The sequence below is a fragment of the Thunnus maccoyii genome, chromosome 23 (assembly GCF_910596095.1).
Source record: "Thunnus maccoyii chromosome 23, fThuMac1.1, whole genome shotgun sequence".
In the NCBI taxonomy this organism is placed as follows: domain Eukaryota; kingdom Metazoa; phylum Chordata; class Actinopteri; order Scombriformes; family Scombridae; genus Thunnus; species Thunnus maccoyii.
This window is the reverse complement of record NC_056555.1, coordinates 4,097,449-4,241,627: the sequence shown is the minus strand read 5'-3', so window position 1 is coordinate 4,241,627 and position 144,179 is coordinate 4,097,449. Positions and strand designations below refer to the sequence as shown.

Sequence of the window (144,179 nt, the reverse complement as noted above, 5' to 3'; positions counted from 1 at the left end):
CTGAGCTGTTTCTCCTTTTTCCTTCCTGGCCTCACACCTCTCACTATGTCTGATCTGGTATTTCCACAGTTCAATCTCTCCCTCGTCCACCGTGTCCATACGTTAAAAATGGAAAACAGCTGCCTGCCTCCATGATTTCCCAGCATCCAGTTGCTTTTGGAAGACTCCTTGGTCTGACAGGCCTCACCTTTAGACACTTTGCCGTCTGGACGGAAACAATGACAAAATGCAGACGGATCTGCTGCTGTCCAGAGCCTTTGATCCAGGGTTTAGCACCTAATGCCAGACACATGTACAGGGTGTGTTCACTGTGCACACACACACACACACACATACAGTCACATAGAAACCTGGTTTCCAAATCTCATTAGTTACAGGGAGCACTTTTTTGGAGAACTATGTTCAATGAATCATGAGGTCTGGCCCTCTCAAATGATTTGATATGTTGGTTGGTTTAGTGCAGACTAACCCATCACTGTCGTTTATCATATTTATGTGATCAAACATGATAACAATGCAAGATCCAACTATTGCTAATCTTGAAATTCATTGATGTTGTTGCATTTCTGAAGAATAAAATCTCAAGTTTACTTTGCTGGCAGAAAAATCTCAACATTTTTCCAGCACTGCCATCCTGAGAAAGATTCATTACACTTATCAGCCAAATCAGACAAATTCATTCTCTATGAATTATTGAAAATTTGAAGAAGTGTTCTCGGTTGCGATCACTGGCGTCTGGATCTAGGTTTAAAAAAAAAAACAACATATGGTTTATGAGAACTTTTATCGACTTTATTAATTCTTCAACCATGAAATTTAGTTCTTTAGTTCTTAGTGGCTCAAGATGGTGCAGGAAATAACTGTTTGAATTTTGCAATGTTTGAACTTGAACAGAAAGGTCATTCTTCACTTTTGGAACAGAATGGGTGACAAAATCATCTCAACTCAAAGGTCCACTTACTAGCTTTTTGGAGCTTTTTCACTGAATGGAGCTGGCCAACCCAGTATCCATGTGGAATTATTAAACATTCATACTGGAGGATTCACCTTACTGCACCTCATTATTTATGCCTGATGCCAACAATGCAACATTCACTTCCAACTTACTGTTTTGAAATTAGGTTGTTTTTTTTTAGAACATTGAATCAATAAAAAAAATCCCCCAATGACAACTAGAGGCTGAAATTTTCAGTACAAGCCATGTCATGCAAAATCAAGAGGATTCATCCACTGTAGAGTGCTCAGTTATTTTATAGTAAGTAAGTAATTAAGTAAACTTTATTTATAAAGCACCTTTTAAAACCAGAGTTACAAGGTGTTGTACAATGCAAACAATTGAGTGAAGAAAATAGAAAGTTAAAAACAGGAAATATCATAAAAACAATAAAACCCATAAAACTACACAGAAGTCAGACACACAAACAATAAAAATAATAAAAGCTACACAGAGGGCAATCACACATTATGGGACAAAGTGCCTATGAAACAGGTGAGTTTTTAACAGTTTCTTAAAACTATCAACTGACTCAGCATTGAACTAGGGGAAGACAGTTTCAGAGGGTGGGGACCACAACTGCAAAAGCACAGTCACCTTTGGTTTTAGGTCTAGATTTTGGGACAGCCAGAAGGCATTGGTCAGTAAACATCAATGATTTCACCGTGGCTAGGGGACACAATAGTTCAGAGATATAAAGTGGGGCCAGCCCGTGTAGTGCTTTATGGGTAATTAAAAGATTTTTAAAATCAATTCTACATTCTATTGGTAACCAATGTAGACTGGCCAACACTGGTGTGATGTGTGGGGACCGCATTTTTGACCAACTGGAGCCAAGACACAGACAAGCGACTCAGGTTTAAGAACAGTGAATTACAATAATCAAGATGGGAGGAGACAAAAACATGAATGATTTTTCCAGATCCTGAAAGGATAGTAAAGATTTAATTTTCGCAATATTTCTTATTTGGAAGAAACAAGATTGGACCACTTTCTTTATGTGCCACTAAAAGTTCATGTGTTGACTCCTAGGTTTTTTGAGGCTTGCTTAATATTTGCTGCTAAAGGACCAATACACGGCTGTATTTTCTTAGAAATGCTCTCAGGGCCTATAATAAGGACTTCTGTTTTGTCAGGGTTAAGTTGGAGGAAGTTACCTGACATCCAGTCCTTGATAGCTTTAGGAAACCAAGGAGGAGCATGTACAAGCAGAAAAGAATAGGACCAAGGATTGAACCTTGGGGTACACCACATGTCAGCCAAGCAGATGAGGAGACGTAATCATCAATGACCACAGAAAAGCTCCTGTCTGACAAATAGGAGGCAAACCAGTCAAGGGCAGTCCCAGTTATTGTTACAGTGTCGAAAGCTGCAATTAGGTCAAGCAGCAACAGAACTGAGCATTCCCCAGCAACAGTGCACATTAAAATATAATTTGAAACTTTAAGCAGAGCAGTTTCAGTACTGTGTCCCACACAAAAACCAGACTGGAATTTATCAAAGATTTCATTTCTGTCCAGGATGCGTATAAGTTGTTTACAAACTACTTTTTCTGAGACATTTTTCCAAAGAAAGAAAAGGAAGTTTGGATATAGGTCTGTAGTTACTGGGAAGCAATAGGTCAAGGTTTAGCTTTTTTAAGAGCTGAATAATCACATGCTTAAAATAATCAGGTGCACAGCCAGAGCTAAGGGAACTATTTACAATACAGAGTAAGTATGGTCCTAAGGAACTAAAAACATCTTTAGAAAGAGAGGTTGGACCAATATCAAGAGAACTAGAGGAGGGGCACATTTTGGAAACAACAGCTGTGAGTTCTTCCAATGATATTGCGCTAAACTGGCTCAATAAAGAAACACAGGCCGGACAGTCTACTCAAGGAGTACGGGAAGTGATTTGTGGACAGTGACCTTATCCACAAAAAGTGATTCAAACATTTCACAGTCATTATTTGAAAAGACTGGTACAAGGGGAGGGGCAGGGTTAACCAATCTATTGATAGTGTTAAATAAAGCTCTGAGATTTTTTATAATGCCATCAACCAAATTTGAAAAATAAACGCCTCTTTCCCTTTCTTATTAAAAGTGAATAAAATGAACCTCAAGTTTAGTGTGTTTCCACCTACACTTGACCTTTCTAGACTCTCTTTTAAGACAACGTATGTCATCATTCATCCAAGGGGATGAGTTAACTGTACGGATAGTTTTGTTTTTAAGTGGAGCAACAACATCTAGGGTTGATGAACAGAGGTTATTAAAGGAGCAGACTAAGTTACTGGTCTGGGTAGGGAAAGCCATACCCTTACTAAGGTCTGCAAAGACAGAGGCAAATTTGTCTGCAGACTGGCTGTTGAGAGTGTGAGAACAGGTCGTATGTTTGATGGATTGGGTGTCAGCATTGAAGACAATATCAAAAATAATACATTTGTGGTCGGACACAAAAACGTCATCAATGCATATGGTATTAAGATTCAGACCCAAGGTGAAAACCAAATCAAGAGTGTGACTGTGATTGTGGGTTGGCCCTGATAGATGTTGCGTTAAATTGGAGCATAACTGAGTTATGCTCAAAAACTCAGCAGCAAAAATATCTGATGCATCATCAACATGAATATTGAAATCACTGACTATCAAAACTTTAGGAAGTTTAACAACCACAGAAGACAAAAACTCCAAACTCGCAAATTCAATTAGAAAGCCATTATTTGGGCCAGGTGGGTGGTAAATCAAAATACAGTAAAAAGGATTAGGCAATCCAATCGGAAGCATCAAGTTTTTCATATGATGCTCATGATCAAAGTGTTTACATCTCAAAAGTGTTGAACTTGCCAATGTCCATGGAGCAACAGATAAACTGTTTGGAAAAAAGCAGCTGAGCCTCCTCCTCAACCGGACATCCTGGGCGCACTGACAAAGTCACAGTCTGTGGGACACAGTTCAGTCAAGGACATGTTGTCACCACATGGTAATCTGCTCATTACGTAAAATTTCTTCTGTTCATATGGAACCTTTGGCATTCCACAAAAAACATTAATTAACATTAGTTAACAGTGTTTCATGGCAATCAGAAGTTTTTCATATGATGCTCTTGGTCGAAATGTTAATGGACCAACCGTCTGACCACCTGGCAGCATCATCGTCAGCTCTGCTGCTATAAATATCTCCATTCTGAAAAGTCTGAAACTTACAGTTCAGACGTACGTTGATGAAAGTACAGACATTACTGTTTGCGTGCGCAAGCACACGTGTCACACTTAATTTTCTCTCTTTTCCTGTTTAAGCTTTCACTTCCAGGCAGCAGCTAAAACCTCCATTTCTCACTCTCCCTCAAACACACACACACACATCCTTTCAGCCAGTCTCTGTCCAACATCTGTTTTGGTGAGACATTTAATTTCACTTGTTACGTCAGCCACAAACTCTGACTTCCAAGCGAAGCCATTAGAAACATTATGCTGGACAAGGTCTGAAGCTGCGAGACAAAGGGGCTTTTCACAGCAGCATCAGGCCCGTCCACATCTCCAGTATTACCTCTGACCGGAGGTTAACACAAGGGGCATGTCAACATAAAGAAATGAACAACCACAGCTGAAGCTGACCATGAATATTAGAGAGAACAACAGTAGTTTATAGTAGTCAGGATCAGGGTGTGATTTAATGGGGATGGGAGGGTGGGCGTTGGTTGTTGTTGGGGATTTTTCCCCCTTGGGTCTATATATTCCTGCCTCTGCTGAGTTATTTTTATTCCCAGCGTGTCCCCCTTTTAGTGATTTATGCTGCTCCACCCATAGACCATATAAAATATCTAAAAAAAAAAAAAAGCTATTTAAAGCACAAATAGACAACTTTTTTGCTTTAACTCATTATTATGAGGTAAATGTTGATTACACAGTGTAATGGCTATAGAATAATGACACCATTAGTGTTTAGACTGGTTCCCAATAACCCTTGCTGTCAGTATGCAATTCAGTCTGCCACTGGGTACAATCTCCTGGGAAAATCAAGGCTCGATTTACAGCACAAAGAAAGTGTGTCAACCATTGCCCAACCGAAAGAGGAAGAGGACAGCTTTTTATGCTATATGACAAATGTGGAATACTGCACAGGCAAATCTGATGACACACTACTTATATGTACTTACACTATGTTTTAGTTGCATTGAGTATACTACCTGAATAAATTTGTCTTATGATTTCTAGAGGGATTTCTTCCCGTTAGCTACAGTAGCTAACGGGAAGAAAGCCCTCTAGAAATCAGCTCAATTAGCTCAGTTACCCTCCTGCAGCCATAGAATACTGGATCAGTATCCAGTCAGGCTGATATACATGTTTATATGAAAATCAACGGACAGGTATTTTAAAATATGTTATCATCGTCTCTGTTGTGCAGTTTCTTTCATTTTGTAAAAACATAAACACGCTACCAACCCAGTTCACTTTTCTCACACATAAATGAACAAACTCACACTTTTTCTGATGTTTTCTTCTAACATTACTCACTCCTCCATACCGACGCCAACCCCTCCTATAGTTACTTGTTTGTGCAAAAAAATAACATTAATCAAACTGTTGAGATGAAAAGATGTCTGTTTCCACTTTTAAAAAATTCTAACTAAAGTGCTGCAATGTGACAACAGTCTATAGTGCAAACAACAATAAAATCAGAAATGGACTTTCACTGTCAGCGCTCGTGTGACAATAGAGATGAGATTACAGCTTGAACATGTACAGATTTATTTGAGAACTTGACATTTCGAGAAAAAGTAGTGAAATCCTACTACTATAGTTTGTTTCATGGTTTGTTTACATAACCTCCTGAGCGGCCACAGTCGGGCAGTGGGCTCATCGGAAGGCGGGCCTTAAAGAGACAGGAGCTAAAACGGCCTGTTTCAGACAGAGGCTGAACTGAGGGGCTGCATAAGAGACCAGTGTAAGATAAATAAGGATTTTTTTAAACTGTAAATTATGCAAAGATATTCCAGTAGAGCCCCAGATTAAAAATATAGACCAGTAAATGTGCATAATATGTCCCCTTTAACATCTGAAGAGAAGATATTTTAGATTCTATCTCCTACACTTCAGAGTTGAATAAAACTAACAAACTAACTGTAGAGGTTGGAGTTCTACAGTGGCAACAACTCTGTGTACAATCCTTCAACCGATCTGGCTGAATTTATCAACAACAGCATACATAAAGTCCATAATATCTACTTTATCTTGCATTTGTTTGACAGTGTTTTCATTATCGGCCACTGGCAGAAGAAAAAGATCCAATCCCCAAGCTTTTATTTGGAGTGGGCACACACGGCGCTAAGGCACGTGTCACCCAGGGGTGCAGGAACATCTGCAGGACTGACAAAGGTATTCTGGGAAGGGGGGGAGTGTAGGGTTGGGGGAGGGGGTGTGTACCGCCAGATCAAACTGGAAGCAAAGGCTGGAAAAAGAGATGGTTGATGAAAAAAGAGAAAGTTCTCAACGGTGGTTGCGGTGTGGCACGTAACCACCGTACAAGAAACAACGACTGCATGTATGTGTGTGTGTGCATGTGTGTGTGAGTGTTTGATCTGCCAGATCTGTGGGTCCATTAGCTGCTCTCAGAGGAGCAGGAAACCAAATCTTTTCATGGCTGCTGTAAGTCATTTTACCATGTGGAACTGCCAGGGCCTTTAAACCTGTCTGCTGCATGCATTAGAAATGGGGCCAAATAAATAACCCCTGAACCAGTGCTTGTGTGTGTGTGTGTGTGTGTGTGTGTGTGTGTGTGTGTGTGTATGTGTGTCTGTGGTTCCCCTACATAGGAAATGAAAGACCAATTAAACTGGGCTGTGTCAGGCTTATTAGTGCAAACTGTGTTTACACAGAGAGTGTTGGAGAGAAAGAAAAACAGAGGAGTGTGAGAAGGAGCTTAGATCAGCAGCAGGGACACAGTTTAATGCACATACACACCCACACACACACACACACACATGCATTCACAGACACACTGATATTCACTGAGACAGGACTGCAGACACATGAAGACACAAAAAAAGGAAAGACAATGCCAGTAGTCACATTGATCATCAGATGAAAATATAATATCATTGTTCTGATATCAGCTCAGAACGTGATTACCCCTTGGTTGCTCACTCACTTGTCCGTGTGTGCCTGTGCAAGGAATCAATGACTATAATTGGCAATAATAACAATGTGCACATCAAGTTAATTGCTGAGATCTGGACTTGAAACAACCCTTGTTACACAGACTTATTTGGAAGAGAAAATGAAGGTTTTCCTGTGCAGTGAGGGAGTATTACCAACATTTCAGGTGTCACTTTCAGTTTTACCTCTAATAAGCAGTTTAGATAATCTGGCTAAGCAATTAGCTTCTTTACAACCTCTGATGCCCCATCAGAGTTCATTGTGGCGATGTCGCTGTGTTCACAGACCTTACCAATCACTTTGGTGAGTACAATATTATCAATAAGACCCGAGTTGCAATGCACCAAAATGATCCTTTAATACATCCCAGGGCCACATGCTGACTCTGGAGTCTATGTTCTCATCACGTAACAGATCTATTCATCCTTTGGCAACCTGATGTACACATTAAGACTCAGGAGTAGTTTGTTGAGAGTAGATGTAAATATGTGAGCTGTGAATGAGAACAAGGCAAACAGAATGAATCTGTACAGAGTAAATCTAACTATCCCAGTTGATGCCTTAAAGGGAGTCCAGCACGTTGTTTCGCTCATGTGCAGGCTGAGTGCTGGCTGTCTGCCCTCCACTGCGGCCACCAGGGATCACTTTAACTCACTGTCAGCTGGAGATCTCAGTCTGCTGTTACAACCGGCTACTGTCAAACAGAACCACTGACCGGAGAAACACATAAATTCCAGTCCGAAGCGGTCATCGGTGCGGTCGTGTTAGATTGACTAGCCGCGCCGACCTCTAACAGCACTTAGACAAACCTTTAGGGACGGAGTTCAGATTTGGCAGATTTGCACCCACACACACATGCATGCACACGAGCACATACAGTAGCTTGAAAGCGACCGCTTAGACACACTCGCACATACACACACACACACAAAAAAAATGCCTGTCGGGATTACTCCATCCCCTGATTACAGCCCGACAGCCTGCCAGAGCGTGTCGGACGCCAGCCATTGTTCAGTGCTGCATGAGTCTGTCTGTCAGACCGCCAAGCCACACTAACTGAAGACCTGAGGGAGGACAGCGGGGAGGACAGGGAGTGGGGGAGCAAGGGATAGGGTACATTAATTCTGCTCCATGAGAGTGGGCGCAGACTAAAGCAAACCAACTTGGGTTTGGGAGGATTACTAGACTTTAATTCTGCAGAGCCACGTGTGTCTAGAGAAGAAGAAGAACAGACAGTTCAGGCTTCAAAATAAAGGCAATTTACTGACTGCTGTTTCTTCCAAATAGCCAAGGGATGTTTTTTTCACAGAATAAAGGGGTTTTCAGACAGCCCTAAAAAATGTGTTCTGGGGTTCCTCAGAGTCGCCCAACTCCGCAAAATGAGTGTTTTATTTATATCAGACTCACCAGACCCTGCATTAACTACTTTGACATGTATTGTTTTTGGCATTTTGGGTAGTTAGTTTACAACAGAGAGAGGCGAAGAAGATGTGAGGATAAACTTCAGGAAAGCAAAAAGGCTAGTGTGCTTCTTTAAAGTGTAACTCCACCCACCGCATTAATTTGAAAAATGCTAAAAAAGTGGAGAAAGAGCAGGAGTTGCCCAGCATGACATCCTTTGGCCGGAGAGAAGTCATAATAATAATGATGAGAGGAAGGCAAACAGTGCAACGACATTTAAACGAGCAAGAAGTCCTTTTTAAATAAACCTGTCTGTGTTTAACTTGGTTTATTTTCACATGAAGATGGTTTTAGCCTCAGCAGCTAATACGGCGTTGAACTGCTGGAGATCTGGCTGTGACTGTCTGCAGGAAGAAGAGCTGCTAGCAGCCACAAAAACAACAGAAATCCTCTTTGCATTGTGTCCTGCAGCTTTTCAACTCTCCAGCTGTCTGTTCCTGCAGTTATCAGTTGGTAAAATATTGTTTTACAACATTAAAACACGGTGTGATCTAACCTGAACCTGCCTGACCACAGCTCTGCTCCACAGCAGACAGGTTCAGTTTCGGAATATCTGGTCCAGCAGTGGACAAGTTCAGCTGACAGGTTGGCTCCAGCAGCAGATAGGTTCAGTTATGGCGGAGCTCTGGCTACTGCCATGATTTAAGGTTTTAAAACAAGATTTTAGAGAACTCCTAAAAGGTTGACTCTACGTCAGCATTGGCCTCGCTTTTTCAGGGCTGATTTTAAACAGCAGATGACAGATTAAGCTATTTTCAACCCATGAGATGCTGATTTTTTTTATAAATGTGGTGTCAATGTCAATATTAATACCAGCAATGATGTGTTTCATCACAGTACAGTCATATAATTTGGTTTACAGCTCAAGAAACACGTTTTAGTGTGCAGAACCTCTTTAAAGACACATATACTGTCTTCACGTTTTAGGTAACTGTGGTTCAGAGAAGCTGATTTGTTCACCTCAAATATCTCAACTGACGTAAGGACACAATTTGTGTGCTTGTACATTTTCCAAAGATTGATGATATATTTTGTGCCTATACTACTCCAATCAAGTGACAAAACACTCAAGACCCACTTTTTCACTTTCGACCACATCACATGGTCTACATCACTAGATGAAGGTTGCTCAGTTGTCAGGCTAAACTTTTAGGCCAACATGGAAGAGAACTCAGAATAATGTAAGTTTGAACATCTACAGTTTGATGACAACTTCAAACTTCATCTGCTGATGAAGACCATGTGATGTGGTCAAAAAGCAAAAAAGTGGGTCTTGAGTGTTTTGTCACTTGATTGGAGTAGTATAGGCACAAAATATATCATCAATCTTTGGGAAATATGTATAAAATGATGCAGCAACCATTGTGAATATCTGGTGGGATGGTTCAGCAGCTTTATCAGAGCTGCTGGGGCTGGAAACAGGACTGATGAGAGCGCTAAGACTCAATCAAAAGTTGCAGACCATAAAACCAAAACAATGAGCTGAAAGATGCTAAAAGTGTCAATAGAGCTGAAGGGGAGTAAGGTCATAATTCTCAGTGGGTTTGTCACTATTAGTGACCCATTTCACATTACACATGGTCATTTGATCCATTGTTCACATAAAAGTATTAATTAGAGCAGGTTTATTTTTTCCACTTTTTACAGAAATGAATGGAAACCAATGAATACCTGTAACAGCAGATAGAATATATCCAAATTACTAAAACAGTATGGTTTGCAAAATGTTTTGTTGTGACATACAGGTGATTTGTATTTGGACCAAAATATGCAAACCACTGGTGTAGTCATTTAATGTTACATGCAAGTATGTGATACAGAAACATGTGTCTGGCTTGACCAACAGGGTGATCTACAACATTTTGCAATCATGCCAAAAGGGTTGTTTAAGTCCTACCACAGAAAAGCTGAGGTGCATGTCAAGATGAATTTAATCAGACACAAAAAAGGTTTGTGTGACCTAAACCGCAGATAAATTGACCAGAAGGCAAAAACCCTGCAACTTCTCTAAGGTGCATGAACCACAGTGAGCCAAAAGACATTATAAAGCAAAGATGTAATGTTACAAAACTGCACTGGCCTTCAACATGTTTATTAAAGGGCTATTATAGCCAACATGCTGGTTTATGACATTACAACCTTGTCTAAAGACTATCTCCATATGCTGTAACCTGCCTCCCTGCTCTGATTCTAAACTCTCCTCTCCAGGCTCTCTGTGAAGGACTCCATTGTTGCCCAGGTATTTTGGCAGGTCACTATCTGTGTGACGACAGACAAATGGTACCTCTGGCTCACCTGCTTCAGCTGCTCACAAAGGGAGGATTTTGTGTGAGGAGTTGAGCTCCCTGCTTGATTTACAGCCTCCAATGGGAATCAGGAGAGTGAAGCAAGAAAGGGGGAAGGGAGGGGATCAGGAGATGTTATGGAGTAATGCAGCTTATCAGATAAAGCTGTACTTTCCTCCTGCCAGGTCATTACACAACTGGCACAAATAGATGCACAAAAAGTAACAAACACACTGATTTCCACTGGTTCCCAAATATTATATGCAGCTAAAAAGATTGATTTTTAAACATTTAAACAATTTTGTCATCTTAAAGTAAAATATTAGTGATGGCAAATGACCAAACTATCAAAACTCACCGCAGTGGGTAGTCCTATAACCCCAGCAGTCTCTCCTCTTCACTCACTTTTCCCCACTGTAATACAAACTTTGAGTCCTTGGCACCTTATTTACCACCCTCAAGTCAATCTGTATGTAACTGTTATGTTAATTTGTGATTTCTGATTGTAGCTATGTGATTCATATCTGTGCAATGATAAAACTGTGCAGTTACACACGGTACCAGAACCAAATTACACAAGCTTAGCTGTGTGGTCATTAAAATGAATTGAATGAATTGAAACTAATAAGCAACAATAATGAGCAATAAGTGCTAACACTTTGAGTTTTCACAAATATCTTGACACTGCAAACTGCTCAAATGACCCTGATTAAGACAGTCAATTGACAGGTAATTATTCTATTTATTTTGACGCCCTACCAGTAAAGTAAAAGTACATTGCTTCTGCTGTATCTTGCTATTTACCCCTTGTATTGTTTGGCAGATGTTACTGTTTCGTGTAAAGGTGAAATCAGAGATAATTGCCTGTCATTATATCCTGGTGAATCATAAGAGCCAGGGCGAGGTGATGTGAAGTGTGCAAGCAGAGGGTTGGAGGGTTAAATTTAGGACAACAACCTGTAATGCATCCCTGAGGGCTAAATGGAGGCACCAGTGCCTACAATACTCGCACACACCCACAAATGAGAGGTCATGACTGCTGATGAGTGAACAAAGGCTATGTATGTGTTTGCGTGTGTGTGTGTGTGTGTGTGTGTGTGTGTGGACACGGAGGGGTGAAAGAGTCCATGTGTGCAGTTGGCAGGTTGGCAGGTCAGAGTGTAGGGGGCAGAGGTCACCTTGACCTGCAGAGGAGGCCACTGATCTCCTTACAGCAAGGACACACACACTTCCTGCAGTCAAGAGGGAAAAAATAGATTTCTGCTGCACAGAGGGCACGTGAGAGGGAGAGAGACAATCCCAAAACATGTAAAAGACACATTATAATGCTGAGGTTGGCCAGATTAGAGCTGCCAAACACATGACAGTCTGCAACAAAGGAGAGACACAGAGAACAAAACAACACAGAGTGTGAGGATCTGGAAAAGCTCAGAGCAGACAGGAGAGCAACACACCCCTCTGCAAGGAGCAGAGTGTGAGCGTGTAAACATGCCATGGGCCTCTGGATAAATCGATACATACACAAACTTGCCCGCCAAGAACCAACTTGTTTTAGGTGAATAAATCAGTTAAGATACATTTGAACACCTCGGTTGATAGAGATTATCTCTGCAGTTCCCTTTTCCTATTCTCAGCAAAGATAGGAAGTGAGTTCTTATAAACCTGTCTGCTTGTATTAGACAAGTTCTTCATCTGCAGGGCACGAGATCTTTCTAATTACTTCTGCATTCTTTCCAGGGAAAAGAACTCCACCGTCAGGAAACTTTTAAACAACTTATGCTGTCTAATGACCTTGTACAATGCACAGCCCTTAGTTGGAGACTCATAAGGTCTTTTTGTTATTTATAATATTCAGTGGCACCCTGCCCTTTTATTATATATTTTTTTTATTCTGGAGCTCTACTGGGACATCTTTGCATGATTTACAGTTCAAAAAAACTCCTTATTTATCTAATACTGACCCTTTATGTAGCCCCTCAGTTCAGCCTGTCTGATACAGGCTGTTTTAGCTCCTGTCTCTTTAAGGCCAAAATAACATTAACCAACTAAAAAAAGACAAGAGATCTGACCAAATTTGGGTCATACTAGCCAGTGGGAGAATATCTAGTCACATTTTTAATGTCCTGCTAGCAGTCAGGTCTAAGGTTGGCAACGCCTGCATGGAAATCTAACACTTTTGTGCGGAGCCTCCTGTCCAGATTGCAACAAAATCCTCTCCAAACCCTTCCTGTAGCACCACCATCAAGACAAACCTTCCTGTTGAGTCTTCCACTGGCTCTAGAAAGAGCAGAATCATTACCATGTTGTTCATTCTTACAAACATGCTTTTATGTGGGGACGCAATAACTTTTGTAGCCCCTAAAAACCAACATTTATATGCCATTAATAAGAACAACATTTGGGTTGTTAGGTTATGAAAATTCTCCTCTCTCCATCAGGACACTTGGTTTGTGTTTTTAGCTCTGTAGGTCATCAGGAAGATTCCTCCACATGACCATGTGACCTCTGACCTTCTGGAACAGGACTGCAGTGCATCTGAAGCAGAATCTATTTACTAACAACTTATATTTACAGCTGATGAGTAGATAGTTGTAAAAACTCATTATTAATGTATTAACATTTATACGTGCAAAACAATGTGACTTTTCACAACCTGGCAACCCAAATGTTGTTCTTATTAAAGGTTTGTAAGTGATCCATAGAGCATCAGGATATAATTAACCATTACTAATGTCCTTGGATACAGCTTGTAAACTCTTTGTACGGGGTGCCTTATTACAACATAGTACCGAACAAATGTACTGTTCGCTGGAAAAGGCCCTTGAGACGCATCATCTAACTTTCAAGAGGGTCCTGACAATTCACCAGTTCAAACAGGATTTTACAGCAGGGAGAGCAGGCTGGAGGCCATGAAGAAAAAAATATGACACAAATGATCCAAGATCCATGTTGGTAAGTGAGTGAGTTTTCCTTCAAAAAACTCTGCTCTTGCCTCATCTGATATGTTCTCACAGCAAAATCTGGGAATGAAATATCTGTGAAAATGTCATAGCTGACATATTTCACTGACAAAAGTATGGCACATATTTATCCTTAAACATCTTTTTTAGTTTTTTAGCTTCTGGCATTTTACTGTCGGGCATCATGCTGAGACGAAGGAAGGAGGGAGTGTTGTACAGCCTGAAACTCCAGGATCCAATGTTAGGGTTTGATTCCTGTCCTAAAAATGTCTGCACTTGTGGTACAGACGAAATCTTCTTTAGGCACCAAAATCCACCAAGTGTCAGACATTACAGAGAGACGTATGAATGGAGCTTAAACATATGGGATTTTTGGCAATAAAAAGAGACAAAGGCTTAGCACATCAGTCAGCCAAATGTGGGCTATTTTCAGGACAGCGTGCAGGAAATTAGAGTGCAAGAGTGAGTGAAGACGGAGCAGACACAGTCAGGACAACAGGACTGTCTGGACTAACTGGAACCCAAGAAAGAAGAGGAAGAAAAGGCAGTAGGAGAAGTCAGAATCGTCCTCCGGGTTCTGCTGGAGAGAACTGGGTCAAGTGGAAAGGTTCAGACCACCACTGTGCACAGTCAACTTACTTCAGCTTTTCCTCAGGAAACACAGAAAGGGAGGGGATGCACGTCGACCCTGTACTCTGGTCTTTAGATGAAGTGCTAATTGAGTCCCATGGTGGATGACTTTCAAAAATAGGCTTTCCCTTGTTCCGAACCCCCCCACCCCCCCATCAAAGGCTTCCTCATCACATGGTTCGACAGTGTGTGTGTGTGTGTGTGTTCTGGTGAATGTAAAGGTTATACAACAGCTCTGTAGGTGCAGGAGCCAGCGAGGTTTTTAGAGAGGCTTAGTGAAAAACGCTGAGAGAGCTTTTCCTAAAGCTCTGCACTGAACTACTTTCAAATTTGGCACTCTTCTCATGTGTCAGCAGTCTCAGCAGCACCGGCAGAACTTCAACGGTACAAAGCCGAAAACGACTTATGGATGATAACATTGTGACCCACATTACTTGACAATAAAAACAAAAAAATTAATATATCAAATATCCATTAAATGATTTAAAAGTAGGTTTAAACTTCAATTATGTCAGACAGCATTTATGACAGCAAACTGTCAAGAACAATCAATTCCTTTTAATGGATTTGCTCTTTGGCACATGAATTCACAACCAAGGGTCCAAATTTAAGGAAGCTATCATTAACCGTGTTGCACCATCCATTTTGATATGCTATCCCTGCTCTGGTCAAGTTTGAAGGAATGAGAACTAACAAGTCAATCCTTCAAATGCAGCACATATATCCTTAGACTGCGTTGTTGAATTGAAGTGGTTCTGCTCATTTGCGGTGCCTTTGCGGCCTCACTTGAGCAACAAGCTAACGTTACTGTAAGGCAGTAACATTTTACAGATTCAGCAAACAGCCTTATCTTTATCCATGATTTTTCTTTCTGTGTCTTTGGAAACAAAATGCAGCCTCACATTCTTCTAAGATGGTTTGGTGTCATCTTTTCAGCACTGCTTGCTAGTTTTCTCTATTTTGTGTTAGCAAAGAGAACAACACTAATTTACTGTTAATACCTTTTGAGCATTTTAAGACTTCTCCTTGCTTGGGTATGAGACAGACACATCTTTACATTTTGAATATTTATTTTTTCCCATGTTTGAACAGTAGTGGTTAGAAATTTTTAATAAAAAAGTGACAGCCCTAGAATGGATGTTGTAGCATGATTCTAGCTAGCTGACATGTTTTAGGTTCTTACCAGCAGCTGTTCACAACCAGCTCCTCCTGTGACCACCACATCATCTAGCTTCCAGCTCCAATGAATATCACTAGCCGTATTTTCATCAATGTATTTTTATGCACGAAGTTAAAAAAAAAAAAAAAACGCCCTCAATTTTGCAAAAGAAGTTTTTATGCTCACTTGAGGTGGTTTCGAAAAAGAGTTAATGTGCTGAACGTGAGACAGAAACACCTTTGCCGAAAAAGTTCTGATGTAGCAAACATTTAACTCACATGACTTTTGTTTCCTATGTATGAGCCTATGGCATGAGCATGATTCTGATGTTTTCTTTTGATACTGTGTATGCTGACAGATACATTTCTGCTCCACTGACGAGATGAAAACTAACAGTAATAGTAGATCAGTGTGTTGTGATGAGGAGACTAACACTCCTCAAATTACTACTTGAAACAAACAGAAACATCATATTTCCATTATGTTTTCTATGTTATTCACTGCTTGAGGTTTGACTGGCGCTTGCTTATCTTGTTGCGCCCTCTTCGTCTGTAGTGGTATAACTTGACTGGAGAATTAGCACCATGTGCTGCTTATCTCGATGAACCAACTCCTAATATTCGCATAACAGTAGTGGACAGAAATGCACTTATATTTGCATTGTCTTTTGCTGGTTTCTGAAAATTCAGTTAAAATTTGCAATACATTTAGATGGAAACCCAGCTATTGTGTCACTTTCAGGTCTTACTGGGCACATTTACTTCAAAAAAGTAATTAAATCTCACAATTAATTTTGAAAATGACAATCCATGCAGTTTGATTTGCATAGGAACTTCCTATAATAGAAGTAAAATAGAAGTTCCTATATAATGTTAACTTTTGCAGCTTCATTCGCATTTTCCTTGAATAAAGATATTTGTTGCAGCATGTGAGGGAAGATGGTTGCCAGCTCCCTTGAATGTTTCTGTCTGTGTCTCTAGATGTAGAGAAACATCTCGTCATGCTGACCCGGTCACTGGAGAAGAGGACATCAGTTAAAGTTAAGAACTGTCTTTAAAGCGAGCCTCATTTACAGTTTACAGCATTTTCACGTGAGCTCCTTACTGGCTTTGAAGGATTTGAAAGAGCTCATCTCTCTCTCCTGGCTTTGTTTACAGCAGTGTCGTCTGTTTGCAGACAGATCGAGTTGGACTCAGGGTTTTAAAAAGCTGTACGGCTGCTGCTTGGGTGGCTTCATGTTCGACTGTGTGGCCAACGTGGCTGTTTGTAACCCAGTGACAAGAGGCCCGCCTCGGGATGAGCTGCAAAGGGGGGAGGAGGGGTCAAGTTTCAGCAATAAAAACTCAGTTACCCCTCAGTTTTCTTCTTCTTGTTTCCATCTCCATCAGCCCTCCTCCAGACCCTCCACAAACACTCGCTGCTCTCTCACCTCACCTCTCCAGCCTCCTCACCCCTTCCCCTCCGTCCTCGAACTGTTGTCTTTTGACCCACTTTGACAGAAAATCAAAAGCTTTGCTGTGTCAACAGCAAAGGCAGCAAGAGTATCATTGTCAGGCCGGACTGAGATGGAAACAATGAGCCAAAACAGATAAAAGGAGGGATCCTGTGTCAGAGCCATTAGGGCGGCTCTTTTGACTGAAGTCTGAATCATGGTTCACTGAACTCTTGGCCTTGAACAAAAGCTATGGGCAATATTTAGTGTTTCCAAGTTTGGCATCCTGAGTGGTTTCTATTTATTGGTAGAATAGATATCCCAGTCAACTACTTTTACAGACAATTAACTGAGGGTTACTTGTCTGAAGTGCATGAAAAAGTTTATGTTACTTTATTTCATTTATATATATCTTCAAAAACTCACCTTTGGTGTAATACAACCTCAATCTGAACTCTATTTCCTTTTGAACATTTAATATCCACTTGAAATTTATTAACTATTCTAATTTAGGTTACAGTTCAAAAGTTCAAACATCAGCTATAAAAAGATGAATACACTCTTTGCCTGCAGGTGGCATGAGTGTTGAAAGTGCTGCAGCTGTCAGCTACTTTATTTTCCTGAGATTGGCAACATAAACATGCTGTTGCTGTAACTTTCCTGTCCTATAAGTGGTGTAGTTTGGCATGTGTAGAACAGGTCTGACAATGACTGAAAACTCCCCGGGACTCTGTGAATGTTAAGCCATGCTAGTGGTGTGGCTATAGGGACGGCAATGTTGGTCAGCTAGTTCGTCATTTAGTCCAACACTTTGTTCCAGACTGACATTACTCAGCAACTATTGAAGGATTGCCTTGAAATTTTGTACAGACATTCCTGGTCCTCAGAAGACAATTCCTACTGAATTTGGCCTGACTTTTCCTGTAGTACCACCATGAGTTGTGTTTTGGTTTTGCTGGTTGATCCACTACTTTGGTCCAGATTGACATTCTTCAACATCTTTTGGATGGAAATCTGGTACACATGTTCAAAATCCGCAGAGGATGAATCCTACTGCCTTTGATGATGCCCTGACTTTTCTTTTACTTTGTATCTAGTGTCACCAGTGGGTCAAAGCCTTCAATTATACGGTGAAATATCTCAACAACTACTGGATGGATTACCATGAAATCTAGGTTGGTGAGTTTGTGAGTCCATGAGGATCTAAAAAACAATGAACCGTGTATCATTGTGATAAATAGGGGTGTTTGTAAAGGAAATATAGGCCTTTTTCACAGAACACATTCTCAGGGTTTTGGTATTATGCATGCTGGCTCACTGTCACACTGTCATGGCTTACTAGAGCGCTTGAATAGATCAGAGCCATGCTTAATGTTATTACTAGCGCTTGTGTTTTTCCTAGTATGACAAGTCCTTCCTATGTGCTGTGATAAAGGTCCATTTCATCATGTCACAAGAAAGAATCTGGAGTGCTGCTTGCTTCCTCAACATGATGTATTTTCTGTGAAAACAAGATATGGTACAAGAGGTTGTCATGCATAAGTGTGAACACAGTGTAATATCAGTTAATGAAACCTTGAACAGAAAGGCTGTTTTATTTAAGGAGGGTACAGAAAAGCTCAAAAATCTTAGGAATTTTTAATCATTATTTGCTAGAACACAATGATCCTAAATATAAGCTATGTCCGAAATCACTACCTCCGCCACTCATTCACTACTTATGAATCATTGTCATTTTGTGTCATCACTGATTGGTGTGTAGTGTCATACGACTGAAATTTTCTCATGGATAATAATACTGTACATCGCATTGTGGTATTGTTAGCTAAAAGTAGTACATGTCATGGACACTACTTTTTTCACTCCACAGTTGGAAATTTTGAGGCCACTACAGTATATTGTAGATAAATTTCACACTCAGAATGCAAACAGTCATTTAAATTGGTTGGACACATCTTCATGATGGATATCTTGTTGCTGTCTTGTTAAACCTCATAACATCAAATCCAGTGATTTTCAGGTTTAACTGTAAATAAAGGATCTCATGCTCCTCTAGGTACTGTGAAAATTCTATGTCCTGTTATCCTTACAGTATGAAAGGCCCTCACAGCTCTACTGGAACATACATGGCCCTCAAGCTAAAAACAAGAGTGTTTTTCTAAGCTCCTGAGAAGTTTCTGGATATATGCTCTTACCTGACATCAACAATATGTACTGTGTATAAACACAAGGCTAATGAATGACTCTTTAACTCAGGTTCTCCTCTTGCTTCAGCCCTCCCTCTCTGTTTTTTCTGCCCTGCCTGGGGAGATCAGGGGGCCTAGCAGCGTAGATCTCCTCTGGATTAGTCAGGAATGCAGCCTCATAAGGGGACTTCAAATGCACTTTTCATTTCCAAAGTGCTTGGCCTCTATCAATAGCAGCCTGCTGTGAACCCAGTGCCTAAAAACAAACCGGACGCTTAGACTGGGCTTATCACAGCAGTGGCCCGCTACTGTATGTTCAACCACCCACTGAAATCATTTCTTTTAACGTTTCAAACAAAAATACATAGAAAACATGTACACAGACATGCTGGGTGGAGAGACCCACAAATCAGATATTACTAACAGCTGAAGTGCTGTTACATAAAGTAAAATTATTTAAACAGACGTTTAAAGTTATCTGTCATGAAAATAACAAAAGTAAAAGTAAAGGCTCACAAAATCCACAGTGTTACTTTTACTGTGACAGCATATGATGAACAGCGTGTCAGTGTTACACAACTCTCCATACATCATTTCTTGTATTTATTTAGAGAGCTTTAACTCAACACTGTCTCACAAAAAGGACAGAAAACTGCTGCTGCACGGCTCTATATGGCCACACCCCCGCTGAGTGATGTCACTGCAGGTGTTCCCTGTCAGTCAAAGGCAAAACACCTGCTGTGACCCAAGTGGTGCCCTTCTGAGTCAGTGTGACTCGTGTTCACAACATGTAATTTGTTGTCAGACACTGTGAACCTAAATGGACCAAACAGAAAAATGCAACAAACACTGTGTTTAACACTGTTTAGACCAAAGGAAGCACATTGAGATCAGGTTGAACCTGTAGTTTGACAGTATTAGTCATAATATTGCCCTGGTTTGATTCCCAGAGAAGAATTATCTGGAGTACTTGCTGTGTAGCAACTACAGCAATATTGTGATGCCCTGGATTTGTGGATAATATTAACATGAGGCATTCTGTTGTATTTGGGTGCAACAACTGGCAAGGAAAAAATCTTATCCGTGTTTTCTTTCCCTGTGAACAATGAGAGATATGAGCTGTGGAATGGACGCTGTGCTTTTGTTGGTCTGAAGGTTTACAAACTGGATACACTAACATTTATTATTTTTGAACCAAAATCAGTTCATTTCAGTGGATCAGTGGATTTGGATGGAGTTGAATTAAATTCATTCAAATGTTTCACATTGAGTTCAACTCTTTAACCCCTGACAAGGGAGAGTGAACTAAAGACTCCAAAATGAAGGAAGCCAGGTGTGTAACATTGTATCCCTTTTTGACAAGAATGAAACTAGCTACAACCAACAGTAGTCATTGCATCTAAAACTAAAATAAGTCAGCATGTCATGCTTTGATAGCAGTTTCTTCTTTTTCTTCGTTTATTGTTTAATGCCAGATGGCATCCAGTTCAATTATGATTTTCACCCTCAACCATAATCAATCATGAGGTGTAACAGGTTGCCCTTGATATCAAGTGTGGTGGTGAAAAGAGTTTTTGAGGGATAGGAGCAGGGTGAGGCAAACACTTACTTCAGTGAGTAAGGTTAGTGGAAGTGGTGGAGAAGGAGAGAAGTAATTTAAATACTGGATGTTTGTATGATGATGATACACAGCTGCCTCCACCACATATTATTAGTCTCAGGTAGTCAGCTGAAGTAGAAAGTACGCCAAAGGTACAGACTTACAGAACAATGCTACAGGAGCAAGTGGATGAATGGATCACTCATATTAGCCAAACAAACATTTCACCGCATTGTTCTCGATACAATAAGTCAATACTGACCTATTCAAAAGCTGCTCCCACTGTTTGCCTGCTATCTTGAGTGTTTACTACACAATTTGTGGTGCGACTGTTATATCATCGGCCTGGGTGTTAAACACTGTAAAAACATCCTTGTTGACTACACATTGGACGACAGCTGTGTCCCAAATCTATACTACACACTGATTCTAAGCAGGTGTTGAATTTGTAGTGTTTACACAGGAAGAGTGATAAAATGAAGTATGGTCAGAACAGTTTGTATGTAAACTAAAAAGCCCTTGATTTTTCAGTGTGCTGTTAATGAACACTATTCCCCTACAATGCAGTGCACAAAGGACAGGGAGGAGCCACTACAACATTAAAAGTAATAGTGGATGGTGGTGATACCAAGCCCTCAGGAGCAGCGTTGGGCTTTGAGGCCAATTTGACATAATGGCCAAACTGTGTAATCACAACGTCACGTGATGCTATTGGGCCCAAAAAGACTTTTTCCCATAGACTTACATTGTGAAAGAGAAGTCTGTAAATCAGCAGATAAATGTTTTTGAGCATCACAGCCCCTGTGAAATTACTTGTTTCACTATCAGAATTTGATCCATTCAATCCAATCACATTTCAAAAGTCTAGAATAGCAGCACGATTGAATCCCCATTCATGTTAGCTGGAGGGCTAAACCGGAAGTTAGCCGTCTCTGCTGGTGGACGTCTCTAGTGAGCTTGCTTTATGGGCGCATTGGGCCCATAGAGTGAGTGCCATATGTTTTCATCTGGGTAATTTCTTTTCTGCGAGAAGTGGCTTTTTGGCTTTATGTGCCACTGAGCAACTTTCATAGGAATGAATGGTAGTATCAGAAATTTGCATTATTTGTAATAATCAAGAAAATAGAAAAATACAAACTTATTAAAATATGCATGACTACTTAAAACTGCAGTTTTACAGTGATGTAAGCATTAGTACTAGTGTTAAGTTGGATGTTTTTTGCAGTGTAACTCCCATTCTTCCAGTCAGTGTTTTCTGCTGTGAAACCTGTTAGCCTTTGGCCCAGTGAGATAAGAGCACACAGGTCAGTTTCCCCTCCAACACTGAAACCTTTTCCTCCTCCTATCAACTCCCCTCCCCTTAAAAAAATGCCAGGACTGTGAGAAGCTGCTTCCACCTCTGTCGGACTTTAACGTCTCAAGTATTGACTGTTTACTTGGTTAAACACAGTGCACACACAAAAAGATGTCCTTTCCTCTTAGTGAAATGTGGTTTCACTGAGAGTGCCCTTGAAGAGAGATGGCTTTCTACCTGTTCTATTTCTTAAGATATGACATGAAAAAGCTGCATGAAAATGGTGATTCAAAACTGCAAATAAGGTTTTTATAATTTCTTAATGCAGAGATTTGTATTTTTATTGGCTGATATTGGTTGACTATGCAATAAAAGTGATGTATATGCAGTGACAACACAATTAATGATGTGGAATTGGTTACATTTGCCTGAAAAAACACATATAAAATGTCTCCACTATGATCTTGCAGAAATATAATTTGCTGTTTCTGCCATTTTAAATATAAGTCCCTGGTTATAATTATATGCTTATTACCTTTAATAAAATATCAAAAAGTATACCTCTTTGTTCTTGTTTTCAAATGAAAGTGTGACATTTGGCCAGTTTTTTCAAGCTTTTCCAATACCTTGGAGAATCAATTACTGATATTTTCCTTGTAGAAGTGAGATTCAGGAAATTTTCACACTGGGAATCCTGCTTTTTCAATTTTCATCTAGGCTGATGGAAACACACTTCATTTTCATTTTAGAGTTTGCCGCATTTTACAAGTTGGCATAAAAGGTATTTGAGTGAAGAGAAAAACAGTCCGAATTTGCCCGGAGTTCCTCTGTACGCTGATTTAAGTATAGTGTTTGTTACGTTATCCAACCATGCATCAGAAGGGGTGCACTCTGTTCCAAACATGGCCTTGTTCACCATCACACCCCTCAATATCAACACACTCGTGCACAAACATACCCACTTTTAATTCACTGGAAGAGCTCTGGTAGATTCTCACATAAGATGGTTATCCGTCCATATCAGTGTTTGGATTAGCCCCCTATTAGTCCATGGCTGAGGCTAATATACAGAGTATGATGGAGCTGCAGTTTACATGAGCTCATACCTTCCAGCTGATATAAACCTCGGCCTGCTGGATACCATGTGAGCGGCGCTCAGGAGGAGGCATGAACATGAGGTCACCTAGCTCCAACACAGCACCCACAAAGTCAGCAATGGGTCACCCAGAGGGCTGACATCATCACAGTTACAGGAAGACATCATCGGCATTAATATGTTCACTGACTCTGCACATTTTTATCACCTGGTGCAGCTAATGATTATTGCAGAATGTCAGTAAAGTTGTAACCTCACATTTCAACCTTTGCTACTCAGGATACTTTTTAGTAAAAGCTACAGACATAAACACGGGTAATACAATGTAATGTTCTAATATCTAAAAATCATGTCACAAAAACTTTCTCTTTCAGTCTGTTGGTGTTGTTCATATCACATTCTACCAGGGTTCTCAACCTTATCTACCTCAAGGCCCACCTATTCATACTTGCCCTTAAAAAATGATCCCAAATTATTTTGACTAATCTATTCTATTCTAATAATCTAATCAAATCATCTATTCTAAGTGTATCAATGAACTACAACACTTCCACTCCCTGTTATACAGGGATTAAATAAATACAATAAAAACAAACAAGTTCATAAAACCATAAAAAGCAGGGCACTCTCAGTCAAAAGGGATTTATTATACAAAAGTGGAGTCTGGCCAATCAACATAACTTGAACTAGCGACTCAATAAGGAAGGAATAAGAGAGTAATAAAAAATATAAAGTGCACTCAAAACAAACCACTCAAACATGCATAAATAAAGTCACTGTGAATCAATTATAATTTAAAATAATAAATGAATAATAGAATGAACAAAATGAAGAATAGTTAGTTGTGTCAATAGAATATGGATGATTAAATTTTATAATCTATGGCAGGAGAGTTCTTTGCAGCAGCCTCTCCGATCATCTGGCGGCACATATCCACAGCAGCTGGTGGCACCGATTCCTCCGCTATTGTGAAGGTTTTTTTAGTCTGTGCCACACGTCTTGTTACCAAGTAGCTGACTTTCAATGCACATTTAGATTGTGTAGTCAAATAAATGATAGACCTTTTCTGTAATTGTAGTTTTCTTTTCTTTTGAAGTAGTCATCCGACTTTCCAGTAAGAGTTGAGTGTCCTATCACAAGAGGCCGCTTCAGTTTGGAAGACTTTAGCGCCTCATTTGAGAGCGTCAACTCACACTCCAGACATTGGACTTTGGGCTCTGAATCATCACCTCCACTGACAAAACCCATATTTAATGTAACCCAGATTGTATTTACGCACAAATTTAATATTTTTCTGTGAAATAGTAACGCTACCATTGTCGTTTTTTCGCTTCAGGAACTTTTACATAATTCGCCACACCACAGCCTACCGGTTAGCTTGCCTTATCTGTCAAGAAACTGAGCGTCTCAAATTGACGATGTGGTTGAGAGATGGATAGAACTAATAATATATTATTTTAATAATTGTTTATAAACTTTATATGGTTTAAACAACTAATTTCCATCATATTATTAAATTAATTGAGTTTCAACTTGAACATTTCACAGCCCAGTAGAGGGCGTTCACGGCCCACACATGGGCCGCGCCCTAGTGGTTGAGAAAATTAGACGACACTTTAACTTCCATATACTTCGCCTATGTATATATAAATATATATATATATATATATGTATAGTCGCCTAGTTATGTATTAAAATGGGGGCGCAAACTTGGAAAGATACATAATTGGTGGGGAGGTCTGGGCGTCCTCCCTCAGAAAAAAAATTGTAATTTAAAACAATCTTCCTGCATTTCTACACTACCGAACCTCTTGGATGAAGTCAAGAAACGGCCACCTGCACTAGTCTAGATTAGTTAGATTGAGGGTGCTATGAAAACCAGGAATGCATCAAGAACAATATATAATTGGGTGGATGAGGACAGGAAATGATTATTAGAAGAATGACTATTTCATATTTGAGATTATATTCAGAAAAACATGTAGCCTAAAATGTTAGTAGGTTGCAGGCTACTAGACCACCGTCAAGGTCAAACAAGAACAAACAATTTATATAAATGGAATAGTCTTACAACACATCACAATATGATTTGTATAAATAAACCTGAGGGTTGCTATTCTCAATACAAACAGGGCCATCTTCAAAATCTGCAACAAAGTACAAACAGTTTGGATGAATGAAATGGCCTCACAACAACTATCTAATTCCAATCCCACACACAGGTTCTAGTGGGAGCTATTGTGGTTGTAATGTTATACACGAATGAATAATCATAACTTCAGAAGCAGATTATTTTCATCAAGGACTATTTTAATACACAACTCAGACGGTAATTTCTGCTCCTCAAGACTTAAAAGGACCATTTTAGTTGAGGACTAGACTTTACTTCCCCTTACAGTAAACTTGCAGCTCTCACTTAACCTGTATGAGAAAATGAGAGAATAATCATAATAACGAAAGCACAGCGCAGAGCAGCCGCATGAGAGATCGTTACATGGAGCGATGCATCATCATATTTAAAAATAATTCCATCCAAAGTCAGACTAAAACTGAAACTAAAGCAAAGTCTTAATAAGTTACTTTCCACCGCCGAACATAACAGTTTCTTGCTAACTGTCAGTTAGCAAGCTTTTTAGCTCAGTTACTAACATGACGATAAGTTCACACTTCAAAAGATGTACTCTAATCATAGACTCCTGTCTCACAACTGTCCAAAAACCCTCCCTTTTTTGCCCTTTGCCTCTAAGTTATGCTTTTACTCTGACAGGGGAGGATGAGTAAAATTGGACGGTGCAACACAACTAATAAGCTACAATAGCTACAAAGTTTTTTTCTCTTTTGAATTTATTTTTTTGTTTTGTATGTCTTTGCTGACTTTACTTATAACTATACTATATACTATATATTTTTGTCTAATGATTTGTCTATGCACTGCAAAACATATTTATGCTATTAAAAATATAATAAACAGATATGAGAGTGCCATTATCATTATTATTATTATTATTATTATTATCCTCTCACTAATGGGCACAAGTTCAATATCAAGACAAAAAGCAAGTTTTTAATAAAATAAATATAAAGTCAGAGGATTTGGATTTTTAAAACAACAAATTAAGTACATGACTGTAGAGTTCAACCTGACCAAAAGAGAGGTTATAATGCAAACATATTCTCATTAATACTGTATGGCTCATTTATGCACAACTGAGATACAAATTGCAGCTGTGATGTCAGTATCGGACGTTTAGGGTCACTGGAGATTTGAAATCATAGTTCAAATCAGCTTCTGTTTCTGCCAACAGCTTTTTACCCAGCAGGAATATGTGCGTGTCTTTGCGTTAGCATGCTACATGTGCAGGAACACATTCCTAATGCATGTGACAGCAGGCTAATCACAGTCATATCTTTGCACTTAGTGTTTTACAGTGATATCACAGTTTGATAGGGCAGGTGTGGTTTTTATTTACAACACCTGTGGAGTTCAGGAGCCGCTACCAGGACGATGTGTTTCGCTGCTCGTAATATCAACAACAGATAAAATCAACTCTTGAAAAGTGCAAACAAGGACAGAGAATAGAGTACAATGGGTATATAAATGTTTATAAAGGACATTTGTAGACTGCCTGTGTGAAAATTAAACTGTGAGTCAGGTTCCCTTGGCAAGCATATGTTTAGGAATATGCAACATGTAGGAACAAAAGACCTTAAAACAAGACCCACCTTGGCCCTTATAATATCAGTTGTTATGTTGCTTTAATTGTGCATATTCCCACATATAATTTCAGTGAATCAAATTGCCAAGACAAGAGGGAACTGGGGCTTTCAGGGCCCCTGGGCACGTCTAACTGTCCAGATTTTACATTCTCTTAAAGTGGGAATTGCAGTGTCAGGCAGACAGATGTCTCTTTTAAAAATTCTTCAAATGTCTGAAAGAAAAACCTGTCGACCTCCTCATGACCCCCCCTGATTCGTCTCGTTAACTCGACTTACAAAGTGAAAGGTGACTTTGTGACAGCACAGCAGCGCTTACTGTTCTACAGGCTTGATGAATGAGACGGCAAACGAATGATAAATGCCCTGGTTCCCCCTGCAGAGAGAAGCCACATGTGCATTCAATTCAATCTGCTCACGTGAGCCACACACAGGAAGAAAAGTGAGTATATGTGTGTGTTTGCATAGGCACAAAAGAGCCTTTGTCACCCTAAGGCACCACAGGTGAATGACATCATCTGTCCTACTGTGGGACTGTGGAGAGTTGGGATTAGAAGTGTATGTGTGTTTTTGTGAGTGGGTGTGCGTCATTCGCTATCAATGTTCCCATGAGAAAAACGCAGACACGCATCATCTGCCACTATAACTGATACGCTCCCAGGTTACAATCATAACTATTCAGGCAAAACTAAATGAGTGAACACATATATACACAACACAAATAAACATATGACTTCATACATGTTGCACCAGGTTGGGTTACACACTGTTATTCTAGCTCCAAACACAAAGGCACCATTTCCTACTCAGGGCTAAATCAATGTCAAGAAAAACACAAAGACAGGATTTTATTGTACCCATAAAAATAAATGTTGAAAGGTCTGGTGAGTTCAAGATTTAATATTGTTATTTCATTGATTTATCAGCTCTGTTCCAATGATGATTGACATTTGTGCTGTTTTCAGCCTAACTTCAAACAATAGGAATAGTTCAACATTTCGGGAAATACAATTATTCACTTTCTGTCAAGCATTAGATGAGACGATTAATACCACTCTCATGTCTGTGTGTTAAGTACAGACCTGGAGCTGGAAAGTGTTAGCCTAGCTTAGCATAAAGACAGGAAACAGGGGTAAAGAGCTAGCCTGACTTAGTCCGAAGTTCAAAAGTTTACCACACCTCTAATACTCACTAATAAACATATTTGCTTAATTCATACATATGTAAAAACAACAATATGTGGTTTTAGGGTGAGTTACGTGCTATAACTATTTATTGCGGACAACAGCTGGGAGCAGGTTGCCAGCACTATAGCACAGACATGCTAGCATGTATTTCCCCCCTAAAACCACAAACTGTCATTTTTACATTACTGTGTAGGTTAAATGTGATGTAACCTTTTATTTACAGTTTTATTTGGTATATTTTTTTTATCTTTCAACAGAGACAAGCTAGCTGTTTTATCCTATGCTAAACTATGCTAAGCTTATCGCCTCCCAGCTTTAGCACTATACTTAATGCACAGACATGAGATAGATATCAATCTTCTCATCTCACCTCTGGAGAGAAAGTGAATAAGTGTGTTCCCCAACATTTTGAACTACTTCTTTGGTACTATGATGTGACATCATGTAGCTTCAGGCCATGTGATTTTAGACAAACAATGATTTATTGGACACATTTGTATCTTGACTATAATATAACATAACATAATATACTTTATACCGTATATTGTATATAGTATACTTGGTATATTGACAATGAATACTCTATCATGATTACAGTGTTCTTTAAACATAAATGCTGTGTGCTTATTTTAAAGTTTTATGATAATTGAAAGGTTGCAATTGAGAAATTATTTTTAGTGAAGAGAGAAACAAACGTCACAGTAAAAAGACCCAATCACCACACTATGACTCATTTGTACAAAAACAACCATGTACAAACAGGAAAAAAAAAGTAACATCCCACAGTTGTATTATCCAAATGACACATAGAGTATTAATCACACATACACACACAGTGGTCTCTGGTGTCAGTGTTTGCTCAGTTAAGCCCCTGCTTCTGTCCTTCCTGTGCACCATGTCACATGTGACACCATGATACATGTGACTTCATCTATTCAGATATTGTGACATGGACACACCCTAACAAAAACACACACAACAATATCCACAAGCTGCTACTGTCAGAATGAGGTCAGCTGGACCATTGAGCTCTTTGCACACCACTGATTTCCATCAATGCAAGTGTTTGTTTTTCATGGTTAGCTTCATTGTGCTGTATGTCTTCAGGGACTCCCAGATGTGTGTTCATGCTATCTGTGAACAAGTGGCAAAACACAAGGAGATCAATCTGCATACGCCCTCTGGTCTGCAAGCGAGTGACAACAGCTTTCCAGTAAGATTTACTGTGTTATGAGAGGGATAATGGATGTGTTAAAGGAGATTCCACCAATTTTTCAGAATCCACCAACCACTAACTGTGATTTCTGTTTTTCAACCCAGACTAATAAAATATTGTTTACCATCACTAATAATGAATCATAAAAAGCTCGTAGCTCACCATGTGTGACCACATTGTAAGCTTTCTGTTTTTAAAATTCAAGTTTACCCTGTTGTTTGAAGGCCTAAGTTATTTCTTAATTGGACTGTGCTTAAGTCTAATGAAAAGCAGCAGCAAAACATTTTAATAAGACCTGAGTTTAAAAACAGTGAATATACTTTAGGCAATAGCTTGAATAAAGTTTGATCATGGTTCATAGTAACATTATTTACTCAATAACTGAATTTACATGGATAAATTAAGTTATTATAACTGAAGTTTAGGACCAACAACTACATCTGATGCTTATTCAGTTTCCTGTTCCAACATTTTTAGGTGTGCTTTGCTGTTTCCAGCCTCCTTCTTTTCTCTCAGCACAGGAACACAGTGGAGCCATCAACAAGGTGTTATCCCCACCCCATCCCCTCCTCAACTTGACCTCCCAGTTTTCATCTTCTCACAACACCTGTCATGTTTACCTTTAAATGTGGATGAGTGAGGAGGCTCAGACAGAGATCAGTTCAGCCCTTCTGTGGGCATTTATTATGCACCATGTGCAGCAGAGTGACAGAACAACAAACACCCCTTTTATACCCTCACACATAACTTCTAAATCAATAAGCAATAACACAATCAAATAAATGTGTAATGTGTGGCTTCTAGAGAACACATGTTAACAGATCATGGTATAATCAGGAAATATACAATGTATAACTGAGTGTAAATCTATCATTAAGAAAAATATAACATCTTGATGCCAGAAGGACTGGGTGAACAAAAAGAAGGGATGTCACTCCTTCACCATAAAGAACAGTGTCAGGAAACAACATTGCTTCTTAGGTAAAGACAGAAGGGAAACAGTGGTCATGTCTAGACTAAGACTTGGGCACTGTGGGCTGGCATGGGACTGTGAAAATTGACTGTGTGGACAGTCCACACAGCTAGAAACAGAAAAAACATCTGCTCATGGAATGTGATATGTAAAGCCAGCAGGGCCAGACGCAGTGTTAGCAATACTGGACAATTATGTTAAAGAACCTGCTTGTGCCCTCTGAGAACCTGCCTGCGGACCAGGAAACATGTGAGTAACCCTGGTAAGACTATACATTCATTACAAATGTGTTAGTAGTTCTTAGCATACCATCAAACAGTAGACAGCCAGCATACCTGCTTGTGGTACAGGCGCAGCTGCTAATTTATGTTCAATGCTATGTGTAAGACTGACGTCCACAAACTGCAGACTATGACCATCTGTCTATGTACACATGCACATTAATAAACCCGGCCCTCACACACAAGACGCTACTGAATAATATAAACCAGATCTACAATGCAATGTATACGTTTACAAATGATACTACAAAAAAAAAAAACTGAAAAGAATAGGCAGGAGCTAAAAAAATAAAATTATTAAGACTAATGGACATAACAGTAACCTATATGGTTGTTAGATTATCCAGGACACTCATGCTTTAAAGTTGAGGATATCTTTAAAATAAAATATGAGTACAATTGAATATTTCAGGGTTATTTGATCCGTTTCATTAAACACTGAATATGTCCCACAGTGGTTCAAATGACTGATGAGTATTCCAGCTTTGTTACAGTAATCAAGTGATGTTTGACAGAGATGTTCTGAATGATCGGAATGTTGCCTTAATCATGTTACAATGAAAACATGAGCACGCACGTGAACACACTGAAAACCACACTGTACACTGTGTGTATGCAAAGGAGCGATGTGGTTCAGTAAAGCTGCTGATGACAACAGCAGCTGCTGCTCTCCCTTCTGGCTCCCTGCGGGTTCAAACCCAGCAGGAGTCACACTGATCCCACATCAAAGGCCGCCATGACACACACACTTTAATCTACAGTAAAGGATTCTTCAGTGTGACCTCTGCCCGGCCTGCTTTTAAAACCTGTTGTATACATTAAACCTTCTCACACATTGTAATGCCTCTAATCGTTGTTTAAAACCAGACACAAGTGAACATGGAGGCCTGGATCTGCTAAGTAGACCACAGCACATTAACACAGATAGATTTCAAGTGCAAAACTGCTTTGACCCAGTTCACTTCATTTTTCTGGGTGCTCGTAATGCACCTGGACCTGCTTAGTAGATCATATCCTCCATGTTGAGGAGAGAAGATGCATTAACAGCTTAAAATGTTTAGTTAGTCTAGCTCAAAAAAAGTCCACACTTCCAAATCTGCAACAGGTCAAATCAGTCAATGCAACAAACTGTTGAAGAGATAACAGCTAAAGAGGATTCAAGAAGACTGGCAAAGAAATTAGTCCGTAATTGAAGGTTGAACCTTCAAAAGCAACAGATTGATGGGAAGGAAGCCCAGAGGTGAACGGCTGCTGGACTGTTTTTATTGACAGATTCCAGACCTGAAATTCTTGGTTGACAGCCATGTACAATCCTCAGCACATGCAGTTCCTGTAGGGACAGCCCACTTTCCTCAGGTAACACTGACATGCTTTAAATGTACAGCATATGCACTATGTATGCTACTGTGCACACACGGCAAAAAGCATCCACGTCCTTTCATTTAGTTTTGATATGAATTTCATGTCTCGTTAAAGTCTTTCCCTTTAGTCAATATAGAACATTTTGAAAGTACATGAAACTGCACTGGAAAAATAAATGAAGTGATGTCAGCTGACTGGAAAATGTTTTAAATTGTAGTACAAAAAATTAAAAAATGTAAGTGATTGAATGGCAAAAGAAATAACTTGTTAAAATAGTCATTTTTGCAAAACTTACCATTATTTGGCCTACATAGTTATTTTAGCATTCCTTTAAGTCTTCTTTGTGCCTTATTTGGTCTTTTTTTTGCTAAGATATTTGATGAGTTTTGCTTTATTCATAACAGGCATTATAACATTGCTTAAGATCTTTTGCATGCAGTCTACGTGAGCTTACATGCACATTTTAGCATTCCTTAAAATCTTTTTTTGTGTCTTTTTTTCCCCTTCTGTAGCATTTTTACAGTTAAGGGAAGCGTTTGTGTATTTAACGCGACGTGTGATTGGCCCACTACCACAGCAGCTACCACCCATACAACCTATGGTGATAATACAGTATTGTACAGTTCTGTACAGTTATTTAATAAATATTTCATTGATTTGAACACTTTCAGAATGTATTTGTGTAAAAAATAATTTGGGGAGGAGTGCTGGCATTTCACGTAACTGAATGTTTATATTGAGTTTATATTGGTATGGAATGAAACAAACAAAAAAAAGGTATCGAATGAAATGCTCTATTGTTATTTGGTATCACTTTAAGTGTACTGGTATTTGGCCTGGTATCATAACTTTTTAAACAATACCCAGCCCTATTCTTCTCAGTCCATTGCAAACATGATGTTATCTCAGTTTCATTCAGGTCAATATACAGCAGTTTATCAGAGAACAAGTGGTGTTAAACTTGGCCAGACGACAATACACCAAATCACACGTGCGCCTCGTCACACTGGCAGCCTGTGTGGTCTGTTTGTTGTCTTGTCAGATGATCACAGGTGACAAACACAGTTCCTTCGTTTCACCCTCATTTCTCGCAGACTGTACCTATTGTACTGTATGTTCACCCAGAGGTCAGAGAGACTGATGGGTACCTGTAGTGACTGCAGCAGGATGTTTGCTGGAACAAAACCAGCAGCGGGTCATTTGTTTTTTTTTTTGCATATACAGTCTATTATCATCATCATCATCAAATGAAAGGCCCTCAACATAACTAATAAACAGAGACCAGGTTTTATCAAATTTTTTGTATGATCCACGTACACCACACTTCTCTAATTATAGCACTGACATCACCTCTAGGATCCGCCGAGTAAAGAAAGGAGGTGTTTTTGCCTTCCAATTACACAAAATAAATTGCCGGGCCATTATCATTATCATTCTCCTCAGACCATTGCAAACACAATGTTATCTCAGTTTCATTCAGGTCAATATACAGCCGTTTATCAGAGAGCAAGTGGTGTTAAACTTGGCCAGACAACAATACACTAAATCGCACAGCGGCACTCTGTGTGGGCTGTTAGTTGTCTTGACAGATGATCACAGGTGACAAAATCAGATTCTTCGTTTCACCCTCATCTCCTTGCAGACTGTACCTATTGTACTGTATCGGCACCTAGAGGTCAGACAGGCCGATGGGTACCTGTAGTGACTGCTGCAGGACGTTTGCAGGAACAAAAACAGCAACGGGACATTTGTTAAGTGGCAGACAGCGGAACGATGGCAGGGCGGGATAAGAGACAGAAACAAGGGAGGTAAACACATCCTGCATAGTGACAGAGGAGCGACACAGGACTACTTGTCCTTTTATAAACAATGAACTCACATGTACATTGTTAGTGTGCAGGCATGTATGTGTAAAGCACCGCATCCTTTGGGACTTTATTGTTCTAAAACAGCATCCTAATACATGTGGACGAGTCTATTGAAAGAACAAAAGGAGTTTTCAATGTGATGTAACCGGCTTTATAAACACAGCTAAACAGAGCTACAGCTAAAATCAGCATATGAGGTGTGTGCGCTCTATTTGGAGGAGGTGTATTTCTGCCCGTGTCATGCTGTGTTGAGGGAATGTTTCCAAAATAATGCAATACTCATATTTAGAGGCCATTATAAGATGAGAGAAGAGGGAACAGAAATAGCTGTGAATAGATTTAGAGTCAACAGTCACTCTGCAAACATCTTTATCTTAACACGTCATTTTGTACAACAGAGTATTAGAGCCACAATTAAAACCATGAGATTTAGAGAGCACAGCTGATAGAGACAAGTCATGATATTATGTGAATGAAGTCATAGTAATATGAGAAAAAAGTTGGTGCAAAAAAAAAAAGCTGTATTTTATGAGTGGATTGGATAGATTGCATGTTTTACAATCTATCTGTAGATGCACAAACATAATGTAGATACAGTATATACTGTACAGTTACATATACTGTATACTGTGCAGGTTTTTTGAGATTATCTTTTGTTTTTATTCGTTAATTGATTGTGCAGAGAGACAGGAAACACAAGCAGAGGGAGGTATGACGAACCGCAGATGTTGCTGTTCTGGGGTATGCATCTATACCAGTATAGGCTACTGGGGCGCCCCATATATACCAGTTACTTTTTATCTCATAATACTATTACTTTTTTCTTAAAATTACAATTTTCCCCCACAACATTACAATTTTTTTTCTCAAAATATTTCATATTTATTCTCAAAATCAGAAGCACCAGAACCAGAAGTTACATTTTTAAAGATGCATTTACTGATTTTTTGGACATATGGGGGCTGCAGAACGAGCTGCGAACACAACACTGACATATTATTGCCTTATAAAGTTGCTATAATGAATTTGGTAGCAAACAGTTCCCTATTTACACCTCCAGCAGACACAGAGGAACATTAGCTTTCATTCTGAGTTGTGTTTCTGGTCACCTGATAAACGCGAGCTCAATATTCACTCTCTTTTAGATCTGTTTTAGTCTCCACCAACTCCTGAAAAAAATATCTGGCTCTTTGGCTGCTAAATGCACACCTGCTAGTTGCTAACTTTGTCTGTCTGTTCTGTGCTGGATAGGTAGTGTACAGCTTTTGCTGCATCCAAACTGTAAAGTTGCAAGCCATAAAACCAAAACATAGAGCTAAAAGACACTAAAACGCTGGTTTACCATCATCATGTCTGCTGAACTCTTTCACAGTACACATAGTTGTTTGATCCATTTTGTTACAAAAACACTGATTATGCAGCTTTAAAGAAAATAAAACTTTGCACACAGGAAGTGATTCCAAATATCTCAGCAGCAGAGAGCAGAAAAAACTAATAATAACCTGAGCAGTGTTCAATATACAGCAGGCTGAAGAAACCTGCAGGCGCAACATGTTCATCCCATAGATTTGCTGCTGCTTTGATGAGACATCCTCTAATGTGACAGGGTTAGAGCACTTTATTTGTTTTCCAGGTAGCATGATGAGCTGATATTGAATGTTGGGTAACAGCCAATCAGTGTCATCTGCTGCTGATACGATGAAGCTCTGCTACCAAAGCAGACTCTAAACCCTGCAATGAAATTTCATTTTCTTGGACACTTTGTTCAATTTTAGCACAATACAGCAGATCCCTGCTTCAAAGAGCCGCTTACCCTACAGCAGTTTCTTTCAGTGGAGTTCTTCTGATCCATCATGGTTTGAATACTGTTTCAGAGGCCTCTACATCATGACAAGAATAGAGCAAGGCTGTAGTCAGGATTTTAAAAATACTACACACACACACACACACACACACACACACACACACACACACACACACACACACACAGATTTTTCATATCTTACATATCTTATTCATTCAGTTAACTATTCAGTTACAGAGTCTAATATAAGACACCACGGAGTTGCATTTTGGGAAATGTAGGACTCAGTGTTTTGGAGCTTGATTTGTTGCTAAAACCCAGGATATCTCTGCCTCTGCTGCACAGATTTTGACTGTTGTCTATTGCAAATCCTCCAACTTTATGAAAGTTCAATACTAAATCAAGTATTTAGTATTTTCTTGACAAAAAACTTAAACACAAACAACAGATACCAAATAATAATACCAAAATTCAATAACCAAATAGCAAACAAAAAAACTCACCAAAACAAAAAGCACAATATGACAAAAATGAATGCTAAATGATTGAATGAGAGTGGAAATGTGTTTCCACTGTGTGCATTTAGTGGCCCTATCTGGCAAACCGGTGGGCTGATGTCAGTGTGGGCAAAGAACGGTATGCTCTCTCCTTTCTGCCAGAGTTAATCACCAAACCGCAGCCACCGCTCAAGCAGCGAAACCAGTAAACAACACCAGTATGACGATATGGAAGGCATTAGCTTCGGTTGCTTTCTGTGTGCATTTGCACCCAACCTCAAGTAAAACCAGTATTTGATTTGGCTGTGTTTTGGCCTTCACTCGCCGCAGTTAAGCTTCCCCAGTGTTACAACGGCCAACTGTAGAGTGACTGAATAAAAACAACACCGCAACAGGAGAGCTCACCTTGTGACCTCTCTAACATGCAGATGTGCCTCATACAGTCTCCTGTACATACTGTACACTCAGTGCTGTTTTAGAAGTGGTGATGAAAGTTAGTATCAGTTGGCTGGGGAGATCAGCCAAAGCTTTTCTGGTGCGTGTAGACGCTCAGCCTCTAAGGCAGTACTGATGATCTTCTCATGCCTTACGTAACTAAACATAAGCCTGATGAAAAGCACAAAAATTAAAGTCTTCAAGACCTGAAGCTTCAGATCAGTCTAAACCAAGCAGACAGGTGTTATGTAAATGTTTTAGGAACCTTTATATAATAAAATGGAAATCACAAGAGGTCCTCTTTTTAAGTTATAATTCTTATGGTTTTTCTTAATATCAAAGTCATTTTTGACACTGTTACAGCCTTTTTTTCCACAAAAACCATTAAAATATTTGCATTTTGTTACTGTAAATTTCATTGTTATAGGTGACCTCATTATGAAGGATGCAGCATTTAATGAATTGCAGCAGACTACATTAAAGCCAGCTATTTGTCATGTAATTCAGTCATGAGTTCAGCATTACTGTGTCAACAACACTGTTGTCATTGTTGACAATGTAGGCTGTGCTGTAAACAAATATCTCTTCTATGTCTCTATGAGATACTCTACAGTAGAGAATTGACAAGTAATGATGGGAGAGACAGATAGAGAATATATCATGCAACCGAGGTCTCCGGCTGGAATCAACCCAGGGACGTTGTGATGATCGGTGTTGTACTCCTCTAGGCCGGTGTTTTTCAACCCTGGTCCCGGGGCACCGCTGCCCTGCGTGTTTTAGATATTTCTCTGCTCCAACACACCTGATTCAAATGATCATCTCATCATCAAGCACTGCAGAAGCCTGATAACGAGCCATTAATTTGAATCAGGTGTGTTGGAGCAGGGAAACATCTAAAACATGCAAGGCAGGCGTGCCCCAGGACCAGGGTTGAAAAACACTGCCCTAAGCTATGTGAATGCCCTTTTGTTGCATTACAGCTTCTCAACGTTTGCTGTCCACAGTGGTTGATACATGTTATTACAAACAAAACTCTGGGGTTTGTATTATTAGGATGAACTTGCTGTTGCCATTAGTAACCTCAGGTATCACCTGAAATCTTAAGGGTTATAACTTTACAACCTCAGTGCTATGACACTTAACCTCTTCTCAAAATGATGCACTCATCATTGTCATCCATGAGTTCTTAAAATGAGTTCTTAAAGGCCTTGGTATGCATGAAATGAAGGATTTTGTATGTATTTGACTGCATCTAAAGGCAAAAGTGTTTCTTCCTGTTCTGGATCACCTCACTCTGGAATGACATCACTCATAGAGAAGGGAGACACATGATGAATCACTAAAATGGGGATTACAGCACACATTGTCAGACAGTCTGTCCTTGAAGGCAGAGTGAGAGAAAAGCCGTTTTCACATATGAACTCCAGACAATGTCTGGAGAATCAGATCCGGACATTTTCCGGTGTTGCCCTTTCACACATGTTGCACCCAGTAGGAGATTGTCTGTGTCAGACGCTTTCTCAAATACTCTGTTTGGTTGAGGCGAGAGGGGTGTAGAGGCAGGACATTACGCAGAAAGTACGCTGCGGTTGTAACTCAGCGTTTATAAGCTTTTCATCAGAAATAAAACAGCTTTTACTTAAAGAGAAATCGCAGGAGGTTCTCTTTCCCATCAGCAGTAGCTTCACAGCTGAGCGTTCAGGCCCAGTCGAAACAACGCAGCGGTTGTGGATGAGAGGGGAGGTGACTGCTGGAAGTCAAAGATGTTGTATTTAAGTTTATGTTCTGCTTGTTCAACAGTTGCTCGATAAATTGCCTTTATCATCTCCCTTACTGCTGGATTTTGTTGCACTTAGGGCAGCGAGCAGTTGTGGCCCACTCACTGTGAATTCTCCTGAGAGTTCACTGCTGTATTCACACATGAGCTCAATCGGACATTACACAGACTTTGTTCTAGGGAGCTGGCAGGATAAAGTCCGTTTAATGTCCGATCTGACTGATTGGGACATACAGCTTGTCCGGGTAATATCTGGAAAATTTCAGGGTTACAGTGCATGTGTGAAAGGGGCTAAAAAGTAATCAAAGTAGTTGTGTGAAGATGAAAGAAAGAGAGCTTGAGAGAAGTTCAAATCCTGCATACTCTCACACCTCTGCATCAATGGCAGCTTGAAACAGATTGTACTTCTTGGAATGTCAGTTTGGGAAAGTTACATAAACTGTCAGATGCACCCCACAACCCCAAAAAAAGACCTACATCTGACAGGTGTGAAAGGATGAGGGTTAAAGCAGTCACAACTGCTAACATGCTATACAGTATGTTGACATTCCAGCAAAATGGCTCAGCATACTAGCACTTCTGTATGGCCGACCACTACATACACACCTTCATGGCTTGGTGTACTTCTCTACTTTCTGTGTTACCATTTCTTTGATTATAGCTCAGACGGGAAAGCAGATCCACAGACTTAAATCTGGTCCGCTACTTATGCTGGATTCACAACGTGTACCGCGCATCCAAGGTAGCCAAGATAGAAAAGAACTTTCATAACCTCATGAAACTGACACAGAACCAGACAGCAGTGTCTGTCACCCCGGCAGGCCTGCGGTCTGCTGGCTGCTGCAGCGAGACGGCCCACGATGAAACTTCAGCAGACTGTTGCAGGGAGCGGCCTTGTACTCCTCTGCTGACTCAGAGTGGTGTGAGGGGAAAACAGACCCAGATGTGTGACAGCAGCCCTCCCCCAACACTTCCCACCCGCCACACTCCTCCACACAAACTTTAATTAAAACTGTCTGTGGAGATAAAGTCTGCTGTTATACAACAGTTACATAAGGCGCAGTTTGTAGGTAACAACAGGCAGCATGAAGACACACAGGTTTCAAACACAACTCTCATGAGGACAATTAAAACTCATGACTGCATTAGTTATGCTATCACATCAAAATATTCTATAAAATGTCTGCACACACTGGTTAGAAAATAAACCAGGAATGTTTGATTACCGTGACATTACGTCTTTGCTACATTTCTTTTTGCACAGAGCCAGGTTAGCTGTTTCCCCCTGTTTCCAGTTTTTATGCTAAGCTAAGCTAATCATGTGTTAACTCCGGTTAAATGAAGCTGGAGATCTCAGAATGTAAGATAATAAGCACATTTCCATATATCTCTTCCTTTCAAAGTTGTTCAGTTTAAAATCCAAAGTCCAAAGATGACATCCTTTCCTCATCTGCTTAACCACAACACCATGAACACCCACACACACACCACACTACTCTACACACTTCCACACTCTCGCTGTGTTCCTTGATTAACCGGGCTCTGTAGCAGCTGCTTCTCCGATTTCAGCAGTAAACTTCACTGGGGGTCTATGAGGCGACCTCGACTGAGAGTGGCGGGGGTAAAATAATACCCGAGCTGCCGCCAAGCTCCTTGATCCTCTGGGCCAGTCAGACAGGAAGTGCTTTAATCAAGGCTTCCTGTGCTGCTTTGTTTTGTCTGAGGGAGAGGAGGAGAGAGGGAAGAGTAATGCATCCAGCAGCTGTTGCAGGAGGCTCAGTGTCTTGGATGGGGAGGAGAGCTTCAGCAACTTGCACAAGAAACAGATTTAATGACAGGAAACTTTCCTTTTTCACTCCTTAACAGATTTGTTCAAATTGCAGGAAACCTTTCCAACACCGAACGCCCTTTCTTATTGTGACAAGGCCTTGTTTTGAAATGTCTGTTCATTCCGGTCATTTCTTCCATCAAGCAATGTTTTGCAATCTGTTGGCATCAGTGTGCTTTGACTTTGATTGTTGGAAATCAAAGCATTATACTGTAGTAGAAAATCTTGAATAATTAATTCTACTCGCCATTCAATGTTAGTGCGCAGTCATATCAGTGGCACAGTGAAAATAATTTGCACATCATCATGAAATAGGAGGAGCCAGAAATGTAATAACATAGTGACTAGTTGCAGTGCTAGTTGGCGAGCTAACCAGTAGCATGCTAGATGCTACCTAGCTCGTCACTTAGTGGACAATATAAGTTGACACAGTTTGTTCAGAAGATATACAGCATATGTATAATCGACCTCTGTTTGAAGTGCTGATGATTTTGCTCATCTGCATCCCAGCTATGGGAGCCGTTTAGCTCAAACTTGCAGAGTACACCTCGCAGAGGTCAACTTACCTTCCCACTACAAATCAACTGCTCCAGAGTTCATTTGGGACAAGACCAAGACCACTTCCTCTAAAGGGTCTCAGTATGGTTGTTTTGGTCTGCACCCAAGGTTGATTGCTTTGTTCAGAGCTGCCCAAGTGAATCGTAACAAGGAGGGAAACCAATTCAAGCAGACTAAACAACACAAGTCTGAAAACACCTTCAGCCAGTTTACAATTGGTCAACTCTGTAAATTCATGGGTCAAAGTTCACAATAGTTGACCTACAGCTTGTGATGACAAACTTTTGCTGTTTTTAATGCTATTGTGACTGGACTCTTAGTTTCTCTGGTTTAAAAAAGACACACCGCAAGACAATTTCTGAGAAAAGCCACAACATGGATCCCTCCGATTGTTCACTGTTGAACTGGATCGGGCGAATGGATGAACACATGGTCAAAATCTGGTCATAAGGGTCAACAAACTATGACTTTGCATGGGGATTTTTGGCTTCCGTGTTTTGAATTCCATGCCTTCCCACTGGACTCTCATTGTTTTTCATTTCATTTTTGTGAGTTTTTGCCTTTAACATCTCACCACAGTTTAACAACAAACTCATTATCAGAAATGAATATCTGGACTTGTGTGGCATGACAGACCGGACAATAGACACATTGTTGAGTGAGACATGAGCTCACTAACAAGCACGTTTATCTATGAACCGGTTTTCTGACACATGACACTCTGACTGTTTCCTCAGAACATTACAGAGACAGTTAAGGTATGCACAGGGCCACTGCTTTAATAGCTTTCAGACATAAAACACTTGCAACTGGAAGGTTGCTGGTTCAAGAACCTTGAAAATATGTATCAACAACGTGAATGAGAACAGCATCTCTCTGCCTAAAAAACACTGAGTTCTGGACACTTAAGCTCTCCTTGAATCATTGTCACGGTGCAGAGGCCAGTTTTAGACAAACAGCTTATACATTGGTACTTATTCAAACACTTATAAACAGCTAAATGTCATAACTATTCACAGCAGTCCAGATGTACTTGTAGACCCCAGGAGATGTACTGTAACTCATAGACATCTGCTCAACTCTCAGTTTTAAAATCTAAGTAGACTCGTTATATCCTAGACTGTAGATCACTCAGTAAGCAGTGGCTCTCTGTCAAAGGCCTGTGCAATGTGACACAGTGGAGCTGAGGAAGAGCACTCTTGCTCAGTCCAATTTACAGATTATTCAGGTTAAAGTTAGAATCTAACTTCTGAGCACCATAATCAGTCACAGTCTCATACACAAGTTGTGTGTTGAGGTTCAGTAGAGCCGGTTAAGCCTGGGTGGAGAAGTCTACACATTTTTAAACAGTGAAGTGTTTCGGTAAATGTTTCACATCTGTGTCTTCACAATCACTGTCTAGGTAAGAAGATACGAAGGCCTCAGAGAGCCATTGGCACGTGCGGGGGTGTATTCATTTGATTGATAGATCAAACTGTGACACACACTTGTGGCACTTGTCACTTTTTTTTTACCCTGTTAGCTCCACCCAGGCTCCACCCTGCTGCCAAGAATTACTTTTCGAGTAAATATGAACCCCAATTTAAGTTTTGAAGGTCATGTTCAAAGACAAATCAAACCTGTTTATCAGGTGATTAATATGTGTATGAAGGGGCACTTGCGTTCTTATCCTGTTCAGATCTGGAGAACATTATTAATGCTTCTATTTCCTTTAATTTATTGATAATTATATCAAGCTGGCTGTGGTCATATACATCCTTTATTTTGTAATCCCTGTGTTGGCTTCTATTGGATTTTTGGATTTAAGATTTTGCTTATTACTTCTAAACATTAAACACTTTATCTCTTGTTTATATTGCCAACCTATAATCTTACGTTCTGTGATAAAACCTGTTCTATCAGTTCTTTCAACTAGACTGAAGATCAAAGGTAACTGTAAGGTCACCAAACTCTAGAAACCTACACCAAGAGAAGAATATCATGGATTACCACCTTAAATTTATTTTATTTTTTCTCTCTATCAAATGCTGACATCAACAGTCATCTTCAGGGTTTGTCCACTTCCTGAAGCACAGCACAGATCATCATAAGTACAGAAGGAAGGACAGTTAAGCATTGATTTAGTCTGAGTGCACAGACATTAGAGGACTGTTAGGATCTGACTCAGGACCGTGACTGTTCTGTTCTCTGATGAAACATTCTGAGAAGTATTTATCTTATCTGATGATATGGAGGTCGAGGTCTTCTAATGTCTCGCCCTCGCTGTGTCTCAGTCTTGTTATCTTGTCTTCATGTGTCCTTCTTTTACGGCGTGAGTCACAACTGAACACCACACCTTGTCCTCCTCCTGTTCTCGGACATTTTAGCACACAACACAATTTTAAAGCAGATGAATCTACAGTAAACAAAAAAAACAAACAAAAAAAAATTTAACTGCCAAATTCCCTTTTGGCTGTGTTCTTATTTGTCTCTTTCGTTACATTATGAAAGTTGCACAATAAACTGGCAACAAAGTGTCAGGACAGATGACGTATGTCCGCCAAACAAAAAATTTTATGCTCATTTAGCACCTGGCTGATAAGGGCACGAGATATGTTAAAATATGCGGGCAGGGTTTAGTTACATCTACTACTTTAAATTTGATTGGCTTGTTCAAAAGTGGGCATGGCTTAGCTGACACAGCTTCATGGAGCTGTAGAGGACCGTTGGCCTACACCCACACCTCCCTTGCTCACATCGTTAGGTGAGGGAGAATCAACATATTAGAGTGCAGCACGCTCTTCATTTTTGGCAGCTGATATTAAGACAAACACCTGCTTGTATAATATTGCTCTGCTGGTTACTATGACTCAAAGCTAACAGTTAAGAGTTTATGTTTACGCCCCTGAATTAAAGATGACTTGTCAAAAATATGATATTAATTCACAGACAGGGAGGGATTTTGCTGACATATCTCTGGTATATATGAAGAGATAAATGAATAATTAACACAGAGACACAGGACTAGAACTTGAAAATGTTTTTTTCTTTTTCAGTTTCACTAGTGTACAAAGTGTTGATCCTCATTCAGCAGGGGATGCATTAATAAGTGGTGAATGAAACAAATATTATGCTTTAATTGTTGCTTTAATGTTTTCCCTGCACATCAGGTGAAGTATGTAGGAATTACACTACTTTCTGCAATTGTAGGAGATCTAATTTAAGTTTAAAATAAGTGATATTTGGTTCCAAATTCTCTTCAGTCAGTGACCAACAGACATCAGCAGACACTTGTTATCTTCCTGAGTAATACTCTGTCAATTCTCACATGTTTTTTTCTATTTCAGTCAGGTGTTCAACAGGTGAAACATATTATGAGGTGGATTGAATCAGGTGAGGGACATACATATAGCAGCTATGTTGCATTGTCTTATAACTGGGAGATCATTTCATTTTTATTTATTTATTAGCAGGAAAAACAGCAGATAAATGAAAAACATTACCAGCTGTGGGCCTGACTCAGTTTAGAAACTGTTTTCTCATTATATACTCAATATATATATATATATGATTCTGTATAAAAAGAGCTGCAAAGCTAAAAGTCAGCACTTTCATAGTTATATTCCAGATTCAGTGTGCTGGAATAGAGCCAAAACAATTAAAAAAGATGTCTCTCTCCTAATACTTACACACTGCACTGTAAATTGATGTGTGATGTCACTTCTTTGTGTCCACTGTAGCTGTTGATGATGCACACATTTGTTTGTTTCTTAACTGTCACATGGAGAGCTGAGTGGGAACTTTCCACTGGACAGTTGAGAGTTAAAGCATGTGATTTTAGTGTTTATATCTAAGCAGCTGATGACATTTTCTTTTCTGAGAAAAAACAGTCTGGTTTCTGAGAAAAGTTCCCACAGTATTCACTGGTCATTTTCCCAGAAATCAAAAGAGTAAAAATATCAGACCACCATGACTCTGTTGACACATCACTGACAGTGCAGGTATCGTCTACATGTCGCCTGTTTCTAATGACGCATTCACACTATTACCATATTTAAAAAAAGACCAGCCGCCATGCTAGATATTTCTGTACTCTCTGAACCTTCTTATTGCCAGTTTTACCATTTCATGCACTGATAATGTGAATTACACTGTATTTCCTGGATTTTTTTATTGTAAATATTTAATTTCAAATTTCACATAATGTCTTAAAGATTATATTTTACTGGTTTTGTTGAAGAGCCACGGTGTAAGATCTTTATTTTCTTGACTTTTGTGAGAGCGTTGGTGTACTGGCACTTCATGTTGTATTTCTGCACCAGAGAGATGTATTTTTTGTGTTGATGAGTGTTTATACAGTCATTTCTTTGTCTGTTACAGTTCTACTAAAAACTTCTGTAGTTCCTCTGCTCTCTATTTGAAACAAAACATTGTACAAAGTTCATCTGCACATGTGGATCAGTATTTTTCCAAGTGCAGACCTGTCTAACAGCAGGCATTGGCACATTTTTCCAGCAGAAAGTCACTATTTACCTGTAAACAGTGGTGTAAACTGATCCTCACATGCTCCAAAGGTCATCATAGATCACTAAATGAGACTTTCAACTCATATATTCATGACATCACGTACAAATCAGAACATATTACTGATTTTCTAAAGGAAAAAAAATCATTAGAATAGCATATGATGTAACATGGTAGCACTTTATTTTACAGGTCCGTAATTTCCTAATTATTTTCCTAGAGAGAACAGTGTAACATAGTTCAGATGAGTTCAGTTGTGCTGAGTTTATGAGCAGTTGTTGATTCAGAGAGAAATTCCCTCGAAAGAACTGCTCTGTTTAAATATTACTAAATACTACACAAATATTTATTCATCATTCATTTATTACTTGGTACTTTAGTATTCATATATGTTGAGCTGTACATTTGCCCATTAACAAACATTTAACAATTATTTTTTGCATGTTTATCTGGCCTGCTGTAGAGACTACTGGTTAATCTAGATATTAATTAACTGAAAGTGCAGTTGAATTGTGTCTCCATTTCCCCCGTTAGCGCCAAGTTCTTTCCCTCCCAATAAATACACAGTTACATCAGTTTCTTTCTATGAAATAAGAGGAAAATATGGGACTCGTAAAATAAAATGTTACCTAACAGGAAAGAAAATGAGGAAAAAAGAAAATCTTTGGTCACACAAACTGTTAACGATACATATTTAAAAACTTGGATCCAAGTTTTATATATTTACACAAATTGAAAGTTTTAAACATCTCGTTCTGTGCCCCAGAAAACAATTCGCATTATGTAACGTATTTTTGCTCCTAGTCAGTCGATCTGGATATCAGTGTAGCTCAGTGTTGCACAACTGATTAATGTTCCAGACACACTTCTGGTGAGCGGGATCTCTCACCTCCCAGCAGTGCTTACGTGAGCTGAAGAGCTGAAGGAACCTGAGTGCAGGAAGTAACTGATGCTGCTCAGAAAGTCACTACATTTGTCACTAGGCTCAGTTACGGGATCTGTAAAAATCTCCAAATCTTGTGACCAAATTGGCCACGTCAGCATCAACAGGAAGCTACTCTAGAGGTTTTCATGAAGTGGTCACAAGGAGTGTTAATTTTGTCACTTGATTTTCTTACTCTCGGCTTGTTAGTCTTGTTCAATCTTTAGTTTTTTTTTAGTCTTTTGTTGCTCATTTACTGTTGTTCTTGCTCGCTTAGCATTAATTCAGCTACCTGCTCTATCTGTGGAGCAGAAGCTGTAAATTTACTCACTTGTTCACTCAAATACTATTTACTATGTTGTATCAGTTGGTTATAGACTTGCAGAACAGATTTAATGAATTTATTTATTCATATGAAATGATTTGGATTATATATTTAAATGATTCCTGCTGTAAGATTGTCTTTAAAAACAAGTCGAAGGACAAAACCTGCAGGCAAACTGAGCAACAATTGTTGAGTTTTCCAACCATTCTCCTTTTGAAATGATGAGCATCCGCTTTATGAATGCAGATGTCATATCAGCCAGACAATTGCAGACACACAGTCAAGACTAAAAAGAAACTGGAGTCGTGTTTTGTAAAACAAGATACCAGTTAAGGCTTGCATGATAATGAATGGTGATAAAGTTGAGCAGGAGACACCGTATATCTGTTGGTCTAGTTGAAGCTGTGCCACAGCTGACTCAAATATTGTCATAACCTGTCCAGGAGTCACATAATATACCACCCAACCTTACTGACAACATATCAGCAATCAGTCCTTATCAGCTCAACAATAGACTGACATTCTCCCTCCTTACCCCGTCTGGTGCGTCTGCCACCGCTGCAGGGCTGTAACACCCTGCTCCCACTGTGGTTCCCATCGCCGTGGATAAAGCTGAAAAGGAAAAGGGGGTTTTCCCCTCGCTTTTCTCACGGCGGTCATATCCACAGTATAGAGGATTAGTTTACAGAGACCTACCACTGCATCTTGGCTGTAGCGTCTTGCAGATCAGCTGCACCGTTCAATCATTGCTCGATTGCTGGTAGTTAATTCAGAACAAAGGAGAGCAGAGTGACAGCTTGTGAATAGAGGTCCCAGGAAAAGTAGAGCAACAACTGCACTTCAGGGGAAGATAGAGAATAAGTACAGAACAATCTGACACCCAAACTAGCGCTTGTAGTTTTAGGTAATACGCTTGGCTAATGTTTCAGGGTAAAATATGCTATATAACACTGTAAGGCAGCCATTGTGATGCATCTTGCATTCCAGGGTTCATTTTGTTTTTTGGGTCATTTTTCTATTCCCAATATTCAACATTTCCATTAGTAGGAATTCTTTTATCACTGAACATGTGCAACAATATGATATATCACTGAATGACAACAGTGACCTAACATTCAGCGAAATAAACCATTAAAGAAGTCAGAGACACCGATTTCACCCCCCAAAGCAGCCTCAGTATCCCAGAATACAATGCAGCCACATGACATTTTGAGGTTAGCGGTAAACAGTGCTACTGATGAATGCAGTCAGTTTCATACATTTCTCTGGGACTTTCAAATAACTCGTAGGGGATGTAGGAAATCACTAGTGAAAGCAGAAGTAGATGACAATTTAGGGAAACCACTGAACATCACAAGTTACATTTTCATTCAAATCAGATTTTAAGTGAATGACGAAATGTTGCTCATTCCTATCAGCTGCTTCATTCATGCTTCACAATCACCAACTAATCCATTAGCTCTTTGGCTAATAGCTGACTAGTAACATTCATTTGAAATTTCACAGCAGAATCAGTTCAGTACTATTGACCATTCACCTGTGGGCCAAAGTAAATCTGGCAAATGTTTCACATCCTGTCCTACTCTTATGAACCTTGACAAATTTGTGGCATTGAGCAACCAGAAACAGCACCGACCTTGCTGACCTTTTTAGGGAACAGAAAGCCACAGAGTCTAAAATGGAGGAAGCTATGAGCTCATTAGTTGTGTTTCATCATCTAGCTTAATGTAACCTCCTCTGTCAGAGTATAAACTGCTCCACAAAAGAGGAAGTCGTTGTGGACACTTATGAGACAGGAGTTGATGGGAAAACACATCTTTTGAATAAACTGCTAAATTATTGAGCTGCTAGTGACCGATCTAAGGTCTAAGCTAAGCGACAATTAGCAATGAACACTTTTATCTACCATAGAAGAAGCAGTAATGTACCACAAGGGCAAAGTGAATTTAAAATATCTGTTTCAGCTTTTTTGCAACAATTAGGCTTTTTAAAATTTTTATTCATAGATTTTTGCTCAGTTTTAGTGTACAATTTGAAAATGCACACACTATTACACCAAACATGTACATGTTCTTGATATTTGACAGTGTAAATGTCTGGGCTAGAATTCCTCTTTAAGTCCTTCCTGCCATGCAAGTATTTCCTCACATAATCTCACTCATGTTCAGCGTGATAAAGAAACCGTCTGTGACTTTAAACCGCAGACCAGTGTGGATTTGTCCTTAATAAGAGAGGGTCCCATTTTATCCACAACCCTCTCCTCAAAACCAAACCAGGAAAAGACTGCCAATTTTCTTCCCATGCTGCTGGAAACTGAGAGGAAATGAACAATGACTACCTTTTAATAATTAGAGATAATAACATCCATCAGCCATGACTTCATCTAATGACCATTTAATGAAAAACAACATAGTGTGTATCTAAGCAATCTGCAAGCAGAGAAATGAAAATCTTAACCTTTCATTGCTGTTTTCCTTTTTCCTTTTTTATGAGAATCCCCCAGACTCCTATGAAAATAGTTTACCCCCGCTGGACAGTTTATTAATGAGTCCATGCTGTTGTTTTGGGTAGACGAGAGGTCACTGTCATTAGACTGATGAGGAACTAGCATTGGGCTCATTTTTCTAAAAATGTTTCCATTTGATTTTTGCCAAGTTGGCTCAATAACATCAGATCTCCCAACTAAATATCTGCATTATGTTATGCTGGTAATTGCTGGTGACATTTTGAATGGAGGGGACGGATGTTGAGATTGCATATCTGATGTAGCTGCTTATTTGGGTAGATAATGTGCATGTGCCTTAAACACAACAGGGATGGTAGTGTTACATTGTACCAGTGCGCCTTTACAACTTTGAATCTTAAAAATATAAATATAAGCACTGCACACTTTTATATAAGTTTGAACTCATCCTCTGCCCATCAAACTGAAAGCAGATTATCTATATTGGTCAGTTCATGGTGTTTTGTATATTTTTTCTTAAACTAGCAATCTTCATGTCCATGGTTGTTCCAGTATTACAGGAGTGGATGTAGACTCTCAAAGAAGCAGGGGCAAAAAAGGGGCACCACTACCACGCACCAGTGGTGGAAATAACTAAGTACATTTACTTTACTGCTCTACTTAAGTCCAGTTTTGAGGTATTTTACTTGAGTGTTTCCATTTTATGCTACTTCTACTCTGATTACTTAAGATTTTATTTTACAAACTTATGATCGTCTTAAAATATATGTTGTCATAGATTAAACTACAGTAGCAACGGTAAGATATAGTTTAACTTTATAAGAGTATAAGAAGAGATACATGGAGATGCACAAAGGCACAGTAATCAGCCAGCTATAGCAACTATAACGTTAATGCATTAATAACAATATTCTAATAACATATAATATAAAACATAAACACATAAAACATGTAACACTTTGAAAGGGGCCATTCTGCATAATGAATTGAGTAATTTAGCATTTAGCTGATAACATGTCTGTACTTTACTCTTTATTTTACTTTACTGATCTGACAGCATCATTTTTGGCTGCAGCAGGCAGCACCAAACACACACAGTTAGCTGTAGACTATCTGGTGGAGCATTTAGCAGCTAAAGAGTCAGATATTTCCCTCAGGAGTTGGTAAAGAGCAAAAACAGAACTAAAAGTGAGTGAATATTGGACTTACATTCACCATGTGGACAGACACATGACTCAGAATGAATGATAATGTTGCTCCGTAACTGCTGGATCTGGAAATAAACAACAGTTTGCTAAAAGTTGAACACATCAACTAAAAAGTGGATGATATTTCAGTGTTGATTTCACAGCTTGTTTGCGCTGCCAAGTAGCCAAAAAGTGGCAGGTTAAAGTAAAATTAATTGTTATGCTCAGTTTTTTTTGTTTAACAGTCTCAACTAAATGCTATGGCAGGAAAGGGTTTGACACTGAGTTACATCAATTACATCATATGAACAAGATGACTGTCCAGGGTGCTGACTTGCATCTGTATCAGCAGTGTCAAAGTGTGAATTGAAAACAACAAGCTGTCAATCTTTGTCCTCTAGACTTTGGAACAATCTTCATGAAGAGTTCACATGATGTAGGACTCTATCTTTAAAAATCTCTTATCAGTACAGTTGTAGCAGTACAATAAAAGTACAGTTACAGCCTCAAATATGAACGCATAATCTAATTAACACCCATATGACACAGTTTAGAATCATTGCAGGGCTGTTGTGTTGAATTGTTTTGCACAGGTAACAGGCTTTGATTCACACTGAGAAATTAAAAGCTACTGATTGGGAGACACTTGCAGAACTTGTAAGAATTGTAAAAATTTCAATGTGATAAAAACAGTTTGAGGGGATTACTGCTGGGATTCATCCGTGAATCTTTTATTTCAAGTCTGGAATTTATCTAAATAATTTCTTCTCCCTTTCAACTCTTCGGCTCTGCATTTTGGGAGCATCTTCACCACAGGATGCCTCACTTCCTTTCAAGCTAATCTCAGGCTTTTATCTTCCTCCTGGTACTTACCTCGTCACCTCCTCTGTCACTTCAGAGAGGCAGAGGAATAGGTGAGCCCTCTGAGAGACAAAGGAGCCATTGTTAAAACCTGTCCTAGAAACATCTAGTGACACAAAAAGAGTTTTGCTGGCTGACATCCAGAGAGTAAACTGTAAGACGCAACATGAGCCAGGTGTGGAGGTACAGTTAGTTCAGGCAGGTTGCTGAGTTCACCTCGTAGACGCTTTGAACTTTTCTGTGATGTCAGCCTCCGGAGGAAGAGAAGCAAACAAAAAGCAGCTTGTTGTTTTGAACATACACAGTACCAACATTTCCTCGAGGCAGAGCTGTTCTAATAGGCAGAAACGATTTCGGTGGCTAAGATGGAGCAGAAATGTTTTTTAAAATCACAACATAGAAAAACTGAAAAACTTAAAGAAAAAAACAAAATCAGTAGATCAAGTAGATTGATCAAAATCAATCTACTTGAGACAGATGTCCTTTTAAGTATTTTATTTTGTTTGTGAGAATTGGATTTAGTTACAGCTCTATACTTTTAATTGTTTAGTTATTTTTAGATAGCTGATTAAACGCAGCTCTCTGGATATTTTTGTAGTGCGAATGCTCTATATCTGACATAACTTAGATTCTGTAGAATAAAGATAAAGACATTTTGTTTTTTCCACTACAGCCTTCCTTGTGGCTGATATGAATCTCCTCTGCGCAATGTTTACACCTGCTTTTCAGAGGCGTAAAAGGTGGAAAAGCCTTAGTAAACCCAGCCTCCTGTTTCCAGTATATTAGGTACACCTAATACTAATACAGTCTAATACATCAGCTGTACAATAAAGCCTACCTTCATAGTGTTATAAAGAGGTCTTAATTCAACTTTTATGGCCATTTTGGTGCCTGTAGTTTGCCGTGCGGTTAAATATTGTAATTATTGTGCTAAATATTAGTATGCTAATACTGTAAAATTCCTACAACCACCTGATTAAAGTTGGGGTGAGATCTTTGGCATGGATCTTCCATCTCATTGTAGCTTTCCAGACACCTTTGTGTCACGCTCACTGTGCTTGGCATGAAAATAGAAAATAGACAAGCAGAGTGCAGTTCAAGGTCTGGAAAATACCCGCACGTCATATCTAGTTGCAGAAGTCAGTAACTGTTACGTGTCAAAGATAATGACTTAATCTTTTTTATTCAAATGATACAAAGGAGGAGAAAAACATTGTTGTACGTTATGCAATGTAGGTTAAGTGCCGTCAAACCTGACTGATGTACAGACACAAAGATTCTTGTTTTCATCATCTCTTGGTGTGAAAGGTGATATTTTTGCTTTTTGATGTGGCAGCACCTTTATTCTGAGCATGGCTTATTGTTATAGAAGTTGCATAACTGTTGTTATTGTTGATGTGTTTCATTCAGTGCTGTGTCTGTCATTGGAGGGATAAGAGAGCACAGCTTTGTTTCTGTTTATCACCACAGAAATGTGTTGTGAGGTGTGGGGTGTGAAGTGTGTTTGTTGGCAGAGATTTCCTTTTGCTGCGTGGGCAGCGGTGCACGGGGGTAGTCATGCAAAGATGTTTGTCAGTGTAAAACAGAGCGAGGGAGTGAAGGTGTGAGTAATCCAGCACTGGCGTGAGTAATGGCTTGAATAATACTGTGTTACCTGAGGTGATGGATGAGGTCCAGGTGGCTTGCAAGAGGCTGACATGCAACAGAGTGGAGGAGAGCGCTTGACTCTGGTGAGGTCAGACCAATAGAGTCGGCTGTGACCTTGCTGACGCACGGGGCGGCTGCTTCCCAATACCGCACTGATGTGTTAAGACGTGTTCACACCTAAAGGAAGCAGGTTATTCCAAACCTGGGGCAAGTTTATGTCCTGGTTCACTGGAGCAGAGGAGAAAAAACACGTCATTCAAAACTCCAGTGGCACTACTTAGCTGCACTTTCTTTTTTAAGCCAGGCATCATGTCATACAGTGAGTCTATGGGACAACAGGTACTTTTTTCTCCATTCCATTGACATACATGCTGGTGGCAGAATATAAGAAACACATTTTAATATAACTGAATCCAATATAACGCTAACACTGACCTTCAAAATGACCTTAAAGTTGGATCAACATCTCTCTGACAGTGTCAACTAAAACTGAACATCCTAAGATTTCTTGCTGGGTTGTTGTATGTTGTAGGATTACAATACATGTGTACCTTATAAATTCGATATAATCTGAAGCACAAGAAATGACCATGGCAAAAAATAACACTGAATTCCACTACTCATGCTTAGAAAGTCAAGTGTGATGACAAAAGCCACGCTTCATTCCCAGATAAAAATATAGATCTGGAATAAGATTTGACTCTCAGTTGCCAAAACTCTGAGCAACAAACAAGCTGCTTGTGAGTTCATGTTACATTTGGTAAAAGTCCTGAGGCCCATGTAAATGGATGATGTGAATGAGCCAAATACCAGTAATTTTGTTTGTACCTAGTTTTTAAAGTTATAATCTATAAACTGTTCATTATATCAAATTATATTTGATATCATATTTGATACTATTTATGAACATTTTTTCAGTAATAGCCATTCAATGTATTAGAATTCACTGATTGCCTCTCTATATAGTAGTGTAGCAACTTTTAGCATAGCTTAGCTTAGCATAAAAATGTATCATAAAATAAACGCAGAAACGCAGCACTGTGTTAGTACATTGATTTGCATTTAACAGGGGTAGTAAGAGCTTAAACAAAACAACAGGCTAAGTAGTGCTATTACCTCTATTACCACAAATGTCAATAAAACCAATCAAGGCTGAAATCTTAAAAGATTATAACTTTAAAGGAGTAGTACAACATTTTGGGACATACGCTGATTAGATTCCTGGCAGAGAGTCAGATGAGGAAATCAATACTACTCATATCTGTACCAACTCTGCAGTTACTGGCAGCGTTAGTCTGGCTTAGCTCAGTTACCAGGAAGTTTCTACTCCAGGCCAAGAAATAGTTTGGCATGTGATGTGTTAATTAGTAAGCTCTGGAGGTGCTGGAAGGTGGATTTTGTTGTCTTTGAACAGAACCTGGCTGTTTTTCCCCCTGCTTCCAGTCTTTGTGCTACGCTAAGCTAACCATCTGCCAGTTGTAGCTTCATATCTAGCGTACAGACATGAGAGTGGTGTCAATCTTCTTATTAACTCTCGGCAAGAAAGTGAATGTCTATTTTCCAAAATATCCAACTACTCCTTAAAATAAACCTTTTCCAAAATCTGTTTTTTTACCATCAACAGACAGTAGCATGTGTATATCATTTATCAGATGTATAAGCCTTACCTAGCTAAAAAAAAAAAAAGACAAAGTTTCATTCACCAGGCAACATATGATATTAAAAGTCAGTTTGTCCACTCAGAGGATGTGACTGTGAGTGTTTCTGGAGCAGAAAGCAGTGACTTCATTCCCTTTCCTCTCTTCTCAACCACACACTGAACTACTGTCCAACATGACTGACGCTCGTTGTTGCATTTCTCCTTCACCGCTCACACCCAAACCCACAGTCTCACACACACACACACACACACATACACGTGACGACTGCAGAAGAAGCAACCACATGAGGTTATGTTATGAGGCCAGTGGGTCACGGATCGGATTCTGAGATCAGTGTGGTTACTGATAGAGGCAGTTATCTTAATTTCTTATGGACTTGAGAATTCATTGATGTAATCTTAGTTCTGACATTTTAACAAATCAATCAAAAACTGAATAAATGTACAAACATAACAAATAACGGTAAATAAATAAGTCCTGAAATAATTGGAAAAAAAATTATTTATGGATGAAAAAAAAAATTCTTTGCCTTAAAAATAAAAACTGAAAACAAAGTCACATGACATCCACACTTTATTTTCCTCCCTTCAGAAGCTGCCTCAGTAAAGACATTTGTGCTACCTCAGGCAAGATGTCTTCCTGCTCACCATGAAATTGAAAAAACTGGAGAGCCCTGGCACCTGCCCACCTACGCTGCAAAACATATGGTCGTTTCTCATATTTCCAGTAAAACCCCAACCCTCACCTCTTCACCTTTGACCTTGACCCTGTGACCTGTGCAGCTGCAGCCAGGCAGCCGCATATATCCTCCGGGCTGATGCCTAGGTGTTAGAAAACCAATCTTTCTGTGTCAGTCTGTGTCAGTTTCACACTAATTTTATGTGCTCAGGTGATTTAAGTCTCCTGGTTGCCGCGATCAGCCGCAAGTTTGGACATATCTCGGTTCCTCTATACTCAGTTTAAGTTTTTTTTTAGCTCCACGCAGCCTCTCCATGTTCAAGTAGTAAAAAGAGGTCAAACAGTGTTTATGAGTTTCAGTGTTACATAAATAATGGTTATGAAACATAATTGCTAACAGTTTGTACTTTTCTTCAGTCTACGCCCTGAGGAGTGAATTAAAACGTGCCAGTGGATTGTTTCCTGGTGGTTTGGCTGAACGGAATGGGACAATGCAAATGAGATAAATCATGACTGTCTTTAAAGGTGGAGCTGTTCTCTGACGTGAGAGGCAGGTTTGTGAGTGTCAGGCGTCATTTTCCAATTAGTGCTTTCGTAAGCGACTGACAGGTGGCATTTTACATCTGCATTTCAGGCATTTATGCAGAACTCTCTGCAGGGTTTCCACACTCTCTGAGTTTATTATTAGACTTCATAGTGTGTGTTTGAGAAAAATATACAAGCTTAAAGTGATTTTAAAAATGAAAATCCAAAGTATCTCACAAATTCATCAGTGTGGCTCAGCTCACTGGATGTTCTTCTGAATTATATTCAGACTAAACAGATTTGCTATGAGCTCTGATCATGTGTCTGTAGATGACTTGTATAAACATGTATCTGTTTGTTAATTGGTGGAACATCATGCTGCTGTCGATGTTGGTGTTCTCTCACTGTTTAGTCTGTTTGGGTCAATTTTGATTGGGTCTGACTTTCCGCGGGCCCCTTTTGGATTAAGCCCCTTTGTTTGAAAATGTATGATGCATGTCAGGTTTGGATATTTTTTCCAAAGGTCTGAGGATCGGGCCCAAATTTTACCCAGCAGTTTTTACTTAATTTTTAACTTAATATATATGTATGTGAACAGCATTTATTGACTTGGCAGGATGAAGAGATTACAGTTCTCACCACAATATCTATGTATGGAAACTGCAGTATGGTTAAGGTTAGGGAAAGAGTTTGTGTTTGGGAAATAAAGCCTGGTTAGGGTATAGTTAGGGTATGGTGCCCTGGTAGCCTAGAGTCAGGCTTAGGGTTAGTTAGAGGTTAAAATTCAAATGTGTTTATAGCTGTTCAGAACAGCCACATCTAAAGATGGAGTGAAGCAGATTTGAAGCAGGCCATCATACTGAGCAGTGACACACAATGAGCACTAAATATGGGGATAATGGCAGACGTTTTCAGACTGTCCCTCTTGGAAGGCATTCGTAATGTTTCACTTGGTGGAGTGACAGAAATACTTGTGTAATGTATGAAAAAAGTGAGCAAGAGAGAAAAGTTCAAACCCTGCTTGCTCTCTCACCTCCGCACAGCTGGTCAATCAATTCTGATGTCTGAAAGCAGTGTGTGGAGGGAGTTTCTGAAGCTGTTAGACCATCTGACAAGCAGTTCTGATGAAGCATACGCCAACTTTAAAATGCCAAAAAGCAATGTTAAAACATTTTTAAATAGTATAGTTAGGTTTAAGCAACTAAAACATGGGGTTACGTTTAGAGAAGGATCGTGGTTATGTTTAATAAATGGGAACTCCAGTCTCCTGCATGAAAGTCTAAAGTGCTCCACATGCTGACTTTCTATCACTACATGAAGGGCACATTACTTTCTGCATTGGCACTGAACGTTGGTATTGGACATAAGTTGTGAGGTGTGAAATCCTCCAATATAAATGTATATCTTGGGAAACTGGGCTGCAGATTTCAGTTTGTATCATGCAACCTTGTCTTCTAAAAATTATGTTCATATACAGCTAATATTCTTGGCCAAATAATTTGTAGAGGGAACATACTTCCAGTCCAGGAAGTGTGACATTTGTGGGTTGTGAAAGTGTCAGGGTGGATGGTTACAAAGCACTGGCCTTTATACTGATGGCCAAAGAGTTAGTGTGTCCTGTCTTGTGCTTCAAGTCAGTGTTGTCTTTTTTAATACTTAACCAAAACCGCCATCTTGCACTTAATGAGTGCTTTGAGTGACAAAAAATAAACATAAAAAATGTTAAACATTTGTCATAAGTATACGGTATATAATTCTGTTACTTAATCTTGCATCCAGTATGGCATTACATTTCCTACAGATGTGTATGCAATGTTAATCAGCTGTTTAGGCGTATCATTAAAACACTTAAAACATTATCTAGTATTACTGGTGGTTGGTGGGAAAGCTCCTCCATCTGCTATGGACGTCATTGAACATACAGACCTTTAGTTGTAGTGATTATACCGGCATTTGTACTTTGATGACCTTTGCAGATACTTTAAATTTGGACTTGAAGTGTTATTTTCCATCTGCCTCAATGCAAACTGTGCTACAGCTTTGGAGCTTGACCCCAAGCGGCTCTGACATTTCTGACATTTCCTTCTTAAAACGTTCTTTGGTCTTGACTTGGTCTCCACTAAGCTGCTCTGGACAACACGGTCTTGCCTGGAAATCTGACATAATGAAGCTGAAATGGGCTCAAAGAGAAAAGAGTTACCCTTTCAGGCACACAGAGGGGATTAGTTCTGCCTGCTGTGGGGTCTTTAGAGACATTACCTCCCCAGGTTTAATGGAGGATCAGTGGTCATCAGGGAGGAGAGCACATAGTTTCTCTGAAAGGACACTAGCTGGCTTTGATGTTGGAGATCGGAGCAGCCGTCTGGAAATGGATCATAGACTTTACGTAACTCTCACTCACCTCATTTAACTTTGTGAGGGAGGTAAAGTAGGGAAGAAGGAGGGAACGAATGAAGCTGTGGTTGACAGTGAAGAGCAGTGGTTTGACATTCATATAAATACTTATCTGATCTTTATCCGAGCTGTTTTACTAAGTCTGATGCAATGTTCTGAACATTCTTACAAAGGGACAAAACAGTACACTTTCAAGTAAATGTACATAAACCGCTGTCAGGCTTGTGTTTTCTACTTTAGCTTCAGTCAGTGATTTTCCTGTAATTAAAAAAATGCCCATGGACCCCCCAGGGCAGAGTTTTGTGTATGCACAGGTAGGCTGCAAAGTAACAGCTATGGTATAACCATAATGCTGTTTTTTTATGGTCAGATGTGGGATTTTGAAGTGGGAAACACATTCTGTCTGTCTGAGGAACCAAAGTTGGAACAACATTGAAGCCCATTGTGAATTATTTGCTTGATTTGCTGTATTGTTGCTGTATTTATATGCTGTTTGACTTCAAATTATGATCAAACTTTTACCATTTGTTTTGCACTGATTTTGTGTGCAGTATGTTCATTTGGCATCATGTTGTAAGCAGGCTACTAAGAAACATATATGATCACCTAACTCAAATCCTAACTTACTCAAAACACAACCTGTCCTGCAGTACATTCTTGTTTATTGAGGCAACTAATTCTCTACTGTACTTTTCCAGTGCTAATCGTTGGTGCAATGGGTGAATCTCAAAGGCATCTCTGGATGTAAAGGGACTGACAAAAAAAGAGATTACATCACATACAGTCAAGGAGCTTTTAACAATTTTTTGCAACAATTATATGTATTTTAATTTGGCAGTGTGGCTCCGCCACTGGAACAAATCTGAGGAAGCTCAACACAGACAGACCTTGAGTGGAGATATACAGCATTTAATGAACATGAGCACATATTGGAAGTACAAATGCTAATACAGGAGGAGGCTTGAGAGGCTGGAGGGAAGTTGCTAAAAGCAGTGCAGCGGCAATGATGCACTGCTCCACATTGGTGTTTGCACCTGGAGTGAACACCAGCTGTTTGTATTGGTTTTTCTTTTAAAGGCATATAGCAATAAAAAAAAAAATCGAATTACCACCAAAACATGTATCTCAAGTTGGCCAGAAAATGTGTTCATTCTGTTTCCAAATCATAAACTAAACTTTTTTGGAACAAAAAAAGTGAAATGTTGATTAATTATCTCACACTTTTATAATTCATGTTGTTTATCATTTTTATTGGATAATAAGCAGCATTTTACTAAATTTTTTTTTGTACCGTTGGATTTAATTACGATTCTTTAAAACATTTTGTACCTCATTTAAGGAAGGTTGTACACAAATAAAGGTTAGTATTATTCAATGTTTTGAATCTGGCTCTTAATCCCTGTCTATACAGAGGAGCAAAGACCAGTGTAAGCAGACAATCTGTGGGTGGAGAGCAGAGCTGCGTGGGATTACAACACAACAATGTTCCCCTGGTTCACTGCCGCTCCACTGTTTTGTCTAACAAGAATACTGTTATGTACTACTGAGGAGTGGGACGGTGGAGAGGAGGAGAGACGGGGCCTCCAACACATTTTCCATGTCAACTCTGCTGTTTTTTTTTCCAAGCTTACATTTGCTAACAAGAGCTCTGGATTCTGATCTGTGTTGGCAATGGGTGAGAAATATGACTGTAAACAAGGCCAACAAGTCAATTCTTTAGCTGCATGGTAGAGCCAAATAACTGCTTAGCTCTGCTTTTTCAGGATTGCTTCCTACTTTTAAAGTCAAACTTAAAGGATTTTAGCAAAGAAGTCAGCATGTATGTATATTCATGGTGTTTGTTTTGTGCGAAATTACACATTAGTGTTCTCCAGGGGTTGTGAATTTTTAATTCCAACTGACAATCACATTACTGGTCATTTGATTGGTGCAATATCTGTGTGAGCAGGCACTGAAAATAGTTAGTAATATCACCTCAGCTCCAACGGCCACACATGCAGCTAGGCTAACTAGCTAGGTGGTTGACGTTGTTAGCTGTTGCTCAGTACAATCCTTGGTATCATTTAATACATTACTTTGGTTCCAATCACAGGTAATGTACAGAATGTGGAACATCATTCAAAATCCCACTGACATTTGTAGTAACGTAAATAACTAAAATCAAGCCTTGGATGACCTTTGTCTTCAGTATGTTGTCTTGTTCACTCCATATGTTTCAACAAGGATGGTGATTTTTTGAAAAGCCCTAGTATCATTGTTCATTAGATATATCGGTTTCATTTCACAGCCTTTAGCAAACACCACTTCCCATCAGCCATTATCCTTTTTGAAAAAATGGAAAAATATGCACAATAGCTGCAGTATCGGTATGAGTTATAGGAGGTGAAGTCAAATTTCAGTTTGACTTACAGACGCTTCAGTACCTGGAAATAGTTCAATTAATTGTCTGTTCTCCAGACCTGCCTGAACACACTTGTACTTGTAGCTGTGGAAGAAGAGGATAATAAACTGCAGGTGTAAGAAGAACAACACAGAACCTCCAGGGCAGGATTTCAGTTGACACAGATCTTGTTGGCTCAAGTCTAAACTCTATCCTCTCTCCCTGAACTTCTAACACCGGTTTGGACAACTGACAAACACAGGGGGGGTCAGGCAGAGGGATCAGTGTTGAACTTAGCTCGTAATTGTGATAATCAGCCCCTGTTTTGGTTACAGATCTCAGTTTTTTGGGGGGACCACACAGCTTGGAGGAAATGCCTCCGGGGGGGGGGGGGGTAACAATCTCACAGATTTCCTCCTGGGTCGATGTGCTCAGATATGGATCTGTGTGGTCTTGAGAAAGGCACGATATCCTGTATGCATCTGTAAATTAAAATCCAAGTTCCCCACTTGTACCTCTCAGTGTTTTGTCTGTAGAATTATATTTTCAAACAGTGACAGATTGTACATTTTTCTCTGGCAAAATATGACAAACGCTTTTTTAAAAACTGGATTTCCTTCCCTACTGGCCTCTTTATAGTCAAATGACCTTAATTTCCTTTTTATTTGCCAGATTTTACCCTGTTACCCTTTGTTTAAGGGCAATATGAGTCTGACCTTTGCCCTCTCTCATGTATTTTGATGATGTAAAAATATTATTATACAGCTGAATTTAGAGTAAGTTACGTCAGCTCTGACTATAAATCTTATAAAAACCCATGTTATGTTTGGCACAAAGGAATGGAATGAAGAAAGCATTTGTATCAGATGATGAAATCATAAAAGATTTACAGAGTGAGGTCAATTTATTACAGTTATATAGTACTGTTAACTTTAGGAAAAATGAGAGTAAGAGTTTTATCAGATAAGCGGTTCTTGCCAAAACAGTGTTTTAGGGCTGAGATGCTGTGTACACAGATGTAACTGTCACTCAAAGCACAGATAAATCACTTTCCAAATCCTTCTTTTATGAGGCTGTGTCCTCACATCCCTCATCTTATATAGAGATCGCTCAGATGTGAACACACACACACACACACACGCACATTGCTTTCAGAAGGCTTGCATAACATGCTGCGGTCAAAGGTATGTTTCCACCTTGATGTGCAGAGTCGAGAGTTGGCTCCTGCCAAGACGTTCTGACAAAACAGCAGCCTGTAATTAGCTCTTAAACCAAGTTTTATCCATTTGATTATTTTATGTTGTTGTATAGTGTTAAAGAAAGTCAAGTATCATAACCTTTGACCTTACATCAGAGCCATTTTTTAGTCTTTTATCAACAAGTCAAGTCACAAGTCAATTCCAAGTCTTTTAGGTCTCTGAATGCTGACCCTTAAAGGATAATTACAGTTTATCATAAGTTGTGTCTTATTTTTGTACATTTTGTCCATTTATATCAGTTACGGCAAGCGATCTTAGAACACAGTGACATAGCCAAAGAGTCAATACACACGAACAGACAGGATGTAAACAAGCTAACAGTTCAGCCATATAATCTAAACCAGTAGTTCCCAACCTGGACAAATATAAGGGGTTGAATAGGATCAAGATAGGAGAGCAGTAAAAACATTATTGGTGCACCAAATTCTTTTGGGATTTATGTCTCATATCTTTGTCCTTTTTCTTATGAATTACTGGATAATTTTTACCTTTAAAAATGATCTAGATTATGCAATGAAAATATTGCTTTGGTCACAGATGGGAAAAGTATGCAAGCACTGACAAGTTGTCGCAGTTGTAGACTTTGGTTTGTCGGAATCACAGCCCAAACAGATTGAGAACCACTGATCCAAACCATTTTATTTGGAAGAGAAACAAATGTGAACGCACCTGAAATGTTGCTAATAATCCCTCATTGAACAGGGTAACTGTGTGTAACGACACAGCTACAACTACAGTAAGAACAGTCGCTCAAAGCTGAAGCAGGACATCAGATATAAATTGTGATAGATGTTTGCAAAGCACATTTGGGTAATAATTGTACCGTTAGCCTTTGTTTCCCCCTCAAAAATAAGTTTCACTAATCTGGGGGTTTGTGTGTAACCTGTATTAATGTCACACCTCTCTTGTTTCTTGCCTTGGTGATGCTAATTACTGTTAGCAAAACTAAGCTAAAAGCAACATACTCGGAAGTGTTTGCCAACTAACATTTTGTACACAGTTACACAAGCTCTTTTCCCAACTGGACCCTGTACACTTTGCCTGGTTTTAATAATCTGTATGAGTAAATACTTTTCTTTATTCACATAAATTCATTGCCTTTTCCAAAAAGCTAAAAATTCTCCACCACTGCAAAATGGCACAAATCAAATAATCTAATGCACCACTCTGAGTCTCTAGTGATTGGCTCATTTGCTCTAAGCTATAACATTAAAGTTTCATAACCATGACTATTACCTGGGAATGCTGCAGCTTTTATTCCCAGAGGACCCATGAAAGAATATTTATGGAAATCATACTATGCCAGGTCCTGAGCCAGGAAGTTGCCGGAGTGTCTCACATGGAAAATGAACTGTGGCTCCTGATGCAGACATGGAAAATTGCAGGACCATTTATGGGTTGTGGTGCAGTGAGAAAGGGTCTACAGAGTAACAAACTCTCAGCACAATCTGAGATAATCTGAGATTCTTGGGTTTCCTCTGGCCCAGCAAGCTTTCTCAGCTAATCTCTTTTCGAACATTTGGAGGCTTGGCTGGGGAAGAGAACAGTAAACAATCCGGTGACAGATTTTAAAACAAAGCACTCACCCGAGGAGCACTCATACCTGACAGAGTGAGTCAATCTGATGAGGCAAGCAATGAGGTTGCCAGCACGCTATTTTAGTGTTTGCCTAATCTGTTGGTGACTGTATGATGTGTGGGGCAGATTCCTTTTTAATAGCTGTCGTGACTGAGGGTAAAGCCAAATCAAAGCAGAGGCATTCCTCCTAAATATAACCTGTGAGTGCTCTCACTCGATGTAATATGGAAAAATGCATCCTAAGGTGTTTGATAACCATCTTGTTTGCGAGTTATGATAGCACTCTTGGCAAACCGTGTTGCCCAAGCTCAAAGCACTTCTGCTGTCCATGCCAATGTCAGCATATAAGAAGTGATTACTCACCCCCACAGACTCACGACATGAAAAACACAGGGAAAGTTTGGCATTACTGATGTCCAAGCAAAAGGCCTGTTAGCTCAGAGTGAGTGGCTGCTGTCTCATATCTCCAAAGCCCTGGGCCTCCTCAAGAGGAAATGAAAGAAAGCTTGAATGTCCCTCTAACAAAGAAAGCAATATCTTGGAGGATAAATACCATTTTTAGATAAATACTCCTTCACTGAACACCACACACACTTGTAAACATTTGTTTCACATTTTCTTTCGACTGGAACACTAGCTCATTCTGCTGTACACAAAGACTAGCTTGTTAGCTTTAAACCTTCAGGCTAGGTTAGCTAAAATTTGTTTTTGAACCTCAGTCATTAAAGCAAGTATAAGCTTATTTGGTCTGTTGTAAAGCTGTTCCTGCTTAGATGTGGTGTAATTGGTCTCTAAATATTGAAACATCATGTTAAACAATTGTAGATGCATAATTGATTAAAAGTGAATTGATTCAAGTTTATTCAACTTCTATTTACTCTGCAAAAGTTGCCACTATCACAAGTTGCATTTACGTGATAATAGTAAATGCTAAAACACAGCACAAGTAAAGAAGAGTCATGAAGTTTGCCAAGTACCCACCAAGCTACTGGTCGTATCAGTCCAAGTAAGACTGTAACAAGACTTTGAAAAGTTACATAGTCTTGCTTTAAGCTAACAAATTCTGCAACATCCAATTTCACCTCTCTATAGTTAGTTTAGTCCTGAATGTATTTGTAAGACTCCCTCTACTCAAAAATGTGTTTTTCCTCTTGTTCCTGCAGTTAGATGTTTGAGCTTCACTGTGCAGAATGATGTATGCGCAGAATTTGACACTAGAAGATGGTTTTCACATTCATCTGCTGAAAATGGAAAGTTTCTCTGCGCTCACTGAAAAGCTGATTTTAAGGGGTGGGCATACAAGCATAATTTGTGACATCACAAATACTTTAAAATAAAAAGAAATATTTGCATATTCATAGATTCTTGGATGTTTAATGAGGGAGAAGGAGGAGATGTGATTTTAACAAGGTAATTAAACTTTTTTTATGGAAAAAAGACACTAATTATTATTCAAAGTGGTGTGTTTTATATACATTGTAAAACATATCTCTAAGTATTTCAGATGTGGGTTCCTTCACAAGACAACTATTTTTGACTTATGCAGATTAAAGGAGACCTATTATGCTGTTCCTTATTTTCAGTCATATATAATGTTCCAGCGTTGGATGTTGATATTAAACGTGGCTCAAGTGTCAAATAACGAGGTAAACCTATGTAGAAGTAATCCCTGTGAGCAAAAAGCACTGGCTTCATACTGCTCTGAACGCTCAGTTTCCAACATTTTTTCTACTATCAGCCCAAGCTGATGTCGGTGCCAAGCCATGGCTGGAGTCGAGCTGGCATGCTGTGAGTGTCTTCTCATTACACAGCAGGGCAAAGTAAAATCAGTTGTTTACCTGTTGGAAGTTTGCTGGTCATTTGCAGCTCTACATCAAACATCATCATCACTATGGCTGATTTCTAACTGATCCACTGAACAAAGTGCTCCAAATCTTTCTATATGTTGTCATGCCGACCAGTTTTTAGTGCCGCTAAAGAAGCTCTGCTAATTCAGTGAGAAACAGGTTTAATTTCCTGTAAATTCTTCACAATAAAAGTCTCCCATTATTTAGTCATTTAAAAGCTTTTAATATGAAACAGTAAAGCAGGAAAAGTTGGGTTTGCATCGGCAGTAACTTAACACGACTCCATACAGCTGCCCCTTGGCAGGCTTCGAGAAAGCTGGCCGATCAGAAGAGAGTGGGCTCATCAGGAGGGGGCCTCAAAGAGACAAGAGCTAAGACTGCCTGTTAAGAGATGGAGACTGAATTGAGAGGCTGCATAAAGGGCCAGTATAAGATAAATAAGGAGTTTCTTGTACTGTGAATCATGCAAAGCTACTCTAGTGTGGTGCCAGAATAAAAATATAGAGCTGGAAATGAGCATAATAGGTCCTCTTTAATGTCCGTGGTAAGTCTAATATAACAGTTCACATCTTGTTCTACAACAGTACTCTTTTCTTCTTCTTCTTCTTCTTGTTCTTTATTTCTGCAAGAGATAGGAGGGTATTTTAGGTGGGAATGATGTGTTTCGCTTCCGGCTTCTTCAGGTTCACTCATACTGTTTCAGTTGTGTGGTAGTAAATAATCTCTTTGTAATAGATATTATTGATTTGTTGAAACTAATGTGTACACATCACATGTTTATACAATTCAATGCAGTTTATGCAGTTCAATGCAAAACATTGGTTGGAGGTTGCCTTGGACAATGCCAAATGGAACGTCTTGATTGACATTTAAAGCTACACTGACATTTTAAAAACATGAATATAAATGTGCTGGGGTTAGCTCAACAGCTAATTTGTACCTGTGGTTCTAACACAAATACAAACCAACAATTTTGCCTCATAAGATAATAACTCACATGTCACCATCAGTTTAAAACAACTTTTGGTGTGAACAAAATGCATATAATTTGAGAAAATATAAATATTTTGTTTAAAGTTTTGGGTTGAGTTGGTAGGGAAAAAACTTAAATGAGTCAATGTGTTCTGTAGTTGTAGAAAACCGTAAATTAAATGTTTTTTGTATTGTACCCAGGAATGTTTTGTTCTTACTAGAACTAGAAAAACATCTCTTGTCCACAGGACTGCCAAATGGAGCTAACATCTTGATTGGCCTCAAACTCCTTACTGCAGTCCTCTTTAGGACTTGTAGTTGCCTTCTTTTCTAAAATGGAACAGCATTTTATCAAGTAAATTGTTTATTCAGTGCAGTTGCCCTTTACTTCAGCTGATGATTTATTGATAAAGAGTTTCATGCCCATTTAAAAGTTGGAAACATCCAGTCACTAAAATTGTCCATGGGAAAAATGAACAGAACTTTAACCTCTTTTTACAAGAGTATTGTTTATGAGAGTACAGAACTTGGTCACAAACCTCACTTTCTGCCCTGCTTTTGTTTTCTGTGAAACATCCATCATCCTTTTTAAGTAGATGAATATTTTAGTGAGCCATTAATTGTTGCTCAAGGTTTTTTTCCCCCCTACTCTTACATGTCATGTCCTGAGGCGAAAGGAAATCCCTGAGACAAGGTGATATTTGTCTGAGAAAAGAGCACATTGAGTTGACAGCTTCTTTCTGCAGCATGTGAGTGATGACTGAACATGCTCCTGGTCTGTCAGGACGAGTTGAACAGAGTGTATTTTGACATGAACATGGAGTCCAGCTTTTGATTGAGGGGTGCTGTGAACCTGTTTGACTTGCAGTCTTCTGAGCTGCCTCAAAGCACTACCTTGCTGGTTCGATTTTGAGTTGAGCTTATTGTGTTATTGGTTGTGGGTGTGGATTTGGTAAACTGATCTTTAAGTTTCATATCCAGGGAGTTTCCAGTGCCTTCTAGCATCTACTCCACCAGCAATAAAAAGGATGTTGTTGCATTTAAGTGATACAGAAGCATTAGAAGACACAGAGAAGCCACACAGCTTGTAAGCCTTCGCGTGTCTTCATGTTAATTACACAGACAATCCCTCTGTTATATTATCTCTACTCTGTGTGGGGCTGTGTGGCCTTTTTACCATTCATGAGCCATGAGTGAATGACTTCATCGCCCACATGGTTCACCAGTATTGACAGTGGGCCTTCAACAAGCCGCAGTGTCCTGTTGTGCTGCATGTATTTTGCCACAGATTGGCTTTAAATCATGTGCACATATTTCTGTGGCTGTTTAACCAGACTGTTTTTATTGAAGTAGTCCTTGTTGTTGACCTTTTTGTCAACAATTTCCTTCATTGGCAAGGCTGACAATTTTTGGGAAGTTTAGACTGGCCTTTGTCCCAGCTAAATTAGCCACTAAATACCTCTCCAAACAGCTGAAGTTCTCTGATGAGTTGGAAATACTCAAATTCCTTCCTAGTCCTCAATACTGGATGATTCCAGATTGATATAGTTTGACATTTTAAGGATTATATTTTGGAAATTGCTGAGAGTCAGATGAGAAGATCGATTCCACTCTCATGTCTGTATGCTAAATATGAAGCTACAGCAAGGAGATGGTTAGCCTAGCTTACTGAAGTAGCATATCACATGACATGGCTAAGCTGTTTGAGTAAAAAAAAAAGGTTATAAATGCAGTTGCAAGAACGATACTTTCCACTCATATCTTAAAATGTTTTATAACTATATAACTAACTCTTTCATCTGTTTCACTCTGTGGATGTCTCTGGTTTTTCTCTCTGTATTGAGTGTTTAGTCAAAGTGAAGGTTAATTGGGGTGCTTTAACTAAGCGCTCTCCCTCATGCTTCTATGCGCCTTTTTCTGCCTCTCTCCCAGTCGATGATCATGGAGGCTTTAATGCTGTTGTTAATCGTTTGTGATGTGAAAATGTCAGAGAAATAAAAAGCTTGTGTCCTGACATTAGTTCAGTTATAAAATCCAAACACTGCGGAGCGTCTCTCCTGCCAGCTGCTGACAGCTCTGTCAGCCAGAGAGTCGATCACACTGGACGGTGGAGAAGACGGTAGAGACACTGGTATGTCTCTGTTTAAACAGGAGTTTAGCCAACTTTGCTGCATTTAACACCAGAGCTGAGAGATTCAGGGCTCAGAGCAGGAAACATAGTCACTCTGCGTTGCGCTGCTGTCCTCCGCTTCCATCATCTCATCCTGACTCATTTTGAAAGGGCAACGGCCAATGAGGAAACTCCAACACTTGGCTGGCTGACCAATGATGTAACTTCATCACTCATTCACTCACAGACAACTGCAGTATAGGGCTTGTCCACAGCCTGTCCAGCCAACACTGAGCTGAAAGAAGCTAAGAGATGTCTGGGGGGAACTGCAGAGGTGATAATTCACTGTAGGTTTGTCTCTACAAACAGCACCTTTCACATTATATATATATATATATATATATATAGTCATTTGACCCTTTGTTTACATCAAAAATATCGATCAATGCAGGTTTAATTATCGGTAAATGTGTTGTACAAAGGCAGGAAAGCAGCAGAATGAGCAAACTATCTTAGGTAAAATTTAACTTTCTGCATGGTTAACCAGGATTGTTGCTGTTTTTGTTCTTTCTGGAAGACATATGGAAATCTTTGGAGTATTACCAGAGCATTTACAGGTAGAAAAATATAAACTGCTATAAACTGCATGGCCATCACAGGATATATGTTGGTCACAATTTAGGTGAGTCAAGCATCAACACACTTTTGAGATGATTAACAGAAATGCTGACTTCTCCATTTTGGTGTTAATCTCTCATTTGGAAAATCCAAAGTAATAATAGCACTTCCTGTAATCCTGACTGTGAAAAGTGCTCAAATATGGGTAAAAAAAAGAGCTTTGAAAATGACTTGAATATTCAGAGATGAATTTTGTCATGCCAGGACACATTTTCTTTCTTATGAATCGAGTGTCACTTCCACATTGTTGTTACAGTCATAGAGAAACTGGGTGACTGAGTCAGACCAGTCAGGGAAGTTTGTGCTTCCTCCAGTTTATCTGATCCCTCATGGTGAGCCTCTTCCGCCCGGCTGTGGCCACAGGGCAGCTCAGATAATGAAACTGAAGGCTGCTGGTAGATTTCAGGGTGTGTTTGTGGAGTTTTTTGGTAGAGGGAGATGGGTGTCAAAGGATGCGGCGGTGATGGATCACTGACAGGAGGCTCAGCTGTCTGCGTCCGTCAATAATCGGGCCCACAGCTCTTTCAATAGCACAGATGAGCTGCTGAGAGAGAAGTTTCTGGTACATTGGAGAGGTTCCTGATGTGTTTGTGTCTGGGCTGGTTCCCTGTTGGGCTATTAAAAAGCCTAAAAAGAGAATTATGTTGCTGGTTAGAAGCTGCATGTGTCTGTTATATAAAGTGCAACAACTCCAAAAGAGCTGCTTAGTTATGTAATAGCAGCTGGTCAAATTAATAGAGTGTGGAATCTTAATCTTAATCAACCTCAGCCACATTTGTTCACTCATCAAGACTTTGATTCAGCAGATGCCTCTAATACTCAAATAAACAACCACACTCTTGGTGAAAATAACGAAACAAAAACATAAGTGACAGGGCTAGAGTTGATGTAAGACAGGTTTAGTTTTTGTGATTATTTCTCAAATGCATAGTATTTCACTGGGACTTTAAACTCATCCTGTCTGACCAATGTCTGAGACAGAAGTTTTACAGTAGTCACAGTAGTTTTTGAATTGTTTTGACTTTAGTTCTTTTGTAGGACATTTTCACATGGCTGGCCTTCAGAGGTAAACTAATTATCCCTTTCAAGGGGACCCATTATGCCTTTTCTGGTTTGCTGTTATTTATATACTGTTAAACATGGTCAACATTCCAAAACTTGAGGTGAACGTATGGAGAAATGCTCCCTGCAAGTCAAAAGCCTGCTGTGAATGCTTGATTTTGATGTCTTTTTCCATCCTCAGCTTGTCATGCATGCCAGGCTGTTGCTAAGGATTTTCAATGTGTTGTTTGTGTTGTCCACTCTCATATTTCAGATTGGATTCTAACTCGAACATGTACGGATGTGTTTGAGAAACTGACATTTTGCCTGTTTCAGGCTGAACTGAGGGGCTTCATAAAGGTCCAGTGTAAGATAAATAAGGAGTTTTTTGAAATGCGAATCATGCAAAAATACTCCAGTAGAGCTCCATAATAAAAATATAGACCTGGAAATGTGCAGAATAGGTATATGACAAAGCTGTAGACATGAGATCTGGACTCAAGTCAGGCTTAAATCACTTAACGAGGACTTGGACTTGAATGCTGGGACTTGACTTGACAAAATTTGAAATATTTCGAAATGACTATGGATAGCAGTGTGGACAGTGGACATGCATTGGGTTCTGTACATTCACAGTACAGTAGTACTGTACTGTGAATGTACATGTATGAATAAAAAGAGCAAAAAATATGTGTCAGGTTTTGAAGTGAAACATCAGTTTACAACTTCATGCTTCAACTTTGACCTTCTGTACTTGCCAAAGCTGTGCAAACACATCATTTTCCTGTGAGATTAGGGATTATAACTGGCATTTTGGCTCACTTCTGGTTTAACGTCCAAAGTGGTAGCTAATCTAGCTAAATGGTTAGATCGTCCACTTGTGTTTCTTGTCCACTTGGATCTATTTTTAGTTAGGTTGCCAGATTTGCAGGTCTCAGCAGTTACTTTGATAGTTTCTTCTAGAGATAGTCACTTTTGGTTTTACCTCCAAATAAAGTGGTTTAGATAATCTGGCTAAACTATTGTTTTGTTTACAACCTGTCTGATCATCTGACTGCTCTCTGGACGTTGTAACAATGTTACTGTGTTCCCAGATCTTAGGAGTTACTTTGTTGCATACTATGTTATCAGTTCAAGAATAAGACCTAAGATGTAATTAACTAGAATTATACTTCAATCAGCATTGAGAGTCCTTAAAGTCCTTGCAGATGATTTACAATTTGCTTATGAAGACTTGAGTTTTGACTTGCCCTTAAGCATTTAACAACTGAGGTCAAAGGTCATGACAAGGATATGGCTTTAAAATTAGCTAAAACAATGCCCATAAATACCATTAAATGACGTACAGTATGATGACTTCTATACTATAAACAGGAGTGTTTTAATACATTCACTCAGCTTCTCTGCTTACAGTCACTGCTATTTGCCTTTCGTCACAGGCCCAGAGACTTAACAGCATCCATTTCACTAACTACAATGCTGGTACATGTTCAACTTCCATTAAAGTAAATGGGCGAGTGTGTGGAGAGCATGAGCGAATGTTTGGAGAATGCTCTCAGTTTCTCAGAGGCAGACATGAGGCCATTACTTAATAAAATCGCAAGCAGCGTCTGGATTTTGCCAAGCAGACAAATTAAAAAGAAAGAAAATCTTCTTGAGTCCAACAAAGACTTATCACACATTTAAACAGCTCACAGCGACAACTGAAATGAAGCCATCTGTCTTGTGATAACTTTACCCATCTTGCATCATTACCACTACAGACCAGTATAAACCAAGCAGCCCTTTCAGCCTTAAATCCTTTAAACCCAATCTGTTTGTTAAAAAGTTTGAAAGGTTCTTGTGGACCATTTGTCAGGTCTTCCAAATGGAAAGCACGGACCTCAAAGGGAGAAAAACAGAGGTGTCTCCTCCTATAAACACTGTCAACAAATAAGTTCTCTCAAACAGGGACCAGGCAGGGATGTCACAGTTTTAAAAAGAAAATCTTGACTAATTCCTACACTGGAAATGTTTTCCTTGGCACTTACATGGAACTGACTGTTTAGTTAAGAGTTAAGCAGTCATAAATCAATTGGCATCTCCTTCTTCTGCCTTCATGTGGGGCAGTTTTCAGTGTTAGGTGAGTCACACAACCTAACACAAACACAGTTGTGTTTATTTCAAAATCGCTTAAAGGAATAATTCAACATATTGTGAAATGTGCTTATTTGTTTTCTTGCTGAGATTTAGAAGATTCATACCACTCTCATGTCTGTTCATTAAATACGAAACTACAGCCAGGAGACTGGAAACAAGAGGAAACAGCTAGCCTGACTTTGTCAAAGGTAACAAAGTATGCCTAGCTCAATAATCAACACGTTACATATGTATTTCTATACAAAAACCAAAGCGTAAAAATGACAAGTTGTGGTTTTACCACAAACCAGCAAACTACTCGCATACAGATGTGAGTGGTATTGATCTTCCTATCTAAGTCCCAAAATGTTGAACTAATGCTTTAAGTTGGAGTGATGATGAATTAAGACATGAAACCAAAAGTTCAGATGCAAATCTTACACAGATCTTTATTGTTCTTTTAATTACATACAGTTCACGGCAAGTAAATTGCCCCTTTCTCTTCTTTTTTTCCATCTTTCAACACAAGTCTTGACATACACGTACAGAAACCTTCTTTTTCTTCTTCTCCCTTCCCCTACGTACTTTCTCCATATATTAACATTCACTTGATTTTTACCGTCTATCATCCATCTATGAGCAAGATATCACATCAACTTATACAGAAAGTTGATGGAGTTAAACATCTTGCATTGACCATCTTTTTCAGTTCCAAAACATAACTTTATCCATCTTTTCTCTTTTCTCTTTAGCCTTCACACAACATTCTTGTTTCCATTGACCAGTCCTTTACATGTTTAACTGTCCCGTCCCTCAGGACAGGTAAATACATCCTGCTGCCTCTACTGGTGCGAGCAGTGTCCACAACTAAAGCTCCATGCAAGATGCTACACTGAAAAGTGATGTTTCACTCTGAAGAGTCAGCTTTTTTTAAAAAAAAAAACCAACATGGCTCAGTTCAAAATTTTGTTTCAAAACAAAACTCTTCATCGCTTCTGTGACATGATTTTGACATCCAATGATTTATTACTCCATAGAGATGTCTTTGTTCTAGCAGCGAGAAGCTAAAATCTCAACTGTGATTGGACTTAAATTAATGCCTCTGACTGCAGTTAATGCAAAAATATAAAGTAGTGGCCGGGTCCTAACATCTGTCATTCAAGGAATGTATAAAAATAAGACATGTCTTCTGATTAATTTAAAAATCAGATTTTTACAGAAAAATTTGTATCTTTGTGTAGTACATCTTTAATTTTTTGGGAATTCTCTTCCTTTCTTCCCTCCTTTACATGCCTAAAATTTCAAATAACTTCACCTAAAAGCTAAAACAGTGCTGCTTTATGATACCTAAAAAAATACTACAATAAAATTTAGAATATAAAAATGTAAAACTTTCATTACCTCCCCTCTAAAATAATGCTTAAATATCAAATTAATAGTAAACAGGATTGGATGCACCACCTCGATCTTTAAAAACACACATAACACACAGACTAATGAGTGAAATGTGTTTGCTTCTCGCTATGCTTCCCTTTTTAGAGCCGTTGAAGCTGTGCACTTCTCTCCAGAATACTGTCTCTCTGTGGATGCACTTGGATGGAGGGGTAAGGTAAATAGCTGCCGAAGTGGACAGTAACACAGAACACTGTTGTAATAATACGCACACACGCAGACACACATAAATACAAGTCCCACGCTTCTCCGTGTTTGTATGTACAAAAAAAAAAGTCCGCTCAGGAGTCCATATTCTCCTTATATCTTCACACCATTGTCTCTTTTCTCTTCCCTAAAGAACACAGAGACTTCTTGTCCTTTTTGGTTTTGTGTGATGTGGGCGAAGAGAGCGGCGATGACGAAGATGACGATGTCGTCGACAAAGATGAGGAGCTGGAAGAAGGGGACGTTGTGGTGGGGCTGGGGTTAGAGTTGCTGCACGGCGAGCTTGGGGCAGACTGAGAGGTCGGCTGCGGGCAGTTCTCGTCCGCTTCCTCCATGTGGACGATGGCGGAGGCGGAGGAAGGGCGGCGCTTGGAGCGAGCGTCTGCCGCAGGCGGGCTGGGCGTGGAGGGCTCGCTGAGGGGCCGGTGGACGGAGATGGCGCTACGGAGGCAGTTGAGCCACTGCTGCTTGTGGAAAACGTCGTTGACCTGCAGCGTGTGGGACTGTGCCTGGCTCGGGTCTTGAGAACGCACACGGAAAATGTTCTTGGCTGCGGAGGAAATGGAAAAAAGAAATATTAGCCATTTGATACATTTGATATAACACACACTAGATTCCTGCATGTCAGAAATATTTTGACGTTAGACACACGCCGTACCTTTGTCTGCATTGCTGAAGGCGCCTCTGAAGGAGCCGCCCATTCTGACGTCTCCATCCTGCAGGTCCTCCAACACCAGATCCTCCACAGGGATCGGTTGCCGGTAAACCTGGAAACACTGGCGCTCGTTCCTGGTGACGGGCCGGGTCAGGACCAGCAGCTCGGTGAACAGGAACACATGCAGTTTCTGAAAGGACACAAAGAAACAAAAACTATTAAAACCAGAGCACTGATAAAAAGTTTCATCCTCAACCACCAACAATAAGTTTTCTGGAAGGCTTGTTTGCTTTTATCTGAGTTCATACTCTGTAGTTAAATCATTGGTTGGGGGTGTTACAGCCTGATTGCCTTATATGGGGTGTGAAGCATGTGTTGATGTGTGAAGAGGCAGCCAAAGGAACAATGTGTTGATGAGGACAGAGTGTGTTCTGCTCACCGTGCCGCTCTTGTTGCGTAGCTCCCCGTGACACAGCAGGCTCTTGCACTGCTCGATGTGAGGGTCTCTCTGCCTGTCATCCAGATACTCCAGCTTGTCGATGTAGTACTGGCATTCAGACTCTCCTTTCTTCATGTTGATGTCTGACAGAACGCCCTGAATGATGGTGATCTGAATGCACAAAGGATCAAATTATTAATCAGCCAGGTTTTAAGGTAACAGATCTAAAGATAATGCTGGTTCTTGTGTTAAACATATTGCTGTGTGTCCTCCACTTACCGCTTCTTCCAGGCTGGCAGCGTCTGGATGCTCTGCTGGAGTGTGTCTCAGTATCTCTTTGAGCAGCAGCGGGTACTTGACCAGGCGGGAGCGTGGGATGTCCAGAAAGCTCCAGAGGTCCAGCTTCCTGCTGAAGGGCGATTCCAGGCAGCGCTGCAGGAAGTCCTGCACCCGCCGGTCCTGCTTCTTCTGGTCCAGCAGTGCCTTGGCTGCTAGCTGGTTGCTGCAGTACTCCTTGTAAGCATTCAGCCTGGGCAGCTGCAAGAGAGGAGGGACACTTTGAGTACTTCTGCTTTCCTAACTTGAAACCCAGAGTTTTAACAGAATCTCAAAGGAACTGGTGACTTGGTGAAATGATGCTTACCCAGCTTACGACAATCTGACCGATCTGGCCCACAGTTCCATCTGACCCTGTAGCTTTGGAGAGCTGGGCCAGTAGGTCCTCATGAAGAGGGATGTAGGCATCCAGGTTGCCGAAGATGTGAGTCAGCTCCTCCTCTGACATAATGGAGAGCTTCAGCATCGGGTCATGGTACGCCTGTGAACGGGAGAAGAGCCAAAACTGTCAAATAACAACCTCCCAGCAGACATAGAGAGTGAATTCTAAGAATAGCTCAGTGAGCAGCTTTAGGGGTACACAAGAAAGATAAAGGAACCATTTCTTTTCTTCTTTTTATAGTTCCTGGCTTGACTGTGTGGAAGGCCTGCCAGACTTTGATTTAATCTATTTGCTTTATATGTACTCCCTTTGCCTTAGAGGTTTAAAAGTACAAACCTTGCGTGCAAGCTGGAGGTCCTCAATCAGGTCCTGCTCTCCACGAGACAGCTCAAATATGGCCTGAAGAAGGGGAGGAGGAGGCACAGAAAGATACTTTTTAGCAAAACACATGAATCTGGATGTCATTGCATTGTTACAATCCAATACCCATTAAATCTCTAACTACAATGGTGCCAAGTGACTTAGGTCAACTTTGAAATCTCTCTGGTTGCTTTCTCCTTCTCGCTCTTCGTGTTTAAAATAGTACAGAGTTTATGGCTTCTGACAGTTGGCTAAGATGTCTGACATATACAGGGCAAGTGGGAAGGTAGGACAAAGGAGCACTAGTGTGTTGGCTTGTCAGTTATATGTGAGCTTACGCAGACTGGGAAATGAGTCCTGGATGGCTTTTAGTCTCATTTAGACTATTTGACACAAATACTGCAGGGATATGTGAAACTAGTCTGGAGGACAGGTAGACCACTGCTGTCTGGATTTTTAAACTAGGTCACACTCATTTGTTTACTACCACACTTTCCCCTGGGTATCCTAACTGTGCTCGACCCTTTGCTCGCCATATATACAGTATTTTCATGTCTTAGTGCTGATTCTCACCTCCTGCCGCTTGATCTCTTTGGTGGAGAAGGTTCCCTTCTGGTGGACATCTAGTGTCTCTGACCACAGCGTACTGTTCCTCCTTTTAGGCGGTGTGGGGGCCGCCGCCTTGCTGCAAGGCTTCTGGGGCACGCCCGGCGACTTGCCATCGCCCCGGAAGGAGGCCTGCAGATGGGAAAGAGGAAGCCCAAGATGTCAGACATGTTGCAATCAGAAGAGCTTAGTGCAACATGCAGGTTAGAAAAGATTGAGCTACCCTATCCCTCAAGGAGTTTTTCTGGGATGTCACAGGGCTTACCTGGATGGTTTGGCCGAAGCGCCGGACGGCCCCATTCTTCACCGGAGAAATGAGGTTGGCTAGCGACGTCACCCTGCCGAGAGGACGGACACGCTTGTTGCTGGGTTCCTAAAAAAGAAAGATGAAAAAATGGAAGGAAAGGTTAGTTTCATGTCAAAGAAAAGTCATTAACACAGAACGAAACGATCAGTAATGCCAATTGTGAGATTCTAACAGAGACCTAAGCAGTAAGTCCAGATGCTCCCTTGTGACTTCCTTGTGATAAAACACATCAAGTCAAGTCATAAATCCTCATTATTGACTCCACTCCCTGCGTTGGGGTGAGGAAATAGGAGTAACTGGAGCTGAGGTTGAGCTGCAGGCAGACATAGTGGCGGATCAGCAGACAGACAGAGATACTGCCGAGGCTCGGCAGGGATGAGGAGGAGGAAGCAGCTCCAGCAGCTGTTGGCTCCATCATGTGAAGAGTCTTGAGCCAGGCCAGCCCACTGAGCACAAAGACCCTTTCTGGCTGCTGGTCTGGAGGAGAAGGGGGCCTGGAGGAATGCCAGGAATGCACGAGACCCTGCTCTCAGCTGTTCAACACCCCTCCCCGCACACACTCTGTTACTATCTGGCCAGCTACAACTCCACTCGAGAGTGTATCTGTCCCATCACTCAAACAGTGTGAGATAAATACTTCCTGATTGCTGCTGCTCTTTAACTGCTTTTCCCGGAGAGACAAAGCAGTATGGGACAGTGTGGCAGTGTGTCAGGACATTTCAGTAAAACAGACCACCGTGGTGAGTCGGGGAAAGGAGCAGCAGTCGTAAACAGACAGTGAATCTGTCCTCTCTTGAGTGTTTACACAGTGTGGCGTCGCAGGGGGTGTTCATGGCTGCGAGTCGAGACAGGCTTTTCAACAGGCCTTGCGTGAGAGCAGCGCTACACCTGGCCCAGGTGACCCCCCTCCTCACCCAGCCCTGAGGCTGGGAGAAAGGAGAGAGCTGCTTGGCCTCGTGCCAACAACAACAGGCAGCAAGAATCAAAGAGCTGAAGATCTGAGGTAATGATTTCAGCCCGCAGAGCCTCTTTAAAAACATGACAGGATGAGACAGCAACAGCCATAATTAGTATCTCCAAAGTTTGCACTCCCCACAAAACTTCTTGCATTTTTAAGAACTTCACACTAATGAGGGCTTGCTTGCTGAAATGGAGGACTGCACTGCTAAAAGCTGCTTGTATTTTCTCCTGACTCAGGCCAAATGGGATTTTGCCTTGGCTCAGCGAATCTGGGAAACAGAGCAGCCATTGAGGCTCCAGGCCCTGCGGACACAGCTGTGGAACAGATCGGTTCAGTCTGGTGTGGCCTGAGAGCTGCTGTGGCTGTGGCCGAGTCATGGTCTGCTGTGGTCAGGGTCTCAAACATTGGACCAGGACAGCCAGACATCCTTGAGAACTTAGCAAGCCCTCTAGTGGTAGTGTCAGCAAAGAGACGCCACATGTCAACTGTGATTTATGTGTCAGTCTGTGGGTGCTAGACTTGCCTTATTCTAATTTGTGACCTTTAACTATCTGTAGACAATGGAAATAAAGTAAAACACTGAAAGTTTGGGGAGGGTGGGGGGTTCCCAAAGTCAATATTAGAAAAGCGTGTTAGCCATTATGCCCTTCCTGTCCTTTGGGGACCGGCCCAAGAATAACAAAAGACCACTAGTCCCACTCTTTGTGTATCAGCTGTAAAGTGAAACAGTGCAGACAGACGGGGAAAGTTGCTATTCCTGGCAGTTTGACCCTGGCTCACTTCAGGAAACCAGACTGATCCGGGGTTTGTGCTGCTGCTATGGATAACTATCATCAGTGGAACAATGACCCATTGGAACACCTTTGCACATTTCCAACACACATACAGTACATGTGCACTGCGCTCCTAAAACTCCTAACCTAAGATTACAACTTTATAAATATTAGAAGGTTTTTAAGCTTCCTTCTTGTGCTTTCTCTTTGATGTAAACTCGAGTGTGCGGTGAATCTTTTCTCCAGATGTGTCCCTGCTATTACAGCACAGCTTGAGCTGATAGGATAGAACAGAACAGCCAGACCGCAAATGAAAGAGTTGAGGTCATCAGTAAGTCTGCACATGGGGAAAAAAAGACTAAGAGTGTCTCACTTGTGAAATTCTAAGAAAAGAGGACTCATTTCATGAATTGTCCCTTGACTTCTCCTTTACCAAGTAGTTTACTGTCAATGAAACCACATCTTCCCGAAATCTCTTCCGAAACAGAACCACGCAAGCCTCAAAAGGGGAAGGAAGGGGCTGAAGTAGTGACTTTTATCAGAACAGAGAGCACACCTGGCTTTCAACACCCGTGTCCCTTTAATTGTGTTTGCAGCTGAAGGAATGCTCTCAGGCTGCTGAGCTGGATTTGCATCAAAGTAAACCTGATGTAACTTCAAAAGTCAGAGGTCAAAAGCAAAGTATTCCTAGAGGGGACTGAACCTCAAGGATGCAAGGTTGTGAGAGTTAACCCCCTGCTGCTTCACTGTTTGAGGTACTTTGAGTATACTGACTGCTCCATATCCCACCAAGGCTGAGCTGCCTGCTGAGATGCATATTTAAGAACAGACAGGGAATACACAACAGCTGAAGGGGGTCTGTTCACTGTTTACAACTACATAGGTGCAGTGTAATCCAATGATTAACTTTTCCAGGTTACATTGCATTTCAAACATTGTCCTAAGTGCCTAGTACAAAGTTCAAAAGTCTCATCTCACAGGCATGGGGTAATTGAAAGCACACATACGTGAACACATGCAGTTTGCTCAACTGAGATAACAACAGGGTTAGGCGCTGATTCACTCACAGTCTGACATATGACACAAAGATATGACTTCTGGTCAAACATTTACTGAAAGACGCAGGTAGCAGCTAAATGAACCATAAATATCTCCCACCACCACCATCATTATTATTTTTGCCTCTCACCTCTGAATCTTTGTTGGCTTGGTTCTGGTAGTCTATCACTTGCAGAGTCCGTTTGATAGGCACCAAGCTACCCAGTTCATCGTAAGCCACCATAGCTTTCAGTAAAAACACAATATCCTTTTTTTAATCCTGGCGAGTCAGCTCCAAGTAATCCACATCAGAGAAAAAAAGTAAGTCGATGAAAATCAAGAGTTGTGTGAGAGTAAAAAAAACCCTAAATAAAATAAATACACCTTCCCCCTTTTCTTCTTTTTCTTCTTTTTCTTCCCTAGTGGGACGGGGCTGTCTGAGAGCTCCCTTCACACATACACTTTCTAAACTTTGGTCTGAGGTGGACTGAGGGAGGGATGGCTTTATACCGGGAGGAGAGACAGGGGAGGAGCAAGTCTCTGCTCAACCCTAGTGGCTGCAGATGAGACGGGATCGGGTTTACTTGGAAGTAAGGAGAAGCTACCCGCAAGCTTTGTTGATCCATCCACTCCGAGTAAAAACAGTAGTGAGAATTTTTAAGATCACAAGCGAGTTTAGGGGAAATGGAGTTTCCATAAACAGCTCTGATGTGGGCAAATGAAAACTGCAAGAAGACTGAACCTTGTTGAACATGATATGGGTTCTCTCACTGAACTTAGTTCAGGTGTTCAGTAAAGCAGGATCAACAAAGAATTTTTGAGGTTTATACAAATGCTGATATTTGAGTGAAACAAATATTCTGATAACAGTTCATAAAAAGATTTTTCTATAAACATTATACATTATGTGCTCAATTATTGGTAATGATCCCTCACATTTAGTAAAGAGTTTATACAGGATGAATGATATTCTGCAGTAGAACAATTAATTTTACTATCAAATGACAGTAACAACAAATGTAAGACTTTTTGAACAGTAAGCTTACTTGATGATCATTTAATATAGTAAAAATTAGAGCGGAACAATTAATCAGTTAATAGTTTATCAAGCAAAAGTGACATAACACATTTTTGATTAAGATATTTATGTACAGCAGTTTGTTTCAGTATATCTGCTAAGATACACAAATAGAGATATTTATGTGAGAAAAAGCTATTGAAACATCGATCAGGCTGGTTATTAAAATGTATGCTATAAACAGGGAATATAGACAAATAATCTTAGATAGTTAAACTTTACTTTCTAGTTAGACTGATTCAAATAGAACTGCAATGAAAGAAAACCAGTATAAACAGCTTTATTCCACTATACTACATAACTGACCAATAACGAGCATTATAGTCGTGATGACCTGAAAGATAAATGCTCCAAGTAAAATCAGATGCTTCAGTCAAACATTATTTACTGAAACTACAATGATCATGCACAGTCAATGTTGCACCACTAAAGGCTTGTTTTGTTTCAACTTCCATCCAGTTTGATATCCGGTACTAAAATGTTTCAAACTCAAATCTGATTAATATACTTTAAATCAATAAACTACAAAGTAATTATGACTCGTTCACTTAATGTTAGCTAACTAATCAAAGCAGGCTCTGCTCTATGGAGTAATCCTTTCTGCTCTTTGCTTTAAACAGAGCTCTTATCAGTCTCATCAGCTGAAGTGGGGGAGGTGATCAATTAGAATATCAATAGCGGGGGGGACTGACACACTCAGCCAGATGTTTAAACTGAAACCTGTATATTCAATAGTATTGGGGGGTAGGGTGCGACTACCACCCGTATGTTGATTGGTCTAATAGAGTGAAAAAAGGCAACATGTTCACCGGTTTCAGTAAAGACAAAAGACTCATCTGCAGCCACGATCAAACCTGTGGCTCCTTTCCAATCATGTGTGCACACCCATAGGGGAGAGTGAACCCAACATGCAGATGCACACAGCCGAGAAGGAAGAAAGACAACCACACCTGAAGCCACAAATTCTACACACCAGCTGGTGCACAAATGCACAGCAAAAAGTAGAGGTGTTAAGTCTGATGGAGCGGCTGAGGTGGTGCAAAGCAGGGCAGGGTGTCACAATGTGAGTGTGTGTTTGGGGCAAATGGGTGAGCATGTTGCATTGTCTACTTCATCCTCCTGGGTCAACATGGAGGTGTGAAACATAACACCATCTTCATGCTGTTGCTGTGCATGTGTGTGTGTGTGTGTGTGTGTGACAAAACACAGATGCTGATGGAAGTGGATAGTGGTTGACGCCTTGTTCTTTGGGTTTGTTTACAGAGAAGTCGGGAGGGCTCATCTTCTGCAGACCAACAGGACGCAGGGTCTGCATGACATCACCCATAAACATATGGAATAACGGATCGAGGGACTCAAGCATTCAGAACAACAAAGGGTCTGGAGTGAAAAAGTACGCAGACTGAGTCGTCAGAGAGGGTCTAGTAAAAAATGAATCTGTCTGTCTGTGTGTAGTCTATGCGTGCCTTCAGAAGACACTGTGTGCAGTCCTGCTGTTACTCACTCTGTATGTGGAGACCTGGGGCTGAATCAGCTGTATGTCTGGCCATGGCACTATAAAAACTAAGCACAACAAGGCTAGGCGTGCCTGGCCTCTTCGCCTCTAGTCACAATGCTGTGCAGCAGCTGGAGTGCAGCCGTGATTTACACTCCAAAACACACTTACACGCCAGTCTGTGCTCCGACTGGTGGAGTGAGATGAGTAATGCCATGCGCGGAGGAGGTTCACCGCTGTCTAACCCATGCCGTGCCAGGGAACGACTGAGCCCTGAGGCCTGAGGGGTTGAGCTCAACTTAACCTCCACATCAGCAGTAGTGAGTACAGGACGTTCAACCTAATTACAGTTCTGGGGGAAGTCATGAAGCAAGAGGAGAGACACCGCTCAGTGCTGTCTTAAAACAACAAGAGGCCCAGTGGAGACAATGCTGCCCTCTGCTGATGGAAGTCAGCAGGAGCAGAAAGGAGAGAAGGGTGCTGGACTGAACATTTTAAATCATATATGTAGAATAAATGTGGAAATGTACAGACAGACAAATCAAAGCACAATCCACCATGTAGTGTGTTAATAAGGTCTCCAGAGCAACTTCAATGCTCCCTGTTCTGCAGACTCTCCAAATCTCTTGAACTCTACTGGAGAGATGAATAGCATTCTTCCAAAAGATATTCCCTCATTTGGTGTTTTGATCATGGAGGTGGGGAATGTTGTCAAAAGCTCTTTTCAGACATGGAGTATATAACATCGCTGGCTTCATCTATCTGTTTAAGTGATGGCTTTTTGTCATTCAGGCATAGGTGTCAGTTACATAAACGTCCGTTGGCTTTATTCAGACATGACAATGCTGGAGCACCTGGTGTGTGAGAGGAAGCCTTGCTGCTGCTGGAGAACAGCAGCGAGTTTAAAAGTTATGAAGTAAGGGTGTCTTCTGTTCTCTCACAGGCTTCATTAATGATGGATTTGTAATCTTTGTGCTAATCTGACAGGATTCAACAGAAATGTCACTGTATCTGACCTAGAATGATTGCTGTGGTGACCTTCATGTAAAAGTGATTTGGCATGTCTGAAAGGGACTAAATGTGTTGCTCCAAAGTCTCCTATGGGTGTTGAATTGGGTTTAGATCTAGTGACTGTGAAGGCCACAGCACATGATTCACATCATGTTCATAATCAAACAATTCCATCAGCCCTTATGTCCCGTGTGGAAACTTCTGCATTTGTCATGTTCCTGTGGCTTGAATGTAAGAGGAAAAGGTTTTGATACTTATCAACAGGGAATCTCTTAGGAAATGTTCTTTGTCCATTAATTTAAAAGAAAAGTCCCAGTTTAGGCTGTGATTGAGAAATCTTAAGTATCATTAATTTAGGAAGATTCTCTTCTGAAGGCTGGGAAACATAAATACCTCCACTCCTCGTAGCTACAATTCAATAAAGATAAAGAGACACAGATGATGTAGACAGTGAGCTAATCACACAACAGCCTGTAGACACAATGAAAACCATAGTTCTCAAACCACACCAACATCCTGAGATCTCGGTTACTCAGTGTTTTTTTTTCTTCTAGTTTTGGTTTGTCAGTGTTCACACCCAGAGCAGACCTGGTTGCTACCAAACACAACATGGTAACTAAGACTCACAGTGAAACAAGCCAATGCTCTGTAGAGGGACGAACTGATATACTGATAGAGCGTCAGCTGGCAGATGGACAAAAACAACACCTGCCATTTACCAGGTTGATATTAAGTAATTGATAATGAATCAATGCCGAGGTGATAAGTGTGTGTGGGAATTTACTTTTTTTCTTTGGAATAAAGATAATTCATTGTTCTGTAGTTATAGCACAGGAGTGACAGAACAGCATTATAGTGTAAAAGGAGACCTTAGCTAAAAGTTGCCAGCAGATGATATGCATATGTATATTTTCATCTGTATGTATTCTTACAGCATTAACATGCAGTGTTTCCAGTAAAAGGAAAGTGGAAAAAGGTTTCATTTTCCATCAGATTTTCAAGGAATTTTGACTCCAGTTATTTCTCAGGTGATGAAACTCAAAACATTAAGTTCTTATTGTGACAACATTCTCCCTCCCAGTAATTCACACTTGGGTATGATCTGAGGGCAGGACCAGGCCTGAAGCAGGAAGGGTGAAGCCTGTATTAATCCCCTGTGTGGGGGCTGGACAGTTGAGTAAGACCAGTTGGCAGGTAGAGGCTCTGAAGGTATGAGGAGTTGGGAGATATGACCACAAGGTGTGAGGCGTCACAAATTTGAGATTTTCACATACACTCATACTGTGGTAGCTGTTTCTCAAGGTGTTACCTCTAGGTGTATGACGCTAGTGTGGGTAGTGCTGCATATCAATGTGTTGGACTGCTTTATGGCAATACTGGATTTTTATGATTTTTGCATCAATGTAACAAAGCACATTAATCTGTAATGCATTTAATTAGCTGGATTAGCCAAAAATGAAAAAGATTCCTGTCTGGTTATTTCATCTAAAAATAGTTTCTCAATGAATTTCTTTCAGAGAATGTACTATACCACAATATAGGTACATTGATATGGTGATATCAAGTTACATCCAACAAGAGAAGATTTTAATCATATTGCCCACTCCTGTGTTAATGTGCAAATATCTCACAATTTTAGCAAGTGAACTTCTGACCAAGTCTGACCAATAAATACTAATGTAAGTACTAACATGAGCAGTTTTTGTTTTGTTTTGTGTTTAAATCTCAAAAGGTCATTTCTGATAGGGACAATCTCAAAACTTACCTTCTTCATTTATCACAATTAAGGGTTGTAACGGTACATGTATTTGTCTCAAACTGTTTAAAATTACTGTTGACTTTCCTCATACACCCTATTTTGGTCTGTATTCTAGCATGTGCTAAGCATACATTTCAAAGGGCCAGTTCTAGCCAAAAAGCTTACGTAGTGGCACAGTTGTAGTATTTTAGTGGAACCAGCTCTGGATATTCCCTGGAAGTATTAAGCTTGTAAGTTTGTTGTTTTCCAGTAAGTTACAATGACAGCGGCCTGATTGGACCAATGTGTGCTGTGTGCCAACATTGTTGAAAGAACGTTAAAAGGAAACACAATAAATTGGAATGTTGGAATTTTATTAACTTTATATTTGAGAATATGAAGGTTAGAGTCTTGCATATGGTAGATTACAGACATATTGACATTTGTGAGTTACTTCTTCTCGTCCATGTGCCAATGTTTGAGTGTTGTAAATTTTACATTAAGTATTAGGGTATTCAAGGAGATGCCATTTAACATTCATGTTTTTTAAAATAAATGACAAAAAATTTACTTTTTGCATTTCTTTTTTGCACAAATTTACCTATGAACCTTAATCATGTAGTGCTGCACAAAACTGATATATCACCAAACAAGCTTCTTTCTCAGACTATTGTACTTGTAACTGTGTTCACTAAACTCCATTTGGAGTCAGAGCCAAAGGGAAGCCGTATTTCAGCAGCCATTTGGTTAACAAGGGATTTCTACAACAAATGCTTCAGTATGTGGAACAGTGTGTAGGGATTAGACTGCACTGGAAGCGGCTCAATTAGAAAAGAAAATAAAGTCAGAGCGAAGCACTGATTTGAATCAAGGAGTGGCCCCCGGGACTCTCTACAACACTGTTTCAGCTTTGTTTAGCTAAATCAGAGCAACCGATCCAACTGGTTACAGAAGTTCAGGCTGTGTGTCTCTGCTAATCCGTCTCATGTGGGTGCAGGACAAAAAACAGTCTGCATGGAGACAGAGTGGATAGAGAGAGAGGCTGTGTTTGTAAAGTGTTTGGTTGATTGGTGCCATCCTCAATACGAGATGAGTTTCAGACCTAAATATTTCTGTGGAAGTACAAGGTAAAAAGACTGACATCCATATTTGGAAAACCTACATGGCTGGGAGAAATGTGTGTGAAGCTGAAAGGTGTTCAGTTATGATGACATCATACTACGCTGCAATAACACTGATGTATTTGTGTGCATGTACCGTAGGTGTGCTCATTGAACACCCACACATTGTACCACCAAATGAGGTATGTTTTCCAACCCGGCCAGTCTTGCCTGTCGTATCTCGAAATCGAAGAACCTGCTTTGGCATAACTAACAGCAGACCACGACGAGCTCTTTACTAAACAAACTCAGGCTTTATCTAGATGTCTTTCAGTGATAAGTTTAGTCATTTTGATGACATAGACTTCAGACATATGGCCCACAGTTTTCAATTATGTGCTGTCTTGGTTACTATCGAATGTTTTTTAACACAATAAACACGAATGACATAAGACAAACCTACGCTGGGATTGAGATGACGCTAATGTGTAAACCCTGTAGGAACATTTAGAGCACCAGGAATCTAAAGGTGGAACACTGGTCATGTTGACATTTTGGATCAATCTGCTCTTTACATGTGAAAACCACTTCCATTCACACTGGTGTCTTCAGATTGTTTTTCAAAAATTCTATATTAGTGCAACATCAAAACTATAAAAATAGTCATATCTCTTATTCTTTTTATCTCTTTTAGTCAAAAAATAACATTGTTTGCTACAGCCGACATCTAGTAAGTAGTGGGACTGTTCTGTCTCCTCCTACCAGTGTTGCCAGGTGTAATCAATAAATGTACAATAATGTTGACATGTTATAGTGTTTCCATCAGAGTGAAATGGTACAGTGCTGATTTGGAACCAGCCTGATTATTCAACGTACATCAGCTATAATAATGATGTAACAGAGCTGTTTCACAGCTTTGGTTTGGTGTCAAACTGGTTTGTTTTGTTATCCTAAAGATTTGTTTGGTTTATGGTACAAAAGTGCTGAACCTGTTTTCTTACACAATGGGATGCATATTCTGTCCTGAAACCTGCAAAAAACCAACCCCACTGGCTTGGAGCCGGAGCACCTTACAGTCAACATGGTAAACTCATGGATGTATTATGAACTGCAGAACAGATTCATATATGTTGCAAATGGTCCTGGGCACACAGTCTGGATTTGAATAGTTTGTCCTGAAATACAATCATTTTGAAGTTTTTCTATCATTTTTTTGGTTTTTGGCACGAACACTCCCTCCTACTCTCCAGAAGCACATTTGTCCAATGTGCCACCTCAGTGATACAGAAAATTTGTTTTATTTTGTTTTCTATTGTCTTCTTCACAGGGAACTTTGTGATACTATATTTAGAAAGATAAAAGCAGAAACTGATTTTACAAATCTGGAAGATACACTGAGACTGAGTTGAAACATCTAACTTAGCTGGATACTTGGAGAAAGCTTGAATGATGTGAAAAAAGCCCTTAAATTAAGATTAACTTTAGACGTGTTATTTTCATTATTTGAAAGTAGATAGAAATACATATAATGTTGTAATTGATGGGGTTTGTTTTTGTTTTGTATATGTGTTACATATGCATATATTATATCTTGTCTATCTATTATATCTGTCTTGTAATCTTGTAATCCCATGTGGGATGGAGCAAACGAGATCAAAACTAACATACTAACCCCATGTTCACTTATATTGTTGTTCAGTATAATAAAACAAATACTGCAACTATCAGTAGTAGAAGTGATTTGATCCCAACTCAAATAAAATATATATATACTGTATATATCTAATAAATAGATTGACAATTAAAATAGTTAGTTTGCATTTCATTTGATTTTGTGATTAATTATACTAAATGTAAACGAGTAAGTGTGATTAAAAAGTAATAAGTTTGCAGATAAGGCATATTGTGCAGTACTGTTTCCATAGCAGACTTTTTAACAGTAGCAGAGATGTATTGGAAGCTAGTTAGCTCCACAGCATAGACAAATGCACAAATAAAACCAAAATACACCACATTAAAACTGGTTAAACTTATTATCATTATTATTATTAGTTGGCCGATAGACTGAATTAATGAGGCCACATTATCTGGTCTTCTCTTTATGCTTCTAAGCAAAGCAACTGTTTTATTGCCTCTTATTTTCAGGTCTATTAACATGTTATGCTATAAAAAGCATGAATTAGTCTCAATTTCTGTTGTGACGCTTTTATTTGATTGTGTTTTTAATCCCAGTAGCACTTGGTTGACTTTTTTTTTTATGTTATAAAAATGAACGTGTGTTAAGTTACTCTGTGTGTGGTCTGTAAGAGAAAGGAGGAGATATGTGGACACAATTCACTGGTTCTCTAAGCCGGGTCTACAGACCACCTGGGGTCTCTAAAGTAAAACAAGAAAACGTTTGATTTCTTTAAGAACTTGTGATTGTCACTTCACCTACAGTACTGTTACACAACAGCCCCATAACTAACATCAGAAAGGGAGTGTTTGTCAAATTCTTACAAAATGTTTGTGTATGAACAACACATTACAACACAATGCACTATAAGTCCCGCTTTTTATACAGTATAACTTGTGGTGAGTATTTCTGAAAGCTTGATGTCTGATCATCTGTTTTACCTTGAAATCAAAACTGCAGAGGCTGACTGCATCACTGTCATCCTTGTCCCTGCGCTTCCGCTTCTGTGGAAAGATGAATAAGCAGGATATGAGCTGATTCAACATTATTCAACTTAACATTAACTTATTCAACATGCATCACTGGAACAAATCATCATACATTCTTATGAAGCAGAGTAAGAGGGCTCCTGGAATTCACACTAAATATACACTTATTTATTTATCTTAGACTGAAATGCTCATGATCTAATATGCATATCTCTGGAGATTTCTGATTGTATACATATGAAATCAACCAACATGTAGTATCTTTGCTTTGTGCTGTAGTACACATCCTTGTCTGGGTGCCATGACAAGACTAACATGCAGAGAAATTTACAGCCACCCCATTCCAAGCTCCTACTTCAGGCCAATTATGCTCATTGCCCTGCAGCTCTATTGTAAAGCTACAATAGACACTGCTGGAGGTCCTGCAGGGAACAGGAAAGGGTTAATTAGACAGCAGGACACTTTAACACCTGCATGTGGACTGTCAGGGAGAGTCAGTTAGCAGGTGAGAACAGTAGTCTGGCCTGTTGGGACTGCGGGTTGTAAAAGCCCTCAGGAGCAGTGGTGGCCTCTGGGACCCCACGGGGGCTCCGTCATTGCGGTCCATTAACCATGGAGGCCAGACTGCTTCTGACTGGACACAAAGGACATCAAGACCTTATTGACCAGCGAGGTGAAGAGGGCCAAAATGGACACGTAATGGTCAGGGGTGGCTGCTGACGAATGACTGAGCTGTGTGTTTGTTTGTGTTGAAGCGGGGTGGTGGTGGTGTGGGGTATTTCCTCTCTGGACGGCTAACCTGTTTGTTTTCCCACGTCCGTAAAAATTTAGGAATTAACTAGTCGACAATTTCAGCTGAACACCTTCAAATATGTTCCCCTGCGTGCATTTCGGATGGTGTTGTGACTGATTGTTAGCATTAACACAGCGATGAATAGCGTTGTTTGTTCAAAGTTGGTTGCATCTCAATAGGAGGCTGCAAATAACAAAAGATTGTGTAATTCACTTCTGTTCAGCAGACTTTCATTCAGTGCCACAGCTGAGTGAGACAGCAGTTTCACTGTTGATTTGAAAGCTAGCGACAAACAGACAACTTAACGGTCACTGAAATGAGCATGATATTAACCAAAGTGATATATCAGTTATTACCACTATTAAGTGTTCTAGAGTGTTCTTCAAAAACACTTTAAACAAAGGTGAAAACACTGTGATTACACCAGTTATTCAGCTACTATCATAGTCTGTCAGCTCAAATCAAATAGTTAATAAACTTCGAAGTCATTACATGTGATAAATAAATGACTGGTTTCATTGTTCGTGAATATAATCATAATGTTACACAACATTCTGTTTAAATTAGTGACTCACTGTATTTTTTTTGTCCACAAAGAGGTTTTTTTTCCCACTGCACTGATCATCAATTTGACCATTTACCCAAATTTTTCCATTAGGGGGTGAGCAACATGAATAAAATCAACAGAAAATGTGTCATGGATACACTATGTACTGTATGGAGCACAAGGATGCACATGTAGCAGGATTCACACACTGCTGTTGAGTTTACAGGGCAGCTTTAATGTCAAATACCTATAATAATCTGACCAATAATTCAAATTTTGGTTCTTAAAAAAAAAAGTTTATACTACTACAGTCTAGATACAATCCTGTATATCAAGTCAGTGAAGTTCGACACCAAGGCCTGCTCTAGGTACGCATTTTGTTTTTCCAAGTGTACCAGCTCTTGGCAGAACATCAACTTTTCAAACATTGCTGATTGCACAATATTTGTGTGTGTGCAGGAGTTATAAATGTGAGAAGAATAACAGCCAGACTAGGTTATCTAAACGCTTGACTCTGGATAAGAAGACTAAGAAAAGCCTGAATTATGATGGTGGGTACGGATCAGCAGGTCAGCTGAAGTCAGCAGCTTATTGTTCGCCGAGTGTGCGTGCTACGTGTGAATGCTCTCTCCAAGTTAAATATTGCCTTAAGCTCGGGTCTTAAACATGTGATAAAAACGACACGAGCGTAATCTCTGTGCAAAAACAGACAGTGAGGAAGAGAGGAGAAAATTAGCCGTCCTGTTCCTGCCACCTTTGGAAATCCCTCCGTCAGCAGCTTGCAGATGGAATAACACGCTCCAAGCAGCGACTTGTTCAGACGGCGGGCTGGGTTCAACGTAAATATTCTGACTCAACAAACACGGCCCCCCCCCCCCCCCCTCCTCCTCTCTGCTCATTACACACAGAGACTAAGGCTATACAAACTGTTGTGACCTGGGCAGGGTTACTTTGTTACTCATCTGGGAGGCGGCTGACAGATTTGTATGTTACATAAAAGGAACGATGATGTGCACGGACGACAGATGCACAAAGAAACAGACATGATGTACAGCCGCAACCGCTACACACAAATTTCAACACTTTAAGACGCAGACAATGAGGGGTTTGCTTTTATGTCCTCAGATACCAACTTGCAGATGGAGGTTTGCTCTTCTGCTTACCACAATTCAAACAATACGACAGTTTTGTATTACCATGACATCATGGGTTGAATGTTCAAAGAAAAATCTGCTAAACTTCTCATTGTAAACCAGGCCTGGATCAGGCCTAGCAGCCAAACTAGCCTAGAAATGTTTCACTCCAGACAGCTTGAGTGCTAGATGAATGGGAAGATAAATATTTACTGATGATTTACAGAAGAGTAGAAAGATAGACAGAGAGACAAATTTGTGTCTACACATCAAATTTAAACATTCAAAAGAGTTTTGTGATGCTTTTTCTGCCAGAGAGTGTGTTGAGTTAAACTGAGAGAGGCAAAGATGTATGTTTTTTGAGGGGGTGGAGGTATAGCTACAAGCCCCACCCCCACCCGTCATTGTTCTGTTTCATCTCAGTCACATGTAAATGGCAGTAAAACCATGAGGCGGTCTGCTGACAGAGGAGTACACATACACACAGACCTGTACAAAGGCCAGGCCTATAGTAGAAATGCAATGTAAACAACACTCAATGCTAGACATGCTAGCAAGAGAGAACTGTAGCCTGACGCAGAGAGCTCTACCAAAAACAGCGCATGGCTGTTCGGGTAAAAAGATGAATGGATCAACTTTTGCTGCAATGCAATGCTCTGACAACTGAGAACATACAGCACCGGCAAATCAAATATGTGAGAACAAGCAGCCCTGGTTTAGCCCTTACTTTGTAACAGGGTATTTCTACTGTTTCCATTGCAGTCATGGAAATGGAGGATAAAGTGATTGCTCTTATGATAACTCTCCGGATTTGTAAAATCCTTCCTCATAGTATCATAAGCTTTAAACAAGCTGCCCTGTGACTGAAACTGCCATTGCTAGATTGTATCTCATATCTGTGACCTGTAGCAACACCCACAACAATACAGCCCCCCCCTTTCTTTAACACAATGCCGCTTTCTGTCTTGAACAAGAGCTCAATCAATTAGTTGATTGGCAGAACATTAATTGGCAACTATTTTAATAACAGATTAATTCAAATAAAAGTCCTTGCTGAGAAAGAATGATCAAAATGTCACTGGCTCCAGCTTCAAACGTGAATACTTGCTGGTTTTCTTAGTCTTCTGTGATATTAAACTAAATATATTTGTATAATTTATTTATTTTAGACTTTTGCTCAGAAAAAACAAGCTATTTGAATGTTTCAACTTGAGCTCTGGGAAACTGGGGTGAACATTTTTCACCATTTTCAGATATTTTATAGAAAATAATCAACAGATTAATGGATAATGGAAATAATCATTACTTGCAGTCTCAGTCTGAGCTCCAGCTTTTTATTCAAAATTCAAACAACTGTTCTAACATGGAAAAAATGTAATGATTTGTTTCCTTGTACCCCAGTGGAGCCTGTGCCCAAAATACACTAGGTTTGCAAAATGTACACAAAATGGAAGAAACTAGTGAGCCATGCTGAATGGATGATAATGACCCAAAACAATCTGAGAAGTAATGTAAGAAAGCCTTTTTGGATTTGACAACACAGTTGAAAAATCGTGTACAAAAGGTAAGTCATGCAGTACACTGATTTTGTAAAAAGCAACTGCCTTACAGTTACATTAGCTAACTAACCTAAAAGCTCAGAGAAAGCACCAAACAATAGCTATTCTACAACCTACAGATGAGGGACAAATTAAAGAAAAAACCTGAATAAAAAAGTAGAGAAACATATCAAATACAGATACTTGCGTGCACCAGGGCTCACTGAATGGTTTGGTGAGTATGAAAATGATGTAAATAAAATGCTCAGGCCTTTACAGTCTCCAGACCTCAACCCTGTTGAACACCTACGGGGGATTTTGGACCAGCGTGTAAGACAAAGCTCTCCACCACCATCTCCATAAGACCAAATAATATAATATAAAGTTCACTACGTGTCCTGTTGTTATGTCTGGCTATGTTTGTTTTTCTTTCTATCTGCTGTACTCAGGTCTCTCTTGCAAAAGAGATCTGGATCTCAATGAGATCACCTGATTAAATGAAGGTTGTATATATAAATGAGGGAATATCTTGGGGAGAAATGGTGTTCATTCCTCCGATGTAGGTCCAAAGACTTGGCAAGGAGCACTGAAGCTGTTCTGGACGCTTGTGGTGACTTGACTCCATACTAAGACACCTCATGTTGGTGTCTCCTTTAATTTGTCACCTATTTTAGCATTAAACTACATGGGTTTCATTTGAATACATTCAAACAAATTGTTTAGTTTTAATTTGTCCAAACTTTTTTTTTTTTTTGAAGTGAAATCCCTAACCACCACAGTGACAAAGGGAAGTGAGGAACTGCAGGTATCCTGGGATCAAACTTCTATAATCCATTTATGTGGCTGCAAACCGCATGTGTTAGACATGTGGATGTTATAAAAAAATGAGATAACTGATCAGATATGGTCACTGACTGCAGCATTACAACATACATTTATGATGTCCTGTCAGAACCTAGTAAATCACAGAGAGCTAAAACAGGCAAAATTTCATTTTAGCTAACACGTGTTATCAACTATTAAAAGGCATGAATCCAAGATGCTGAACAGCTGCAGAGCAACATCAGAGTGCCATGTATCTGCAGTTGGACTGGATTCTCTCATTGAAATGGATGAACATCCACTGGAGAACAACACCTTGGATTCATTAGGTGTTATCAAGGGTTCAGTGATATAAATCCTGCTCTTTGTGGAATGCTGAGGAATCTTCAGACAGTCAGCCTTTAAAGTAGTCAATCTTGGTTTGAATATAAATTGCAGCTGATATGGACAAGGCCTTCCCACAACAATTATCAATGTTTGTGTGAAAAAACCCGACGCGACTCAACAGCTGACAGCCGCATTAAATCACATCATCTGATAAAAGCTGGAATGCTGCTTATCAGACGGGCCACTCTTGAAGCTGACATCTCTGGCCGCCCGAACTTGTTGCTTGAAGAAGACAGAAAGCTCAGAATCTGACTCTCGCTGTTGTTAATTACCTTCACATTCCACCAAATGCCAGTCTGGTTTGATGTGCTCCATCTTGGCATTGGGCTGGAAACCTGATTCACATTCTCGCCGTGACAAAAAGCCCCTCGAGGCCTCGTGCTTGATGCAGTCTGAGAGGATGCACCAAGCGCTCGGGGAATGCTCGCCTCGCCTGCTTCCAAGGTTCGCCTGGGGGCCAGCACACCCCCACCTATACCTGGCCCTGCCCCAGCCAGGGGAGAAAAAAAAAAATCCCCCCTAGCCACTTCAAAGCCCAAAGACCTGGCTAAACTTTATTCAAAGACTTGGCAAAACCTTCAAGCTTAAAGTGGCAAGGTTGAGATAAGAGGGCCAATGAGACAGAGACACTTCCAGGATTCTTTTATCGCTTGCCTTTTGGTAGATTTATAAATGACAGATAAAATGGGGGAGAGTAAATTGAAAGGGAGAGCTAACGAGTTCCATGTGTTTTTGGTGGATGAGCTAATCGTACCATGTCTGCGAATCAAAGGCAGCAGGCTGGCACGAGATAAAGAGCAGTTGGACTTCTCTCTCTGTAACAGCGCTTTTATTCCTCCTCTTCTGCTTTCAGATGAACGATGGATTGTGTTTCAGGCGGCTGTAAACCCTGGAATGCCCACACGCTCGTCATTCTGTTCGCTGTCTAATCTGTTCGCTCTTTTCTGTTTTTAATCAGCTCGTCTCATTTCAGGCTGACTGTAAACCACAAGAAGGCCAGTCAATAAGGAACAGCAGCGGTTTGTAGGCCATTATGTTCCTCGAGTGGGGGGGAGGGGGGGTTAAGAAATCGGAGCAGGCTGGATTTTCTTTATCCAGCATTTGGTCTCTGGCTACATGAATAGGCCTTGGTTCAGCCTTGAGGGAGCTGCTTAACAACAGTCATCACAGTCCCTGAGCGAGGTATTAGATGGAGATACCGACCGATGCTGAGACACGAGACAAACGAGAAAGCTGGTCTGGAATGTGAAGCAAGTTTTATAGATCTGACTCCACTGAAAGCACTTGAAATCCAAGGTATGAGGATCAAGGCTGGTGACTGCTATGAAGGCCAGATCCACATCTTAAGAAGTCCTTGTGAAACGAGGCCAAGATTTTGAGCAGGTACAGCTCATAACAAGACAATAACTTTCAAACTAGAGTCGCACTAGCAACAATATAATCATAGATCACGTCACAATAACTAAACATGCTGCCCACAGTACAGTCAGCCTTGTGTCAAGAGTCTGGTGCTGGTAGACGCTCCTCTGTGCCAACAACCATCAGACTGATTATTGCAACTTTTCATTTCTACTTGAAATATGCACAAAGGACATGCAATAGAAACTTTCTTTTGTACTTTTGAACCATATTAAGACTCAATTGCACATGTATTAGGCTGTGACTATGATACCTAGAGCTCAAACTACTAAAATATTAATCAGTTAGTCTATAGTCAGAAAGTTAATTGCCAACTATTTTGATAATTAATTGTTTAAGTCATTTATTATAGCAAAAATGCCACAGATCCATTGATTCCAGCTTCTTAATGGTGAAAATGTGCTACTTTTCTTTGTCATATGTGATAGTTAACTGATCATCTCTGGGTTTTATAATGTTAGTCAGAAGAAACAAGCAATTTGAGGACATCACTTTGGGCTTTAGGAAAGTATGATGATTATTTTTCACTGTTTTCTAATAAAAATACTGACTAATAAAGTGACTATGATGTCAGAGTTACATTTCATGTTGTATTTTTTCTTTTCTTTCTTATATTTTTCTTGTTTTCTGTATATACTTTACATTTTCTCTCCTTTCATTTTTTCCTTTTTCTTTTTTCCTTCATACACAAAAACACATCCATGCATTTGGTATGACCACACACTCAGTCACCCGTAATTAGAAGATAATATGTCAACCACATTGTTACATAAACTATTTTTCTTGCAAACATATGCATACCTAAACCACTATAATAGTCCTGTAATAGCCCCGGTATGTTCACTGACACCTGAAAGCCCCTGAACACTTGGTTTCAAATCATCAGTATTTCTGTATAACATTAAATATTCATGACTACAACTATTGAGGTTAAAGTGTTAAAGTTTGGAAAAAAGACAAAACATTCTCAGGTATTATCTAGTTAGAGTTTCACACTCAAACTCACTCAAAACCAGTCAGCTTCATCAGGGCCGTGTGAGTGAGGTTTGCTGGCAACGTAAGCAAACAGCTTTACAACTGTTTGCGATTAATTGAAATGTTGCTAAATTCTGACTGACACATATTGGTGATATATGTCACCCCCAGTTAAAACCAGTGAGAGGAGCACAAATCATACACACAGAAATCTCTTATGAAAAAAAGCCAAACTGTTGTAACTTTGGCCAAAAATAAAACCACTTACAATAGTTTTTTTTAATGTACACTATGTCTTGTAGTGCATGCATTTTTGTTAATGTTAGAAAAGTCACTGCTGTTGCACAAGGACAGTTTGCTCCTTGCCTTCCTTGTAAGCTGTCTGTTTTGTGAGTTAAGTGTTTTTTCTATGTAATCATTGCGTTTTGCTACTGTGACACAATCTCCCCCAACCTTCTACCTGAAAAATAAGATAATTTGTCAAATGAGTAAAGTTATGAATTTTCAACCCAATGACATAAACACAAACGGAGCCAAGACAAAAGAAAAAGTAAAGTAGGCTAAAAGAGGCTCTATTAACAATTTGCAAACAAATTTCCTTAAAAGTAACCATGCTTATTCGACTTAATTAGTGTTTTTTTCTGTATTTAGGATCATCTAAACATTTTCAAGTGTAAACAAGCAAAAGCAAATAAGACATTTGCCCTACATTCTGATTGGTTTATCTTGGTTACAGTGGCTGAGGGCCAACAAGGAGCTGCCTTTCGTCGCAGTGACAATAAACAGTGCTACCGTTTCCGAGACTTTGTTGAAAACTTGGAGGCGAGATTTAAAGCCAAAACACAACATTATGATGGGAAGCGGCACTCAAGCGCACTCCCAGTTTGCACGAGAGGACAGAAGTCAGCCAAAAGCCAGCCTAGAGAAATGAGCAGGGGCTAAACCTATAAAATGAATACATTGTGGATATACTGCATAAATGAGGTGGGAGTGTAATTCTCCTTCTACGTGGCACTTTGTGTTTCAGGCACACACCGATTTGTACATTTTTCCCCAGTTTCTGGTAAAGCTTAACTTTGATTTGTTCTTGATCTGCAATCTGGAATCTATCAGGCCTGTACTCACCAGACTGAAGTCCCATTGTGGTCCTGGGGTGAGGAAGGTGAAGGAGCTTCCTCTTCGCAGTGACCTGTGCAATTACAATACAGCAAACCAGAATGGACAGTCAGACTTAATACAGAACTACAATGCATCCTCACCAACAAAAAACCACCACCACAAGGCCTGTTTGGTATGGCCTACCATGAGTGTGTAGCTTTGCCACGCAGGCCCTTTCAAAACATCATCCAGTGAACAAACATGACTCAGAACAGAGCATGAGAATATTCAAGAACCAACAGATCGATTTAAACCATCAGTGAAGTCCGCCCTGACCTAAAATCCTAGTCACAGAGTGACTAAAGCTGATGACTTAGTGAGTTCAAAGTATTCATAAGGTGATAAGAAGGGGAACTGTGACTCAGAGCACAGTGATGTCCTGAGAAAACATTGACCTCCTCTCCCATGTTACCTACCACAGCCTCAGCATGTTGGAGCTGCAGTGCTATCCTCCAACCCAGACCAGGACTGACAGATAAGGATCCTCCCAGTCAGACAGGGAAGGGGAACATGACCCCCGGCCCACTTCCTCAATGGATCCTCGTCAACCAAGAAGCAGTCTTTAGATCCAAGACCCCTGTGACATTTGAAGGAGGAGTCCTTTAACCCACACCTTCTTCCCTCCCAAAGATTTGGACAAGAACCAAATGTCTCTTTTTGTTGGGATTTTCTGAAGGGGACAGCTTTGCCTTTTTTGGGGCTCCAAAGTGGGATTGTCTGGACTAAACACTCCCCCAAATCAACCATGCAATCCTTCTCATGTCAAACAACTTATCTTCAACCGGTGATTATTCCAGTATTACAACAAGGTTAGGCTGAATAAGGACAGAATGAGGACAATTATGAAACATATTCAGTGAATGGATGGTTACACAACAAGAACATCAAAGCAGAGCTTAATATCTGTCTTTAACCAACAGCAAATGGGATTTTTATTGAAGCACTATTTCATACTGATTAAATACTTCCAATGAGAAGTGTGCTTCACAGTGCCGTACAAGGTTAAGTAACTGTGCGACTTATGAAATTTGTTGAAAAGAACAAAAAGCCCTGACCTTTTTAAAAACGTCTAAACATGGCTGGTGTGCAGAATTTTTCTTCCGCCCGTTTTTAAAAAACATGAAGAAACCTACATTTGTGATAAACATAGAAACCACAATGAAATTCATTAAAAGCCTAACAACAGATGAAATGTTAAGACATTGTGAAGTATGTTTAGAGGCACCATCACGCAACGATGATGCATCACACGCAGGCATGACAGCCAGTGAATCAGAACCTCCTACATTTCCCAGCTTTTGTATCCAAAACTGTGCTTACAGATTATCATTAATGGTGTCAGAATAGTTATGAGTACTGAAGATTAATGTCTTATGGACTTTTGATGGTGGGACTTAAAAAGGCATTGGTATCCGGAGAATGCTGAGCTGCTCAGAAACACTTGCTCTGCGTGTGTGTGTTGGGCAAGTGCTGCTCGTAAGGTTGAATCATTCAGGTCATTCTGCTGGTCTACTTCTGTTGCTCCAGGTGGCATTTATCCAGTGACACAGCAACTGTCCTTCTACAGTCAGCGCTGCAGGCAGCTGCGGCGCTCCGGCTCCCTTCTCTGCTCTGACGCCTCTTAACCATGACTTATGAGCGACTGTCAATCATTTACTGGAATTCAATCATTAATAATAGACTAATGACATTATTAATTTTTAAACTACAACCTTTAAAGGCATTTAAGGCACCGGAACTGTATTGAGAGAATGATTGTAGCCATATTGCCAAGCCCTAATTTAATCAGTTTTACTGCTTTTCTAGTAACACAAGAGAAGCAGAAAATATCCATAACCACAAAAAACTACATATGGGCATATGACACAATTAATCGATTATCAAAATTAATTTTCTGTCAATTGACTTGATGTTTTAGCTCCAATAAAAACACAACTGAGCTGTGATGCACACAGTCAGTACAGTGGTCCAGAGAGACATTAGTGCTTCATTTATTACCAACACTTTGCATCAGGACATTCAATTCACTACTGCAATTTTTTTTTTTTTTGCTAGGATTTGGCAACAATTAACACAACTCTATTGTACAGTAGCTTCTGCACTGTGGAAGAGAGGAATTTTATGGTTCAGTAATAATGAGCAGTTTGTGTGGCAGATATACTGTAGAACACAATTGGGTAGCTAACAAACACTACTGGCCACTCAGCGGTTAACAAACTCAGAGCAAAAAAAAAAAAAAAAAAAACACAGTAAAAAACACTCATAAATGACCACAAACCAGAAACACTATGGTAGCTGTTATAGAAGTCTATAAAACTAAGACATGTTTGATGAGACAATTAAATGCAATCCAACAAGCAGAGGGGAGAAAATGTTAGGGGTGGATAAAAATGAGTGCAGACAAGTCCTGTGGCGCTCAGTGGAACGAGGCACCAACACGCACTAATTGACTCTTAGTTGTAGAGTTCCTGTTTGGACCACCCATGTTGGAAGTATATGTGCTGATGGTACTGTAAGGTGTTTTGGATAAACAGCTTATGAATGCTGCATGTGTTGTGGAAGAACAATTGCTTAAGAGGGGAAGGAAAACAAGAGTCTTCCTGGGTGTCCTGAGGGCAAGTTAAGGGTCAAAGGTCGCCGCAGGTGTTGGTCAGGCATAACTGTCTAAGTGGTAAAATAACCTGCCACTTGTTCTTTGAGTTTTCCTTTGACACTGATGCATCACTGGTGTAGATGTTGAAACATTTTGTGGGGGGTTCCACATTTCTCTCTCTCTCTCTAGGGTGATGTATACACTATGATGTAACTACATGCTCCTAATGTTGATGATCTAGGAACTGATTCTCACTCTGCTGTTGCTCATCCATAGATAGATAGATAGATAGGGTGAGCAACAGTATATTCCTGGACAAAAACGTCAACTGAGTGACTAAAAATATAAAGGTCTACGTCTTTCTAACAGGCGGATGGAGGTGTCATGGAAAAGATGTGGGAGAGTTAGTGAGCATCACTATGGTTTGGTTTTTAAGATTATGACACACCCTGAGCTAAAGACATACCTCAGGGTGTGTTTGTTCCTCTGAAATGCACTGTAATATAATTAGAGTGGGTTGATTATCAGTAATGACGTTATCTATGACACCCGACGCACAACAAGAAATATTATTGAGAAGCTGGTGTAGGTCAGTAAACACAAAATTAAAGCCAATCTCTTTCTCTTACAGACACTTACATAGATAGGTTAAATAATAATCACATTGGGGATGTGCATTATGATGAACTTAATTGTATTAGTTTCCACAGTCACATGTCCAGTCGGTATCCCTGAGCAAGGACCTGCCTGTACAGTCTTGTGTTATGTTTAGTCAATTAATCCATAAAATCTATAAATAGGAAATACGCAGTTCTCATATCTGATTATAATTTTCTTTATGCTGGAAAGTGTGAGAATTTGGACAAAAGAAGCACAAAAACAAAAACAATTAAAATAATTTTTTGTGACAGTAGAAAGCACATAGAGACAGTAAACAGAGGTAGAGAGGGTTATGACATACAACAAAGGTAACCAGTAAGCTACAATGGCACCCCAGAACCAGAGTGGTTCACAAACCATTTCAAGGGATGAAAAAAGAAAAAAAAACTATCCATTTTCTGTCAAGTTTCACTTTATATTGGCCTACGCTTTCAGCTCTTGTAACCCAAAGTGATGCCCTCTTACAAACACAAACCGAAAGCTCAGACCAGTGTGTGTGGTCATATTCAGTCTTAAATAGTTATTTATAATTATCAAGCAAGTTCCTCATAAAAGTGTGCAATAACATATCAGACTAAACACTAGCCGGATTTGTGGCTGTGTGGATATTTTGCCAACTACACTACTAATGCTTAATAAATGAGATTTCTGTATTATGTCATCATCAGTAACATATTACTGTATTGAGTTTACTGTCAGGTTCAGGGACATTTAGTACTTTGTTGGAAGTGAATCACTTATTTTTGGCTTATTTTTCCAGGTAACTGCAGGACAAGTACCGTACATTTCATTATACATAGATGTTGCTTCACTAGAAGGCAATGCAGTAAACCAATAATGGTACGAAGCACTACATGTATGTCAATATTTATGCAAGTAAGTTTACCCACTTAAGGTCTAGATTCAGTAAATTGTCAGAACACTGTCTTACTTGGAAACTATAATTTAATTACTGATTACTCAATCTCTCACAGTGAGTCATTTGGTTTAAAGGGAGTCGCTATAAGAAGCTAATGAGGGCAGCAGTTACTGGTAATAGCAGTAAGACAGAGGCTTCTGTGGAATGTGCAGTTTCCAGAGGACCAGACAGCGCTGGGGCTCAAGGCATGTCACTGAAAAATGACAGGCATTGTCCCAGGAACTAGGCTGGGCCACACGCACTATCTGACGATTGTTACATCGTCAGGCTGGCGGCCAAGGTGTTAACCAATTTATCACACTGGCGGAAGAAAAACATGCTGAGAATCTAACAGGAGATGAGAGCATGCAGTAATTACACACAACTGGTCTTCCTCTCCCTGACTTAATATCTCACTGCTGCTTAATCTAAACACTGTTCTACTGTGAGTGGTACTGGAGCAGAGAAGGGTATTTGTGATAAAAGAGATGTGAGGAAGTAAGCTCATCACCAAAAGGTCACCAGTTTGACCAGAAGAAGTAGGTGCAAAGAGTGACCCTGTCCTTTAACCTCGTTGAAGACACTTACTGGACACATAACACTTCCACAACAGCTCCCCCATGAACAGACATGAGAGAAAGAAACCATTCAAAACATCAAGGAGACCTGACGTCAAATCTCATTTAGCCAGTCCAATCTCTACACGCTTTTTTTTCTCTGTTGCGTCAATGTACATAGAACAACGTAGGATAACTGCAGGCTATAACATTTTACAAACAAAGTCTTTTCTCAAAATGACCTATCTTCAAAACTAACTGTAATGGAAATAGAGAAGAAGGGTGATGGAAACATCGTCCTATACTGCCGTCCAGTGTGATCAACACTGTGGCTCACTGCACTGCCAAGAGCCATACAGGAGAGACAGACACTCCATGCTGGTGCATGGAACTTTTTTAATAATTTTGCCCTTTGAGGAAAATTTGTGATTTTGGCCTATATAAATAAAACTGACACGACTTAATGAAGTGATAATGTCAGTCTAAACACAGACTTGAAGGTTGCACTGTTCTGTGTTGGTGTGCAGTTTAACAGAAAAACAATATTTGTTGAAGGATCAGTGTGTAGGATTTAGTGGCATCTAGCTGTGAGGTTGCAGATTGCAGATACCCTTCCCCTCCCCTTCCCTTCCAAGTGTGTAGGAGAAACTATGGCGGCTGCGAAACTTGCGAAAAACGTGAAAGGCCCTCTCTGGAGCCAGTGTTTGTTTTGTCCATTCTGAGCTACTGTAGAAACATGGCGGTGCAACATGGCGGCCTCCGTAGAAGAGAACCTGCTCCCTATGTAGATATAAAGTGCTCATTCTACGCTAACAAAAACACAATGATTCACAATTTTAAGTGATTATACACTAGTTAAAACATACTTATGAATATTATATTCCATGTCTGCCAAGTCTGTTTTGCTAGACGCCACTAAATTCTACACACTGCACCTTTAACACGTCATTTTGAATTCAATAGGGCTGCAGCTGACAATTAACCTACAGAAAACTTTCTCAATTAACTGATTAATCATATAATTTATGAAAAAAAATCACAAAAAATGTGAAAAAAATGACATCTGCAAATTTCTTGCTTAGTTGAATGATTATCAAAATAGTTACTGATTAAATTTTCTGTCAGTCAACAGGCTACTGGGGCAAATAACCGACACAGCAATGTATCACACAATATTATCTCATGTAGTAATAGATTGTAGATTTAAGATAGTGATTATTTACGTTTATCCTGAAGTCTGACAGCATGTGACTAGTTATTACGCAACAAAGAAGTTCTTTTCCTCTTACTTGCACTCTGCAGCTGTTTGTAGCAGCTTTTTTTTCCACTTTATGTCTGTTTGGCTGATTTTAAAAGATGGCACACAAGTTTATGTTGCAGTGTGCTGCGTGTGAAATGTCCATGACACTGAAAAGCACTTCATAATGCAGTGAACAATAGTATCAGACTAATACTTACACCTACTTTGACTATTTTGCGTGTGAGTGGTAAAAGACTAAAGGTCCAACACTGGCCTAGCTGTTGGTGAGATCATCCCAGCCACAGAGTGTATGTCAACAGTTACAGATCCTTTTAAAGTGTCTTTGAGAAAGGGAAACCAAATCCCTGCTTAGACTTTGTACTTTGCTTGTAGACAGATGAGCAACAAGCAAACATGTGAAATGTAAACTCTTCAATCAGAGCCCTTAGTGATGGCCAAGAATATCTGGTTGGTTTTATTACCTATTTTGTGTGTGCAATATACAGAACAGATATCACTATTAAACATATCTTAGTAAACTATCACATCATGAAAAAGGCATTTCTATTGACGATTACTCATTTGCTGTAGACTTATCCAACGTCATGTTTACTATACAATGAGCTATTTTAAAAGCAGACAGTCTTGGTGTACAAGTGTAAGCTTTTCATGGATATGTACGTGATCAATATCACTACACATTTGTAACTGCCACTCACCAGGGGACAAAGGTCCTTTTTACTCCTGTACCTGTTCTTATGTGTTGCGAGAAGTGTGGCTCATGAGTCAGTGGATTAGCATCCCATGTTGCCCTGCCCTTGTTTGCTAGGTAACTCTGAAACTGAACTATTCCCGCATTGACCCCACTTGCACATGCATGTCCTCTTGTGTGTTTACTATAGATACTGCAAAGACACACACACACACACACACACACACACACACCAGACCACTCACTCATCACATTTTCATGATGCTGGCAGGTGAAGCAGCACTTATTAAGATCATCAAGGTTACCAGAAACAGGGTGCACGTGCATGCTATTGTTTTATGAAGTGTTATATGAGGTGAATTTTATTGAAAAGACTTCACGTTTTTACAAGACGCAGTCCCCACCCTAACAACATTTAAACAATGCTGGCCCCACCCGTTCAACGTGATATTTTAACCAGCACTTAACATGGACGACGACCTTACAACGCTGAGTTCACGGTCTTTCTACCAACACTATTTATTTCTGTTGGTTAAATCGTGCACGTGCTTGGCAAACAGAACACTCAAAAGTAAAATTCCACTGCCAGTCTATTCAATGCCAATCTCACTTGGGAAATCAAGCCTTATTTTCTCTCACATGACTTTTATGTTTTTTTTCCATAAACCTTGTTATGGAGGTCAAATTTTGGGTGATGTTTTTCCATGTTTGTCTGCAGAGCTGGCTGGGCGCTGGGCTGGGTTGGGGCACTTTGGCACACAGCATGGAAAGCCTTTCAAAAGAGTCCAATATAAATGCTCCCAGGAGTATATTATCCCAAAACATACTGATTGCTATTATGTTAGCCGCCGGTCTGAGAACCTAAATCATGTTGTAGTGATAAAAATGAGCTCTTGGACTCTAATTAAGTGTTGGTCACATTTATGGTCAATAAATGAAAGAGATTACCTGGAGAGACAAGGACAAGTGTTTGTGTTGCCTGGATCCAGAATAACAGTGTATGTAAAGCATTCCACAGGTTATACACAAAGGCGCGGTTGGAAAGACACTCAACGGTCAAGCCTCTAGATTTACTGTTATGAGAACTGCCTTTGAAATTTCAAATTTGATATCAAAAAACAATATTGTATCAGTTGGAGCTAAAATGATTGGTTGATTAATCAATTAGGTGATCAACAGAAAAACAATCAATAACTATAGTCAATTTTTCAAGCAGAAATGTCAAACATTCCCTGGTTTCAGCTTCTCAAATGTGAGGATTTCCTGCTTATCTTATGTGATTCGTCAATTAATGGATTAGTTGTCAACTATTACATTATCATAATTGCATTGAGTTGTTTTCTAAGAAAAAAGGTTATAATTCTCTAATTCCAGCTTCTCAAATCTGAATATTTTCTGCTTCAGTCCTCTGTGACAGTAAACTGAATGTCTTTGGGTTGTGGACTGTTGAAGGGGAAAAAACAACAGTGATTAACGTTTTCCACCATTTTTCTGATATTTTTAGACCAAACAGTAAAAACTGAGAAAATAATTGATGATGAATCAGTCATCAGTTGAGCCCTAAATTGAAATATATGTGAATTTTGAACTGTTGGTCGATCAACACAAGATATCAACATTGGACATTTTTCTGACTACTTTTGGACAATTTCATGACTAAACAATGATTCAATCAATCAAGAAAATAATCAGGAGATTAATCAATCGTGAAATGAATGATTACTGTAGTTGTGGCCCTGGTATCAGTCACATATTGCTCTTACAGCTGATGTTTGGCTTATTTTGGAACTGGCTTCGATGTTTATTTTTAGGAGATTAACTGAAAAGATACATTTCTCAACGCATTTGTCAACTCAGCTGAAGCTGATAGGAGACTGGAGTTATTCACATCAAGTGGCACAGACTGAGAGTAGCATACAGTAGCAGTCAAAAGTTTGGACACACTTTCTCATCCAAATGAATAGGAAAGTGTGCCCAAACTTTTGACTGGTACAGTATGTGCCAAGTTACTCTTTGCAAAGAAATTCGTGCTAGGATATTGTTATCAGCTAATAAGGATAGGATAAACACATATGAGTGCATATGAATCATAACAGATCACAACCCTACAGCTGCTGTGACAGCACAGCAAGAAAGACAGGGTTGCAGAGTAAAACCTAGAGCCACCTCAAATCTACAGCAAGGACTAATCTTAAAACAGACCCCTGTTCGATTTAAAATTACTAACTGAAACATACAGAAAAAGCAACAGGATACATGGAATACAATGGAAACAAATAGTCTAACTTTACATGTGACAAGACAGTTTTCTATTACAGATCTGGGCAAACAGTGGAGCTTTGCTGCCATCTTGTGGCGTTTTGTCGCAATTGAAGATATTTTCAGGACACTTAAACGATGTTACATTGCATTGTATGTAACTTAAGTATTTAGTAGCTTGTTTGACGTTGCAATTATCTCACTCACTTTGCTATTTATATGTGTTAAACCATTTTATTTTATATATGTATATATGTTTGTTTGTTTGTTTTTTTTTACAGAAAATACACCGCTATGTATGGTTTAGCCTAGCACAGCTGAGGAATAACGTCACATGTCGTCCCGGACACACAGCCAGACTGGTTCGGCACCGACGGTTGCACTTGTGTAACAGTTATGTTGCCACAGTTTGTGACGGTGTTTCAGGGTCTGAACGGAGAAGATGGACTCACCGTCTCAGACTCCTGTTGCTGTTATTCTCAAGGGAGGAAGCCTCATCTTCATCTGCTGAAATCTCCCTCTTCAAGTTTCTGGTGCTCGGTTGTCTTTTCAGCGTCTCTGAGGTCGAAACGGGAGCTTGGACTTCATCGGTTTCACCCATTTGAAATGTCATAGACCCGGGGTATTTTAATGACGTGTTAACTAAAGGGTTAAAGAGAATAACAACAACAAATCTTTCAACAATAGCCGAGGCTCGTGACTATTTTTTTGAATATGGCGGAAATCCAAAAACCGACCAATGAGAGGAGAACAGAGGAAGTCGTTGCTAGGATATTACGCTGAATGGGCGGGGCAAGAGGAGTTTAACTTAGGAGAAATGCGCTGTGTCTTTATATACAGTCAATGGGTATACCCATAAAATGCATTATAATCACTCCAAACTTTTTATTAAAATGTTACATAACACAACACAATATTTCAATCAACAGTTTGGAGTAATTGCAGCGCATTTCGTTTAAAGATTCACAAATATGAATAAGGTTTTCCATTCACTCCATGTACTGAAAAAATAATTTAATCAGTGAGAGGCTGCTACACAAGCCTCCGTGCCAGTTGCACTTAATTAATTAAAATCTATTCCTGTTTATATACACAGGAAATGTTTCTGTCACTACAGTGAAAAGTGGCACAGTTGATTAAAAAAAGACAAGACATATAGACGCTATAGACTTGTGCTGTGTGTATATCTCAAAGAAAACACATGTATATGTTATACCTGCTACTTAAATATCTGCCAAACACAACAGAGGAAAAAAATGCACTCATGCATATGAAAGCATGCAAACACACATACACTCACCAAGCACTTCATTAGGAACATCTGTGCAATCTAATGCAATCCAGTACAACAGCTCTGCCATAAATTCTACTTTTACGAAGCATAATTTCATTTTACCATATACATTTTCAGTTCTGAATGAAATCCAAGAATTAAAAAAATGTAAAATTCTCCTTTTTGGTTTCTATTTTTTTCTTTTCTTTTTTTTAAGAAAAGACACAGTAATCCTTTCAAAACATTTCATGAGGACGGTTTTTAATGCAACAGGCCTGTAGTCATTGTTCACTTTGGTGTGCAAAAATTAACCCTGAGAAATCCAACAAAAATAACTTAAATTGTAGCAAAACAACACCAACCTGTCACATTTGTGTAGTTATTCGACAATGCTTCAGTATATGTGGGTTTAATGTAATGTTGGTGTGTGTTTACTGCAGCTGTACAATCCACACTGAAGGTTCTGTGTGACATCATGAAGAACTATTGTACCTTTGGAATTTTGGCTATTCACTGTTTGCAGTCACAACACTCAACCTGTGGATCCACATAACCAGTTAATTAGTGTAAAAAATAACTTGCAAGGAAGAATTGAAAAGATCCAACTTGAACATTTAACAAATTTATACAGGTAAATCTTTGTTTCTTTCTGTTTCTGAAGTCCAATCATGGTGCAACTGAAAAACAGAGGTGGGTGTTGGGATGAAATGCAAATGAAATATAGAGATCTGTTTCATGAATCATCAGTAGCCACCTGTTATTACATCTTCAAGATTTTACTCAAATTAAAGGACATAGAATGAATCTCTTTTTCACTTTATATAAAAAGACAAAGTGTAACACTGAAGTTGAGCTGATGTCCCTCTGATGTGTAGTGGAAGAATAATACGTTGATATCAAACAAAAGCGTAGCTTCCATTTACCACCTTAGTACCACCTTAATAGTTAGTCCCAACACCTTGTTGCAATGACTTAGCTTTGATGAAACTGAAAAACAAGTTAACACTGAGGAGTTTAACATGAAAAAAGAAATGACGGTTAGGGTTATGGTTTGACAATATTAAAAGAAAATGAGAGAAATGCCATCTTTCACCTCGCCTAATTCTCCATTTCACCTCCAGCTTTCAGTACAAAAACTAAATTAACTATGGAGGACACCAGCAGCAGTTCATCCTGTAGTGATTCTGATGTATTCCCAATCCCCAGCGACTACGAGCTTGTTGATTTTGTGGGAGATGGTGACTACGGAATAGTGGCAAAGTGCAAACACAGGGACACCGGTGAGACTGTGGCCATAAAAGTCTCGAGATATGGTGACGCTGTCGCACATGAGGTTGGCTAACTTGTATATGTTCATGTACAAAGTTTCAAGAGTAAGATTTTATTTTAAGAATTCCTACTGATACCTAAACTTGAATCATGAATCCTCAGGCATCCATATTACAAGACCTCATGGGGCAAAATCTGGACCAGTGCAACATTGTTAAGTTCTATGACTGGTACCAGATCAACAACACCACTGGTCTGGTCTTGGAATTGCTGGGAATTAACCTGTTTGACTACATGACGGAGCACAGTGAGGACCGTCTTCCTCTGAAGGACATCAGATTCATCATCCAACAGGTTTGAATGCAGTGTCACAAAGTTACAGATTGAAAGGTCTTGAAACAATGTGAAGTGGTCTTATTACTGACCTTGTACCTGCAGTTGGCCACAGCACTAAGAGCATTAAGAAGTGCCGGAGTGATCCATTCGGATTTAAAACCAGACAATATCATGCTGGTGAAGGATGAGGAGCAGCTCATAACAGTGAAGCTGATCGACTTCGGCTTGGCGTTCCGCACATGTGAAGCTGTAGTGGGCGCTTGTTACCAAGTGGCTTATTACAGGTTAGGTGTATAAACAGAGACACTGGTTGTCATTCTAGTCAGAGTTCTAGTAGAGTATCTTAATACTACCTTGTATTGATGATACAGAATATTTCTGCTAACCCTCACATTCAGGGCTCCAGAGATTATGCTGGGACTCCCCTTCACTGAGGCCATTGACATGTGGTCTCTCGGCGTGGTGATGGGGCAGATGATGTTTGGTTCATTGATCTTCCCTTGGCACTCCGAGTATGGTCAGGTAAGGAAAAAACGTTCTTTTCTACCTGCTTCCTAATAGATCTGGTAGTGATGCAGTCATGTACTGCACCTGGCCTCGATTCATCCAACGTAAAGAATGACTGGGGCTGATTCTTATCATCCCTGTTGAATATTTTGATGTGACACTGTGTTTTGTCTCCAGATGAAGTCTATCTGTGAGATCTTGGGTCAACCAGCAGACCATCTTTTAGATGCTGGTCTGAAAACAAAAGAGTTCTTCATCAAGAACTCTTGCAACCAGTGGACCATCATGGTATCATATTTAACTTTCTCAAAAGCATCTTTGTCTGCAACATTCTTATGTCTTCAATTATAACAGATAAATTAAAGATAGAATAATCTCTAGTTATCTTACTCTTCTAGTCACACGACCAGTACTGGAATAAAATCTCCATTGGCAACAAGATGTACCCCGTTGGCTCCCTGGATGATCTGAAAATGGTAAGTAGTTTAGTAGGTTGTAGCTGCTGAAAAATGTCTTTATTTGATTCTCTTTTCATGAATCAGAATAGCTTGACTGCTGTTAGATTTGCACAATGTTTCAAATGCAGCTGAGTGAGGAGATAGTGAACGATGCAGAAGCTAAAGAATGGACGCAGTGCATTGAACTGCTGAAAGCGATGCTTCGAGTGGATGCTAATGAGAGGATCACTCCCAGTGAAGTCCTCAACCATCTATTTATCACCCAGAGCTACATCAATGAAACTCTACAGCCAGCAGCCAGTGAGCCCGGCACCAGCCAGGCCCGGACCGACTTAATGAGGACAGAGACTGCAACCGAGGCTGATGACAGGCACAGTAGCTATTTACTCATCCTGTTGCTGCTAGATATTTTTATGATACAGAGGCCACAGAGGCTGTTTTATCAAAGTCTCTCTTTTTTAAACTTGGACAAAAGTGGTGAAGGTACCTGAAGGAGACATTTTAAGTATAGATGTTAACCACTGCTTCCTGAAGAGCAGGGTGGAGGCCCACATTGCACCCCTGAGCAATGTGTACCTGTGTGAGAAATGTACATCAATCTCCTTAATATACAGTACTATATTTTGATCTTTTTTTTTAAATCTCTCTTTGTTCATCTGTATTCTGTTCCTATCTGCCTCTCTGGTCTCTTCTTGTGCTGCTGTAATGCTAAATTTCCATCCTGGGTTCAATAAAGTTCTTATCTTATATGATAAATTATGCTATTTATGTCTGTGTTGTGTGTGTTCAGTATCCAGGACACTCAGAGTGATGGAAATACTGCATTGGCTCGCCTCAATGACATGCTGAGTATTGAAAATCTAATGCTGGATACTGAACCTGCTGCAGCTCCTGGCACTACTCAGGACGCTGATGCCACCAAGGGGATCCAGACAGTCACCACAGAGCTGGATAACACCACATTAGGTATGAAACAGACAGCTCCACTTCATCCTGAAATGTTGGGAGCTTCCACATTGTTTTTATTCTGCCACTGACACCTGAAGCATCCAATGTTTTTCAGATGACAGCGAACCTCATGAAAAGAAGAAAAAGAACTGCTTCAGACGCTTCTTGTGGATGAAAAGGACCTTTAGCTGTTGTTGCTCTGTGAGAGTTGAGGAGTAAACTTCTCAACAAAGGTGGCAGCATTAATAGCCTACATTGTGAAGAAAGCCCCCTAAAATATTTGAAATTGGAAGGCTTTAGAAATTGTTAAATTCTATTTTTGCAAGTGTTTTTAATTAGCTTTGATAATATGGTATATAAAGAAAAGTCACTTTTCTGGTTGTTTTTATTTGTATTTAACTCCTGCTACACAGAAACCCCTCCACCCACTGAGTCGGACTATTGTCACAATATTTCTGTAAATTAAATGTTTCTTGATAATGATACCTGCTGTAACATTAGCAGCGCTCGGTGTTCCCAATAAGCTAGCATTACCTTTGGTCTGATGTAATGGGGCGTCTTTCCAGAATGTGAAAGGCAACGGCCCACACTCCTTATCTGGAAGGTCCTGGCTCCAAATGGAAAAGATGGCGCCAACCATAAGCTGCAACTCTGGGCTTCAAACCAACTCCGATGTAAACCAATGGGTGATGTCACACCTCGCTACGTCCATCTTTATATGCAGTCTGTTAGTGAGGGATGGCACCACAGTAGAACCAACAGTAAATTCATTTAACCTCATCTGAAGACATGATTCCTTTACTCTCTTTCTTAGTCTTGTGTGAAAGTCTCTTCCCTGTCAAATAGCATTCCCTCATGTTAGAATAGTGCGGTACCCTTGCTACTCAGATAACAGAATTAAACGGGCTTCTGCCGACTCTGCCAACTAAAGCCACAATTTGCGTCACAAGATGAGCACCAGAAATTGCACTGCGACACCTAATCAGCATAAACACAGCCTAAACTGCAGCTTTCCTCCTGCATTGGCACAAATATATTCTGTTTGGTGCCAGGGAATTACCCAGCAGGCCCAGACAAAAAATATGCTTGCACCTGAAGAAAACTGCACAAAGACTGCGTTTTCCAAACTGCTGGCTTTGCACTGGCAGGAAAATGGAGCAGTTGAAGTTTTCCAATGGGTGTAATTTTACAGCACAAATTTGGCTGCGTAATGTCTACACTAAAACATTACATGTAAATCCAATTATCTTGCAAACACAATTAGGAGTTGGCATTGATCATTAAGGCATTACAGCTTGCAGACTATTGCCAACTATGTAAGATAAATATGCAATGCTCTGATTTGATTCTTGTCTCAATTAATTTACAAGTAGCATATTTCATATATCACCTTATGGAAGCAAATGAAAATGTTGACATTGAATTTAAAGCAAATCATTTAGTGGCTAAAATTTGACAGTGCAAAGGTGGTTGATGATAAGGAGTTAATTGTTTTAATTCAAACCAACGGGTCCACTGGGTTTTCTGAAAAAGCCACATTTTTAAGAATTTTTTTTTTTTTTTACATGTTTTCATAACTTACTTGTTGTTACAGGTTCAAAACCTTTGGACAGGTATGTAATTTACTTTACACATTATTTGCAACTTATAGCCAAGATTTCCTAAACTGAATGGGCAAACAATTCACCTTTTTTCCATCATCAACAGGGTCGAGTCTGGATGTAGTCTGCTCGGAGTCCAGGCCTTGAGTTTAGAGGAAATCATGACTGGTGTGTCAGAGCCTCTGTCAGAAGGAATCTGACTCAAAGATACCTACTACAAAGAAAATGGCTTTGGGGCAAGTTATGTACATATCTGAATGTGTGTAAGGGGTGGATTCTGAGGAACCACTCTTTTTGTTTATGCAAGCAGCCTAATGACCCTACTCAGCCATATACCCAGTGCAGGAAACGTGAAGATTGGTTCCACCCATGGTGTGTGGGATTTACCAGCATTAAAGACATTGCAGTTATATCTTCCTGGCTCTGTCCCAACTGCTCATACAAAAGAAAAAGTCAAGGGGAGCAAAATCACTTGTAGTGAATCTGACTGATTTAAAGGAACACTCAGAGATTCCGACACACAGAGGGAGATGGTCAGCAAACGTCCTCCCACAAAGAGAATGATGGTCAGCCAACAACAGTACACTCTGCCACGGGTCTAACACAAAATCTGAGAGGCCAAAAGAACAGCTAGGAGAATTCTCACCTACGCATATTCACACCAAAAAAATTGCTGCTTGCAAGTAAGGAAAAACTTGCGGATGGAAACCTCAATCAAGTGCCATCACAACCAAAAATATCCAGTAAGAAAAACTTAGAAAGTAGAATGGACTGAAGTCCTCACCTGGAATGCATTGAAATTGAGGAGACGCTAAACATAAAGAAAAGGCTCCACATCTTTAAAAAACAAAAAAAGGTATAAAAAAGTATGTACAGTACAGTTTGTGACAATTTTCCCATTCATCACCCACATGTTTACGTGCTTCAAATGTTGGACTTACAGAAGAAAGGAAAGCTCTTCTAAATTTTGATGCCAAAGGACCAGAGACCAGCATCTCGTGCTATGCTCTTTGTACACCAGCAAAATCAACAACTCCAACAACTCTTGCATTAGCAGAAATGTTCTCTTGTGTTCAGAGGATGCCTACCATACAACACTGGTTGATTTGCCTTGGTCATGATTATTTTGATACCTTCAAATAACACCAAGATATAACATAACACACAGATTTCAGGTGGGCCATCATCCATGCAGTCTTAAACTGGGCAGAAGTTATGTTTTCATTCATCTTATATGTTGCGTTAGCCCCACAGCTGTGGTGCATTTAGGTGACAAGTCTGTGTCTCTTTCTAGTGCAGCAACTTCCTGAGTGAGCAAGGCTGAGGTTACACAGTGTTCATATTGGTTTGTGGGATACTGAGTCTGTTTGCTTGTGAAAATGAGTAAATTGAGGGTAGTGAATGGCAGTTTAAAATCCTCCTGTAATTTCAAGCAGCAGCTGTACCAGCCCAACTTGCTTCAAGACACTATTTTCCTGCATTTATGTATTTTAACAATCTGTTGGTGTTTTAATTGTGGACATCTTAACATAACCTTGCTGCTCCCTGCTTTGCTGCCCAGGGTTGCGTCACAGTGGAGTGCAGGCAGGCTGACCCAAGTGCCAGAGACGGCAGTGTAGAGCCTTCACCCATGAATGAAATCAACTTCCCAGCATTCCTCAGGTTTTCACACCTCCACCTAAGCTCAGCCCATGGACCCTGTCCTCCAATCACCATTGGTCAGTGACCTATGACTCATGACGTCACCAGGTCAATAAAAAGCCAGCTGGCCTTTGTTCCAACTCCCTTCCCTTCACCGCTGCTGTGGGTGCAGAGGCAACTGCTTAGCTCTCCCTCTCAGCACTCTTTACCACAGCTGCTGCAGTGAAGCTCTCAAACAGCAGTTTTTTTGAACTCCCACTCAATGTAAGCATGAAACCACTGGTAGGTTTGTTCAGTGACAGTTGCAATAAAGTTTATTCAAATAAGGCAACTGTGTCCTCAACAATGCTGACACAAAGAGAAAAGCAGTATTCTTTGTGCAGTTCTGGCTACTATGAATGGAAGGTAAGAAGAAAAACAGAAAAACATGGAGCCACAGATGTGTAGAAGATGCAGACAATATATTCTGTGTGTTCTGTTGCCAAGTTCAGTTTTAGATCACAGCAGTCTTAGTCAAGACAACACTTTTAGCAGCAACATCTAAAATATTACTCCAATAACAATACAAAGCTCACCACAGTTTAAAATGGATCGTTTGACAGCAGCTACGTGGGAAATCTGAGGAGGAGCTCAAAATGCAGTCGACAGTCGACTAAAATTTCACACCAGAAATTCAACTGATGGTACGACAGTTAAATCATTAATTGTTCAGGATATTAATCAGGCGATGTGTCACCCCGTAGAACTGCACATCCAATGTCGACCAATTGGACATTTCCTGTGTTTCATCCTTCATTAAGGCCACACACTCATAACAGGTTAAGCTAGTGGTAATTATATTCTTATTCAAGCTTGTTCAAGTTTATTGTCAATGCATTTAGATGACATAATCCTTTAAAATATACACAAGCAAAAATAGCGTTTCTCCTGTAAGTGGTGGCGTACAAAGTTAAGAAGGGAAGACAGGTGAAAACAATAAAATAACAACATCACCTACTACGGGCAGAAAGTGGAGCTGCAGAAGGAGCAGCACCAGATAGCAGAGGAGCTGCTGCAGCATTATCTACTGACCATTCACCTCCACCATATACTCGTTTACTACATCAAGCCTTGAAGACTTCTACATCGAGCCCTCAAGAGACACCACATCCCTCCACTCCTGTATGGAGCCCAGTAACAATGCAGAAAAAAGCACATGCCAACCATCCCATGATGATGTCAACTCCAACAGTGGATTTTCCATCTGCAGCTGCACAAGGAGGAGCATTTGGGGGTTCTTTGGAAAGTGCATTTCTTGCTCCAATGATAGAATGCCCCAATGGAACTGGGGTGTTCAGCATGTTTATAGACCCTGGAAGATAAAAGAATTACAGGCTATTATTGAAAAACTTCCAGACCCTAAGAATAATGGGAAAACATTTGCAACTGCCCTTAAGAAAATGGTGGTGCAGTGCAAACCTACTTCAGCGGAATTGTAGTATGTTTGTGTCACCAAGTTGGGTCTTGTTTGGGGTGAAGTTAAACCAGCTAATTGGGACTCATCTGCTCCATGGGAAACTGCAAATGGCTCTCCTTACCAAATCCAGCTGATTGCCTTGTGTGAAGCATTAGAGACTAAAATCAAACCAGTTATAAACATGACAACTGTGAATGCATGTGTGCAAAAACCAGAAGAGACATTTGACGATTATTAATACGCATAGCGACCATGATCAACCATCCGATACCACTGCTGACTCTATGTGTGAAAGACCGTTTATACAGACCCTGGTGGATGGCTTGTCTCCAGAGATAAGAGCTATTTTCATCAGGCATTGTGTGGCATGGCAGGGTGCCAGATTGAATGATGTTAAGAGATACTGTGTACTGAGACAATCATTCAAGATGAAAAAAAAACAACAAATGAAAAAGTTAAAGCAGCAGCTGAAATTTTAGAAAATTAAAGTGTTACAATAAGTGTTCATGAAGTGTTCCCTTGGGAGCACTTCATTTGTGTCAGTAGTTCAGCTTTATCTCTGGGGAACACCCCCTACTCCGGGAGTGATGTCCAAATTCGGAAATGTGCGTCGTATAGCAGGTGGATGTGACTCCCTTTGTTGAGACCTGCTGATAGACGTAACAGCGGAGCCTCTACTGCATGTAAAATATATGGGTTGAAGACATCATGATGTGATTCTACCCTGGACTGAACTCTTTTAGAATTCTGGTGATGATATCTGTGTGCAACAATGATTGAATGTTTTGAGTTGAACTATGCATTAAGGTGCTTCCATTTTATTGCCTCATTTGCTTAGCATTGATTGTCGACTTTAAAATGCTAGTGCCTTAATCAGTATGTAATGTGTATACTAATGTTTGAAGGTTGGTATTATGATATGTCACTCATATTATTGTGTGAGTACTTTTGATTTTATAGTTATGCAACATATTCTGAGTGGTGCTAAGTGTACCGCCTATATATGTATTATTATGGTAAGCATATTACTCTTTGATTGTTTGAATTGATTTGCTTGATTAGTCTTTCTGAATGTCTTCTACATTTCTCTAGTTTATGCATATATACAGTTAATGTGTTTTATGGCTCATGTTATTAAAATGATAAAAGGGAGGAATGTAAAAGTATTGTCCTATCATTTTAATATACAAATGTGAAATGAGATCATTACATTTTCTCTGTGACTCTCTGTGTGTGCCTTTGGACAGACATGTTCTTTTGTTATTGTTGAGAGGCCCACTGGCCCTCTCCATCCTGTTTCATCCCCAAGAAGGTAAATCTCTGGGTCTTGGAGTAAACAAGACATATGAAGGGGTCAAAGGCCACATATGGCTTGGTGCTCTTCCCTGATTTGTATCTTTAGGTGATGTGGCTCTTAGTTAACATACATGTGCATGAAAATGTATCTTGTGGCTGTTTGCCATTGGCTGTAATCCATAAGTTTGTATGATTTGACCAATCGCAGATCATTTCTTTGTTCCTTCTGCAACTATAAAAGATCAGGGTTGCTTTTTACTGGCTGAGATGAACTGATGCAAATCTTTGTGTATTCTGTCTCCTTATTGTACAATAATATGTTTTTAATCTTCAACCCCGCAGTGTTTTGTGTATTATTTCACATGTGTGTTTAGTGTTTTCAGACAATTTCCATGACACAAGCATCTAACAGGACTGAAGTGACTTTTGCAAGTATGTTTACATTTAATGTGCTGTAGCTGAGCAGCTGATCTAATCCCTTGTGATTGTTTGATTGATTGTTAGTTAACAAGGAGACTTTAGCAGGAAAGCTAATGTGGGTTGTTGTTCAGAGTCTGTCTCTCTTATGTTGCAGGCTGCTGTCTGGGTCATTGTGACCGTCCGCTCTATCTATGATAGAATGGCAATGTTAAGCTTTGTCCATGTTATGATCTTTTCTTATTTCTTGCATTTTTACTTTTATGTTATTATAGCTGAAACTTTCACTCAGCATACATGCCTGACTATTTATTGTATTAAAACCATAATACCCTACAGATTCTAATTCCCAGTGACTATGGGCACTTATGTGTTGTTGATTGTATAATTGTATCCATAGTCACAGTAAAGACTGCCCTCTTTAAGATTATCGCCATAGAGAACAGACAGTGACACATAAACAGATAGCTGGAGTCCTCCTCTGGACTGCAGTCTCATCCCTCGGGAGTTTGTTCTCATGAAAAGTCTTCTGTGATCATGTTCCAAACACATTTCTGTCTGGCCTGTTGCATTTCAAAGTGAGTATTTCTGTCTTGTTGTTGTTGGAGCTAGGGGCTGTATTGAAAGCTCAGGGTGGGCGATAAGATCAGTCAGCGAGACTGTTTTCTAGAACATCATGTTTCACACTTCAGAGCTCATTTGGACACTAAATATTCAGCGCTTACAGTTCATCGCACACTTTCATTTCTCCATGTGATGCTTTGGTCTCAGTTTCAGATCCTGCTCTGTGTCTGCTGGATAGGATCTCAGCTGCAACTCCATCATCTTGTTTTATCCATGAGTCAGAAAAGTTGCAGGAAAAACAAACTAACTAACTAAAACAAACACTGTCTAAATAATATTATGTAAAATCTGAAGTACTGTATTCTGTACATCACTTGGAACAACTCTATCACCTTAAAGGGGCCTTCAGTATTCTGTGACTTTTATCAACCTCTAGTGGTGGTCAGTGGGAACTGCAGCAACATCAACCAACTGTACTATGGCCTATAATTAACGTAAATGGTAAACTTTAAATTTTCACACACAAACAACAAGTCAATTAGATTTATTAGAGCTGAGATCAAGCTTTTATTCATGAATAGTGGAAGTTAACAACAACATCCATTAGTGTCATCAAATTCAGAAAGCTTTCTTTACCAGCTTGGGTCAAAAAACAAGGAGCCTGTAGTAACTTTCTTCATCTGTATGTCCTCTGTTTTGCTGATGACTCACAGATGCATCGATCCACGGTTTTATAACCGATTTCAAATGGTGCTAGAAGGCTGCAGTGGACTCTAAGCACCAGAGGAAATCAGTTATCTTTTAGTGGAGAAAGAGAAGGAGGAAGCAGGGGCTGTCCTGTGCTCGTCCTCCTGAGGCTCCCTCACTGCCAGAGCTGTCCTCCTGTCCCCAAGAACACTGATTTCAAATGGTGCTAGACAACGGGAACACAAATCTAAACCACCACGTGAAACCAGCTTCTGGGGGAAGATGTTTTGGATTCGGACCACAGCTGCAGCGGTGAGATGAACCGTCGGCATGGAGCAATAGTCACTTTTATTTTTTATTTTTATCAATATGTTTTATGTTGTTTTACTATCTACATAACAAGTTGCAAAATCAGGGTGGGAGGGGGTTTTCAGGAGGAAATGCAGTTGAATCTTTACTCAGCCTTGAAGTAAAGCCTTGACAAACACAATTGTATCTGAACAGAGCAGTGAGGGGAAAAAACAAATTTTTACTATGTTTGTGCCTCGGACTTGTGCATTATAAAAAGGAGTGATTGTGAAGGTGGTTCATATATTCTTTTTTTATCAATTAAGAAAAAAAATACCTAGCAAGAGAACCCATTTAACCTCTTAATAAAGAGTTTGAAACATAAATAAACAACTACATAAAGTAAACTAGTAAGTGAACAAACATATATGCAGTAAATAAATATTTTGCAAATTACATTTGACAAAAAAATAATAGCTAAGGTAGCTCCTGGATTTTTAGGTCTAGTCTTGCGGATGGGTCCTGTGTCAAAATCTAGTATTAATTCTTTTAATATTTTGGGTAATATAGGGTTACATGGTGCATTCTGTTAAATGAAATTGTGTTTAAAAAAAACTAACCCAGGGCAGGGTAATATTCCAGTGTAGAAATGCTCATTGAGTGTGGGGGCAACATAGGAGGCTCAATAGGGGACCACAGCTCATTTCTGCCCCGGGCTCCCCTAGCATGTTAATCCAGCCCTGTAAACTGCTATCTCCAAGGTCAAGAATTAACTTAAACTCTTGAAATAACTCTGAAAAATAACGTTACTATAATTACTATTACTACTATTACTAACAACCATAATAATAGCCAGATCATATAAATAATAAGGCCTGTTATTTGTCAAAAGCACATCACAATAATGACCGTAATACAATCACAACATCAAGAACACCTTGAGAAGCCACTCAGCCATACATAAAAAACATACACAACATCACTGGCAGTCAAGTTAATTCAGTCATACTCTTTTTTCAGTGTCTCACTGTTCACATGTGTCACTCTGTCAGTGGATGAGGCATGCCGTCAGAGGAGGAGAAACATGACAGCGCTTTTCATTAAGCGGAGGTCTGTCTTAAATGTGGTTGTCATGGCAGCTCAGCGACATGAACGGCAGACACGTGAAAATTCGCCTCCAGCAGCAGAGAGGAATTCAAACAGAACAGACATCACAAGAAACAAGGCTGACAGCACATGACAGTAACCTCATACTGGATGCTGTCAGCTGCATACTGAAGGATGGTCTTATTTTAGACATCACAAACATACAGTATAGAATGATGTGTACTTACTTTGTTCTAAACCATGTTTGGGTACTCACAGATTTATCCTGGCTGCCATTGATTCTGCAGAGGAAGAATCACATGACAACAGAGCAGAAAGCCCTTGTCAATGAATGTGTGTGTATGCATGCATTAATGTACATGACTTCACTGTACACACCCCTAAACTCCAACGATAGGTCATCTACCATCCCCCAGGCTCATTCTCTTCACAGCAGCATTGAATGCACCTGACTGTACCTGTCTAGCAGGTATAGCTATGTGACACAACACATGTGACACGTGTACATGCGACAGTGACACACCTTTTCCTTATTTCCTTATATGAACACATCCATTTCTGCTATGTACAGTGAAATGACCATTTTAAATTCGCTCTGAATGCGAATCGACTGTTTGTCAAGTTATTGTTGCTATGCCTGTCAAGCTGTTCTCACAAAGCACATGCAGTTTACAGCATGGCCAATTTACCATACAAAATGAATAGTAATTTTATGAAACAATTGGCCTTGATTTCACACACAAGTAGGCAAAAGAAGCTCATTTCTAGTCAGCTGAAATGACAACTGTTGCTGTCAGATTTTATTAACTGTAGCTAGCAGGCTGATTGAGCTAATTGTAGCTCCAAGAGTTGGTTGACAATGCTTCTCAGGCTGAATTTTTAATGTTTCCAGCTGACTCATATTAAAACGAGAAAAAAAAGTGAACTTGATGACTACATACATGATAGCTACATGCATGATATCATGCTAAAAGACTGAGGCTAAAGCTAACAGATCCCAAACAAAAGGTCAACACCAGTCTGTTTTTCCACATAGAGGATGCGGAAAGTAAAAAGCAGTGATTGATCTTGATCTTGTATTGCGGTGTAGAGCTAGTTAGTCTTAGTATTACAACTATGATGAAGAATTTAGGATCATATTGTTATTTCATTTTAACATAACCCTGTTTGGCTGCTTGAAGCATATTTTTAAAACATATATTTTCTCTTATAAGTGGATATGTTTTTCATATACGTGGATGTGCTAGATGTGAACTGGGCTTTTTTCTTAAATGTCACCTGTAACCCCACAAATGAATGAAGTATGTTAATAATATGCTAACTGACACAAAGCAAACCTGGAAGCTGGAAACTTTTTTGGCTCATGTGCCACACACACTCATCTGTTTGAATAGGCGCCATCTTTGAGTCCGGTATCCAGTTCTTATAATTAATCCATGGGCTAAACCCTCCAAAGTCCTAGAATCCCATGCCTGCCATGCCTAGTTACAGTTGTTAACCTATGATTGGACAATGCCTGTTTGGAGAAGGGGTTTAGTTTAGTGAACAGTCGATTGCTAAACCAACGAAAATAAGTGAGATTACTTCGCTTGTCATAGCAAATTTTCAGTGATATCTTTGATGAGTCAGATTTGTCCAGTAGAATCAAGAAAGCATTGTGATTTTGATCTGAAGGTGAATATGTGCCACCCAAATTGTCCCCAGTTGCTTAAAGAAAAAAAATATTAAGTGGCTATTTGGATCTGCTGTCTTCACACCTCTGTGACATATGAGGAGAGCAGCACATCCAGCTGGAGGAATGTACAAACAGTGACAGTGAGTGTGTGGTATCTCGTGTCACAGCACAAAGACCTCTGTACACCACCGGTTGTGGGAACCGGTGCCCAGCACTTATGTAACCAGTCAGGTTGTCATGACAACAAGGCTACAGTAAATACCACATTGTCCTAGTGGCCCACACAGGTGTTTGAAAGATGGGTGTCAGATGACCTGTTACAACGTTGGTGTCAGAGGTTGGAAAATCTTTTATTTGGGGCTTCTACTGTGGGTTTAGGAGGGTGGGGGCAGCAGAGGGGAGAAGGAGGAGGAGAACATTTAATTAATCATGTGATACAGCCTCACAATGAGACGCCCTTAAATTCATGACACAATATTTTGCCATGCTGTCACATGTGGTTTAAGTAGACAGACTCCTTTAATTCTGCTTATGGACACAAGAGGGCAGCATAACATCTGATGAAATAGTTACTATGGTGATATGACTCTCCCTTGATTCTCTCATAGGAACATGTCATCTCTCTTCGCCCTCAGTTTAGAAAGGTTAACGGGTAGGGTCACTTGGCAGATATTCAGTATCAACTCAGAGCCAGTTAGCAGGAAATAAATGATACAACACAACAGGAAGAGGAGTGAATCTAAAGTTAAGATGGACAAATGACGGGAACACATGAGTTGAAATAACACATAGGTGATACTAATAAAAGGCTTGCTGGATTGACAACAGATTGACATCTTAGTCTTTTATGGTGCAACAACACCTGCTTTGAATATTTGATACGAGCAAAGAAGAAGAAAAAGAGCAACTAGAGGCATAAGAGAAGCTTTTAAACATGATGCTTAAGGCGGTGGCATGCAGCATGCATGATGGAGGATGCCTGGACACGGAACAGCAAATAGTTTGCAAAAGGTAGAGTGTTAAAAACAAGCAGCTTACTAGGATACTAAGCACTACATTGGAATGTAGGCAATCACAATAATCATTTTCTAACTTGCTTTCCTCATAGTCGGATATTTTCTGTTACATTCTCCATTTTTCTCTACATTAAGTTTCACTTCCCATCAATGTCAGAGTCCCATTGGACCTATGTTGTGGAGGTCAATGTATTTGAGGTCAAAGAGAGGGCGTGATGTCACACTGTTAAGTGCTGCTCTGGTGCGTAAGGAAAAATAAACCCTGGCAATGCCATGGTGGCTGAGGTAGACATTTTCCCCTCTCCAGAGTCTGCACGCAACTGGCTAGAAAAAGTGACCTCAATTTGCTCAATTTTTTTTTTTTTTTTTTTTTTTTAAAAAGGTCAGACTTGAGCTAAAAGTAAATGCACACAGTAGGCTTACGCAAACCCAGAACCAGCACTCTGCAGTATGAATGCAGGAGCGAGCGAAGGACACACACACACACACACACACACACATACACAGACACACATCCCTCTCTTTCTCTCCCTGGGGAGAAAGGCTTCCTTGTGGAGGTGAGGCGAGGGCTTGTTGTCGGCTCTCACCCCAGCTTCCTGTTCTATTCTCTCCCAGGAAGTGACACACAGAGACAGACACACACACACACCGCTGTCATGAATGGCAGGCCCTGGCTCCCACGGGTGACGGTGATGTCATCCCCCCCTCCGGTCGATTCGTTCGTACGTACATCCATGTTGCCTCACTGCCTGGAAGGAGAGGGATAAAAATGACGTTAAATAATGTCGATTGCAAGTTTATATAAGATTTATTTTTTTGTCCCTTGGTTCCTGTTTTGCTGAGTCATGGTGCAATACTCCACTGTGCTGATAATTGGCCGTCTTTCATAACAAGTCCATTTTTTGGGTCAAAGATTTGTCTTTTGTGAATCATCATGTGAAACTACAGATTTCAATGCACTGTGCAACCTGAGGGAAGGGATGGATAAGTGAGCTGATGGATGGATGGAGAGGTGAGTGTAGGAGGGACAGGAACATTAATCGAAGAGATGCGCAGGATGTCCACGTCATTTAGCAAGAAGTATTATTCACACTTCTGCACCACTGTCTGAACCACCTGCCACAAGCTGCATCATCACACACCTTTAGGTGTTAAATGGAGAGCGAGGAATCTGCATGCGAGAGAGCGTGTGTGGGTGAGTCGCTAATAAAAAATGGATGTTTTGTTGTGTCCAAGCACAAAGAGTTTCACTGAAAAGCAAAGATGTGGGGATGCACACAACTCTGTATTGCCTGAATCACATAAACTTTGCTTCATGTAGATGTCATATTTATAAGATAAACATGACATCTGAGCATTCAAAGCAGTTATAAACGTCCTTGTCCTTTTAAGAGTATTATCAAAAAGGTCTAAATACACTAATTCAACTTGTTCTCTTATTTCAAACTCCTGTATCAGTAACATTATAAAAAGATCAGTTTTGCGCTTGCAATATTTGTCGCATTACAACATTATGTTGCTATTATGTTGTCCATATTGTTGTTTAGCATTTAGCTGTCGTTGTTAGCATTGCTGCCTTTAAAGCAGCACTAATCAATAGTTTTATATTCAAAATAAGTCAGATGACTATATGTAATGTGAAAGGTGTCATACATAGTATCAAACCCACAAAAATGTATCACCAGATTCTGCGGTTCCCTTCATCTCTGTGGAGCGTTTTAGCATCTTTCAGCTCATTGTTTTGGTTTTATGGCTCAGTGCTCTCATCAGCTTTGTTTCGAGCTGCAGCAGGCAGCTGTTTTCATCGCCAAAACTCTGGTTAACACATTGTACACAACCTGCCCAGCACCAAACTACAGACAAAGTTAGCACCTAGCTGGTCAAAGTGAACATTAATCTGCTAAAGAGACAGATATTTGTGAAGTTGTGAAGATTAAAACAGAGCTAAAAGGAGAGTGAATATTGGATTTCTCCAAACTCCAAATGAATACTAATGTTACTAATGTGTCTGCTCGATAAGTATACAAGCAGCAATTTCCTAACATAGTCATATCAATTTAATAAGGTAATAATTTGGCAATGTCATGTTTAGACATTGTTCTGCTGCCCCCAGGTGGCCAAAAAATCTATTAAGACCGCTTTAAATTTTGTGGAAAGAAAACTGCTCTAAATGGAACAACAGGTATAGGTATATAACTATGGTATGGGATTTCTTTTAAGGCGTCAAGCTTATGGTGCTTACCAAAGGAAAAATATTAGAATATTAGAAAATTCTACCAGGCATGATCATACACTATGACATACAACAAAAACACAGTTAGCATAAGATTCTCTTTTTTTCTTTCTCTCTCATTTTTTCATTGTTACAGATCACTACACAAGACATCTGACACCACAAACAACAGTCTGATTACCTTTTGTCTCATGGAAATCCACCTGGGGAGGTTTTTGGAGTAAGTTAAGAATGATAATTTTATTTTGGGGGGGGGGGGGGGGGGGGGGGGGGGATTATAGAGACAGTGGGACCTGTAATCACATGTCACCATTTTGGGCGAAAGTGAAATGAGAGAAATATGTAACTAGTCCTCATGCACTAGAGGTCTAGTTCGGCCACAAATGTCTTTAGCAGCTATATTTTCTATATATATATATATAGGTTACTTAACATCTATTTCCCAAAGGAGGTATGTATTGCAGCGCAGTGTAATGAAACCCTTCACTTGTTCCTGTAAGAGGATAGAAAGACTTGGTTGCATCTGCAGTATTAAAAACCATTAATCACCCTGTGCTTTGTGACTCCTCTAAATTCTCCCAGTGGACTGCTCTTCCAGCAGGCAGCCTGTCAGACAGATCCGGCACCTCAGGGCCACTGACCTGATACTGATCCTCCCTTCCCGTCAAGAAATCTCCCTCTCTGTGAGGCATCTTATTGTTCACATATATCTGTTCCAGTAAAATTGGAGCAGCTTGACACAGACGCGGGAAAGAGAGGATGCTTGATAAACGTGTGTTTTTACAGACGGTGAATCACAGAGCAGTCACTGCTTAACTGTTATTCTTGTTGAAACCAATCATGCAATCTGCCAGCAAGTCCTTAAAGAACAGTAATATACTGCAGTCAACAATGATCATTTTTACACTTCCTGGGAATGGGGAGTGAAAGTTGGCACAAACCCAACCATTCATCATCGGGAAACCAGCCAAAGCACACAGGTGTTTGAAACGGACGTGTGAATGTGTGCCTCTGGCCATGTAAGCATGTGCGTGTGTGATTAAACTTTACAAACTCAAATTGTTATCCTATTTCAAATTCCTGTATCAGTAACATTGTAGCTGGGTTGGACAAAGTAACGCCAACAATTTATGAAAGGCCTTTGTGGAAATAGATCGCCACAATATAGCTGCCAGTGGTGTTATTTGCATTCAACCCAATATAATATAACCCAATTTTGCCTCACATTTCTTATCACATTTGACTTTAGTGCCGCTATTAGGCCAATTTCATACAGCTGGTATGGTTATATTGAAATGGGATGCATCATCCTTGTAAGTCCTATCAAAATCAAACCAGAGCTATCCATGGCATCATGTCTGGTTTTAAAGTTTTGACCCCTTGTTTCAATGGCCTCCTCAATCTAGTCCAAATTATAGCATTGAAACCTAGTAGCATAATGCATCATTCCTCCAAAGACTAAAACACTGCAAACCCTTTCAGGAGATGAACTGACTTGTCTCTGGATACAATTTGTCTTGCGTTTGGCTAAGGGGCCTTTTATTACTGTTCACCAACGTCTGGATTTATGGATAAACGTCTCTGAGACAGACCACCGCTGTTTCTCTCATCAATGACATTACCATAAAGCGGCTCATGCTGTAGTAGTGTGTATAGCCTCAGGGCCCTGTGTGTGTTAATGTGCGTCAGTGGTGTGGTTCAGGCGGAGGTCGTGCAGAGTGAAAGCCCACAGGGAGGCGGGCATGAGCCCCAGAGTACAGAGTTATGCTAATTGAAGCGTGGCTGATGGTGGCAGCGGAGAGCATCGTTCTCAGATAAGAAACATAACGGTTCTTTAAGTCAGTGCCACACACACACACTCAATACAGCTGACACACAGCTGACAAAGATACTGCACAGACACTTAAGCAGAATAGTGTATTTTACAGTGTACGGTCTTTGTCTACTCTACATTTCATGTCATAAGCAGATTTTTTCCTAACTCATATTTCATGGTTTCAAACCTACAGTAGCTTATAATTAACTGCTGCCATGGAAAACAAAGACGCCCGCTTCTTTCTGTGGATGTCAGCTGATTGACAGGAAGTAGAGTCTAAAGTAAGCACTGACATGAAAACACAGAGGAGCATGGATGAAACGCCACCTTTGACTAAGTTGAATGAAGGCTTCTGGTTTACTGTGCTAGATTGTCTCTCCATGTGGAAGCTGTTTTTAATTGTGTGAACAAAGACTCACTAATGGCCTTAACTTTCAATGTCCACTGGATGCAGCTATCACATTCTGGCTTGTGTACTCCATTTATCTTGTGAGGATCACATATGTATCTGATATCAAAGAAGCAAAGTTAGCAACAAGAAGCAAAAGAGACTGATTGAAATCGGACACATTCTAGCCAGATGTTGAAAAGGGCTAAATGCTTCCATCTCTTCAAGCTGCAATATTTACAACTACCAAGTATGACAAGTCAGTAACTGATGTATGTGGATTTTATCTGAGACTTATAATATGACAAATAATGAGTCCATAACTCTACTAAGGTCGAATTTTGCCATTCTTGGAGCCTTGTTGGTAGTGGGGCTAAAAATCTAAAGTTTGTCCTCAGGGTGGCGCCAGAAGAAACGCCATTGAGTCATTAAAATCCAAAGGATTCATCCCTTTTAGAGCATTAATGTGCTCATAAAACGTCATGGCCAGCAGCCAATTAGATTATGTAATTTCTTGTGTGCAAGTTGAAATTTCAGACTGATGCAACCTAGAGTAAAGGTCTGGGGAACTGTTAGAATACATGCTCTGGGGACCATGCATATCAACAGCAAAATTCATGGAGATCCAGCCATTAAATTTCAAATATATGTTATGTTTTCATGGACCAAAGTGTTGGTCGAGAGGAGTCTTTGAGCTGATGTTGGTATGGCATGTAACATCAAGAAGTCACCCATGTCAAAAGGATTCATCCTCTAGGGACAACGAATATCTAAACCAAAGTTGATGGCAATCTGGACTTAAGTGTTGAATGAATCATCCAGTTGATTGAAAACAAAAACATGAACATCAGCAAAAATGCTTCTCCTGAATGAGGGAAGAAAGAACTGATTTCTCTTTCATAGTGTGCAGACACCTGCAGCAAGAAAGGATGAAAGACAGGCGACCTACATGATTGGCACAAATTAAAAGAGTCGAGACAAACACTGATATTATCCTTTGAATAAGCGCTGCAGTGCCCACAGGCCATGAATATTCCTCTGAAGCAGAACGCCCTCATCATAGATTCGCCTCAAGAGTTCCTGCGTTTGTCGAACACAAACAAGGCTGACATATTTCTCCTCACCCTATTTACCACCCAGAAAAGAGCGAAGACAAAATAAAACCTCTCCTTCTTGAGAATTTCAAACATCTGGCTTTGTTTGGGCTCAGTTCCGGGAATGGATCACAACTCCAGTCCACTCCCAGCGCTGCGGCGGGCGGCCGGTCTGGCCAAGAGGCCTTCCTCCCTGGACACAGATAAACAATCTTAACAGGCCAATTTGAAGCAGGGGTAAAAATAGCCGCATGCTGCTGCTCGTGGATCTAAAGTTAACTGGAAAACAGGCCTTAAGGAGAGTGAGTCGGGGTGGGGGGGGGGGTGGGAAAGCTTTTCACCTCCTTCTCAATGGGGCACATGCTGCCAGGAAGAGAGAGAGAGAGAGGGGGGGGGGGAAACAGGTCGTGACATAATCTTGACTCATCACCCACTTACAGTAAAGAGAGATATTTTCTTTGCCAATAAACGCACCTACTCATCCCCTCAACCTCTTAGCAGCATGCTCACACACACACACACACACACACACACACATCCTCTTGCGACATTACAGAGGCTCATATTCATTTCCTGGAGAGTTACCCTGACCCTTACCCTTACCTTAACCTTAACCTTAACCTTAACCTAACCCTAACCTTAACCACTGACCAACTGGGGACACAGCTTTTGTCCCCAGTTGGACAAGCCATCCCCAATTAACTGGTCCTGAGTCTGAAATTTGTCCCCAAAAGTAGCCTATGACAGACCACACACACACACATACACATACTTAAAACACCCCTGAGACCTTTCTGGATTACACTGCAGTTGTTTTTGAGTGTGACACACTTCTCCTAAAGCCTATAAAACAGTGAGTCGGAAAACACACTCTCTCTCTCTCTCTCTCGCTTTCTCTCTCTCTGTCACCTACACACACACACACACACACACACACACACACACACACACACACTTAAATTACAAAGAGCAACCTTTACTGGCGACGTGGTGCCAAAAGCACCTCATCATGTAACTCAAACACTCTAGCCTTGCTGCCGGGCAGACACACAGCAGCCATGTGATGAATGCATTTTGGCTACACACACACACACACACACACACACACACACACATACACACACACACACACACACAGTTAGTCAGCTAAAGCACTAACCACAGGCCAACTTGTAAATCTTCAACTTCCTCTCTGTTTCTGTCTTGGCTCCGTGCCACGCCAGCTTCCCAAAACGAGCAGCATGTTACAGTAAGAGCCGATGCATTCCTGGAATCTCCTGTCTATCCAACACACCGCCACTATGATTCAGCAAAATCTTTTCATCTGAAGCCAAATATCTGGCAATTCCAAATAGCGCTGCTGATATCTGATTGTGCTGTGGGCGAGTGGGTGTTTTGTTTGAATGTGTGGATGAGTTGACTGTGAGTGAGGGATGTACGTCAAGGTCTGCTGGCAAGAGTGTAAACAGTCTGCGTGCACATGAAGAGTTCTCTTTCACAAGTTATTGGCAACAGTTCAATATCTCGATATCTCTTGGAGAATCTCATCTGTGAGTGTGTTATCATTTGTATTCACCAAAGAGCAAAAGCTGGTGTGGAGGAAAGTTTGACATTGGTGTTCATATTATTTAAGCTCAAGTTGTAGAGTTTTTGGTAAGCTGTCACTGGAAAGTATGATGGATTGGTGCAAATGAAGAACCAGCTGAATATGAGCATCAGTCCAAACTGCAGACTGGGGAGTAATTTTCTGTGGTTTGCTTTGGATCATGTTCTGATGTGACTCACAGCATCAGATTTTGACTGCCTAAAACAACTAAACTGAAGGGATAAAAGCTCCACATTTCAAATAAAAATACTCCCAGCATGCATAAAGGAAACCAACATAAATTAAGTACATAGCACGTTGACCACTGGAACCTTCATTTTGGCACATTTCAACATCTGTATTGACTGGTGCAGTGCCCATTCAAAATGTGTCTGTTTCAGACAGAGTGATTGCTTATCATTTCTCAAGAACCACATATATATGTTTCAATTGACAAATGCATTTAACAAATGAAATGGTTTGAATCCAGACAGAAACTTCACCAGTGAGACTAAACTGAACTGTAGAAGCAGTTTACGGCCTTCTAATGGTTGATTTTGCTACCAATCAAACGTGTCTGCGCTCCTATTGGTTCTTCTTACTGCCTCCGCCTCTGTTTTTTTTCTCCTGGGGGAGGTTGTTCTTCACTCTCGGGCAGTTTAACTGAGCGGGCCACGTGCCTTTTTCCCACTCAGCAAGTAAGAGCCCAGAAGTCCCGCTCTGAGCTGAACGGCTCAACGTTTGCTTGTTTATTCAAAGTGTATTAATGTTAAACGTGTCCAAATTGCACCCACAGTAAATCACCTGTTGAGTGTTTAATGGTTTTTTATTTGTGCCTTAGAGCGTAACTGCCGTGAAACAGTCAGAAAATAATGTATTTCTGTCATTCATTGGCTTTCTCTCTCAGAGAAAATTTTCCAGCCTGTCTCTCTGTCGCTCACCCGTGCTCTCAGCTCTCTCCCCCTCTCTCTCTCTCTTAACTTAACTTTTAACGTTATCAAAGGAAGTCAGATGTCGTCCCCTTGTATCTCTCGTGGCAGGGTTGTACAGCTCTGATCATGAAGTGCAGACAGCCCAGAAGCCCCGCCCCGCTGCTGCAGAGCGGAGCGGCTCACTATTCGCTTGTGTATTCCAAGTTTATTAATATTAAATGTGTCACGTGTCCAAATTGCACCAAATTTTCAAAATGCACTCCCTTGTATCCCCCACGATACACCCACCCACAGTGTGAAGTAGATGGGACAGACAGAGACTCCTTGCTTTATATAGAGATGCTTCCTTTAAAGGAGAATTATGGTGTGAGAGTGATTTCATTCAACTTTTATTCCTTTAGTTTGCTGCTTTTAAGGGTTGAGAACAATAGTAAATACACTGCAGGGATGTCTTGTCTTAATTGGTCAATGTCATAGTTATGGCCATCATTTCGCCAAGTTACTGTAATTCAGATTTGGAAATGCGGTGACATTGTTATTTTTGAGGTGGAAATGTAATTTAGTGCCTCTGAAATGTTGGTAATCCTCATTGCACAGGAAAAGAGGAAAATTTGGTGTGTAGACAACTACAGTAAGTAAAGTAGGTCAAAGTTAAACCAAGATTTTCAGTCACTAAACTGTGATGGATGTTTACAGCAGACAGTTATTAATAATTTTACTATTCATCTTCATTTTATCTAACAAATATATTTGGCTAATCTGAGGTTTGTTCTTATCCCCTTCAAACTTCTTTTTAGCAATATTCACAGATCTCAGCAGCTTTGGTAGAATCATTAATAAAACTATGACTCAGGTTGAATGAAACCCAAAACCTCCCTTTGAGAATGGAAGAACAGCTGAATGAGCATTCAAACTGCTGGGAAGTTCCTTGGTTTAGTTATACCATCAGTCTTAGCTGCCTGCTCAAAACATGCACAGAGTGAACAGTAGCATGTTGATTGTTACCATTGTCTACCTTACAGGAATAGTTCAATGTAACCAGTATGTGTTAACACGAAGTACAGTGTGAGAAATGAATAATTAAGGTAACTGCAAGGATTGGACCAGATGCAGAAGAATGTAGGGACAGTGGGAGCCAAGAGGATGGCTGACCACAGTGAAATAGAAACACATGACACTGCTGTAGATTTGACTGCATGCTTTGAACAGTAAACCAGATAATAAACAGGTGTGAGCCAAGGTAAGTTCAAGTTACGATGTAGATCCAGCCACAGATTCAATGAGAAAATAACAAGCTAAAAAACCAAAATGTGTGCATATAGAAAAACAACAAAACAACACGTTCAGTCCACTGGATGGTTCATTCAACACTTAAGTCCAAATTGCCACCGCCTTTAGATATTCATTGACGGCGTTCTCTTTTTTTAATCCACACTGTGATTTTGGATTGTTAATATTATTGTTATATTGTTAGTATGAATTAACACATGAAAACACAACATAACTTAAAGTGAGGAGCTCCATTGTTTAGCTAAGTTTCTTACCACTTCAGTAACAACGCTTTGCTCTCAGCAAGGATTCAGCTAGGACTGCCACTTTGCCCTTTCACCTTCACTAGCATGACCAGTCAGTGGACAGTCAGGAAGTGGGCTCAATCACCTTATTGGGTAAAGTGAAAGCAAACTTGAATTTATTGGCTATCTGCCAAGCTTATCAACAAAACATTTTCTTTTTACCCATTAAACTATTTCAAACACATAATATTTAATTTGAGTTTTATTATTTCAAGTGGAATTGTATGAGTTAACTACTCTGGGCTACATGCACATTTTGGGAACTGTGCTTATTCACTTTCCATTGAAGGTTAATACCACTTTCATGTCTGTATGTTAAAAATGAAGCTTTCTACCAGCAGCCAGTTAGCTTAGCTTAGCATAAAGACTGGCTCTGTCCAAAGGTAACACAATCTGGCAACCAACCCCTCTAAAGCTCACTAATTAACACTAATTAAAATCTGTTTGAGAAAAAGTGCAGCACATAACCAACCACTGGTTTTCATATGGATTTTGTACAGGGAAAAATAAATGAATGCTGTAATTTGTCCAGTATTTTAAATATTTTATACACATTTCATTAGTATCTTTTGAAATCTCAACTAAAAATTCCGTGGGTTTGAACAATACACAACTTTTTTACAGATGAACAGAAGAAAGAACAGTTAAAGAAGATGGTATTGATTTTATGCCACTGATCATTGCGTCATGTGTCACTTTTTCCAAATGGTCTTCTCTTGGAATCAAACTCTTCTCTCCTCACTTTCAGACACACAAATGATTTATCTGTCTTTCTCCCCCTCTGGCTTCTTTACCTCTTCATACCCAGAGGTGAACCAGAGGAAAAATCTGATCAAATACAACAACATCCAGTGCAGCACAGAGCCCTGCAGCATGAATACATACTGGAAGCTTCACACATCTCTTCTTTAAGTGTCAGTTTCCATTAAAGCTAAGCAGCGTTTGTTCAGTAACCCATGAATCCCATTGCCAGCTCTCTCTGCTTTCTAACAATCGATAACCGAGAAGGAGCGGAACATTCCCGAGCCATTCCTCTCTGAGAGAAAATCGATAATGACAGGATGTCCTGTGTGTCTATGTTGAAATCTGTCAATCCCATCCAGACAGGTTGCGATACCAGATCACTGAAAAGAGATGATGCCGATCAAGCCACAGAGACAAGTGAAGAGTTCTGTTTCAAAGCCCACCACAGCTTAAATAAAACACTACACTCTGGGTTAGAGATCATTTGTTAGATATTCATTAAGAATTAACAAACAGCCATTTAAATTTTGGAAGAACCTGAGATGTCTAGTTTCAAAATCAACCTCTGCTTTGAAACCAAATCCATACAGAACCTGTCAGATACTAAACCTGACCAGAGAAAGTAAAAAGACACGCAAACTCAATGCCAATTTGAGCAGCAATCCATCAGTCAACATTTGAGGTCATGCATGGACACATTAGTGAGTGCACAACTCTTTTTAAGAGCATACAAGGACAGTCATAACAGTGTGAAATTGTCATAGATGTTTTAAAGGCCTGCAAGAGGAGTTGTGTTAATAGATTTTAGAAAGTAGTACACCTATTTTCCTCACTGTGTTCAGCGTTGCACACTATCAGTTTCAACGGCCTGGATATGTATTTGACTTGAAAACGAAGCTTTATCATGTAACACCCTGACTTTTAAAGGTGCTTTCACACCTAACCTCTTTGGGTCAGGTAACATGAACTCTGGTGTGTTTGTCTGTCTAGGCTGGTGAAATAAAAAGCTGTCAGTGGAACTCTGGAACAACTTTTTTTGTGTGAAAGCAGAGCACACCAACTACAGGACTGTGTGATAGTACGTATGAAATTTTAGCATGAATTCAAAAGAAAAGTGATGTTCGGCGACCTTCTGCACCATCTATAAATTTACCACTCCGATAACTTGTGTGCAAGTATGTCAGTATGTGATTGGGGGGAATTTCCCTGAGGTCTGCTGTCTATATTAGCAGTTCTTCATGAAAAGGTGTGTAAAAATGTAGCAACCACACATATTATGGTATATGGCCTAAATAAACATATAGGTTTCATTAGTGTGCAGCATGACCTGCTGTCTGTTGAGAATTTCATTTGACCCCTGAGGGTCCATGCAGCACTGATGATGCAGGATGAGATCACCGAAACTGTTCATATAACTAAGGAAACAATGTATGATTCTTTTCCTCATTACAGGTGTGAAAGCAACCTGAGATACATCAAGCTAGCTGTGGTCGGTTGACTTTTTGAGGTCTTCTACAGACTAAAATGTTGAATGTACCTGAACTGAAAAGGTATCTTCTTCTAAAACCAATGTGCCAAAATCAAAGAGTTTAAGCCAACACACACATACAAACAAACATACACTTATTCTGATACTTGGGTTATTAATCCTGACAGTTTGGAACTATTTACAGCTAATAACAAAACTCAAGAAAAAGAGAGACTACAATTATACTGAGAACACATTTGTGGGCCAGCGGTAGACTGAACAACTTACAACAGCAGAACAACAACAGAACCCACACACACACTCATATCATGCACTGGGCAGTTACTTTCTCATAACATGCCTTCACACTGCACTGTATGGTATTTATGGAAGTAGCAGCCTGCACTGGTGTCAAACGTCACGACTGTGTGTCTAATTTAAGACATGAGGATGTGTATGTATAACAAAGGGCCTCTTCTTGTTGCACAGAAAGAGGAACTATGGATTTACTAAGTCACATCATGTCATCAACCCCCCCCCTCCATCTCTGCTGGGGTTTGGAGACAACAATGGCAACATGGCTGTGATGATGGAGTGAGAGCCACTGAGGGAAGCCATGAACAGCTGGCCCAGTTTCAGACAGCATGGCCATACTCTTTCATTCAACTGAATAATTGAGAAATCAAAACAAAGGAAGCAGAAGTATTTTTGCTAAATCACGAGGAGTCTAATTGAACACTGCTTTTACACTGTTACATCCATGAAATCTATAAATTAACTTCAATATTCCTCAAAGTGCTACAATAAGATACGTGAGCTCCATTTCGTAATAGCTCATTATCATTATTGTCGCTTTTCTTTTTCGACTTTTCCTTGTTGTTCAGGATCATACAGGAAATCCTCAACTGCATTCAGACTGAAAACAGCCCAGTGTAAAACAAAACATGGGGCTGCGTTGGTGTGGGGGCGTGTTGTTTAAAGTGCTGGTGAGACAATGAAATGAAACAATCCAGCAAGTCCGGTTGGAGTAGCAGATTATTGCGTTTAAAGACCGATCAGTAAAACACTGCACAGCAGTTTGTAATATTCACAGACTGGATTTTACGACTCCAGAAAGTTATCACTACTGCAAACTTGTTTTCTAGTGTGCACATGTGGAAAGCATCTGTGTCCGCAGACCCCCGATTGAAGTTTGTATGGAACCGCGTGGGAACCATGAATTGGCCTAAAGCTTCAGCAGTCTGAGTTGGCCAAATTTAGGGGGTATCTTCATCTTGGAAGTCACATGCAGGTTCATTGTCAGTGTGTCCCGGCAACAAACCTGCATGCTGGGACGTATCCCTCCGTTGCAGCTCAAGACTTTAACCATGAAAAAAAACTTTGGAAGATACCGACTTGGTTTGGCCAACGTACACAGCTGAAGCCACATATTAGCTTCAGCTGAACTTGTACAGAATTGAGACTGTGGAATTGGTCCACTTTTTCTTGCAATGGATTTGCTCCAGTTAGGAATCACTTCTCTTCTCCAGTATGGAGAGGAGGAGTGAGTGTCCAATAACTTGGCATGTCAATATATGAATAAAGACAGACTTGAAAAAATATGAACCTATTTTTTAACTGATATTGTTCAATCTCAAATTAGCTCTAGTGATGTTAGCAAAAGACAGCTAGTGCACGCCACAAAAGTGAACCAGAGGGACAATTTCCTAACCATAATTCTCTATCGAATGCATATTAATAATGTATTATGTATATGTATATACAGTATAATATGACTTACTGTGGTCAGCTTCAAGTTCTTGTGAGTTTATCAGTCAGTATGGTCTGACATATTTCCTGCTTTAGTTACACATCATAGGATCCCTCTTTGGGTCTTCTCTTTGTTCTGCATGGGTGGAGAAAAAAAAGACATAAAATATCCCGGTTAGATGGCTCCACTTCATGGTTCATCAGTCATGAGTAAAGATATTATGTTGGTGACAAACCCTAATTTATTTCACACCAAAAAACTGCTCTCATTCAGGGTGAGAGGTGTTAACTTCCTTTCACAAATAGATCCCGCCTTGTTCAACTCACGCAGAATTTAGTAAGACTGAAAGCCAATTAAAGAGACAGAGTAGGATTGATCTCTTATTCAGAAAGTATTGATCGTTTGTAAAATGCTGCTGTTGTTAGCCTGCTAGCCATGCTTGCTCCAAAAACTATGCCTGCAACACTACCCACAATCATTTCCTGACTGATAAATTTCTGGTCTGACTTTGGTTTACCCCATCTGATTTCAGGGACAGCACTTGCCAATCCTGGCCACCTCTTAGTCACGCCGCTGCTGGACTGGCCTCTAAACAAGCTAAACTGAACTTTTAAAAACCTGGGCAAGCATCAGCACTGACCGTTCCTTGTACAGCATTTTGAGCAGAACCACCACTTCAGCCACACACACACACACACAAACACACACACACACACACACACATCAAACAGCAGGATGAGATCACAGCTCATGCTACTCAGTGGCGTTTGTGCTCCTGCTGAGAACTGCAGAGTCAGATCCTCTCTCACAGTACGTTAACGCCCGCCACCACACATAAACACACCCGCTGTGACACGGGCTCTCCGCCGCTACTTCCAATTCAAACAAAGTGCTTGCCGTGGCTGCTGCCAGCTCCAACCCCGGCAGGATATGATGTAAGGCAGGCTCACATCACAACCCTGGCTCCAGTCAGAGGGCGCTCCTTAATGGTCAGATGTCACATTTTGCTAGGGTTGGTGGATACATGGTTTTGGCGCTCATCTCTTGCCTTGGACAGGCTGAGCAGGTACAGGGAAAGGAATTAGGGTTGGGCAATTAGTTGAATGCATCAGAGATCAGCAAAGAGCTGAAACAGTTGTGGGTGGAGAGTCCATCACTGATTGTTTGAAAATTGATGTTTGTTTCAGTCTTGTTTGAATCTAGTCATCTAACACCCAAGAAATGAAGTCTCTGCCTGGAAATGACCACCTAAGTTGCCTGACTTATCATATCTGCTGGCTTTGATACTAACATTTGTATCAAAATCTTAAAAAGAGTGATACATGTACTCTGCGTTGCAAAGAGACTGGTGGAAAAACAACAACCTGTAGAGAGACATAAATAACCTCTAACTCTAAATGACACTTATATTATCCTTTGAATCATCTAAATGTCTGGGAAACAGAATACAGCCAAGAGCAAGGTTGTGAAATGTTAAAGAACACGTTGGGACAAAAATTACACTCAACTTGATTTAAAATGTATTCAGAGCCAGCAGAAGGTAGCCTAAACCATTTTCCAGGGCTTGTCTCAGTGTTGTCTGGTTTAGTCTCAGTCGCAGAGCTTTACATTATGCAAGTTTAAAAGCAAAAACTTGCTTGTCTGTGTAAAAATTCAATCCGCCATGGATATGATGATTGTTGGTTAACAAGAGAAAGACCTTCGCCTAATTCTGGAAGGTAAACCACTTTGGGCCACACAGTGAATAAGACACACAGATAGACTCAGGGACTGAGTAAGAATTTGTGAGGAAAAAGACGATGAGTAAGAGACAAGTCAGGAAATGACTAAGTTTACACAGAGTCTTATAATGAAACTATATTCCAAACAAGACAGTATTTTGACTATGCTGTTTCTTTCACTGGATATTGAACTATCCTTTCATCATGCTACAGAACCAAGTAGCATCTATCATAGCTGAAAAGTACTCGTGATGGCTACTATGGGCCAATTTTTTAAACTAAATCACTGTATCGAAGCGACAGGGAAACTCCCTTCTTTTCTCTAGTTATATAAAGTCAAGAAATGTTTTTAAGAAATGAGAGAATGTCTCAATAGCTAATTCGACCCTTTGTGTGTCTTGCTGGCAGGGTACTACAATTATAGCACCATTAAGAGCATGTTAAAGCTTAATTGGGGCATGTTTCCTTGATTGACAGGTTTGTCGGCCTATAACATTCCACTTAGCCTGCATGCTCCTGCACAAGTTATGATAAAATCCATGCAACTGACCCCAAATCAGCTCAGTATCTATCTACCAACTTCCCATAGGATGTAAAAGCAGTCCAGTCCAATCTGTAGTGATGCTTTGATCAATTGGTCCACCACTTTGGTCCAGACTGAAATATCTTAATAATTTTTGGATGGATTGCCATGAAATTTTACGTAGACACTCATGGTCTCCAGAGGATGAATCCTAATGACTTGGTGATCCCTTCACTTTTTATCTAGCACCACCAGCAGGTTGACATCTGTGGATTTGAGTGAAATATCTTCACAACTATTGGATGGATTGTCATGACATTTGGTACAAACATTCACGGTCCCCTCAGGATGAATTGTAATAATAATCATCAGGTCAAAATCAATTTGTCCGATACTTTGGTTTATGACCATATACCTTTAAAAAATTCCTATGAGCATCAGCTGTACTTTGGCGACCACTAGTGGTAGAATCATAAAACACAGCAAAGCACACAAGCTATCAAAAGACTACACATGGTGGCTTTAAATTACTTTTAAAAGCCTGGGAAAAACTGTAAGGAACTGTTAAACATGCACAGTAAATATTTTTTAGAAAGACTGTGTAGGTATTTAATTACTGTAATGTAGTTTTGAGGTTAGTTATCATTAGGTAGCCTCACAGTAATCTGATGATCAAAACTGATGTTAGAGAAAAGCCAGAGACCAGTTTTATGCCCTGTCATTATAATAATAGCTGTATCATAAACAGCCAAACAGCAGAAAAACAAGATTATATAAAAGGTTGTCCTCTAAAGTGTTAACCAATCTGACAACTCTGTTCATGCACGTGTCATCAGGTAGGTGGATTGCTGTATGAAGTCGGTTAATATCAGTTCATGTTAACACAGCGTGATTCTTGCTGTGTTAACCTGCCTGCCCGCCTGCTGCCCTCCAGCTTCCTAGTGGAAAAAAATACACTGGGAGATGTTTCACTCCCTACCGGCATTTGGCATCTCGTCAATACTCCCAGACTTTCACCTCTCCACCACCCACAACCTCCGCCTGTCTGACAACTCTCTCTCTGTCTGTGTGTGTGTGTGTATATATATGTGTGTGTGTGTGCTGTCTACCTGCCGTTTGTTCAATGACAACAGATCATTATTAAGACAGGGTAACTGTTGATGGCAGGAGGGGTGGATCAGTGGATCCTGTTACCTTCCACTGACGTGAGTTTATGTGGGAAAGCAAACAGGCAGGTAAACAAACCCAGGCGGGTACTGCGCAGGGGCGGTCGCGAGCTCTCTCACACACACACACACACCCACCCACCCACACACACACCCACTTCCATATGCACTCCTGTAAACAAGCCAATAGCTAAACATTACCGGCATCAGATCTGTATTACATAAAGACATAAAAAAAAGACATATCGCAGCAGTCCGTTTTACTCACCGTCTCCTGTGGCATGGTGTGTGTAGGTGAGTGTGTGCTCACCTCTGTCTGCTTGCCTACTGTCTCCTTGCCTACCGTCTCCTCCCAGTTTTCCCTCATGACTAACGTTTACGAGTTAAGCCTTCCTTTTCCCCAGAATCAGCCACAATCACATCGGTTCCATCACAAGGCAGTAGTTAGTTATTTACCACACCTCTGTTTTCATTTTGCCCCGTCTTACAACATCCCCTAACTGAGCAGCTGCTTCAGCGGTAGTTCCTCGCTCTCGCTATGTCCTGACAGTGACAGAGTTACACACGCCTCTCTTACCCTCTCTCCTTCTGTGTGTATGTGTGTGTGTGTGTCCTGTCCTACAAAACAAAGTGGGTGTGTCTCTGAAACAAGCCAAAAAACGTGCATAAAGGGGAGGAAGCACAAACGCACATGCGAGCGGACTATGGATCAGCTCTGTTCCATGTGTGTGCATAGGTGTGACTGTATATGTGTGTGTGTGTGTGTGTGTGTGTGTGTGTGTGGCATCCTGGCAGAGTGTGTGTGTGTTTTTGTCAAAGCTCCACTTTCCCTCTCCCTCTTTCTCTTTGTGTGTCAGCATTTCCTTGACTCCAGGATGCACACATACACACACACACACATGCACAAACACACACATGCACACACACCACACACTTTGCGCCCAAAGGCAACTGTGTGTTCAAATGTGTGTGTGTGTGTGTGTGTGTGTGTGTGTGTGTGATGCCAAGTGCTCCATTTTCCCAGGCAGCTGGACAGGATCCCAGCAACCCCGGAAGGATGACAGGGAATACCAGGAAAAAGTGGAAAACCGGCAAATTTCACACTTGAACATACAATTTGACTGTACACAGAGTTGAACCGACAACCCTGGCAGTGTTAGTGCCTTGCTCTGACCGTTGACTTACACACAGCAGGACCAAAGAAAAAGCATCTCCGCTCTGCAAATAAGTCCCAGTTCCTCCCAGCTCTAAATTGCGCTCCGTTAGCCTCCAACATATGAACTGAATGGTAAACAGCAGGAGAATGAGAGCAGCCGAGGAACTCTATAAAAAGAGCCCCCGTCTCCATGGCGATGCTAGAGGCAGAGAGTGGTTCTGTCCGAGTGGCCGCGCTCACCGCAGCAAGGCTCCCCCTCCCTCCCCTCTGTCCACACAAAGCATTGTGGGAAAGCGGACGCAGCTCCATGTGGGATATCAAACCACATCCATGAATCAGACTTCTTGACAGATGAGACTGTCACAACAAAAACATGAACTCTTAGCCTTGACCCCACCCTCATAGAGGTCAGAGATCTAGGACAGTATACTGGACCTGTTCACATCGACAATGTCTTCCTTGTCACTCTGCAAATTCATTATCATGTCCATTTTTATCGCACATTTGTCGTCCTACTGCCTAGTTTTCAGCCTCTTGGCCTCGTCTGATGATCAATTGTTAATTTAAAGGCAACAGAAGCCAACGATTTTTTAAGGACATTAAAATTAGAAAAACTTTTAAACTAAAACTTTTTCCCATTGTGAGGGAAAAAGATGAAAACAGTTAGCTTGGCTCTGTCTTAAATTCAAAAATATGTCTTCCAGCATCTCTAAAGCTCATTAATCATTGTGTTACATCGTTTCTTTAATCCACACAAAAACTGAAACAAAAAAGTGAGTTATTGTTTTAGCAGGAAGTTACATGCTGTATGGGTTTGTGACTTCCTGGAGTCTTGATGTGTTAATTTTCAAACTTTCGAGGTGCTTGCAGGCAGACTTTTTATCTTTAGACATTGCCAAAGTAACAGTTTCCTCCTGCTAAGTTAAGCTAACCACCTGCTTTCTCTAGCTTTATATTTAGCATACAGACATGAAAGCAGTATGAATCTTTTCAAGAAAACCTTTGTCCACCTGTCACAGGATGGATGTGAAAGTGCTGCATAGCTACCAGTGTAAAGCATGTTTCTTGAGGAATGCAATCACTTACACATTACGTGTTACTAACTTAACAGCAACAGCAAAAGTATTTGGTTGCATTACTCTTAACAAGTTAACTTTCATTACTCAGCTACGTTAAAGGTGCCTCTAAACAACTTCGAAGCCTTCACAGCCCCATATTCCATCTCCCAAAAATAAAAAGAGACGTGGTTTAACAAGCAGCCAGCCTACAGTTCGGAGGTATCTACCGACCATCAACAGCTAACGTAACGTTAACTTCAGTGACTGCATGAAGTCCCGTCCTCTCAGTGATGTTGCTTTGTTCTCACAGCCTCCAACTAAACCAACTGATTCCTGACTGTTGCCTTACTAGTGGCTAGCGTTAGCAAGCCAGCTAGGAACACAACATGTAAATATGACAACTTCAGAGTAACATTTCTCCTTATTTGGCAGCTAACAACGTCCCCACCTCCAGCCTCCGCACCAAGCTAAGATGTACTGGACCAAACTACCAGTAAGACGGCAAACAAGTCGACCCCTAAACTGTCCAAAAATGGAGTGTTACTGGGATTTGTAACTAATATAATTACTGAATTTCAAATTGTAATCCCTTACACTACTTGTTACTGAAAAAAGTCATGTGTTACTGCCTAAAAATGGTAGCTAGTATAAACCTAGCCATCATTATTTTTCAAAATTTTCTAGAAACTCATGACTGAAAGCCACTGGGATTCATCATAGTGCTACAGCTGATATCTCCAAACCTTGGCAAATCTCAGTGAAATTAAATCAGACTCCAAGTTTCACTGTGTTTTAGGTGAACTGTTCCTTTAACCAATCACGGTGCTCCATCTCCAGCATATAGCAGTGGTATCTGGGTCACAGCAACAAACATAAATACAGCTGCTCAGAGAACAGGAGAGCAAGAGAACAGGAGCTGTGTCTCCAATTAGAGAGCATGATCCATGGCCACACACACACATACACACTCATAAAGGTCTGACCCTGCTGTGTGTGTGTGTGTGTGTGTGTGTGTGTGTGTCTGCACACGTGTGACCCAAGCAATGAGCAGGTTTCTCGCTAATGAGGCCGAACTCTCGTTTACCCCCCGCAGAGATTCACCTCCTGACGGAATGAGGCCTCTGTTTACACACCTACACACAACACACCTACACAAACACACACACAGGTGAGCTACAACAAAACAGAGCAATAAGAACAACAATGCAGCCCCTACCTGTCAGCCCACTGGATTAAGATGTACAGTTGAACTGTGTGTGTGTGTATTTGTGTGTGAGGTGATAAAGCTTTTATGAATGTGATATTGATGCAGTGCAGGGTAAAGGTACAGCAGTGCCACGCCCAGCCCTCCCAGCCATTCACAAGCACTGGTCAGATTCCAGGAACACCAGCAAAACGTGGGGCAGCAAAATGCTGAGTCAACATTGAGTGTGTGTGTATGTGTATCTGACTGAAAGGCAGTGTGAGAAGGCAGGTAAGAATGTTTCAGCGTGGAGAAAATGTGTGTGAGAAGGAAAGTAGGTGAGTGTGAGGGAGAGAGCAGAGATTACAGGTCTGGTCTCACCAGCATTTAAAACAGCAAAAATTTGCAGAGAAAACTGTGGTGTACTTGACACGTAAATTAGCGGTATTTACCTGTTAGCAAAACTGAAAAAAACTGTCAAAAATCTTGACAGTGCTGAGCTTTGAGAGAAGAGAGAGGCCAAAATGGAGTAAGTTATCTTAACTTATTAGCTGTGTTGCATCTAGTGGTAGCTCTCTGTCAGAGTATAAACTGCTCCATAAAAGAGGAATTCTTTGCAGACAGTCGACTGCGTAAAAACATGTCAGTCAGTAAGCAACCAAGCTAGCTTGCTAAGTGACAGCTAGGTAACTTGCAGAGGTATTGAGTTATTTCAGGCGCTCCTGGTTCCAGAAATAATGACAAAATGGAAAAAACATACATGATTACCCTGAAACAAAGATGAAGATGTCCTTGCTGAATTAACAATCCAAAGTTAATTCAACAAATACTGTGACGTGTTTTTACTGCTAACGGCGAGCTGAAGCTACATATTACACTGTTGAGAAAACTGACAATACAATCTGCAGCTTAAATTCATTTACTTTTGGACGTACATTTTGTATGAATTCAGCAAATATTTTATTCACAACAGAAACAACAAAATTTTAATTTGCTATAGATTGGATTTGCGCCTCTGAGGGGCCGGGGTAATTTTGTTTCTATATGATCTCTACATTTTGGCACTTTCT

General features: G+C 40.1%; 2 protein-coding genes and 1 long non-coding RNA gene across 8 annotated transcripts; 1 reads left to right on the top strand and 2 right to left on the bottom strand.

Annotated features, from left to right (window-relative positions):
• Positions 1 to 72,309: 72,309 nt before the first annotated feature.
• Positions 72,310 to 106,959, bottom strand: net1 (neuroepithelial cell transforming 1). 2 transcript variants are annotated; one of them, XM_042403614.1, is made up of 11 exons: positions 106,632 to 106,959; positions 97,228 to 97,291; positions 88,441 to 88,503; positions 76,589 to 76,696; positions 76,291 to 76,455; positions 75,694 to 75,756; positions 75,283 to 75,456; positions 74,919 to 75,176; positions 74,640 to 74,810; positions 74,204 to 74,390; positions 72,310 to 74,095 (listed from the first exon to the last, which is right to left on the bottom strand). In XM_042403614.1, exons 1-11 carry the CDS (start codon positions 106,790 to 106,792, stop codon positions 73,647 to 73,649), a joined length of 1,863 nt encoding a protein of 620 aa, XP_042259548.1. In that variant the 5' UTR covers positions 106,793 to 106,959; the 3' UTR covers positions 72,310 to 73,646. The 2 variants fall into 2 exon arrangements, with proteins under 2 accessions (XP_042259548.1, XP_042259549.1); XM_042403615.1 differs by lacking the exons at positions 88,441 to 88,503; positions 97,228 to 97,291; positions 106,632 to 106,959 and adding an exon at positions 79,554 to 79,888.
• A 785-nt stretch (positions 106,960 to 107,744) lies between these two features.
• Positions 107,745 to 111,965, top strand: LOC121890989 (homeodomain-interacting protein kinase 1-like). 4 transcript variants are annotated; one of them, XM_042403677.1, is made up of 11 exons: positions 107,745 to 108,083; positions 108,574 to 108,785; positions 108,884 to 109,075; positions 109,160 to 109,341; positions 109,456 to 109,579; positions 109,742 to 109,852; positions 109,963 to 110,040; positions 110,151 to 110,392; positions 110,813 to 110,988; positions 111,086 to 111,203; positions 111,537 to 111,965. In XM_042403677.1, the coding sequence occupies exons 2-10, from the start codon at positions 108,600 to 108,602 to the stop codon at positions 111,187 to 111,189; spliced, it is 1,395 nt and encodes a 464-aa protein (XP_042259611.1). In that variant the 5' UTR covers positions 107,745 to 108,083; positions 108,574 to 108,599; the 3' UTR covers positions 111,190 to 111,203; positions 111,537 to 111,965. The 4 variants fall into 4 exon arrangements, with proteins under 4 accessions (XP_042259611.1, XP_042259612.1, XP_042259609.1 ...); XM_042403678.1 differs by having other exon boundaries at positions 108,659 to 108,785; positions 111,086 to 111,965; XM_042403675.1 differs by having other exon boundaries at positions 111,086 to 111,965.
• A 10,083-nt stretch (positions 111,966 to 122,048) lies between these two features.
• LOC121890923 lies at positions 122,049 to 143,203 on the bottom strand. Of its 2 annotated transcripts, none has more exons than XR_006093974.1 (3): positions 143,143 to 143,203; positions 136,333 to 136,437; positions 122,049 to 123,467 (listed from the first exon to the last, which is right to left on the bottom strand). It is a non-coding gene; the product is annotated as an uncharacterized LOC121890923 (long non-coding RNA). The 2 variants fall into 2 exon arrangements; XR_006093973.1 differs by lacking the exon at positions 143,143 to 143,203 and adding an exon at positions 139,981 to 140,215.
• Positions 143,204 to 144,179: the final 976 nt, after the last annotated feature.

Excerpts from the sequence above, each read along its gene's own strand:
- net1 (XM_042403614.1), bottom strand. The coding sequence starts at position 106,792 with ATGACATTTCAAATGGGTGAAACCGATGAAGTCCAAGCTCCCGTTTCG. Across the intron at positions 75,457-75,693 it reads ACCTCCAGCTTGCACGCAAG|GCGTACCATGACCCGATGCT; the intron begins GTTTGTACTTTT and ends TCCCGTTCACAG. Across the intron at positions 74,096-74,203 it reads CTTCAGCAATGCAGACAAAG|CCAAGAACATTTTCCGTGTG; the intron begins GTACGGCGTGTG and ends TTTCCTCCGCAG.
- LOC121890989 (XM_042403677.1), top strand. The coding sequence starts at position 108,600 with ATGGAGGACACCAGCAGCAGTTCATCCTGTAGTGATTCTGATGTATTC. Across the intron at positions 109,076-109,159 it reads TCAGATTCATCATCCAACAG|TTGGCCACAGCACTAAGAGC; the intron begins GTTTGAATGCAG and ends TTGTACCTGCAG. Across the intron at positions 109,342-109,455 it reads TACCAAGTGGCTTATTACAG|GGCTCCAGAGATTATGCTGG; the intron begins GTTAGGTGTATA and ends CCTCACATTCAG.